General features: G+C 49.6%; 7 non-coding genes and 2 pseudogenes across 7 annotated transcripts; 2 read left to right on the forward strand and 7 right to left on the reverse strand.

Moving 5' to 3' along the window:
• Nucleotides 1-12,440: 12,440 nt before the first annotated feature.
• On the forward strand, nucleotides 12,441-40,678 carry LOC138273943 (neuronal acetylcholine receptor subunit alpha-7-like; annotated as a pseudogene).
• Nucleotides 23,774-23,900, reverse strand: LOC138273974 (small Cajal body-specific RNA 4). Its single transcript, XR_011200345.1, has one exon. It is a non-coding gene; the product is annotated as a small Cajal body-specific RNA 4 (non-coding RNA).
• A 50-nt stretch (nucleotides 40,679-40,728) lies between the features above and the next one.
• LOC138273944 (neuronal acetylcholine receptor subunit alpha-7-like) lies at nucleotides 40,729-70,170 on the forward strand (annotated as a pseudogene).
• Nucleotides 50,164-50,290, reverse strand: LOC138273966 (small Cajal body-specific RNA 4). The gene has a single exon (XR_011200337.1). It is a non-coding gene; the product is annotated as a small Cajal body-specific RNA 4 (non-coding RNA).
• Nucleotides 53,088-53,214, reverse strand: LOC138273975 (small Cajal body-specific RNA 4). The gene has a single exon (XR_011200346.1). It is a non-coding gene; the product is annotated as a small Cajal body-specific RNA 4 (non-coding RNA).
• Nucleotides 70,171-79,627: 9,457 nt separating the features above from the next.
• Nucleotides 79,628-79,754, reverse strand: LOC138273968 (small Cajal body-specific RNA 4). The gene has a single exon (XR_011200338.1). It is a non-coding gene; the product is annotated as a small Cajal body-specific RNA 4 (non-coding RNA).
• A 2,803-nt stretch (nucleotides 79,755-82,557) lies between these two features.
• LOC138273976 (small Cajal body-specific RNA 4) lies at nucleotides 82,558-82,684 on the reverse strand. The gene has a single exon (XR_011200347.1). It is a non-coding gene; the product is annotated as a small Cajal body-specific RNA 4 (non-coding RNA).
• A 26,411-nt stretch (nucleotides 82,685-109,095) lies between these two features.
• LOC138273969 (small Cajal body-specific RNA 4) lies at nucleotides 109,096-109,222 on the reverse strand. The gene has a single exon (XR_011200339.1). It is a non-coding gene; the product is annotated as a small Cajal body-specific RNA 4 (non-coding RNA).
• Nucleotides 109,223-112,025: 2,803 nt separating this feature from the next.
• Nucleotides 112,026-112,152, reverse strand: LOC138273977 (small Cajal body-specific RNA 4). Its single transcript, XR_011200349.1, has one exon. It is a non-coding gene; the product is annotated as a small Cajal body-specific RNA 4 (non-coding RNA).
• Between the last annotated feature and the right edge of the window lie 8,424 nt (nucleotides 112,153-120,576).

Here is a 120,576-nt window from a genome sequence, read left to right on the forward strand (position 1 = left end):
TTTTGGCCTGTGCCAGACATTTTTTAGAGAGAGTTAAAGTGATAGCAAAAGAGAAAAAAGTTTTCAGAACTTTTTGGAAAGACAGAAAAAAAACTTTTTAAACTTTTAAGAACTTTTTGAAAGTTTAGAAGTACTTTTCAGCACTTAGAAAAGAGTGAAAAGAGGAAATGCAAAACTTTTTGGCTATGTGTATATACACTGACCTTGTTTTGTATATTTTTCTCTTATGAAAAGTACAATGACAAGAGTGGTAAGTAGTCTCAAAGCACTTATCCCACCGCTGCACAACCAATGTAGGAGGCTGGACTGGCTTGTAGTGAGTACCAAGGGGTACTTGCACCTTGCACCAGGCCCAGTTATCCCTTATTAGTGTATAGGGTGTCTAGCAGCTTAGGCTGATAGATAATGGTAGCTTAGCAGAGCAGCTTAGGCTGAACTAGGAGACGTGTGAAGCTACTACAGTACCACCTAGTGTCATATGCACAATATCATAAGAAAACACAATACACAGTTATACTAAAAATAAAGGTACTTTATTTTTATGACAATATGCCAAAGTATCTTAGAGTGTACCCTCAGTGAGAGGATAGGAAATATACACAAGATATATATACACAATAGCAAAAATATGCAGTATAGTCTTAGAAAACAGTGCAAACAATGTATAGTTACAATAGGATGCAATGGGGAAACATAGGGATAGGGGCAACACAAACCATATACTCCAGAAGTGGAATGCGAACCACGAATGGACCCCAAACCTATGTGACCTTGTAGAGGGTCGCTGGGACTATTAGAAAATAGTGAGAGTTAGCAAAATAACCCACCCCAAGACCCTGAAAAGTGAGTGCAAAGTGCACCAAAGTTCCCCTAAGGACAAAATAGTCGTGTTAGAGGGAGAATGCAAGGAAAACACAAATCAGCAATGCAACAACGATGGATTCCTGTCTGAAGGTACCTGTGGAACAAGGGGACCAAGTCCAAAAGTCACAAGCAGCTCGGAGATGGGCAGATGCCCAAGAAATGCCAGCGGTTGGTGCAAAGAAGCTCTTACTAGGCTGAAGAACTGTGAATACTGCAGGAACGACAAGGGCTAGAGACTTCCCCTTTGGAGGATGGATCCCCCACGCCTTGGAGAGTCGTGCAGAAGTGTTTTCCCGCCGGATGGACGCCAACAAGCATTGCTACACGCAAATCGTGCGTTTGGCGTTTTTGGACGCTGCTGGGGCCCAGGAGGGACCAGGAGGTCGCAAATTGGACCTGCAGAGAGAGGGGACGTCGAGCAAGACAAGGAGCCCTCACTGAAGCAGGTAGCACCCGGAGAAGTGCCAGAAACAGGCACTACGAGGATGCGTGAAACGGTGCTCGCCGAAGTTGCACAAAGGAGTCCCACGTCGCCGGAGACCAACTTAGAAAGTCGTGCAATGCAAGTTAGAGTGCCGTGGACCCAGGCTTGGCTGTGCACGAAGGATTTCCGCCGGAAGTGCACAGGGGCCGGAGAAGCTTGCAAAGTCGCGGTTCCCAGCAATGCAGCCCAGCGAGGTGAGGCAAGGACTTACCTCCACCAAACTTGGGCTGAAGAGTCACTGGACTGTGGGGGTCACTTGGACGGTGTCGCTGGATTCGAGGGACCTCGCTCGTCGTGCTGAGAGGAGACCCAAGGGACCGGAGATGCAGCTTTTTGGTGCCTGCGGTTGCAGGGGGAAGATTCCGTCGACCCACGGGAGATTTCTTCGGAGCTTCTGGTGCAGAGAGGAGGCAGACTACCCCCACAGCATGCACAAGCAGGAAAACAGTCGAGAAGGCGGCAGGATCAGCGTTACAGAGTTGCAGTAGTCGTCTTTGCTACTATGTTGCAGGTTTGCAGGCTTCCAGCGCGGTCAGCGGTCGATTCCTTATCAGAAGGTGAAGAGGGAGATGCAGAGGAACTCGGCTGAGCTCATGCATTCGTTATCTAAAGTTTCCCCAGAGACAGAGACCCTAAATAGCCAGAAAAGAGGGTTTGGCTACCTAGGAGAGAGGAAAGGCTACTAACACCTGAAGGAGCCTATCACAAGGAGTCTCTGACGTCACCTGGTGGCACTGGCCACTCAGAGCAGTCCAGTGTGCCAGCAGCACCTCTGTTTCCAAGATGGCAGAGGTCTGGAGCACACTGGAGGAGCTCTGGACACCTCCCAGGGGAGGTGCAGGTCAGGGGAGTGGTCACTCCCCTTTCCTTTGTCCAGTTTCGCGCCAGAGCAGGGGCTAAGGGGTCCCTGAACCGGTGTAGACTGGCTTATGCAGAATTGGGCACATCTGTGCCCAACAAAGCATTTCCAGAGGCTGGGGGAGGCTACTCCTCCCCTGCCTTCACACCATTTTCCAAAGGGAGAGGGTGTCACACCCTCTCTCAGAGGAAGTTCTTTGTTCTGCCATCCTGGGCCAGGCCTGGCTGGACCCCAGGAGGGCAGCTGCCTGTCTGAGGGGTTGGCAGCAGCAGCAGCTGCAGAGAAACCCCAGGAAGGGCAGTCTGGCAGTACCAGGGTCTGTGCTACAGACCACTGGGATCATGGAATTGTACCAACAATGCCAGGATGGCATAGAGGGGGCAATTCCATGATCATAGACATGTTACATGGCCATATTCGGAGTTACCATGGTGAAGCTACATATAGGTAGTGACCTATATGTAGTGCACGCGTGTAATGGTGTCCCCGCACTCACAAAGTTCAGGGAATTGGCTCTGAACAATGTGGGGGCACCTTGGCTAGTGCCAGGGTGCCCTCACACTAAGTAACTTTGCACCTAACCTTTACCAGGTAAAGGTTAGACATATAGGTGACTTATAAGTTACTTAAGTGCAGTGTAAAATGGCTGTGAAATAACGTGGACGTTATTTCACTCAGGCTGCAGTGGCAGGCCTGTGTAAGAATTGTCAGAGCTCCCTATGGGTGGCAAAAGAAATGCTGCAGCCCATAGGGATCTCCTGGAACACCAATACCCTGGGTACCTCAGTACCATATACTAGGGAATTATAAGGGTGTTCCAGTAAGCCAATGTAAATTGGTAAAAATGGTCACTAGCCTGTTAGTGACAATTTGAAAGTAATGAGAGAGCATCACCACTGAGGTTCTGGTTAGCAGAGCCTCAGTGAGACAGTTAGGCACCACACAGGGAACATATACATGCACACCTATGAGCACTGGGGCCCTGTGTGACAGGGTCCCAGTGACACATACATATAGGCCACAAACCTATGAGCACTGGGGTCCTGACTAGCAGGATCCCAGTGACACATAACAACCATACTGAAAACATGGTGTTTTCACTATGAGCACTGAGGCCTGGCTATCAGGTTCCCAGTGAGACAGTGAAAACAGTGACAAAACACCCTGACATACACTCACAAACAGGCCAAAAGTGGGGGTAACAAGGCTAGAAAGAGGCTACCTTCTCACACCTTGTCCTGGGATTCCTCACTGGGGTCAGTAGCCACGGCAGGTTGGGGTAACCAGAGTCACCTATTAGACACACACGTTGTCTCTGTAGCTGTTCCATCACATAGGGGATGCTGCTATTTCGCATAACATACGCGTCATGCACTGACCCAGGGAACTTGGCAATTACATGGGAGATGTACTGGTCAGCCAAACAGACCACCTGCACGTTCATAGAATGGTAATTTTTCCTGTTTCTGTACACTTGCTCATCGTCTTTTGGGGGTACTAAGGCCACATGGGTCCCATCAATGGCACCAATGATGTTGGGGATATGTCCAGGGACATAGAAGTCACCCTTCACAGTGGCCAAATCACCCTCCTCAGGGAAAACAATGTAGCTCCGCATGTATTTCATCAGGGCAGACAACACTCTGGACAAAATCTTACAAAACATAGGCTGAGACATCCCTGATGACATGGCCACTGTTGTCTGAAAAGACACACTTGACAAAAAATGGAGGACTGACAGAACCTGCACCAGAGGGGGAATTCCTGTGGGTTGGCGGATGGGGGACATCAGTGCTGGCTCCAGCTGGGCACACAGTTCATGTATAGTGGCTCGGTCAAGTCGGTATCGAAGTATTATATGACGTTCCTCCATTGTCGACAGGTCCACCAGCGGTCGGTACACGGGAGGATTCCTCCTTCTCCTTGCAAGTCCCAGCGGACGGTGCCTAGGAAGGACAACATGGAGCACAGAGTCAAGCAACCCACAGGTACTTTCACCCAGCTTGCACAGTACACGAATCGCTATGCATTGAATGGCTTGTATGAGTGGCAATGCAAGGCCTAGGCCTGTGTGACGCAGTAGAAATTAAGCCATGTGGGCCCTTGAAATGGCGGCTGCCTGACCTGAGAAGTGTGACAGTGGGATGTGAGGTCAATGCGCTGGCGTGGCACACCGTGGCGGTAGGCGGTCGAAGACCGCGGCGCCAAGCCGCATTGGTTAACATTGAACCCTATGGGTTTCAGGAGCCAATGACGAGGTGCGCCGGGAGTCGCGGTACGCACCGCCGCGGGCGTGACCGCCATTTCCTATCTGATTAATCACTCGAGACCTGATCATCCACAGGAGAGGACCTATACTGCAAGTGCTGCTGTGAACTCGGTCTGGAAGAGACAATGGCTGCTGCGACTGGGGAAAGGGCCCCTGCCTTCACTACAGAAGAGTTGGAGAAACTTGTGGATGGGGTCCTGCCCCAGTATGCGCTACTCTACGGTCCTCCAGACCAACATGTAAGTACACTGTGTGCACATTGAATGGGCTATGCCTGTGTTGAGTGGGGTGGAGATTAGATGGTGGGGGGGGGGGAGACAATGACGAGTGCAAGGCACGACAGATGAGAGCATGTGCCACATGGCAAGGTTGGGGGGGGGGCAATCACATCTCTCATGCGGAAAATTGATGATATTTCCAATTCCACCTTGTACATGTCAAATAGGTCAGCACCCATCAGAAGATCGACATTTGGCATGCCATCACCAAGGAAGTCGGACCCTGGGGGTCCACAACAGACGGGGCACCCACTGCCGCAAGAGGTGGGAGGACATCCGCCGCGGGACCAGGAAGACCGCCGAGTCACTGCTGGGGATGGCCTCCCAACCTAGGAGGGGTGCCAGTCGTACCCTGACCCCCCTGATGTCCCGGATCCTGGCGGTGGCCTACCCCGATATGGATGGGCGCGTGAGGACATCACAGCAGACACAAGGGGGTGAGTACCAGCACATTCAGCTATCTTTACGCGCAATGAAGGCGTCTGGGTGGGGGAGGAGGGCTGTGGGTGACATTAGGCCAGGGCGCTTTCTGTAGTGTAGTCCTCTCCTTTAGCCATGTCCCTGTGCCCCCGCCCCCCAACTCTGTAGGGTGACAAGTACTGCTATCCATGGTCCTGCATCACCCATGTGCGCATTTGTTGTCCCTAGACCTGTTGGCCTAGTCACAAGTACTGAGTAGTGTACCCCGATTGCGCGGCTTAGTGCATGAGGCTCCTGTGTCTGTCCTCTCCGCCAACGGTGTTGACAATGCATGCACTCAGCCTGTCTTTATTTCTCCCCCCACCCTTTTTCTTTATCTTCTTGTGCATGTGTGCATTAGCATCATCAGGCGGAGGAGAATTGGCACCGGAGCACGAGGGAGCTGCAACTCACAAGTCCCCGGTGGGCCATGGCACAGACACCGAGGCCACCAGTGATACGGAGGGCGAGGGGAGCTTCACAACGGGGACCCGTGGTGACACCAGCGACACCGACACGTCCTCGGATGGGAGCTCCCTAGCGGTGGCGGCAACATCCGTGCCCCCAGCCTCTACAGGTACAGCCGCCACCCAGCGCACCAGCTCCGCCCTCCCAGCAGCCCCTCAGCCTTCGCTCCGTGCCCGCTCGCCCAAGAAGGCGGGCATCTCCTTCGCCCCAGGCACCTCAGGCTCTGCCCCTGTTACCCCTGCTGCCCTCAGTGAGGAGGTCATTGACCTCCTACAGACCATCATTGTTGGGCAGTCTACCCTTTTGAATGCCATCCAGGGGGTAGAGAGGGAGGTGCATCGTAGCAATGCATACCTGGAGGGCATTCATTCGGGTCAGGCTGCCCATCAACGATCGTTCAATGCTCTGGCCTCAGCACTGACGGCAGCCATTGTCCCTGTTTCCAGCCTCCCTCTTCTAACTGCCTCCACCCTGTCTCTGTCTCCTGTTCCTCAGCCTATCCCATCCACACCATCAGACCAGCCTGCACACACCTCAACACCCAAGGGCAGCTCATCCAGACATAAGCACCACAGATCACACAAACATTCACCCAAGCAACACCCAGATGCAGATATGCCAACAGCCACTACCACCTCTGTGTCCCCCACCTCCTCGTCTCCCTCCTCCCTCCCTGTGACGTCTCCACTCACACCTGCATGCACACCACCAACAGCCAGTACTTCCATCACCAGCACTCCCTCCAGTACAGTCCGCACACGTGCAGTCACCACCCCCACTGCCATTTACACGTCCCCTGTGTCCTCTCCCACTGTGTCTGTCACCCCCTCTTCCAAGACACACAAACGCAGGCAGCCACCCACCCAACAGCCAACCACCTCACGACAGCCTCCAGCCCATGCACCTTCACCCAAGGACAGCACACCTGACTCTCCTACAACCACCTCCTCTTCCTCCACTCCCATAACCACTACACCTACCCTTTACCTTGGTCCTAAAAAACTTTACCTCTCCACTCTTGACCTCTTTCCCTCACCTGACCCACCCCCTCCATCTGCTAAGAGTCCCAAGAGCGCCTCAGCCACCACCAGCCCGGCTTCAAGGGTCACCCGTAGTGCAGGGATTTTGGAGTCCCCCCTTTGCCAGCAGTGATATATCGGTCAGCAGCAAGGGGACAGCTAGCCCCCCCCCTCCCCCCCCAGAAAGAGGACCCGTAAAGTAAGGGGCCGCCGCAAGAAGACTGACACGGCTGCCCCCAAGGACCAAAGTTCTGCTACTTCACCTGCCACAACATCCAGGGGAGGCAAGGCCCAGAGAGCCACATCGAAGGAGGGCAAGGGCAGCAGGGCGGAGAAGTCAGCCAGCGGGAGCGCGGACCAGGAGGGCCCCACAAGCCCCATCCCGGGTGTGAGGGAGGACACCCAAGGGCCCAGGACACCGTCACCGAAGGGTCCAGCAACTGCACGGTCGGAGGGCGACTGAGCAGGTAGTCCTGGCCAGGTCTGACTCCCTTGACTTACAGAACAAGCACCGCTGAACAGGGCCCCGCCGTGCAGAAAGGCACCGCTGAACAGGGCCCCGCCGTCCAGAAAGGCACCGCTGAACAGGGCCCCGCCGTGAAGATAGGCACCGCTGAACAGGGCTCCGCCGTCCAGAAAGGCACTGCTGAACAGGGCCCCGCCATGAAGATAGGCACCGCTGAACAGGGCCCCGCCGTGCAGAAAGGCACCGCTGAACAGGGCCCCGCCGTGCAGAAAGGCACCGCTGAACAGGGCCCCGCCGTCCAGAAAGGCACCGCTGAACAGGGCCCCGCCGTGCAGAAAGGCACCGCTGAACAGGGCCCCGCCGTGCAGAAAGGCACCGCTGAACAGGGCCCCGCCGTGCAGAAAGGCACCGCTGAACAGGGCCCCGCCGTGAAGATAGGCACCGCTGAACAGGGCCCCGCCGTGAAGATAGGCACCGCTGAACAGGGCCCCGCCGTGCAGATAGGCACCGCTGAACAGGGCCCCGCCGAGCAGATAGGCACCGCTGAACAGGGCCCCGCCGTGAAGATAGGCACCGCTGAACAGGGCCCCGCCGTGCAGATAGGCACCGCTGAACAGGGCCCCGCCGTGCAGATAGGCACCGCTGAACAGGGCCCGCCGTGCAGAAAGGCACCGCTGAACAGGGCCCCGCCGTGAAGATAGGCACCGCTGAATAGGGCCCGCCGTCCAGAAAGGCACCGCTGAACAGGGCCCCGCCGTCCAGAAAGGCACCGCTGAACAGGGCCCCGCCGTCCAGAAAGGCACCGCTGAACAGGGCCCTGCCGTCCAGAAAGGCACCGCTGAACAGGGCCCCGCCGTGCAGAAAGGCACCGCTGAACAGGGCCCCGCCGTGCAGAAAGGCACTGCTGAACAGGGCCCCGCCGTCCAGAAAGGCACCGCTGAACAGGGCCCCGCCGTGAAGATAGGCACCGCTGAACAGGGCCCCGCCGTGAAGATAGGCACCGCTGAACAGGGCCCCGCCGTGAAGATAGGCACCGCTCCGCTGGGCCCTTCCTAGCAAGCACCGCTCCGCTGGGCCCTTCATCTCAAGCACCGCTCCGCTGGGCCCTTCATCTCAAGCACCGCTCCGCTGGGCCCTTCATCTCAAGCACCGCTCCGCTGGGCCCTTCATCTCAAGCACCGCTCCGCTGGGCCCTTCATCTCAAGCACCGCTCCGCTGGGCCCCGCCGTCTCAAGCACCGCTCCGCTGGGCCCTTCATCTCAAGCACCGCTCCGCTGGGCCCCGCCGTCTCAAGCACCGCTGGCCCAATGACAGTGCCGGTTCTGTGTCGAGCTACTGTTCACGCTGCAACCCGGTCGGAGTGTGAAAGTGGCGGTCTGTGTTGGCGGTTCCCGCCAGGGTCAGAATTCATTTTTTTTTACCGCCTGCCTGTTGGCGGGTTGGCCGCCGCTTTATCACCGACCGCCAGGGTTGGAATGACCCCCTTAATTTCTCCTTTTTGTTCTAGTTCAAGGCTTTTGCTTCCTTTGTTGTGACTCCTTGCTGTTTTCGCAGTGGTTGACCTGTAGTTTGCCTAGTTGCATGTTTTAGGTAAGAAAAAACAGTTTCCCTGAAATGAGTATTGTTGCCATGCATGAATTACATTTTTGTAAGTGGTGAACTAAATGCAGGATTTTGTGTGAAATTGTCCTTCGATTTGTGCACAATGATATTTGTGTTGTCTTATCTCTAATTTTATTTTCTTTTTAGTGGGATATCATTGGTGATTGCTGTGTCTGTGCAGACTAGTTGCTCGTGATTCCAGCTTTTTCAGGCAAGTGAGTGGTGTAGTTTTTTTAGTACATAACACTTTATTTATTACTTATTTTAGACAGTGCTGGTTGTTGTTGGTGCATTTCTCAAGTTACTTTTCCTCAAAAGGATCATGGCTAGCCGTAGGGTGACCGCTCAGGAGGTTGTTGGTATGCTCTTTGAGTTGTCTTCTGACCATGATTATGAGACTGACTCTGCATTTGAGGCAGAAGAGGAAGTGCAAGATTCCGGCAGTGAATTTTCTGTCCGAGAGGAGTCTTTGATGAGGAAACCACTCTCAGTGCAGCTGAAGGGCCTGTTTTAGAGGAGGACACAGATGTGCCAATAGTGCAGCAGCCTGGGTTGAAAGGTTTCCCCATTGGAAGACCTGAACTCTGGGTTACCCCAAACATGGAGCAGCCACAGTTGCCTGCCCTGACTGGTCTCCTGGGGTGTAAAGTCAATACGGAAAACTTTTTGCCTATCAAATTCTTTAAAAAAATTTATGGACGATGTATTTTTAGAAGAGATCGTTGAGAAGAGTTTTTTGTTTTCTGAGCAGTATTTGAGGGACAACAGTGCCAGACTTAGGCCATAATCTAGAGCTACTAGTGGATTCCCACAAATCTGGAAGAGATGAAAAAGTTCTTGGGTTTGACTTTTTTTTATGAGGTTGATAAGGAAGAAGTCACTGGCTTTTTATTGGTCTACTAGTCCCTTGATGGCAAGGGCTATATTTCCTGCAACCATGACTCGTAATTGGTATTTGTTTCTTCTTCAGATGCTGCATTTTGTTGGCAATGTAATGCTTTAGCCTTGCCACAAGATCATCCTGATTCTGACCATCTTTTTAAGATTAGGCCTGTCCTTGATCATTTTGTACATCAGTTTTCAGAGGTCTATGTTCCAGGGAAATAAATATCTGTAGGTGAGTCTTTGGTCCTTTTCAAGGTTTTTAGGGAGTACATTCCTAGAAAGAGGGCACTGTATGGAATTAAGATGTACGTTCTGTCTGAAAGTAGTACAGGATAAGTGTATAATTTCTGGGTCTACCCTAGTATGGATTCCAGTATTGACCCCCCCCTCCCCTCCCCCTTTCCTTTCCTCCCTCTCTCTATCCCTCCCCTCTTTCCCTCCTCCCCCCCTCTCCTGTCCCCCCCTTTCCCTCCTCCCATCGCCCCTCCCCCCTTTTCCTCCTCCTCCTCCTCCTCACCCCCCTCCCCTCCCCTCCCCCCCTTCCCTCCTCAATGCAAGCCTAATTGCCTTGAGCTCCAGAAGGTTGATGGGGAGCCCAGACTCTGCCGGAGACCAGACGCCTCTAATCTCCACCATCCCCATGTGGCCGCCCCATCTGTCTGACGGAACCTTGATTCAAAAGCCACCACTGCAGATCTTGTGCATTTCCCTCCGAGATCTGGACCATATCAGAGCGAGTCCCCTCATATTGCACCCATGGGAACTTCTGGTCCCACTTCAGAATCAGCATATAGATAGAGGCCGAAACATCCTGGACTCAATTTTCAGGAGGATGGGCCCAAAACCGCACTGTGTCCAGTACAGACCTGATGAAAGGGAGCGTCTGAGAGGGAGTCCAGTGTGACTCTAGCATGTTTATACTGAAACCCAGCGAATGCAGAAGGTTTGCCATAGTCTGGAGGTGGGAGACGACAGCCTGGGGCGAGTTCACTTTTAACAGCCAGCCATCAATGTAGGGGAACACTGAAACCCCTAGCCTGCACAGAGAAGCTGCGACCACTGCCATCACTTTCGTGAACACCAGAGGGACACTGGCAAGGCCGAAAGGGAGCATGGTAAACTGAAATTGCTTGTGACCTACCATGAACTGCAAGTAACATCTGTGTGCATGCAGGACTGAAATATGAAAATACGCGTCCTGCAACTCCAAACACTACCATCCAGTCTCCAGGGCAGAAAGGATCTGAGCCAGAGTGATCATTTTGAACTTCTCCTTCCAGAGGAAGAGATTGAGGGCCGGAGGTCCATAGGAAGAAGGCCCTTGTTCTTTTTTGGCACCAGAAAGCAGCAGGAATAAAACAATCATGACCTACTCCTGGCACAGGGACCCCTTCTATGGCTCCCTTGGCCAAGAGAGCCGTAACCTCCTTGTGGAGAAGTGCCAAATAATTCTGTCATGTAATCATAAGAAGGTGGCATGGCAGGAAGGTAGTCTCGAAGGGGAGGGAGTAGCTCCTTAGGACTATCTGCAAAACCCACCTGTCCATAGTGAAGAATTCCCAGTGGAGTAGGTGATGGCAGGTCCTGCCTCCAACTGGTCCAGGATGGAGCAACAGACTAGAAATGCTTAAAGGCTGCAGCAGGGGCGGTGGTGGACTGGGCAGACCGCTGGCTCCATGATCCACAAGCATATGGGATCCCACGGCCACTCAGAGGCTATGCGGCATGTGTGGCTCAGTGACTGTAGGGGAATGGACGCAGTTGAGTACCCCTTCTATAGCCAAGAAAGGGGCAAAAAGTGGACGGGGGTGGGGGGCGAAGAGCAGCCAGCGAGGCCAAGGGCCCATGCCGTAGCCTAGTACTCCTTAAAGCAATCAAGCGCTGAGTCTGCTTTGTCTCAGTAGAGACTGGTGCCATCCAAGGGCATGTCCATGAATGATTATTGGACATCCCCCGAAAAGCCAGGCATGGCGCCATAAGGCCTCCGTCAATGGAACCAATCTGCTCAGTGAGTCAGTTGTGTCCAGCCTACAACATATAGTGAACTTACCTGCATCCCTCCAGTCAGTAACGGCCTGAGAGAGAACAGCCCGGATCTCCTCCAGGACATGCAGCAGCACCTGCGCAACTCTATCCTAAAATGTATGGGAAAGCTGGCCCAAAAGGTATGCTGTGTTCAGAGACCGAAATGCCAGCCTGGAGGAAGAGAACATTTTCTTCCCAAGTTGATCCAGATTCCTTATCTGGGGGTGCAGAAGGAAATGCGCCCGATGAAGAAGCCTGGATGGAAAGACTCAGGCGTAGGATGTTGGGTTAGGAATTTAGAGTTGTTCGCCACAGGCCGATGACAACGGGCAATTGTCCTGTTCACAGGAGTCCCTGTGCTGGGTTTGGACCATCGTACCAATATGACACGAGTGAGCACTTTAATAAAAGGTAAAAGAGGTTCTGAGGTGGAAGCCCCAGGTCAGGAGGTTAGTCCAGACTGCCACAGAAGGCAGAGAACCTCAGCAGCCCTTACCACCACCATAGAGTACGACACTCCCCCCCTCCTTAGCCACAGTAGGGGAAGAAAGCATGCCAGCACCAGAAGAGGTAACCAGACCACTAGCTTCACTCAATTCCTGTGCCCAGTCCATTTCGGTGTCTTCCAGCTTGAATTCTCAAGGGTCCAGAAACTCTTCCACACTTTCTCTGTACCCATAAGTATCAGGATCCAACCTGTGGAATGCAGGAACCAGCATCGAGCGATGTCAGTCAACCTCTCGGTCAGAGCCTGGTATAAGTATGAGCTCAGAGTTGATTGTGGGCCGGACCAATGTGGGAAGCATCAATGTCTTTACCGGCGTCTGGGAAGGTCACGTTGGCACGACCGGCATCAGCACAGATCCAACAATGGGGCCCTCTGGAGCAAGAGCTGAAACCACCAGTTTAGAACCTGATGGGCCCCCCTCCAGCCCTACTGGCCTCAAAGGTGCCAATGAGGTGGTAGGTCTGCCCAGCTCCCAGAAACAGGCTCTGAAGATAGATGCTTAGACTGTTGGCACTCTTCCCACATTGCATTGTCGTGGCGAGGTTGCAGAACGTTTGGTCTTCTTCAACTTCTTGTGACCAGAATCTCCCAAGGAGTTCGAGTGGGACGAAGTAGAGTGGTGGTGGCTCTGCAAGCAGTCTTGTGACCTTCTTCTCAATCGAGGCCATAATGAGCTTGAGGGACTGCTCCCTCAAAGCTTTTGGGTACATGGCCTGGCACTTCAAGCACGACTTCAGGTAGTGTTTGGGCTCCAGGAACCACAAACACACATGGAGCGGATCCAGTCACCAAAATCATGCGGTAACAGGAGTCACACAACTTAAACAGTCTTCCACGACATCCTTGACGTACCAAAAAAGTTTCAAAGAATTTGACAAAACTGTTGAAGTCAGTCAAAAAAACAACAGAGGGTAGCTCTTCTCCAGATCTACATGTTGTAGGAGGCTGGCCTGCTTATAGTGGGTACCTTGTGGTACTTACACCCTGTGCCAGGTCCAGTTAATCCTTATTAGTCGAATAGAGGTGTTTCTAGCAGCTTAGGCTGATAGAAGGTAGCTATGGCAAAGCTTAGGCTGAACTAGGAGAAATGCAAAGCTCCTACTATACCACTTATATCATATAGCACAATATCATAAGAAAACACAATACACAGATATACTAAAAATAAAGGTACTTTATTTTTATGACAATATGCCACAAGTATCTCAGTGAGTACCCTCAGTAAGAAGGTAAGTAATATACACAAGTTATATGTACACAAACCCAAAACCAATAAGTAAGAGTAAGAAAAGTAATGCAAACAGTGTAGAATTACAATAGGACGCAATAGGTGAACATAGGTCTAGGGGCAACACAAACCATATACTCCAAAAGTGGAATGCGAATCACGACTGGACCCCAGACCTATGGGAGCTTGTAGAGGGTCGCTGGGACTGTAAGAAAAAAGTCAGGGTGTCCAAGATACCCCACACCAAGACCCTGAAAAGTAGGAGTAAAGTACACCTACTACCCCAAAAGGACACAATAGTCGTGATAGGGGGATTCTGCAAGAACCACAACCACCAGCAAAGCACTGAAGACCGATTCCTGGACCTGAGGACCCGCAAGGCAAGGGGACCAAGTCCATGAGTCGCGATAGTGTCCAGGGGGGCAGGAGCCCAGGAAACCCCGGATGAAGGTGCAAGGAAGTTGCCTCTGGATGGAAGAAGCTTAGGATTCTGCAACAACGAAGAGAGTTAGGAACTTCTCCTTTGGATGGAAGATGTCCCACGGCGTGCTGAAGGTTGCAGAAGTGTTCCCACGCAGAAATACCACAAGCAAGCCTTGCTAGCTGCAAGGGTTGCAGTAGAGGTTTTTGGGCGCTGCTGGGGACCAGGAAGGACCAGGATGTCGCCCCTTGGAGGAGGAGACAGAGGGGGCGCGCAGCAACTCAGAGAGCCCTCACAGAAGCAGGCAGCACCCGCAGAAGTACCCGAACAGGCACTTAGAAGATTTGTGAACCAGAGCTGGCTCAGAGTCACAAAGAAAGGTCCCACAACGTCGGAGGCCAACTCAGAGGGTTGAGCACTGCAGGACAGAGTGCTGGGGACCCAGGCTAGGCTGTACATGAAGGAAATCCCGTTTCCTTTGTCCAGTTTCACGCCAGAGCAGGGCTGGGGGATCCCTGAACCGGTGTAGACTGGCTTATGCAGAGATGGGCACCATCTGTGCCCATCAAAGCATTTCCAGAGGCTGGGGGAGGCTACTCCTCCCCAGCCCTTCACACCTATTTCCAAAGGGAGAGGGTGTAACATCCTCTCTCAGAGGAAATCCTTTGTTCTGCCTTCCTGGGCCAGGGCTGCCTAGAACCCAGGAGGGCAGAATCCTGTCTGAGGGGTTGGCAGCAGCTGCAGTGGAAACCCCGGATGGCAGTTTGGCAGTACCCAGGTTCTGTGCTAGAGACCCGGGGAATTATGAAATTGTCCCAATACCAGAATGGTATTGGGGTGACAATTCCATGATCTTAGACACATTACATGGCCATGTTCGGAGTTACCATTGTGACACTATACATAGGTAGTGACCTATGTATAGTGCACGTGTGTAATGGTGTCCCCGCACTCACAAAGTCTGAGGAAATTGCCCTGAATGATGTGGGGGCACTTTGGCTAGTGCCAGGGTGCCCACACACTAAGTAACTTGGCACCCAACCTTCACCAAGTGAAGGTTAGACATATAGGTGACTTATAAGTTACTTAAGTGTAGTGGTAAATGGCTGTGAAATAACGTGGACATTATTTCACTCAGGCTGCAGTGGCAGTCCTGTGTAAGAATTGTCTCAGCTCCCTATGGGTGGCAAAAGAAATGCTGCAGCCCATAGGGATCTCCTGGAACCCCAATACCCTGGGTTCCTAAGTACCACATACAAGGGAATTATATGGGTGTACCAGTGTGCCAATGAGAATTGGTAAATTTAGTCACTATCCTGCAGTGACAAATTTAGAAAGCAGAGAGAGCATAAACACTAAGGCTCTGGTTAGCAGAGCCTCAGTGATACAGTTAGGCACCACACAGGGAACACATACAGGGCACATACTATGAGCACTGGGGTCCTGCCTAGCAGGATCCCAGTGACACAGGGGCTAATACATACATACATACATACATACAGTGAAAAGGGGGGGGTAACATGCCAGGCAAGATGGTACTTTCCAACACAAGCCCCCCCCCCACCAAATGAAGGACAATAAGACTAGCCTTGCCCTGATGAGTCTTCATTGTCTAAGTGGAAATATCTGGAGAGTCCATCTGCATTGGAGTGGGTACTCCCAGGTCTATGTTCCACTGTGTAGTCCATTCCCTGTAGATATATGGACCACCTCAACAATTTAGGGTTTTCACCTTTCATTTGTTTTAGCCAAAGTAGAGGTTTGTGGTCTGTCTGAACAATAAAGTGAGTGCCAAACAGGTATGGCCTCAACTTTTTCAGTGCCCAGACCACAGCAAAGGCCTCCCTCTCTATGGCAGACCAACACTTTTCTCTAGGGGTCAACCTTCTGCTGATAAAAACAACTGGTTGATCCTGGCCCTCAGAATTCAGTTGTGATAGTACTGCCCCTACCCCCTAATTCAGATGCATCAGTTTGAACTATTAATTTCTTGGAGTGACATGGGCTTTTTAGGATAGGTGCAGAGCACATGGCCTGTTTGAGCGCCTCAAAAGCTTTCTGACAGCTAGCTGTCCATAACACCTTCTTAGGCATTTTCTTGCTAGTGGGATCATTAAGAGGGGCTGCAATGGAGCCATAGTTCTTGATGAATCTCCTGTAGTACCCTGTAATGCCTAAAAAGGCTCTCACCTGGGTCTGAGTTGTAGGGGGAAACCAATCCATGATTGTTTGGATTTTCCCCTGTAGTGGTGCAATCTGTTTTCCACCTACCAGGTGGCCCAGATAAACCACTTTCCCCTGCCCTATCTGGCACTCTGAGGCCTTGATAGTGAGGCCGGCCTTTTGCAGGGCCTCCAAAACTTTCCAAAGGTGGACCAGGTGCTCATCCCAGGTTGAGTAAAGATAGCAATATCAAGATATGCTGCACTGAAAGCTTCCAACCCTTGCAGGACTGTGTTCACCAACCTCTGAAAAGTTTCAGGTGCACTTTTCAAACCAAAGGGCACTACTGTGAATTGGTAGTGCCCTCCTATTGAAGAAAATGCAGTCTTTGGTTTAGCATCTTCTGCCAATCTAATCTGCCAATACTCTGCAGTTAGATCAAAAGTGCTAAGATACTTGGCAGAAGCCAGTGTATCAATGAGCTCCTCTGCCCTGGGTATAGGGTGAGCATCAGTTTTTGTTACCTGATTGGGCCCTCTGTAATCTACACAAAACCTCATCTCCCTCTTTCCATCTTTGGTGTGAGGTTTTGGTACAAGCACCACTGGGCTAGCCCATGGGCTTTCAGAAGGTTCAATCACCCCCAAATCCAACATTTTCTGCACCTCTTTTTTAATGCAGTCTCGGACATGGCCAGGCTACCTATACATTTTACTTTTGACAAGCAGGCTGTCTCCAGTGTCAATAGTGTGTTGACATCAGGATGTGGTACCTGGGACAAGTGAAAAGAGGTCTGAAAATTGGCTTAGGAGATTGATGCAGTTGTCATTCTGTTCTGCAGTCAGACAATCAGCTAAAACTACTCCCTCCACTAGGGCATCTGCTTCAGTGGTGGGGAAGAGATCAGGGAGAGGGTCACTCTTCTTCCTGTCCCTCATCTGTTGCCATGAGCAGGGGGAGGTCAGCCCTGTCATAGTAGGGTTTCAGGCGGTTGACATGAATAACCCTAATGGGACTCCTGGCAGTGCCCAGGTCTACCAACTAGGTAACCTCACCCTTCTTCTCAACAATTCGATGGGGTCCACTCCATTTGTCTTGGAGTGCCCTTGGGGCCACAGGCTCCAATACCCACACCTTCCATCCTGGTTGGTACTGGATCAGAACAGCCTTCTGGTCATGCCATTGCTTTTGCAGCTCCTGGCTGGCCTGAAGGTTTTTACTGGCCTTTTTCATATACTCAGCCATTCTGGATCTTAGGCCAAGTACATAATCCACTATGTCCTGTTTAGGAGCTTTTAAAGGTTGTTCCCAACCCTCCTTCACAAGAGTAAGTGGACCTGTTACAGGGTGCCCAAAGAGGAGTTCAAAGGGGATGAATCCCACTCCTTTTTGGGGTACCTCCCTGTGAGAAAAAAGGAGGCAAGGTAACAGGACATCCCATCTCCTCCTGAGTTTTTCAGGGAGTCCCATTATCATTCCTTTGAGAGTTTTATTAAACCTCTCAACCAGACCATTTGTTTGTGGGTGGTAAGGGGTGATGAACTTGTAGGTAACACCACACTCCTTTCATGTTGCTTTTAGGTATGCAGACACGAAGTTGGTACCTCTGTCTGATACCACCTCTTTAGGAAAGCCCACTCTGGAAAAGATTCCCAGGAGGGCTTTTGCCACTACAGGAGCTGTAGTGGTCCTTAAAGGTATGGCTTCAGGATATCTTGTGGCATGGTCCACTACCACCAAGATAAATCTTTTGCCTGAAGCAGGAGGGTCAAGGGGGCCAACTATGTCAACCCCTACCCTTTCAAAGGGCACACCAACCACTGGAAGTGGAATTAGAGGGGCCTTTCAAGTGCCACCAGTCTTGCCACTGGCTTGGCAGGTCACACAGGACTTACAAAAGTATTTGGTGTCCTCTGACATAAGAGGTCAGTGAAACAAGGGGACAAGTCTTTCCCAAGTTTTCGTCTGGCCCAAATGCCCAGCCAAAGGAATGTCATGTGCTAGAGTGAGACAAAACTCTCGGAGCAGCCAGGAGATTGGTCATTCCCCTGCAGTACAATGTTTTGGGTCCCTTGACTCTGTGTACAAGAGGTTATCTTCCCAGTATACTCTATGACTGTCACTGACATCCCCATTTTGCTGCTTGACAGCTTGCTGTCTGAGACCCTCTAATGTGGGACAGGTTTGCTGTGCCACACTCAGCTCTTCCCTGGCAGGCCCCCCTCCACCCAAAAGGTCACCAGTGTCTGCTGCCAGCTCCTCTGGTGTAGGTTCTGCACAGGGAGGAAATTCCTCTTCCACAGAAGGGGAATCATCTGTAGAGGGAGGGATAACGGGTAGGGATTTACCCTTTTTACCGCTAGCTTTAGGGAGCACTTGGTCCATTGATCCAGGATCCAAGTCACCCTGTCCTTTTTGCTTTTTGGCCTGAGCCCTGGTTAAAGCAAAAATATGCCCAGGAATGTCCAGCATTGCTGCATGGGCCTCCAACTCCACTTCTGCCCAAGCTGATGTCTCCAAATCATTCCCTAGTAGACAGTCTACAGGTAAATCTGTGGCTACCACAACTTTCCTTGGATCAGTAACCCGCCCCCCCAGTTGAGATTCACAACAGCCATGGGGTGGCTAAGAGTATTGTCATGAGCGTCTGTCACTTGGTACTGCTGACCAAGTAGGTGTTGTTCAGGGTGGACCAGTTTTTCTATCACTATAGTTACACTGGCTCCTGTGTCCCTGTAGGCCTGAACCTCAACATCATTTATTAGGGGAAGTTGCTTGTACTTATCCATATTAAGGGGACAAGCTACCAAGGTGGCAAAATCAATGCCACCATCACAGACTAAAGCAGCCTCTGTGGTCTCCCTAACAAGACCAACCCCAACTACATTGCCAATAGTGAGCCCAGCTACACCCATGGATTGGCTATTAGTAGTAGATTTCCCACCACCACTGCTATTACTAGGTGGACTAGAATTTGCAGCAGGGGTTGTGGTGGTGGAAGGTTTGGTGTTTTTCTTTGGACAACTGGAATCAGTTGCCCAATGGCCTTTGACTTTACACAAATAAAACCAAGGCTTTTTAGGTTGATTATTAGAAAAGGATTTGGACCCACCTCCCCCAGAGGATTTTTGTGGGCCTGATGAAGACTCAGAATGCTTACTTTTGTCCCCACCCTTCTCAGAAGACTTACCATCCTTCTTCTTTCCATCCTTGTCACGCCCTGTATGAACTTTTCTGTTCACCCTTGTTCAGACCCATTTGTCTGCCTTCTTTCCCAATTCATGGGGAGAGGTCAGATCAGAATCCACCAGGTGTTGGTGCAACAAGTCAGACACACAATTGTTAAGAATATGCTCTCTCAGAATAAGATTATACAGGCTTTCATAGTCAGAAACGTTACCGCCATGCAACCACCCTCCCAAGGCCTTCACTGAACAGTCCACAAAATCTGTCCAGTCTTGAGAAGACTCTTTTCTGGTGTCTCTGAACGTAATCCTGTATTGTTTAGTGGTTAAGCCAAATCCATCCAAGAGTGCATCTTTCAAAACTTTGTAGTTATTGGCTTCTAACAGTAAGGAGCCTAACCCTACCCTTTCCAGTGAAAAATGGTCACAAAATAGCAGCCCACTGCCTTTGAGGAGCCAACTGTACCATACAGGCCCTCTCAAGTGCAGCAAACCACTTATTAATGTCATCCCCTCCTTGTAACGGGGGACTATCTTGTGCAGATTCCTGGAATCTTGCTCTCTAACAAGATTGCTATCAGGAATACTGCTGCTGCCACCATGGGGAACTAACCCCAACCTCTGTCTTTCCTTCTCTATGTCTAGGGATTCCCAATCTAAGGCCAGCTGCCTCTGTTTAAGCTTCAGTCTGGTCTTTTCAACCCTCAACTTTTTGAGTTCCCTTCCTAAAAAGTTATCCTCAGGGTGGGTGTGTTGGTAATGCTTCGACACAGATGAAATATGGGAAGTTTCAGAGGGGGACCTGCCCTAACTCTCTGGACCCTGGTAACCTGGCCTCTAGGGATAAAGGATGCCCTACTGTTGTGGGAACCTCTATCACTGCCAGCATCACTAGGTGCCCTGCTAGGGGGCAGACCATTGTCAGAACCCTCCCCCAGTTTCTCCAGGGGACTCCTCTGAATCAGACTGGGAAGCTTCTCCCTTTTCCAACCTCTCATGTGATGGTCCAGACTGGTTCTGGTCATCTACAACAAGCATGTTAAAGAGAAACTCTTTTGTAGGGTTCTTTCCTATACTCAAACCTCTATCCAGGCAGAGACCCCTCAAACTTTTATAGTTCAAACTCTCATATGTTGCATTAACAGTTTTGGGAGTGGGCTCTACAACCGACATGCTAGTATAGGTTTAAGGATAGTGAGAAAGAAAAACGTTTTAGAATTTTTAAAAAGCACAGAAAAAACTTTTTCTAACTTTGGGAATTTTTTTTAGAAGTTTTCAAAAACTTTTCAGAACTTAGTTAAAAGTTTTAGGATAGAAAAGTAAACTTTTTTGGTTAAGTGTACATATACTGAACTATTTGGTATATGATTCTCTTATGAAAAGTACAACATGACAAAGTGGTAAAACAGTTGCAAGTACTTATCCCACCGCTGCACCACCAATGTAGGAGGCTGGCCTGGCTTATAGTGGGTAACTTGTGGTACTTACACCCTGTGCCAGGTCCAGTTATCCCTTATTAGTAGAATAGAGGTGTTTCTAGCAGCTGAGGCTGATAGAAGGTAGCTATGGCAAAGCTTAGGCTGAACTAGGAGACATGCGAAGCTCCTACTATATCACTTATATCATATAGCACAACATCATAAGAAAACACAATACTCAGAGTTACTAAAAATAAAGGTACTGTATTTTTATGACAATATTCCACAAGTATCTCAGTGGGTACCCTCAGTAAGAAGGTAAGTAATATACACAAGTTATATGTACACAAACCCAAAACAGGTAAGTAAGAAAAGTAATGCAAACAGTGTAGAATTACAATAGGATGCAATAGGTGAACATAGGTCTAGGGTCAACACAAACCATATACTCCAAAAGTGGAATGTGAATCACAAATGGACCCCAGACCTATGGGAGCTTGTAGAGGGTCGCCGGGACTGTAAGAAAACAGTCAGGGTGTCCAAGATACCCCACACCAAGACCCTGAAAAGTAGGAGTAAAGTACACCTACTACCCCAAAAGGACACAATAGTCGTGATTGGGGGATTCTGCAAGAACCACAACCACCAACAAAGCACTGAAGACGGATTCCTGGACCTGAGGACCTGCAATGCAAGGGGACCAAGTCCAAGAGTCGCGATAGTGTCCAGGGGGGGCAGGAGCCCAGGAAACCCCAGATGAAGGTGCAAGGAAGCTGCCTCTGGATGGAAGAAGCTTAGGATTCTGCAACAACGAAGAGAGCTAGGAACTTCTCCTTTGGATGGAAGATGTCCCACGGCGTGCTGAAGGTTGCAGAAGTGTTCCCACGCAGAAATACTGCAAACAAGCCTTGCAAGCTGCAAGGGTCGCAGTAGAGGTTTTTGGGTGCTGCTGGGGACCAGGAAGGACCAGGATGTCGCTCCTTGGAAGAGGAGACAGAGGGGGCGCTTAGCAACTCAGAGAGTCCTCACAGAAGCTGGCAGCACCCACAGAAGTACCCAAACAGGCACTTAGAAAATTTGTGAACCGGAGCTGTCTCAGAGTCACAAAGGAGGGTCCCACGACGTTGGAGGCCAACTCAGAGGGTTGAGCACTGCAGGACAGAGTGCTGGGGACCCAGGCTAGGCTGTGCATGAAGGAAATCCTGGAGGAGTGCACAGGAGCCGGAGCAGCTGCAAATCACGCAGTACACAGGTTTGCAGTCTAGCGTGGGGAGGCAAGGACTTACCTCCACCAAAATTGGACTGAAGGATCACTGGACTGTGGGAGTCACTTGGATAGAGTTCCTGTGTTCCAGGGACCACGCTCGCCAGGATGAGAGGGGGCCCAGAGGACCGGTGATGCAGTCTTTTGGTGCCTGTGTTAGCAGGGGGAAGATTCAGTTTACCCACAGGAGATTTCTTCTTGGCTTCCAGTGCAGGGTGAAGGCAGGTGACCCCCAGAGCATGCACCACTAGGACACAGTTGAGAAAGCCGGCAGGATGAGGCGCTACAATGTTGCTGGTAGTTGTCCTGCTACTTTGTTGCGGTTTTGCAGGCGTCCTGGATCAGTCCGCGAACGATCCTTGGCAGAAGTCAAAGAGGGAAGTGCAGAGGAACTCTGGTGAGCTCTTGCATTTGTTATCTGAAGAATTCCCCAGAGGAGAGACCCTAAATAGCCAGAAAAGGAGGTTTGGCTACCAAGAAAGGTAAGAGCCTATCCGAGTGGGTCTCTGACGTCACCTGCTGGCACTGGCCACTCAGAGCAGTCCAGTGTGCCCCCAACACCTCTGAATCCAAAATGGCAGAGGTCTGGGACACACTGGAGGAGCTCTGGGCACCTCCCCTGGGAGGCACTGGTCAGGGGAGTGGTCACTCCCCTTTCCTGTGTCCAGTTTCACGCCAGAGCAGGGCTGGGGGATCCCTGAACCGGTGTAGAATAACTTCTGGCTTGGTCTGGAAGTTCACAAGCCTGCAACATGGGAAGATGCACAGAGCGAAAGCACAGAACTGCACTGGACTAGATTACTCAGACTCTTAAACAGGCTTGGTGTTGAACATTAATCTTATCCTAGGGGCTCAATACACAATATGCAATGCAAGAGAGCGAGCTCCACAAAAGAAAACTATGATGCAGACCGGCTCACAGTTCAACATTCAAAGCCCGTATTCTGTAGGAATTATGCTCACCGTGACGTCCAGATGAGGCCCTGGAACCATTTCTCTCTGGGAGTTCGGTTTTTATGCCCATAAGAGGTGGAATCGACCAAGACATCACGTTCCTGTCAGCAAAAACAAAAATGTTACTGAAAGAAGCGATACCCATGATTTCAAGAAGCAAAAATATTATTTTCTGGTACACCCACAGCCTACTGGAAGCCTAGTCCTCCTTCTGAATTTTACACAGAAGTTTAGCCCTTCAAGGACAAAGAGATGTATGTGGAAGGGCAGAGGGAAAACAAAAAAGTCCAAAAAATAAACCACCACACAAAGCACCATCTTCACCCCTTGACCTTTCATCACCAAGTACTGCCTGTAACTATCTTTCTCTACAGTTAAATCTAGGCTTGCCAGGTTACCGATTGATCTTCCACTTCACAGATTTACTGAAAAGTATGCATTTTGGTGCAAGTTGGATCTGTACAGAAAGTTTGTCTGTGGTCGGTAACACCAAAACTGTGAGCATCAAGAGCTACTGAAATAGTGTGGGGTCCTGCTTTCTAATGTGGGCAGAATATTGCTTACTCTTGAAAGCATTCAACTTTGTGTCCATGTTGTATTAAGGTGTCTTTGAGAGGGCAATTTTTTTTTTTTTTTTTTTTTTACAGTTTTGGTAATATCGGTCCTATTAGCAAGCTGCAAAAAAGACTTTCACGTAACAGATGGACTTCTTTTACCTGATGTACCCCCAGAAAGGATACAATAAGACATATTGGCGTGGGTGCTATAACATCGCCCATACTAGACGTCACTCCAACGGTGCCCACAGGAAATGTAGAACACTGTCGGAAGCTAGAATACTATCCCTCGCCCCAGTGATCGCACTGAAAGAATTCTCCCACTGTTCAAAGCCAACACAGCCATGATGCATACTGCCACTAGAGCGCAACAACAATGAGCAAATGAGAACAGGGCAAATGTAGGAAGTAGTAACACGTCACTAGCTCTTCTTGAAACTGACAGTTCTTTACTTCCCTTTACTCTAGGGGGATAGTATCAGCAGAGCCTTACTTCATAGGCCCAACCTTCTTAATCCTCCATTAACAAAAACATTGGCTGTAGCTTTAGGGAGGATTTGGTACAGAATTTGACAAAATACAAATTTATAATTCCGAATGATTTTACTCAGGAGGATTCGGAAACCTGAAAGCCAACTGTCCTCATAAGGATAAAAATACACAAAATAAGATATGGAAATAGTTTATTAATTATCGAACGCTATCTCAGAAAACATACTGAATATCATATCAATTTACCTCACAGTTACCATTGATCACATCTGCCAATTAGTAGCTCAGATATCCCAATGTTAATATGCTTGATCATGTGTTCCCATTAGTAGTGACTATGACTCAGCGCAGCATCTAACCATTCAGCAAGTTACAAGTCGCAGGGTTCTTTACGTAATGCACCATGAACTGATCGTCCATGTGCCTGGAAGTGTGTCCCGCTCCCCACTCTGGTGCATCAAAGCTTGTCATATGGAACAAATCAAAGACGTGCTTCCGGGCACAAATTAAGTAAAAACCCTAAATATGTTAAACCTTGTAAATGCCTATGTAGCCATGGATTAATCCCCATTACGTGCATCAGTTATTAAACTGCACCCAAGAAGATCATAGAATTCGGTAACTGAGCACAGAGTATTACAAACTGAGAATTTTACTATTAGGTGAAAAACAGTAACTAGATTGTGCCACAGCAGCGCCAGAAGACGACAGGAAGAGAAATTAACCTTAACACTGGATAGAGCTGCTGAGATGAACGACCTAGAACAGATTGACAAACTATTTATTCAGTTGTCCCTTTTAGTTATTTTGGCCCGTGAGGGAAGACGGGGCGCGTTGAGGATCAAGAAAGTCGGCTTGATCAAATCAGAAATCCTCATGAGGCAGTACAATATTTAGGCTGCACTGAATTAATCCTTGCAAAAAGTTAAGGTGCAAGATAGAGGTGGTCATTACAACCATGGCGGACGGTGTTAAAGCGGCGGTAAGACCGCCAACAGGCCAGCGGTAAAAAGTTTGCAATTACGACTGTGGCAGAAACCACCAACAAAGACAGCCACTTTAACACTCTGTCCGCCACGGCGGTACAAACAAACATCTCGGTGGTCACCGCCAACAGACAGGCAGAGGACAATGTACCTGCCACACTATTATGACAGGCCAATCTGCCACCTTTTCCGGGGCGGATACACCGCGGATAAAAACACGGCGGAAACAGGAATCTCAAAGGGAAAACGCTCACCTCTAAACACTCCACGAGGAAGGAGGACACCATGGACCCGGACCTCCAAATTCTCCCTGCGATTGTCTTCCTGCTCCTGTACCAGGAGCAACAACGCCGGCGGCAAAGACCACGGTGAGTACTGCACCTACGACACAGGGGAGAGGGGAGGGAAAAAACAGGGACACACACACACGCAACACCACCACCCACGACAACACACACACTAATACATATTTATACATTATATTAACACCCCCCAACCCCCCCCCCCGGAAGAATGCAAAGACAAAAGGAAATGAGTGTAACCATTGTAATATATCAAAAATCAGTAAGCAAAAATCGACATTATTATTATACACTATTAACAAAATATACACCAAGATTATTAGTCCAGATATTGCACCATTTATAGTCCGTGGATCACTGGGCCCACAATGCATGGGCGGGGCCCACACATGATACCAGATCAAAACAGAGAGAACACTGCAGGGGCATCAGATAGAAATACAACAGGCACCTCTGGGGGAAGGGAAAGGGTGGCACCTCAGCCGGATGAGTGCATGACGCCAGAATCACGAGGGGCCTCCATGCCCATTGATGTATCCTGGGAAGTGCAAAGCCACAGTCTCTCAAGTCTCTACAGTGGGTGGTTTGCCCACTGATCAATCCTGTGGAGTGCAAAGCCACAGTCTCTCTAGTCTCTACAGTGGGTGGTTTGCCCACTGATCAATCCTGTGGAGTGCAAAGCCACAGTCTCACAAGTCTCTACAGTGGGTGGTTTGCCCACTGTTGCATCCTGGGGAGTGCAAAGCCACAGTCTCACAAGTCTCTACAGTGGGAGGTTTTCCCACTGATCAATCCTGGGGAGTGCAAAGCCACAGTCTCTCAAGTCTATACAGTGGGTGGTTTGCCCACTGATCAATCCTGGGGAGTGCAAAGCCACAGTCTCTCAAGTCTATAAGGTGGGTGGTTTGCGCACTGATCAATCCTGGGGAGTGCAAAGCCACAGTCTCTCAAGTCTCTCCAGTGGGTGGTTTGCCCACTGCTGCATCCTGGGGAGTGCAAAGCCACAGTCTCTCAAGTGGATAACATTCTCCACTGGTGTCTGGAGGGGGCTTTGTGCCCAGAGTGCTTCATCCTGTGAAGGACAGACAGAGTGGATGCATGTCTACACTGGTTCTGCAGGGGGACTGGTGCCCAGAGTGCTTCATTCTGTGAAGTAGAGACAGAGTGGATGCATGTCTACACTGGTTCTGGAGGGTGATTGGTGCCCAGGGTGCTTCATCCTGTGAAGGAAAGACAGAGTGGATGCATGTCTCCACTGGTTCTGGAGGGGGACTGCTGCCCAGAGTGCATCACTCACCCCGTGACGGTCCCTGTTGCGTCAGTGCCCCTGCCGCTCATGGCTAGCGGTGCTTGAGTTGGCGGTCCTTGCCCTGTGCAGCGGTGCTTGAGTTGGCGGTCCTTGCCCTGTTCAGCGGTGCTTGCCCTGTGCAGCGGTGCTTGAGGTGGCGGTCCTTGCCCTTTTCAGCGGTGCTTGAGTTGGCGTTCCTTGCCCTGTTCAACGGTGCTTGCCCTGTTCAGCGGTGCTTGAGTTGGTGGTCCTTGCCCTGTTCAACAGTGCTTGCCCTGTTCAGCGGTGCTTGAGTTGGCAGTCCTTGCCCTGTTCACCGGTGCTTGCCCTGTTCAGCGGTGCTTGAGTTGGCAGTCCTTGCCCTGTTCACCGGTGCTTGCCCTGTTCAGCGGTGCTTGAATTGGCGGTCCTTGCCCTGTTCAGCGGTGCTTGAGTTGGCGGTCCTTGCCCTGTTCAGCGGTGCTTGCCCTGTGCAGCGGTGCTTGAGTTGGCGGTCCTTCATTGCCCAGCTGGGCTGGGGCTGGCTCTCCTTCATTGGTCAGCTGGGCTGTGGCTGGCGGGGCTCTCCTGGGCAGGTGGGCTGTGGCTGGCGGGGCCCTCCTGGGCAGGTGGGCTGTGGCTGGTGGGGCCCTACTAGGCAGGTGGGCTGTGGCTGGCGGGGCCCTCCTGGGCAGCGACGATGGGGCTGGAGGTGGCCTCGACGATGGGGCTGGAGGTGGCCTCCTGGGCAGCGACGATGGGGCTGGCGGAGGCCTCCTGGGCAGCGACGATGGGGCTGGCGGGCTTCTCCGCCGTGCTGCTCGTCCCAGACTTGCCGGGTTTCTTCTGGCCCTTCCCCACCTTGGGAGGAGTCAGAGCTGAGTCCACACTGCCACCGGGACCCCTGGGAGCAGCTTGGGTGGCTGGAGTCTTCCCCCTCTCCCGCCGGGCACTGGCCAACGTCTGGTGCTTCACAGGGGGGGACTGGCTGTGCTGTGGCTCTGTGACACACTGGCTGTCCTGGTGACCGGTGCACTCCACATACCTGTGACAACAGGCACCACTGGTCCCGGAGATTTTGTGGCTGAGATGCTAGTTCGGGACCTAGGAGTTGGATGGGGGGGGGGGGGGGGAGGGGGGGATAGGTTAATCGTGGACAGGAAAAGTTGTTTGGACACACTGGGACGGGTAGCTGGAGGGGGTTTGGGAGTGGAGGAAGAGGTGGTGGTTGTAGGAGGTGTACGTTTTGTGGTTTTGGGTGCAGGTGCATGCGCTGAAGGCTGTGGTGAGGTGGATGTATGTTGGGTGGGTGTGTGCCTGCGTTTGTGTATCTTCGGACGGGGCGTCACAGACACACTGGGAGAGGACACAGGGGACGTGGGAATGGTAGTGGGGGTGGTGACTGCACGTGAGCGGGGTGTGCTGGTGCGGGACGTAGTGGCTGTAAAGGTAGTGCATGCAGGTGTGAGTGTAGACGAGACTGGGAGGGAGGAGGGAGACGACGACGAGGGGGACACAGTGGAGGCAGTGGATGTTGGTGTGTCTGTATGTGTGTGATGCTTGCATGAGTGCCTGTGGGATGTGTGGTGCTTATGTTTGCCTGAGCTTCCCTTGTGTGGTGAGGTGTGTGCAGGCTGGTCTGATGGTGTGCTTGGGATAGGCAGAGGTAGAGGGGATTGGGTCTGGGTGGAGGAAGTTGGAGGGGGGAGGCCAGACACAGGGACAATGGCTGCTATCAGTGCTGAAGCCAGAGTTTGAAAGGATCGGTGAAGGGCCGCCTGACCAGAATGAATGCCCTCGAGGAATGCATTAGTTTGTTGCAACTCCCGTTCTACACCCTGGATGGCATTCACAATAGTAGAGTGCCCAACAGTGAGTGACCTGAGGAGGTCAATGGCCTCCTCACTGAGGGCAGCAGGGGTGACTGGGGGAGGAGCTGAGGTGCCTGGGGCGAAAGTGATGCCCACCCTCCTGGGTGAGCTGGCACGAGGTGAAGGCTGAGGGGCTGCTGGGAGGGCGGTGCTGGTAGGGGGGGTGGTGGCTGTACCTGTAGAAGTGGGGGGCACAGATGTTGCCCCCACCACAAGGGAGCTCCTGTCCCCACTGTGGTGCTCCCCTTGCTCTCCGTCCCACTGGTGTATTCAGAGTCCGTAGTGTGGCCCTCCATGGCCATGTGGGATGCAGCTCCCTCGTGCTCCGGTGCCACTGCTCCTCCGCCTGATGATGCTAATGCACACAAGAACAGGGAGACCACAAAAAAGGGGGGTGGAAACAGAAGAAAGACATGTTGAGTGCATGGATTACTGCTACTGTTGGCGGACAAGACAGACACAATTGCGCTGTTGGGCTCTACAGTGCAATTCCTGGGAAATGGCCTACAAGGCTATGGAAGACATCTGTACACATAGATGACACAGGTGCATGAATAGCTGTACTTGGCACTCTACAGAGGTGGGGTGGGGGGCCACAGGGCCATGCCTTATGGAGGGGCCTAGCCTACGGTACTCGCCCTGGCCTAGGGAAACCCACAGCCCTCCTCCCCCACTCAGACACCTCCACTGCGCGCAGTCAGCTGAATGAGAGTGTACTCACCGCCTTGTGTCTGCTGTGGTGCCCTCAAGCGCCATCCAACTCCGGGTAGGCCACCACCAGGATCCTGAACATCAGGGGGGTCATGGTTCGACGGGCACCCCTCCCATGTTGGGAGGCCATCCCCAGCTGAGCCTCCGCCGTCTTCTTGCTCCAGCGGCGAATGTCCTCCCATCTCTTCCGGCAGTGGGTGCTCCGTATGTGGTGGAACCCCAGGGTCCGGACGTCCTTGGCGATGGCACGCCAAATATCCTTCTTCTGGTGGGCGCTGACCTACATGAAATGTACAGGGTACGAAGAGAAGTCATTACCAACTGCGCTGTCAAAGTGAGTGGGTCCCATCCCTACCCTTGCCATGTGGCACATGCACCCACCGTCTTTCATGCACGCATAACTCTGCCCCCTTCATTCTTACAACCAGCCCTCTCCACACAGGCATAGCCCATACAACATGCTCCCTGTGAACTTACCTGTTGGTCTGGAGGACCGTAGAGCAGCGTGTACTGGGGGAGGACCCCATCGACAAGCTTCTCCAACTCCTCCGATGTGAAGGCAGGGGCCCTTTCCCCAGATGCACGAGCCATTGTCTCTTCCAGACCGAGGTCACAGCAGCACTTGCAGTGTAGGTCCTCTCCTGTTGAAGATCAGGTATCGTGTGATTCAACAGCTAGAAAATGGCGGTCACGTCCGCGGCAGTCATGTCCACGGCGGTGCGTACCATCACCGCCGGCGTACATCGTCATTGGCTCCTGGGACCCATAGGGTCCAATGTTAACCAATGCAGCATTGCGCTGCGGTCTTCGACCGCCTACCGCGACGGTGTACAACGCCAGCGCAGTTACCTCACATCGTCCCACTTTACAGGTCAGACAGCCGCCATTTCAGGGGCCCACATGGCCTAATTACCAACTGCGTCACACATACCTAGGCTTAGTCTCAACACACATACAGGCCACATTTTGTGTGTGAATGGTGTTCTGTGTAGACTGTGGGTACATACCTCTGAGTTGTTTAACTCTGTGCTCGCTGTTGTCCTTCATAGGCACCGTCCGCTGGGACATGTGAGGAGATGGCGGAATCCTCCGGTGTACTGACCGCTGGTGGACCTGTCGACAATGGAGGGAAGGAATTTGATTATCACCTACAGGTTTGACCGTGCCACAATCCAGGAACTGTGCACCCAGTTGGAGCCAGACCTGATGTCAGCAATCCGCCATCCAACAGGAATCCCCCCTCAAGTGCAGGTGCTATCAGTGATCCATTTCCTTGCTAGTGGGTCTTTTCAAACAACTGTGGCCATGGCATCAGGGATGTCCCAGCCTATGTTTTCCAACGTATTGTCCAGAGTGTTGTCTGCCCTGCAGAAACACATGCGGAGCTACATCGTTTTCCCTCAGGTGGAGGATTTGCCTACAGTGAAAGGTGACTTCTATGCCCTTGGACATATCCCCAACATCATAGGTGCCATTGATGGGACCCATGTGGCTTTGGTTCCCCCCCACAGGAGTGAACAGGTGTACAGGAACCGGAAGAGTTATCATTCGATGAATGTACAGATGGTATGTTTGGCAGACCAGTACATCTCCCATGTGAATGCCATGTTCCCTGGCTCAGTGCATGACGCCTACATCCTGCGGAATAGCAGCATCCCTTATGTGATGGGTCAACTCCAGAGGCACCGTGTGTGGCTATTAGGTGAGCACCTGGAAGCAAGTCAGTGGGAATGGTTGGCTGGGTCTGGGGATATCCCTACAGGTTAGTGTGTGTCTAACAGTTGTCCCTCGCCATTTGCGGGTGACTCTGGTTACCCCAACCTGTCATGGCTACTGGCCCCAGTGAGGAATCCCAGGACAAGGGCAGAGGAACACTACAATGAGGCCCATGGGAAAACTCGGAGGATTATAGAGCAGATCTTCGGCCTCCTGAAGGCCAGGTTCAGGTGCCTCCATATGACAGGTGGATCCCTATTCTACTCACCAAAGAAGGTGTGCCAGATCTTCGTGGCCTGCTGTATGCTTCACAACTTAGCTTTGCGACGACCGGTGCCTTTTCTGCAGGAGGATGGTCCAGATGGAGATTTTGTGGCAGCTGTGGGGCCTGTGGACAGTGAAGACGAGGAAGGAGAAGAAGAGGACATCGACAACAGGAAAACGGTGATCCTGCAATACTTCCAGTGAGACACAGGTAAGAATACAAACCTGCCTACTACATGTACTTTAACACTACTACCTCTCTACTGTCTGTCCTTTTCACCCAGTGTATGGTCACTGAGTTGTCACTTTCCCTCATGATTTCACAGATGTGGGTCCCACTGTGTGACATCTGCTTTGTTTCCTCATGGACTAGAGCTGTGTGACATAGGTATGTTGACATTACAATTGAAAGAGCGTTTTGACACTGTAAGGTAATGCCTCCTTGGCATGGTTACCCCCTGACTTTTTGCCTTTCCTGATGCCAAGTCTTTAGTTGGTCTTTACTGTACTTCAGCAAACACAATTATCAGTCAGTATACAGGTAAGATGAAGTCTTTATTGAGAAACTCTGAACTACAGCCTAGCAACCCAACAAGAAAATGTTACCTAATCCCCTCAGATTTCAAAACACGCTCAACCTATACAGGTGTACCCCAAAAACACTGAACCCTAAGCCTCAAAACAATGTGCGGCCCCATCTTGTCTCCCTCATTTACTCAAGACCTTTTAGATTTGCATTCAACGTATATTTGTTAAGGTGGTGATGGCACAGTGGTTGAGAAGACAGCTTTAAGATTAAGAGTACGCTAGTAAATAGGATGAGAAATGCACTTGTATTTCCAATCAGCACCTTTTAAGTGCTCAATACCATTTCCTGGCACCCGTAACAGATGTAAAGGCATGTGCCACAACAAAATTCAGAGCCTAGCTCAAGACTTTCACCTTATTGTGGACAAATGCTACCAGTTTCAGAGTTAAAAACCGCAGCATGAATGCTGAATGTATGAAGATAAAATGGGTGGTGGGCAAATATAATTTCAGGAATGGTAAACATCTTTGACGAAGTTTTCCTCCTATACAGGATTCCACAAGGGAGGACAAAAACTCTGGAGGAACACAAAAGCACAGTTTAATTCCCCAACATCCACATTGTGGGACATACTGTCAGCCTCTGAGGAAGAATTGGTAGGGACTTTAAGTGTAAGCGAAAGTGAAAATTATTTGAAGTGTGAATGGTAGATTATATACAGAATTGCAACACCCTACCATTGACTTGTTCACAAAGCTTGAACGTTACAGCTTCCAAGAAGCAGGACCAATTACTGGAGCAACAGTGCTTTTTAGGACATCACTTAAGCAAAGTAGGTCGCATCCTTCAGAAGGGCCCAGGTGAGCATATAAGTCCCATGGAAAAAGGTATTTTAACAGGAATAAAAATATGAATAAGCCACACCGAAAGTTCTAAGAATCACCAAGTATACTGGTAAATCATCAGGTCTTTGGTCATTAAGAAACAAAAAAAAAACACATTGTACAGGCCTGAAGTCGTGGACCTGGAGGCAAATGAGAAACAAACATTTGACATGGGGAAAGAGACTGAGAAAGAAGAGAACTGTTAAGTGTGGGATATGTTAGAACGATTGGGTAAGTTCAATCTTTGTCACTGCAATCATGTTCTGGCCTAGTTGTCAATAAATAAAATACAAAAAAACAACTACTGGAGAAAGGGTCCCATAAAATATAAGTAATAAGGGCACAATTCTTCTTTGCATGGTTTAAACGTTCTTACAAATAAGAATTTTATTAACCAAGATACTGCAACGTGTGTGCTACTTCCATTTCACAGAGTCCAAAGTGTGGTACAGACGCGGACAATCAATATGGTATTTGCCAAAAACAATCACTGATGCGAAGACATGGCTGTAAAAGAAAACCGGAAGAACAGGTAGCCTTGACATATGCAGCAAGTAAATACATTAGTTTCCTGTAAATGGGGTACTGAAAATAAACAATGCAATCAACTGAAGGGGTAGGTGGTCACACCCAATAAACAGGGGGGAAGCAAACAAAGAAAAAAAAAAATGGAGAAAAGATATGCCTCATTCCAGTGCCCTAGAAAATATCAGAGGTATCCAAACTTCACTCGGAAAGTTAGTGCCAGACTGGGAAGTAAAAAGGAAAGAAAGGCATTCAGCAATAGGCGATAGTATTCAGTTGGCCAAGGTTTAGACAGGGGGTAATTATCTGCTAAGTGCCACAGTAACAAGGTAAAGGTGTAAGGCTCTAGAGGTCTCTCACTCAATTGGACGCTCAAAAAAATGTTGGGCCAACAAGCTAAACAAAGGTGCGTCAGACTTGATAGAGTTAGTATGCCAAAGGCAAATGCAGGTTCAAAATTCGCTCGTAAAAAAAAAAAAAACACAGCCGATCAAGACAAATTACAATGTCCTTTCATTTTGGACATATACACAATAAAAACAAACATTACAGCACCCATTAACTGGCTCTTCATAACAGACTTTCATTAATGAAGGACACTTGAAAGTCAATGGCACATTATATGTGCTCGTTTCAGCTCCATATCCAATTTCTGTAATTGCGATTCAACTGGGAACAGTAGTTCCAAGACTAAAAAGAAATACGATGATGCATAAAATGTGTTAGCTGAACACAGTTCCTGCTCTCATGACACTCTGCAAGTTGTTTCTCCACACGCTGTTCAAATTCCAATCTACGCCTTCAAAATTGGACAAAAAAAAAAAAAATAGGTGCCAACTCCATTGGGAGGATATCAAATAACCTCTAATGGAAACAAAAGAAATTACTGCACCTCACATTGTATGAAGGTTAAGAAATAGTTGTCCTTTAAGGTTTAAATCTAAGTGTTATTAAATAGTTCATGCTGCATTATTGCTACTGAGAGTTCGCTATGGACAGCCTGTTGCCAGTTGGGTCATGGTGCCATCCAGAAAGGCATCTGTTGCTGGGCACGCTGCTGCATGGTAGATGGAAATTGTCGACTAGAGTTCCAGCTCTGTCCAAATGTACTTGCTTTTTTGTGACTGCCCTGATCTTCTTCTTCATCTGATGAGTCTCCAGCATATGCCACCAATCCCACTACCTTTTCGGATGTCTTCATCTTCTTGCTTGGGAACTCTGGGAACACACAAAAAAAAACAAACAAAAAAAACACCCCCAACCCAAACAAGGACAAAATGGTCGATTTAGTTAAAAGAAAATTGTTAATAGTAAAATTGTTAGTTGGACACCGTTTCACGATCCCACAGGATCAATGGCAGCCCCCAGGTTGGAAGTCGCATGAAACAGCATCAGCATCCGCAAACAGATTCATCAGGCACATGTAAGAGAACAGAGAAAGAAGAGAAGAAAAAAACAAACAAAAAAACAACACAGAACAACAAAAGAGAACAATTAGGTGTGTGGAAAAATATCAGTCACCTTTTAGGCTTTTTTTTTTGTAGATGACAAACTAGGACGAAGAAGCTTGCAAGAGCAGAAGGTGAAAAGTGTAGTGTACAGTGTTGATATCACTGGCTTCAGGGAATGGAACATCACATCCCCAACTGTATTATATTTAGGCTTTATGAGTTTAGGCAAGTGTATTTGTCATTAACTCTTGTGAACAGAAGAAATGTTACCGTCCCTATAAACATCTGTTTGTTGCACGTAGTGCTGTAGAATCACGGGCTCTACATACACCCACCATCTAATTATAGCTCGGACTGTGGCTGCTTGTTTTTTGTTTGAAGTCTTTAGAGTCAAGAGGTACCATACGATCCCTTCTTTAATTGGTAGTAAACATGGGCACTGACGCCACTGTTGTACAAGCTACTTACCTTTGGTAACGATATATCTGGTAGAGACATATTCTAGTTGCAGATTCCTTACCTTCGAATTTCCCCAGGTGTCAGTCTGGATCTGGATATTTTTTCTTTCAGCAGTACCTCTGTGCGCCGTCAGGGGGTTGCTTCTTAGTGTAGCACATTTTGATGCGTAAGAGCACCCATCTTGAAATGGTCTCTTCTGCACAAACTTCCCCTTCTTTGCACCCACATATGGTTGATCATCCACCCGGAAGTCTTTGCCTGGATCCAAAAAGAGCGTTGGAGTTCTACCTTGATCGTACCAGTGAAGTCTATCCTCTTCATGAGAGGGATGTGGGGGTGCAAAAGAGGTAGGCAAAGTGATGGACTGCCCGACATAGAAGGGTGTCACTACTTTAGGAACAAAAGGAGCCCTTGTGTGAAGTACCACTTTGTCAGGGTGTACTGCCAGGAAAGGTGGTCAGATGAAAGAGCTTGGAGCTCACTTACTCAAAAGGCAGAGGTGAAGGCAGCTAAGAACACAGTTTTGATGGTTAAGAGCTGTAAAGGGCAATTGTGAAGAGGCTCGAAAAGGGCACACATAAGGAATGTTAAGACTAGGTTCAGATCCCATTGGGACTTGATGACTGAGATAGGAGCAAAAAGATGTATGAGGCCTTTAATAAACCTCCCAACAATGGGAGATTTGAATAAAGAATGTTGATCTGGTAACGGGGATGTGGAAGTATGCGTCTTGAAAGTCCAACGCCGCCATCCAGTTTCCTGGGTCCAGGGCAGATATGACCTGAGCCAATGCCAACATTTTGGACTTCTCCTTTTAGAGGAAGAGGCTGAGGGACTGAAGATCTAGTATAGAACAAAGGCCCTTGTCCTTTCCCGGCACAGAAAGTAGCGGGAATTACAACCACGACTTACTTCTGGAAGAGGGACCCTCTCTATAGCTCCTTAGGCAAAAAGGCTTGGACTTCCTAACGGAAAAGTGCCATATGATCCTCCGATATGCAATTGTATGAAGGTGGCATGGCTGGAGATGTCTCGAAGGGGAGAGAGTAGCCCCTCTGGACGATCTGGAGGGCCCACCTGTCCAAAATAATGGATTGCCATTGGGGCAGGAGATGGCGAATCCTGCCACCAACTGGTTCCTGGTGTGCCTGCAGACTAGGAAGGTTTGGAGGCTGAGGAGGGGGCGGAAGTGAACTAGGTGACCCGCTGGCTCTCTGATCCCCGGGAACATGGGATCCCGTGTCCACGCAGGGGCAGTACAGCATGTGTGGGTCAATGACTGGGGGGAAAGAAAGCGGTTGGGTGCCCCTTCAGTAGCCACAAAAGGAAGACTGTCCAGTCTTTGATTCCCTATCCAGGGGTGCGGTAGGAAATGCGCCCGATGAAGCCTGGATGTCAAGGCTCTCAGGCGTGGGATGTTGAGTGAGGAATTTGGGGTCTGATGGTGCAGGTCTATGGCGGCTGGCAATCATCCTATTCACAGGAGCCCCTGTGCTTGGTCTTGACCAGGTACCCAAGAGGACGTCTGTCAGTGTTCGTTAAATGGGAGAAGAGGTTCGGAAGAGGAAGAACTAGGTTGAAGCACCCTGGTTAGGAGATTAGTCCTGACCTCCACAGAAGGAAGCTCGAGGTCCAAGACCTCAGCCGCCATTCTTACCAACATTGAGTAAGAGCTCCCCTCCTCCGTAGCCACAGATGGGAGACAGCATGCCAGCATCAGGGGAGGTGTCCACTGGTGTTACTCAATTCCTCTACCTAGTCCATGGTAGGGTCACGCTGGTATTCCAAAGAGTGCAGCAGCCCCTCTACAATCCCAGTGGGTGTCGATTGACGCCGTTCTGGATCGAGGTCGTCAGGTATAAGTATAGGATCGACATCGATTCTGGGCACAATCAGTGTCGGGAGCGTCAACGTCAGACCCAACGCTGGGGAAGGTTGCGCTGGTACAACTGGCATCTGGACGGATCCAGAAACTGATCCGGAGGGATCTTCCGGAGTCGGGGCCAAAGCCGATGACTTGGAACCCAAGGGGGCCCCTACTGACTCACCTGGGCCTAAGGGGGCCGAGGGTGGGTCAGACTGCCCAAAAATGAGGCGCATGGCCTCAGAATTCTTTTAGTTGGGCAGGGGTGACACCAGCTCCCAGGAAGTTGGGGAAATGCGGAGCAGACCCAGATGCAGGCTCCGATGACGGAGGCCTAGAGTGCTGAGCTCATCCCTAGTCCCATCATCCGAACGAAAGGGTGAAGTCGAGGGTGAACGTTTATCTTCTTCGACTTTTTCCTTGTGACCCAAAAGCTCAGAAGACTTTGAGGGCGAAGAGTGGTGTTGAGTCCACAGGCAGTCTCGAGACCTTCCTCTTGATCGAGACCAGGAGCAACGTGGAGCCGAGTGTTGGGCCACCAGCAGCTTTAGGGACTGCTCCCTAAAAGGTTTCGGATTCATGGCCCAACACTCTGAGCACGACTTCGGGTCATGGTAGCGCTCCAAACAATAGATACATGAGGTGCATATCCGTCACCAACATAGTTCGGTGACAGGAGTCGCAGGGTTTGAGGCTTGTCTTAAGTGACATTCCTTGACGCACCCCCAATCTTGTCACAGAAAGTTCAACAAAACAGTCGCTGGTAGTAAAAAATGACTGAGGTAGCTCTTTGCCCGGATCTGCGCGAAGGCTGGTGCGGAAAGAAAATAACTGACGTCAGCGCACCAGGGTGGCGCCTATATACGTCTGGGACGTCATCAAGGCGACCACGACGACACCCGCGGCACACAGGAGTTACTGCTCAAAGAATTATCTCCGGATCCAGGCTTACGCCTTGGGAAATTCAATGGTAAGGAACCTGCAACTAGAAGTCTCTATCAGTTAGATTATTTTCGCACAAAGGGTGAGAGAAAGTAGTTGGTGTGACAGTATGGCGACTATGTGTGTGCTGTAAATGAGGACAGGTGAAAAATGGTGAAAGCCTACCTCCGCTGGCTTCGAAGAAGGTAAGTTTTGCCTTTTGATCTACACTACATGCAACAAAGAGATGCTTATAGGGTTAAAAGACCCATTCGTAGCATGTTTGGTTGTAGATACACATGCCCTCCATCATGTGTAAAGCAGTACTCTCCTAAGCGACGGTTAGCCAGTGAAGGGTGCAGATGTCCAATTCTAGCTAGTAGGGAGAGCCTTGGTTAGATCCGTTTGCCTCCGCAGAGAATGCGCAATGTCAGCTATTTTGCGCGTTGGGGTTTCCAAGGCGGCACTCGCTCGGAGACGCTTTTCGTCTCCGAGTGGAACTCCGGTCTCCTCTACACCTTCCTGCCTATCCCTCTCCTGCCCAGAGTTCTCAAGAAGATCAAGAGCGACCGGGCCCAAGTTATCTTGCTGGCTCAGGACTGGGCTCGAAGACTGTGGTATCCCGAGCTACTGAGCATGTCCATCGATCCTCCTCTCAGACTGCCTCTTCGGACGGATCTTCTGTCGCAGCAGCAGGGGACAGTCCTTCACCCGGACCTTTCCAACCTCTGCCTTCATGCGTGGAGATTGAGCGGCAACAGTTGACGGCATTTGCCCTTCCACCCGAAGTCTGCAATGTTATCTTGGCAGCCAGGCGTCCTTCGACTAAAACTGTATACGCCTGTTGTTGGAATAAATTTGTGGCATGGTGCACCAACAAATCTGTTGACCCCCTATCTGCCCTTCTTTCAGAGGTTCTTCTGTTCATTCTTTCCTTACCCCAGCACGGCTCTGCATTGGGCACCCTTAAAGGGTATCTGTCTGCCATTTCCGCCTTTCTTAGGCTTCCTGATCAGCCCTCACTCTTTAAATCTCCTCTTGTGAGTAGGTTCTTAAAGGGGCTCACCCACTTATTTCCTCCCACTCCCTTCATCATACCTCAGTGGGATCTTAATCTTGTGCTTACTTTCTTGATGCGTACTCCCTTTGAGCCTATGCATAATTGTCCCTTACAGCTCCTCACATTCAAAACTGTCTTTCTCATCGCCATCACCTCTGCTCGCAGGGTGAGTGAGCTTCAGGCCCTTTCTTCAAAGCCTCCATACTTATCGTTCACCCCGACAAGGTGGTGTTACGCACTAGGGCTTCATTCCTTCCTAAGGTGGTTACACCGTTTCATGTAGGCCAGTCCATCACAATGCCTACCTTCTACGCACCCCCACATCCTTCCCATGAGGAGGAGAGACGCCACCGTCTGGATCCAAAAAGAGCATTGGCGTTCTATCTCAATCGTACTAAAGACTTCTGGGTGGACGATCAACTCTTTGTTGGCTATGTGGGAGCGAAGAAACGGAAGGGGGTGCAGAAACGTACCATCTCTCAATGGGTGCTTCTTTGCATCAAATGTGCTACGCTTTGGCGAAAAAGCAACCTCCTGAAGGCTTGTGGGCTCATTCTACCAGGGCCACTGCTGCATCCACTGCGTTAGCATGTGGAGTTCCTGTCCTTAATATCTGTCAGACAGCTATGTGGGCGTCTCTGCACACGTTTGCTAAGCATTACTGTCTGGACAGCCAGGTCCGACGGGACGGCTACTTTGGTCGTTCGGTCCTGCAGGACTTTCTAGTATGATCTTAGTTCGCAGCCCACCACCGAGGATGGCATTGCTTGGGTATCTATTCTAAGATAAGGAATCTGCAACTAGAAGTCTCTATCAGATGTACAAGTTACTTACCTTCAGTAACGATATATCTGGTAGAGACATATTTTAGTTGCAGATTCCTTACCGCCCACCCATCCTCCCTGCTTGTGAACTGATTTCTAGGGACAGGGATTCCCCCTTTGAGGTCCTTACCTCTAGCGCACCAATATCAAAGTTCTTAGCGGCTCTGCGCTCTGGCGTGGAAAGTCATTAAAAGAAACTGACGTCACTGCATGAGTGCGGCGTCTATGTACTGCTCCCGACATCATCAGTGTGACCACGATGCCTACGACGCCTGCGAAGTCAACCGACGCCACCTACCGACGTGCAAGGGTATTGCTCGAAGAAAAAATCTCCGGATCCAGTCTGACGCTTAGGGGAAAATTCTAAGGTAAGGAATCTGCAACTAGAATATGTTTCTACCAGATATATCGTTACCGAAGGTAAGTAACTTGTACATATATTATAAATGTAATATTGTTGCAGCAGGAAAGCATTAACATAATGTTTAAGAACATCCATTTCTGCATGTCCTGTAGCTCTCCCTCAGGTCCGCTAGTCTTAAACCCTTGTTCTCAGTCTTTTGGTGTTGACAGGGTGAATAGGGTCTTGTGAAAAACTCTGCTTTATGCCCCTCTGTGTCTTTGCTTTCCCTAGGTGCAGATCTTTGTTCTGAAATGGTGTGCCTGGTTCCTGAGGATGAAGAAGCCTGGGGAGGAAGCTGAGCCAAGGCCCCAGTGTACCCCAAGCCTTCTGAGTTGCAGCTCTGACAGCGAACACACCACTCCTGACCGGCATGGCAGTGGTCCTAACAGTGCCAATGGAAACCTACTATACATTGGATTCCGAGGCCTAGAAGAGCTGCACCATACCACTGGCAAGACCTCAGACCTTTTGCACAAGCAACCTGACTTCCCTGCTTCTCTTTCCCTGCACTCCAATGGGGTGCCGCCCAGCGGGCACAGTTCTGAGCCGGGTGATCCCCAACTTGAGAAGATCCTAGAGGAGGTGCAGTACCTGGCAGATCGTTTCCGTAGCCAGGATGCAGACGAGGCGGCCTGCAATGAGTGAAAATTTGCCGCCACAGTCATTGACCGCATGTGTCTGGTGGCTTTTACCATCTTCAACATCATCTGCACTATTTCCATCCTGATGTCAGCATCAACTTCGTGGAAGCTGTATCCAAAGACTACATCTAGGGATAAGCCACCCTACCTCGGGTTCAAGGTCGGATTGAGGAGACTGGTTCATGTGGCTGGTCTTTGTGTCGCTTAATGCAAGGGCCAGCAAGGACAAAGGAGGAGGAAAGAAGCCTGGTGACCTGCACAACTTCCACCTGATGGCTGCCCAGTGTCAGTACTGCCACTCAGAATCCTGGACAGTGTTGTGGGTGGACATTTTAGAGTACTACATTGCACCGGGCCTTTCGTGCCCCTCCTTGTGGAAGTCCAAAAGCAGTTTATGCCAGTTGTTTCAAACCGCTATAATGAGAACTTGTGGTTTGCTTACAACGAGGCATTCTCATTTGTTGCTAGCGCTACCATTTGCAATTGTAGCATGTGACCCTTGCAACTGGCCATTATTTGTGTTATAGGTAGAGCAATAGCACAATCTATTAAACTATATGTAGGAAGTTGGCACTATAAATACTATCTCAAAGTGAAAGATAGTGTGCACAGAGTCCAAGGCTTCCCCTTAAGAGGTTAATAGTGGCAAAATTAGTTAATTCTAATGCTTTATTTTGTGGTAGTGTGGTCGAGCAGGAGGATTATCAGAGGGTAGTGTTAAGCATTTGTTGTACACACACAGGCAATAAATGACGAACACACATTCAAAGACTTAACTCCAGGCCAATGGTTCTTATATAGAAAAATATATTTTCTTAAGGTATTTTAGAACCACAAGATTCAAGATTTGAGGTAAGTACATAAAATGCAAGGTACTTCACACACGTAAGTATGGAACTTTGATTTCAAACATTAGTACACACAGTTTAGATTAAAGTGGCAATACGCTATTTTAAAAGTGGACACTGCAAAAATCAACAGTTCCTGGGGGAGGTAAGTTTGGTTAAGTTTCTCAGGTAAGTAAAGCACTTACACAGTCAGTCTCCTGGGCATAGGCAGCCCACCATTGGAGGTTCAAGGCAACCCCAAAGCCACAGCACCAGCAACACAGGGCCAGTCAGGTGCAGAGGTCAAAGGAGGGCTGAAAACACATAGGTGCCTATGAAGAACAGGGGTGCCCTGGATCCAGTCTGCTAGCAGGTAAGTACCTGCGTCCTCGGGGAGCAGACCAGGGGGGTTTTGTAGAGCACTGGAGGGGTGGGGGGTGGGGGACGGACACAAGCCCAAAAAACACACCCTCCGTGGCACAGGGGCGGCCGGGTGCAGTGGACAAAGTAGGCATCGGGTTTGCTATTGAAAGCAATGGAGGGACCCGGGGGTTACTTAGGCGATGCAGGCAAGGCACAGGGGTCTCCTCAGGCCAGCCACCGACTGGGCTAGGAAGAGGGCTGCCTGATGGTCGCTCCTGCACTGGAAGGTGGTACCTCTCTGTCCTGGGGGCTGTGGTTCAGTGCTTGGTCCAGGCGTCAGGTTCCTTGTAAACTGGCAGTCGCGGTCAGGGGGAGCTTCTGGATCCTCTCTGCAGGTGTCACTGTGGAGGTGCAGGGGGGTCGACTCAGGGTACCCACGTCATCGTAGTCGCCTGGGAGTCTTCTCTGCAGTGTTGGTTTACCTGAACTCGAGCAGGGGGCATTGGGTGCACAGTGTGAAGTTTCACGCTTCCGGCAGGAAGAGAGAGTTCTTTAAAAGTTGTTTCTTTGTTGCAAAGTTGTTTCAGTTTTTGACCAGTGCCGCTGTTCTCAGGAGTTTCTTGGTCCTTCGGGTTCAGGGCAGTCCTCAGTCCTCAGAGGTCGCTGGTCCTTGTTGGATGCATCGCAGTGCAGGTTCTTAGAGTCTGGAAACAGGCCGGTAGGGCTGGGGCCAAGTCAGTTGTCATCTCCGCAGGGCTTACAGGTCAGCAGTCCTACTTCTTGTTGTAGGTTGCAGGAATCTGATTTCCTGGGATCAGGGTCGTCCCTCAATACTAAATTTAGGGGTGTGTTTAGTTCTGGGGGCAGTAGCCAATGGCTACTGTCCTGGAGGGTGGCTATACCCTCTTTGTGCCTCCTCCCTGAGGGGAGGGGGGCACATCCCTATTCCTATTGGGGGAATCCTCCAAACTCAAGATGGAGGATTTCTAAAGGCAGGGGTCACCTGAGCTCAGGGAACCTTAGGGGCTGTCCTGACTGGGGGTTGACTCCTCCTTGTTTTCCTCATTATCTCCTCCAGCCTTGCCGCCAAAAGTGGGGACAGTGGCCAGAGGAGCGGGCATCTCCACTAGCTGGGATGCCCTGTGGCAGTGTAACAAAGGGGGTGAGCCTTTGAGGCTCATCGCCAGGTGTTACAGTTCCTGCAGGGGGAGGTGAGAAGCACCTCCACCCAGTACAGGCTTTGTTCCTGGCCACAGAGTGACAAAGGCACTCTCCCCATGTGGTCAGCAAGGGACTTACTTGGGTGCCAGGGTTGTGCCAATTGTGGAGACAAAGGTACTGGTTAGCAGGGTCCCAGCACAATTTCAAATCATAACTTGGCATCAGCAAAGGCAAAACGTCAGGGGGTAACCATGCCAAGGAGGCATTTCCTTACAGGGAATCCTCCAGAATCAAGATGGAGGATTTCTAAAGACAGGGGTCACCTCAGCTCAGGATATCTTAGGGGCTGTCCTGACTGGTGGGTGACTTCTCCTTGTTTTTTTCATTATGTCCCCTGGACTTGCTGCCAAAATTGGGGGCTGTGTCCATGGGGCGGGCATCTCCACTAGCTGGAGTGCCCTGGGGCATTGTAACACGAAACCTGAGCCTTTGAGGCTCACTGCTAGGTGTTACAGTTCCCGCAGGGTGGAGGTGCTAAGCACAAAGGCTCTCACCCCAGGGAATCAGAAACTTGTCTCTCAGCAGCAGGCTGGCACAGACCAGTCAGTCCTGCACTGAAAGATTGGGTAAAATACAAGGGGCATCTCTAAGATGCCCTCTGTGTGCATTTTTTAATAAATCCAACGCTGGTATCAGTGTGGGTTTATTATTCTGAGACGTTCGATACCAAACATCCCAGTATTCCGTGTAGCCATTATGGAGCTGTGGAGTTTGTTTTTGCCAAACTCCCAGACCATATACTTAATATGGCCACACTGTACTTACAATCTCTAAGAATAGACATAGACACTGTAGGGGCATAATGCTCATGCAGCTATGCCCTCACCTGTGGTATAGTGCACCCTGTCTTAGGGCTGTAAGGCCTGCTAGAGGGGTGACTTACCTATGCCACAGGCAGTATTTTGTGGACATGGCATCCTGAGGGGGATGCCATGTCGACTTTGCCTTTTTCTCACCACCAAAACACACCATCTACAATGGCAGGGTGCATTTGTTAGGTGAGGGGTCTCTTAGGGTGGCACAGCATATGCTGCAGCCTTTAGGGATCTTCCCTGGTCACAGGGCTCTTGGTACCACTGGTACCTTTTACAAGGGACTTATCTGTGTGCCAGGGGCGTGCCAATTGTGGAAACAATGGTACATTTTAGGTGAAAGAACACTGGTGCTGGGGCCTGGTTAGAAGGATCCCAGCACACTTCTTAGTCAAGTCAGCATCAGTATCAGGAAAAAAGTGGGGGGTAACTGCAACAGGGAGACATTTCCTTACACAAGCCTCCCCCCAGCCCACAGGCCAGGAGACTCAGCCAAAGCTGGGAGAGTCTTCCTAGTCTGTCAGGCGAGGAAGAGTAGGGAAAATAGGCTGGTTTGTTGCAGGGCCTACTCTGCCTTACATCCTCCTGTTCAGGTCATTCCCTCTGGGGAACTACCCACTTCCACAGTGATAGGACCTAGTCCGAATTGCCTCTTGTCTGACTTTTTAATGTCTTCACCTATTTTCTCTATTTTGGGTTTAGAGGTATCCACCTCTGCTAATCTCATTTTAGCCAGGGTCACACCCCTAGTTTACCCAAAGAGGTTACCCATAGCCGGAGTAACCCCACCATGACCAACATGGTCAGGGGGCCTAACTTGCTATTTGGCATGGGGTCAGACCACCATGCCAAGGATAGTGCAGCCATAAAGGCTAACACCCAGCAGGGGCCACTGACAGCTGTCAGTGCCCAGAACCACACCTTTAGCTCTTCACCTACAAGGGAAGAAGCTAAGTTACAGGCTTCTTTGGGTTCAGGGTGCCTGTCTGCTGTGTTGGAGTGGGGGGTTACTGCATCTTGTAGTAAACACCCTTCTTCCACTCTTTCTTCTGTTAACTGAGGAGCCACCCACTCCAGTTGAACAGTTGCCTGACTAGTCAGGACTTCTTGTGGGCCAGGTTGGACTTTACCAGTGCCACTTTTGGAGTTCTCCCTTACTGGAGCAGAATCTCCTTGGCTTACTGGAACCTTGGCTAAAGGTTACCCCCCTTTCCTACTCTGTTTTCTTTTCTTTTTATTCTGCGGCCTACTTGCAGTTACGGCAGAGGTAGCACCTCCAGAATCCTTGGGAGAGGGCTGGTACTGGACCAGTTCCCCTCTTAGGCTCTGAGTAACCTCTGGTTAGTCATTTCCAAGGAGGAAATCAAGGGGGAGGTCTGGTCTGACTACCACCCTTCTCTAGCTAAAAGTCCCAACCACTTCTATATGCACAAAAGCCACAGGCCTATCACTGACCCTGTCTGGGCTAACTCTTACTCTGGCAGTCTCACCTGGGATGTACTGGTTTGAGAAAACCAGCCTGTCATGCACAATAGTGTGACTGGCACAAGTGTCTCTCAGGGCAGTGGCTGGAATTCCATTCACCAGTAGGCGGTGGAAGTGTCTACTTCCCTCTGGAATCTCCAACTCACCTGTTGGGCCCTTTTTCAAGTTGAAGGCTATGAAGACCTCCTCATCTGGGGAGTCACCCCCAATGGCTACACTGGTTACCTCTGGGACTTTGCTATGGGGTTTGCTTTTGGGACAAGAAGTGTCCTTGGTGTGGTGCCCTGTCTGTCTACAGTTTTGGCACCATGCCTTAGTGGCATCCCAGTTCTTACCCTGGGACCCACCTTTGTTTTGGGTTGTGTCTTGGGGCCCACCCACCTGGTCTGGTTTCTAGGGGCCTACAGAGGACTCTCTTTCTTTGTCGTGTCACCCACTTTCTCCTGGGGAGGCTTTGTAACCCCTTTCATTTGGTCACCCCCAGTGGAAGTTTTGGTTACCCTAGTCTTGACCCAGTGGTCTGCCTTCTTTCCCAATTCTTGGGGAGAAATTGGACCTAAGTCTACCAGATATTGATGCAACTTTTCATTTAAGCAGTTACTTAAAATGTGTTCTTTCATAAACAAATTATAAAGCCCAACATAGTCATGCACTTCATTTCCAGTTACCCAACCATCCAGTGTTTTCACTGAGTAGTCTACAAAATTAACCCAGGTCTGGCTTGAGGATTTTTGAGCCCCCCTGAACCTAATCCTGTACTGCTCAGTGGAGAATCCAAAGCCCTCAATCAGGGTAGCCTTCATGAGGTCATAGGATTCTGCATCTTTACCAGAGAGTGTTAGGAGTCTCTCCCTACACTTTCCAGTGAACATTTCCCAAAGGAGAGCCCCCCCGTGAGATCTGTTTACTTTTCTGGTTGCACAAGCCCTCTCAAAAGCTGTGAACCACTTGGTGATGTCATCACCATCTTCATATTTTGTTACAATCCCTTTGGGGATTTTTAGCATTTCATTATTCTCTCTGACCCTATTTAAGTTGCCGCCACCATTAATGGGAACTAAACCCATCTCTTTTCTTTCCCTTTCTATGGCTAGGAGCTGCTTCTCCAAAGCCAATCTGTTGGCCATCCTGGCTAACAGGAGGTCATCTTCATTGAGGCTGCCCTCAATGTTTTCAGAGCTACTGGAATCCCCTATGGAAGAACCAGTCTTTCTGACTAGGATTTGAGGAGTCAGGGTTTGAGGGACCCTGTTCTCCCTATTTAGGACAGGAGGGGGGAAGTCATCCTCCTGTTCACTAATTTCCCCATCTGAAGTATTATCCTCAGAGGGGTTGTCCCTTTTGAACTCAGCCAAAAGCTCCTGGAGCTGTACTTTGGTAGAGTTGGACCCAGTTTTTATCTTTTTTAGCTTACAAAAAGACCTTAACTCTGACATCTTTAGATGCAGGTAACGGGTGAGGTTCAGTTCCACCACCATCTCATCTGTGCTAGACAGTATTTCTCTAAAAGTTGGGATTACTTTTTAAGAATCTAAAACTATTTCTAGAACTTAATCCAAGCTTTTACAAAACAATAAACTCTAAAAGAAATGCTAACAGGGACTTACACAAGGCCCTAGCAGGACTTTTAAAAATTTAGAAAAATAGTTCCAATTGCAAAAATCAGTTTCTAATGACTATTTTTGGAATTAAGTCATGTGATCAGGTATTGGCTGAGTAGTCCAGCAAATGCAAAGTCTTAGACCCCACCGCTGATCCACCAATGTAGGAAGTTGGCTCTGTATATACTATTTCAAAGTAAGAAATAGTGTGCACAGAGTCCAAGGGCTCCCCTTAGAGGTAAGATAGTGGCAAAAAGAGATAATTCCAATGCTCTATTTTGTGGCAGTAGGCTTATCAGAGGGTAGTGTTAAGCATTTGTTGTACACACACAGGCAATAAATGAGGAACACACACTGAAAGACTTACTCCAGGCCAATAGGTTTTTATTTAGAAAAATATATTTTCTTAGTTTATTTTAAGAACCACAGGTTCAAGATTTACAAGTAATACTTCAAATGAAAGGTATTCCATTTAGATACTCTAGGGACTTTGAATAATCACAATAGCATGTACCGTCTTTGTAGAAATGGCAATAAGCTATTTTAAAAGTGGACACAGTGCACAAATCAACAGTTCCTGGGGAGGTAAGTAGAAGTTAGTTTTGCAGGTAAGTAAAACACTTACAAGTCTCAAAGTTGGGTCCAAGGTAGCCCACTGTTGGGGGTTCAAGGCAACCCCAAAGTTACCACACCAGCAGCTCAGGGCCGGTCAGGTGCAGTGGTCAAAGAGGTGCCCAAAACACATAGGCTTCAATGGAGAACAGGGGTGCCCCGGTTCCAGTCTGCCAGCAGGTAAGTACCCGAGTCCTCGGGGGGCAGACCAGGGGGGTTTGTAGAGCACCGGGGGGACACAAGCAGGCACAGAAAGTACACCCTCAGGGGCACAGGGGCAGGCGGGTGCAGAGTGCAAACAGGTGTCAGGTTTTAGATAGGAAGTAATGGGGAGAACCGGGGGTCTCTCCAACGATGCAGGGAGGCACAGGGGGGGGCTCCTCGGGGTAGCCACCACCTGGGCTAGACAGAGGGTCGCCTGGGGGTCGCTCCTGCACTGGAGTTCGATTCCTTCAGGTCCTGGGGGCTGCGGGTGCAGTGTTGGTTCCAGGCGTTGGGTCCCTTGACACAGGCAGTCGCGGTCAGGGGGAGCCTCTGGATTTCCTCTGCAGGCGTCGCTGTGGGGGCTCAGGGGGGTCAACTCTGGCTACTCACGGGCTCACAGGCGCCGGGGTGTCCTCCCTGTAGTGTTAGTTTTTTCCGCAAGTCGAGCCGGGGGCGTCGGGTGCAGAGTGGAAAGTCTCACGCTTCCGGCGGGAAACGTGGGGTCTTTAAAGTTACTTCTTTGTTGCAGAAAGTTGCAGTTTCTTGAACAGGGCTGCTGTTCTCGGGAGCTTCTTGGTCCTTTAGATGCAGGGCAGTCCTCTGAGACTTCAGGGTCGCTGGTCCCTGTTGGATGCGTCGCTGGAGCAGGTTTTCGAAGTTGGAGACAGGCCGGTAGGGCTCGGGCCAAAGCAGTAGTCGTCTTCCTCCTTCTCTGCAGGATTTAGGTCAGCAGTCCTTCTTCTTTCTTCAGGTTGCAGGAATCTGATTTCCTGGGATCTGGAGAGCCCCTAAATACTGAATTTAGGGGTGTGTTTAGGTCTGGGAGGGCAGTAGCCAATGCCTACTGTCCTTGAGGGTGGCTACACCCTCTTTGTGCCTCCTACCTGTGGGGAGAGGGGCACATCCCTAATCCTATTGGGAGAATCCTCCTAACTCAAGATGGAGGATTTCTAAAGGCAGGGGTGAGCCTCAGCTCAGGACACCTTAAGGGCTGTCCTGACTGGTGGGAGCTGACTCCTTGTTTTTCTCATTATTTCCTCCAGCCTTGCCGCCAAAAGTGGGGGCAGTGGCCGGAGGGGCAGGCATCTCCACTAGCTGGGATGCCCTGGGGCGCTGTAACAAAAGAGGTGCGCCTTTGTGGCTCACCGCCAGGTGTTACAGCTCCTGCAGGGGGAGCTGAGAAGCACCTCCACTCAGTACAGGCTTTATTCCTGGCCACATAGTGACAAAGGCACTCTCCCCATGTGGCCAGCAACATGTCTGGTGTGTGGCAGGCTGGCAGGAACTGGTCAGCCTACACTAGAAGTCGGGCATGTATTCAGGGGGCATCTCTAAGATGTCCTCTGGGTGTATTTTACAATAGATTGTACACTGGCATCATTGTGTATTTATTGTGCTGAGAAGTTTAATACCAAACTTCACAGTTTTCAGTATAGCCATTATGGAACTGTGGAGTTCGTTTTTGACAAACTCCCAGACCATATACTCTTATGGCTACCCTGTACTGTAGGGGCATAGTGCTCATGCACATATGCCCTCACCTGTGGTATAGTGCACCCTGCCTTAGGGCTGTAAGTCCTACTAGAGGGGTGACTTACCTATGCCACAGGCAGTGTGAGGTTGGCATGGCACTCTGAGGGGAGTGCCATGTCGACTTAGTCATTTTCTCCCCACCAGCACATACAAGTTGTGAAGCAGTGTGCATGTGCTGAGTGAGGGGTCTCTAGGGTGGCATAAGGCATGCTGCAGCCCTTAGAGACCTTCCCTGGCAACAGGGCCCTTGGTACCAGGGGTACCAGTTACAAGGGACTTACCTGAGTGCCAGTATTGTGCCAATTGTGAAGACAAATGTACAGTTTTGGGAAAGAACACTAGTCCTGGGGCCTGGTTAGCAGGGTCCCAGCACAGTTTCAAATCATAACTTAGCATGAGCAAAGGCAAAAGATTAGGGGGTAACCATTCCAAGGAGGCATTTCCTTACAGACAGCCAAAAAACAGCCAAATGGCGCCAAATGACAGCCAAAACACTCCAAAAAACTGCCAAAAGATTTCTGACCTGGTCTGGAAGTTCACAAGCTAGGATACCCGATGAAGCGTCAAATGAGCCTTGCTCCTCTAATTGGAAATATTAGTATAATGTGGCCTGACTCTGTGGTATCCATACCTGGCATGTGACATTTACAGTTTTGGTAATATCGGTCCTATTAGCAAGCTGCCAAAAAAGACTTTCACTTAACAGATGGACTTCTTTCACCTGATGTACCCACAGAAAGGATACAATAAGACATATTGGCGTGGGTGCTATAACATCGCCCATACTAGACGTCACTCCAACGGTGCCCACAGGAAATGTAGAACACTGTCGGAAGCTAGATTACTATCCCTCGCCCCAGTGATCGCACTGAAAGAATTCTCCCACTGTTCAAAGCCAACACAGCCATGATGCATACTGCCACTAGAGCGCAACAACAATGAGCAAATGAGAACAGGGCAAATGTAGGAAGTAGTAACACGTCACTAGCTCTTCTTGAAACTGACAGTTCTCTACTTCCCTTTACTCTAGGGGGATAGTATCAGCAGAGCCTTACTTCATAGGCCTAACCTTCTTAATCCCCCATTAACAAAAACATTGGCTGTAGCTTCAGGGAGGATTTGGTACAGAATCTGACAAAATACAAATTCATAATTCCGAATGATTTTACTCAGGAGGATTCGGAAACCTGAAAGTCAACTGTCCTCATGAGGATAAAAATACACAAAATAACATATGGAAATAATTTATACATTTTCCGAACGCTATCGCAGAAAACTTACTGAATATCATATCACTTTACCTCACAGTTACCATTGATCACACCTGCCAATTAGTAGCTCAGATATCCCAATGTTAATATGCTTGATCATGTGTTCCCATTAGTAGTGACTATGACTGAGCGCAGCATCTAACCATTCAGCAAGTTACAAGTCGCAGGGTTCTTTACGTAATGCACTATGAACTGATCGTCCATGTGCCTGGAAGTGTGTCCCGCTCCCCACTCTGGTGCATCAAAGCTTGTCATATGGAACAAATCAAAGACGTGCTTCCGGGCACAAATTAAGTAAAAACCCTTAATATGTTAAACCTTGTAAATGCCTATGTAGCCATGGATTAATCCCCATTACTTGACTCAGTTATTAAACTGCACCCAAGAAGACCACAGAATTCGGTAACTGAGCACAGAGTATTACAAACTGAGAATTTTACTATTAGGTGAAAAACAGTAACTAGATTGTGCCACAGCAGCGCCAGAAGACGACAGGAAGAGAAATTAACCTTAACACTGGATAGAGCTGCTGAGATGAACGACCTAGAACAGATTGACAAACCATTTATTCAGTTGTCCCTTTTAGTTATTTTGGACCGTGAGGGCAGACGGGGCCGTTGAGGATCAAGAAAGTCGGCTTGATCAAATCAGAAATCCTCATGAGACAGTACAATATTTAGGCTGCCCTGAATTAATCCTTGCAAAAAGTTAAGGTGCAAGAAAGAGTCCTTTCCAACCAATTTCTGACAGGACGCTGTGTGTTATGAAATAGTTTGGCTCCAGAGAGGGTAAGGATCTTTAACTTAAAGGTAACAGAGCAGGGCTAATTTTGTCTTTGGATCATGCTACTGTTTTACACCTGAATGCTAACTCGCATATGCGCACATTGGTGAAGACTAGTCTCCCACCTATGCCCCCCGCGCCGAAAGAGCGCCAAATGGCCGCCAGAATAGCGCCGAGAGAGCGCCAAATGGCCGCCAGAAGAGCGCCGAGAGAGCGCCAAATGGCCGCCAGAAGAGCGCCGAGAGAGCGCCGAAAGACCACCGACAGAGAGCGCCAGGAGAGCGCCGATAGACCACCGACAGAGAGCGCCAGGAGAGCGCCGATAGAGGGCCAGGAGAGCGCCGAACGGCCGCCAAAAGAGCGCCACATGACCGCCAAAAGAGCGCCACATGACCGCCAAAAGAGCGCCGAAATACACATGACCGGCAAAATACCGCCCAAAAAAACGCCATAAAACCGCCAACAGACTTCTGGCTTGGTCTGGAAGTTCACAAGCTAGGATACCCCATAAAGTGTCAAATGAGCCTTGCTCCTCTAATTGGAAATATTAGTATACTGTGGCCTGGCTCTGTGGTATGCACACCTGGCATGTGACAGCCTCCTGTACCCATATATAAATTTACTTAGAACCATGCTGGCCTCTCAACCCTTTCAAAGGCTTTTTTGGCCTGCAACATGGGAAGATGCACAGGGTGAAAGCACAGAACTGCACTGGACTAGATTACTCAGACTCTTAAACAGGCTTGGTGTTGAACATTAATCTTATCCTAGGGGCTCAATACACAATATGCAATGCAAGAGAGCGAGCTCCACAAAAGAAAACTATGATGCAGACCGGCTCACAGTTCAACATTCAAAGCCCGTATTCTGTAGGAATTATGCTCACCGTGACGTCCAGATGAGGCCCTGGAACCATTTCTCTCTGGGAGTTCGGTTTTTATGCCCATAAGAGGTGGAATCGACCAAGACATCACGTTCCTGTCAGCAAAAACAAAAATGTTACTGAAAAAAGCGATACCCATGATTTCAAGAAGCAAAAATATTATTTTCTGGTACACCCACAGCCTACTGGAAGCCTAGTCCTCCTTCTGAATTTTACACAGAAGTTTAGCCCTTCAAGGACATAGAGATGTATGTGGAAGGGCAGAGGGAAAACAAAAAAGTCCAAAAAATAAACCACCACACAAAGCACCATCTTCACCCCTTGACCTTTCATCACCAAGTACTGCCTGTAACTATCTTTCTCTACAGTTAAATCTAGGCTTGCCAGGTTACCGATTGATCTTCCACTTCACAGATTTAATGAAAAGTATGCATTTTGGTGCAAGTTGGATCTGTACAGAAAGTTTGTCTGTGGTCGGTAACACCAAAACTGTGAGCATCAAGAGCTACTGAAATAGTGTGGGGTCCTGCTTTCTAATGTGGGCAGAATATTGCTTACACTTGAAAGCATTCAACTTTGTGTCCATGTTGTATTAAGGTGTCTTTGAGAGGGCAATTTTTTTTTTTTTTTTTATTACAGTTTTGGTAATATCGGTCCTATTAGCAAGCTGCAAAAAAGACTTTCACGTAACAGATGGACTTCTTTTACCTGATGTACCCCCAGAAAGGATACAATAAGACATATTGGCGTGGGTGCTATAACATCGCCCATACTAGACGTCACTCCAACGGTGCCCACAGGAAATGTAGAACACTGTCGGAAGCTAGAATACTATCCCTCGCCCCAGTGATCGCACTGAAAGAATTCTCCCACTGTTCAAAGCCAACACAGCCATGATGCATACTGCCACTAGAGCGCAACAACAATGAGCAAATGAGAACAGGGCAAATGTAGGAAGTAGTAACACGTCACTAGCTCTTCTTGAAACTGACAGTTCTTTACTTCCCTTTACTCTAGGGGGATAGTATCAGCAGAGCCTTACTTCATAGGCCCAACCTTCTTAATCCTCCATTAACAAAAACATTGGCTGTAGCTTTAGGGAGGATTTGGTACAGAATTTGACAAAATACAAATTTATAATTCCGAATGATTTTACTCAGGAGGATTCGGAAACCTGAAAGCCAACTGTCCTCATAAGGATAAAAATACACAAAATAAGATATGGAAATAGTTTATTAATTATCGAACGCTATCTCAGAAAACATACTGAATATCATATCAATTTACCTCACAGTTACCATTGATCACATCTGCCAATTAGTAGCTCAGATATCCCAATGTTAATATGCTTGATCATGTGTTCCCATTAGTAGTGACTATGACTCAGCGCAGCATCTAACCATTCAGCAAGTTACAAGTCGCAGGGTTCTTTACGTAATGCACCATGAACTGATCGTCCATGTGCCTGGAAGTGTGTCCCGCTCCCCACTCTGGTGCATCAAAGCTTGTCATATGGAACAAATCAAAGACGTGCTTCCGGGCACAAATTAAGTAAAAACCCTAAATATGTTAAACCTTGTAAATGCCTATGTAGCCATGGATTAATCCCCATTACGTGCATCAGTTATTAAACTGCACCCAAGAAGATCATAGAATTCGGTAACTGAGCACAGAGTATTACAAACTGAGAATTTTACTATTAGGTGAAAAACAGTAACTAGATTGTGCCACAGCAGCGCCAGAAGACGACAGGAAGAGAAATTAACCTTAACACTGGATAGAGCCGCTGAGATGAACGACCTAGAACAGATTGACAAACTATTTATTCAGTTGTCCCTTTTAGTTATTTTGGCCCGTGAGGGAAGACGGGGCGCGTTGAGGATCAAGAAAGTCGGCTTGATCAAATCAGAAATCCTCATGAGGCAGTACAATATTTAGGCTGCACTGAATTAATCCTTGCAAAAAGTTAAGGTGCAAGATAGAGGTGGTCATTACAACCCTGGCGGACGGTGTTAAAGCGGCGGTAAGACCGCCAACAGGCCAGCGGTAAAAAGTTTGCAATTACGACTGTGGCAGAAACCACCAACAAAGACAGCCACTTTAACACTCTGTCCGCCACGGCGGTACAAACAAACATCTCGGTGGTCACCGCCAACAGACAGGCAGAGGACAATGTACCTGCCACACTATTATGACAGGCCAATCTGCCACCTTGTCCGGGGAGGATACACCGGGGATAAAAACACGGCGGAAACAGGAATCTCAAAGGGAAAACGCTCACCTCTAAACACTCCACGAGGAAGGAGGACACCATGGACCCGGACCTCCAAATTCTCCCTGCGATTGTCTTCCTGCTCCTGTACCAGGAGCAACAACGCCGGCGGCAAAGACCACGGTGAGTACTGCACCTACGACACAGGGGAGAGGGGAGGGAAAAAACAGGGACACACACACACGCAACACCCCCACCCACGACAACACACACACTAATACATATTTATACATTATATTAACACCCCCCAACCCCCACCCCCCCCCCCCGGAAGAATGCAAAGACAAAAGGAAATGAGTGTAACCATTGTAATATATCAAAAATCAGTAAGCAAAAATCGACATTATTATTATACACTATTAACAAAATATACACCAAGATTATTAGTCCAGATATTGCACCATTTATAGTCCGTGGATCACTGGGCCCACAATGCATGGGCGGGGCCCACACACGATACCAGATCAAAACAGAGAGAACACTGCAGGGGCATCAGATAGAAATACAACAGGCACCTCTGGGGGAAGGGAAAGGGTGGCACCTCAGCCGGATGAGTGCATGACGCCAGATCCACGAGGGGCCTCCATGCCCATTGATGTATCCTGGGAAGTGCAAAGCCACAGTCTCTCAAGTCTCTACAGTGGGTGGTTTGCCCACTGATCAATCCTGTGGAGTGCAAAGCCACAGTCTCAAGTCTCTACAGTGGGTGGTTTGCCCACTGTTGCATCCTGGGGAGTGCAAAGCCACAGTCTCACAAGTCTCTACAGTGGGTGGTTTTCCCACTGATCAATCCTGGGGAGTTCAAAGCCACAGTCTCTCAAGTCTATACAGTGGGTGGTTTGCGCACTGATCAATCCTGGGGAGTGCAAAGCCACAGTCTCTCAAGTCTCTACAGTGGGTGGTTTGCCCACTGCTGCATCCTGGGGAGTGCAAAGCCAAAGTCTCACAAGTCTCTACAGTGGGTGGTTTTCCCACTGCTGCATCCTGGGGAGTGCAAAGCCACAGTCTCTCAAGTCTCTACAGTGGGTGGTTTGCCCACTGATCAATCCTGGGGAGTGCAAAGCCACAGTCTCTCAAGTGGATAACATTCTCCACTGGTGTCTGGAGGGGGCTTTGTGCCCAGAGTGTTTCATCCTGTGAAGAACAGACAGAGTGGATGCATGTCTACACTGGTTCTGGAGGGGGACTGGTGCCCAGAGTGCTTCATTCTGTGAAGGAGAGACAGAGTGGATGCATGTCTACACTGGTTCTGGAGGGTGATTGGTGCCCAGGGTGCTTCATCCTGTGAAGGAAAGACAGAGTGGATGCATGTCTCCACTGGTTCTGGAGGGGGACTGGTGCCCAGAGTGCATCACTCACCCTGTGACGGTCCCTGTTGCGTCAGTGCCCCTGCCGCTCATGGCTAGCGGTGCTTGAGTTGGCGGTCCTTGCCCTGTGCAGCGGTGCTTGAGTTGGCGGTCCTTGCCCTGTGCAGCGGTGCTTGAGTTGGCGGTCCTTGCCCTTTTCAGCAGTGCTTGAGTTGGCGTTCCTTGCCCTGTTCAGCGGTGCTTGCCCTGTGCAGCGGTGCTTGAGTTGGTGGTCCTTGCCCTGTTCAACGGTGCTTGCCCTGTTCAGCCGTTCTTGAATTGGCGGTCCTTGCCCTGTTCAGCGGTGCTTGAGTTGGCGGTCCTTGCACTGTTCAGCGGTGCTTGCCCTGTGCAGCGGTGCTTGAGTTGGCGGTCCTTCATTGCCCAGCTGGGCTGGGGCTGGCTCTCCTTCATTGGTCAGCTGGGCTGTGGCTGGCGGGGCTCTCCTGGGCAGGTGGGCTGTGGCTGGCGGGGCCCTCCTGGGCAGGTGGGCTGTGGCTGGCGGGGCCCTACTAGGCAGGTGGGCTGTGGCTGGCGGGGCCCTCCTGGGCAGCGACGATGGGGCTGGCGGTGGCCTCCTGGGCAGCGACGATGGGGCTGGCGGGCTTCTCCGCCGTGCTGCTCGTCCCAGACTTGCCGGGTTTCTTCTGGCCCTTCCCCACCTTGGGAGGAGTCACAGCTGAGTCCACACTCCCACCGGGACCCCTGGGAGCGGCTTGGGTGGCTGGAGTCTTCCCCCTCTCCCGCCGGGCACTGGCCAACGTCTGGTGCTTCACAGGGGGGGACTGGCTGTGCTGTGGCTCTGTGACACACTGGCTGTCCTGGTGACCGGTGCACTCCACATACCTGTGACAACAGGCACCACTGGTCCCGGAGATTTTGTGGCTGAGATGCTAGTTCGGGACCTAGGAGTTGGATGGGGGGGGGTGGGGAGATAGGTTAATCGTGGACAGGAAAAGTTGTTTGGACACACTGGGACGGGTAGCTGGAGGGGGTTTGGGAGTGGAGGAAGAGGTGGTGGTTGTAGGAGGTGTACGTTTTGTGGTTTTGGGTGCAGGTACATGCGCTGAAGGCTGTGGTGAGGTGGATGTATGTTGGGTGGGTGTGTGCCTGCGTTTGTGTATCTTCGGACGGGGCGTCACAGACACACTGGGAGAGGACACAGGGGACGTGGGAATGGTAGTGGGGGTGGTGACTGCACGTGAGCGGGGTGTGCTGGTGCGGGACGTAGTGGCTGTAAAGGTAGTGCATGCAGGTGTGGGTGTAGACCAGACTGGGAGGGAGGAGGGAGACGACGAGGAGGGGGACACAGTGGAGGCAGTGGATGTTGGTGTGTCTGTATGTGTGTGATGCTTGCATGAGTGCCTGTGGGATGTGTGGTGCTTATGTTTGCCTGAGCTTCCCTTGTGTGGTGAGGTGTGTGCAGGCTGGTCTGATGGTGTGCTTGGGATAGGCAGAGGTAGAGGGGATTGGGTCTGGGTGGAGGAAGTTGGAGGGGGGAGGCCAGACACAGGGACAATGGCTGCTATCAGTGCTGAGGCCAGAGTTTGAAAGGATCGGTGAAGGGCCGCCTGACCAGAATGAATGCCCTCGAGGAATGCATTAGTTTGTTGCAACTCCCGTTCTACACCCTGGATGGCATTCACAATAGTAGAGTGCCCAACAGTGAGTGACCTGAGGAGGTCAATGGCCTCCTCACTGAGGGCAGCAGGGGTGACTGGGGCAGGAGCTGAGGTGCCTGGGGCGAAAGTGATGCCCACCCTCCTGGGTGAGCTGGCACGGGGTGAAGGCTGAGGGGCTGCTGGGAGGGCGGTGCTGGTGGCTGTACCTGTAGAAGTGGGGGGCACAGATGTTGCCCCCACCACAAGGGAGCTCCTGTCCCCACTGTGGTGCTCCCCTTGCCCTCCGTCCCACTGGTGTATTCAGAGTCCGTAGTGTGGCCCTCCATGGCCATGTGGGATGCAGCTCCCTCGTGCTCCGGTGCCACTGCTCCTCCGCCTGATGATGCTAATGCACACAAGAACAGGGAGACCACAAAAAAGGGGGGTGGAAACAGAAGAAAGACATGTTGAGTGCATGGATTACTGCTACCGTTGGCGGACAAGACAGACACAATTGCGCTGTTGGGCTCTACAGTGCAATTCCTGGGAAATGGCCTACAAGGCTATGGAAGACATCTGTACACATAGATGACACAGGTGCATGAATAGCTGTACTTGGCACTCTACAGAGGTGGGGTGGGGGGCCACAGGGCCATGCCTTACGGAGGGGCCTAGCCTACGGTACTCGCCCTGGCCTAGGGAAACTCACAGCCCTCCTCCCCCACTCAGACACCTCCACTGCGCGCAGTCAGCTGAATGAGAGTGTACTCACCGGCTTGTGTCTGCTGTGGTGCCCTCAAGCGCCATCCAACTCCGGGTAGGCCACCACCAGGATCCTGAACATCAGGGGGGTCATGGTTCGACGGGCACCCCTCCCACGTTGGGAGGCCATCCCCAGCTGAGCCTCCGCCGTCTTCTTGCTCCAGCGGCGAATGTCCTCCCATCTCTTCCGGCAGTGGGTGCTCCGTATGTGGTGGAACCCCAGGGTCCGGACGTCCTTGGCGATGGCACGCCAAATATCCTTCTTCTGGTGGGCGCTGACCTACATGAAATGTACAGGGTACGAAGAGAAGTCATTACCAACTGCGCCGTCAAAGTGAGTGGGTCCCATCCCTACCCTTGCCATGTGGCACATGCACCCACCGTCTTTCATGCACGCATAACTCTGCCCCCTTCATTCTTACAACCAGCCCTCTCCACACAGGCATAGCCCATACAACATGCTCCCTGTGAACTTACCTGTTGGTCTGGAGGACCGTAGAGCAGCGTGTACTGGGGGAGGACCCCATCGACAAGCTTCTCCAACTCCTCCGATGTGAAGGCAGGGGCCCTTTCCCCAGATGCACGAGCCATTGTCTCTTCCAGACCGAGGTCACAGCAGCACTTGCAGTGTAGGTCCTCTCCTGTTGAAGATCAGGTATCGTGTGATTCAACAGCTAGAAAATGGCGGTCACGTCCGCGGCAGTCATGTCCACGGCGGTGCGTACCATCACCGCCGGCGTACATCGTCATTGGCTCCTGGGACCCATAGGGTCCAATGTTAACCAATGCAGCATTGCGCTGCGGTCTTCGACCGCCTACCGCGACGGTGTACAACGCCAGCGCAGTTACCTCACATCCCATTGTCCCACTTTACAGGTCAGACAGCCGCCATTTCAGGGGCCCACATGGCCTAATTACCAACTGCGTCACACATACCTAGGCTTAGTCTCAACACACATACAGGCCACATTTTGTGTGTGAATGGTGTTCTGTGTAGACTGTGGGTACATACCTCTGAGTTGTTTAACTCTGTGCTCGCTGTTGTCCTTCATAGGCACCGTCCGCTGGGACATGTGAGGAGATGGCGGAATCCTCCGGTGTACCGACCGCTGGTGGACCTGTCGACAATGGAGGGAAGGAATTTGATTATCACCTACAGGTTTGACCGTGCCACAATCCAGGAACTGTGTACCCAGTTGGAGCCAGACCTGATGTCAGCAATCCGCCATCCAACAGGAATCCCCCCTCAAGTGCAGGTGCTATCAGTGATCCATTTCCTTGCTAGTGGGTCTTTTCAAAACAACTGTGGCCATGGCATCAGGGATGTCCCAGCCTATGTTTTCCAACGTATTGTCCAGAGTGTTGTCTGCCCTGCTGAAACACATGCGGAGCTACATCGTTTTCCCTCAGGTGGAGGATTTGCCTACAGTGAAAGGTGACTTCTATGCCCTCGGACATATCCCCAACATCATAGGTGCCATTGATGGGACCCATGTGGCTTTGGTACCCCCCCACAGGAGTGAACAGGTGTACAGGAACCGGAAGAGTTATCATTCGATGAATGTACAGATGGTATGTTTGGCAGACCAGTACATCTCCCATGTGAATGCCATGTTCCCTGGCTCAGTGCATGACGCCTACATCCTGCGGAATAGCAGCATCCCTTATGTGATGGGTCAACTCCAGAGGCACCGTGTGTGGCTATTAGGTGAGCACCTGGAAGCAAGTCAGTGGGAATGGTTGGCTGGGTCTGGGGATATCCCTACAGGTTAGTGTGTGTCTAACAGTTGTCCCTCGCCATTTGCAGGTGACTCTGGTTACCCCAACCTGTCATGGCTACTGGCCCCAGTGAGGAATCCCAGGACAAGGGCAGAGGAACACTACAATGAGGCCCATGGGCAAACTCGGAGGATTATAGAGCAGATCTTCGGCCTCCTGAAGGCCAGGTTCAGGTGCCTCCATATGACAGGTGGATCCCTATTCTACTCACCAAAGAAGGTGTGCCAGATCTTCGTGGCCTGCTGTATGCTTCACAACTTAGCTTTGCGACGACCGGTGCCTTTTCTGCAGGAGGATGGTCCAGATGGAGATTTTGTGGCAGCTGTGGGGCCTGTGGACAGTGAAGACGAGGAAGCAGAAGAAGAGGACATCGACAACAGGAAAACGGTGATCCTGCAATACTTCCAGTGAGACACAGGTAAGAATACAAACCTGCCTACTACATGTACTTTAACACTACTACCTCTCTACTGTCTGTCCTTTTCACCCAGTGTATGGTCACTGAGTTGTCACTTTCCCTCATGATTTCACAGATGTGGGTCCCACTGTGTGACATCTGCTTTGTTTCCTCATGGACTAGAGCTGTGTGACATAGGTATGTTGACATTACAATTGAAAGAGCGTTTTGACACTGTAAGGTAATGCCTCCTTGGCATGGTTACCCCCTGACTTTTTGCCTTTCCTGATGCCAAGTCTTTAGTTGGTCTTTACTGTACTTCAGCAAACACAATTATCAGTCAGTATACAGGTAAGATGAAGTCTTTATTGAGAAACTCTGAACTACAGCCTAGCAACCCAACAAGAAAATGTTACCTAATCCCCTCAGATTTCAAAACACGCTCAACCTATACAGGTGTACCCCAAAAACACTGAACCCTAAGCCTCAAAACAATGTGCGGCCCCATCTTGTCTCCCTCATTTACTCAAGACCTTTTAGATTTGCATTCAACGTATATTTGTTAAGGTGGTGATGGCACAGTGGTTGAGAAGACAGCTTTAAGATTAAGAGTACGCTAGTAAATAGGATGAGAAATGCACTTGTATTTCCAATCAGCACCTTTTAAGTGCTCAATACCATTTCCTGGCACCCGTAACAGATGTAAAGGCATGTGCCACAACAAAATTCAGAGCCTAGCTCAAGACTTTCACCTTATTGTGGACAAATGCTACCAGTTTCAGAGTTAAAAACCGCAGCATGAATGCTGAATGTATGAGGATAAAATGGGTGGTGGGCAAATATAATTTCAGGAATGGTAAACATCTTTGACGACGTTTTCCTCCTATACAGGATTCCACAAGGGAGGACAAAAACTCTGGAGGAACACAAAAGCACAGTTTAATTCCCCAACATCCACATTGTGGGACATACTGTCAGCCTCTGAGGAAGAATTGGTAGGGACTTTAAGTGTAAGCGAAAGTGAAAATTATTTGAAGTGTGAATGGTAGATTATATACAGAATTGCAACACCCTACCATTGACTTGTTCACAAAGCTTGAACGTTACAGCTTCCAAGAAGCAGGGACAATTACTGGAGCAACAGTGCTTTTTAGGACATCACTTAAGCAAAGTAGGTCGCATCTTTCAGAAGGGCCAAGGTGAGCATATAAGTCCCATGGAAAAAGGTATTTTAACAGGAATAAAAATATGAATAAGCCACACCGAAAGTTCTAAGAATCACCAAGTATACTGGTAAATCATCAGGTCTTTGGTCATTAAGAAACAAAAAAAAAACACATTGTACAGGCCTGAAGTCGTGGACCTGGAGGCAAATGAGAAACAAACATTTGACATGGGGAAAGAGACTGAGAAAGAAGAGAACTGTTAAGTGTGGGATATGTTAGAACGATTGGGTAAGTTCAATCTTTGTCACTGCAATCATGTTCTGGCCTAGTTGTCAATAAATAAAATACAAAAAAACAACTACTGGAGAAAGGGTCCCATAAAATATAAGTAATAAGGGCACAATTCTTCTTTGCATGGTTTAAACGTTCTTACAAATAAGAATTTTATTAAGCAAGATACTGCAACGTGTGTGCTACTTCCATTTCACAGAGTCCAAAGTGTGGTACAGACGCGGACAATCAATATGGTATTTGCCAAAAACAATCACTGATGCGAAGACATGGCTGTAAAAGAAAACCGGAAGAACAGGTAGCCTTGACATATGCAGCAAGTAAATACATTAGTTTCCTGTAAATGGGGTACTGAAAATAAACAATGCAATCAACTGAAGGGGTAGGTGGTCACACCCAATAAACAGGGGGGAAGCAAACAAAGAAAAAAAAAAAATGGAGAAAAGATATGCCTCATTCCAGTGCCCTAGAAAATATCAGAGGTATCCAAACTTCACTCGGAAAGTTAGTGCCAGACTGGGAAGTAAAAAGGAAAGAAAGGCATTCAGCAATAGGCGATAGTATTCAGTTGGCCAAGGTTTAGACAGGGGGTAATTATCTGCTAAGTGCCACAGTAACAAGGTAAAGGTGGAAGGCTCTAGAGGTCTCTCACTCAATTGGACGCTCAAAAAAATGTTGGGCCAACAAGCTAAACAAAGGTGCGTCAGACTTGATAGAGTTAGTATGCCAAAGGCAAATGCAGGTTCAAAATTCGCTCGTAAAAATAAAATAAAAAAAACACAGCCGATCAAGACAAATTACAATGTCCTTTCATTTTGGACATATACACAATAAAAACAGACATTACAGCACCCATTAACTGGCTCTTCATAACAGACTTTCATTAATGAAGGACACTTGAAAGTCAATGGCACATTATATGTGCTCGTTTCAGCTCCATATCCAATTTCTGTAATTGCGATTCAACTGGGAACAGTAGTTCCAAGACTAAAAAGAAATACGATGATGCATAAAATGTGTTAGCTGAACACAGTTCCTGCTCTCATGACACTCTGCAAGTTGTTTCTCCACACGCTGTTCAAATTCCAATCTACGCCTTCAAAATTGGACAAAAAAAAAAAAAATAGGTGCCAACTCCATTGGGAGGATATCAAATAACCTCTAATGGAAACAAAAGAAATTACTGCACCTCACATTGTATGAAGGTTAAGAAATAGTTGTCCTTTAAGGTTTAAATCTAAGTGTTATTAAATAGTTCATGCTGCATTATTGCTACTGAGAGTTCGCTATGGACAGCCTGTTGCCAGTTGGGTCATGGTGCCATCCAGAAAGGCATCTGTTGCTGGGCACGCTGCTGCATGGTAGATGGAAATTGTCGACTAGAGTTCCAGCTCTGTCCAAATGTACTTGCTTTTTTGTGACTGCCCTGATCATCTTCTTCATCTGATGAGTCTCCAGCATATGCCACCAATCCCACTACCTTTTCGGATGTCTTCATCTTCTTGCTTGGGAACTCTGGGAACACACAAAAAAAAACAACAAAAAAAACACCCCCAACCCAAACAAGGACAAAATGGTCGATTTAGTTAAAAGAAAATTGTTAATAGTAAAATTGTTAGTTGGACACCGTTTCACGATCCCACAGGATCAATGGCAGCCCCCAGGTTGGAAGTCGCATGAAACAGCATCAGCATCCGCAAACAGATTCATCAGGCACATGTAAGAGAACAGAGAAAGAAGAGAAGAAAAAAACAAACAAAAAAACAACACAGAACAACAAAAGAGAACAATTAGGTGTGTGGAAAAATATCAGTCACCTTTTAGGCTTTTTTTTTTGTAGATGACAAACTAGGACGAAGAAGCTTGCAAGAGCAGAAGGTGAAAAGTGTAGTGTACAGTGTTGATATCACTGGCTTCAGGGAATGGAACATCACATCCCCAACTGTATTATATTTAGGCTTTATGAGTTTAGGCAAGTGTATTTGTCATTAACTCTTGTGAACAGAAGAAATGTTACCGTCCCTATAAACATCTGTTTGTTGCACGTAGTGCTGTAGAATCACGGGCTCTACATACACTCACCATCTAATTATAGCTCGGACTGTGGCTGCTTGTTTTTTGTTTGAAGTCTTTAGAGTCAAGAGGTACCATACGATCCCTTCTTTAATTGGTAGTAAACATGGGCACTGACGCCACTGTTGTACAAGCTACTTACCTTTGGTAACGATATATCTGGTAGAGACATATTCTAGTTGCAGATTCCTTACCTTCGAATTTCCCCAGGTGTCAGTCTGGATCTGGATATTTTTTCTTTCAGCAGTACCTCTGTGCGCCGTCAGGGGGTTGCTTCTTAGTGTAGCACATTTTGATGCGTAAGAGCACCCATCTTGAAATGGTCTCTTCTGCACAAACTTCCCCTTCTTTGCACCCACATATGGTTGATCATCCACCCGGAAGTCTTTGCCTGGATCCAAAAAGAGCGTTGGAGTTCTACCTTGATCGTACCAGTGAAGTCTATCCTCTTCATGAGAGGGATGTGGGGGTGCAAAAGAGGTAGGCAAAGTGATGGACTGCCCGACATAGAAGGGTGTCACTACTTTAGGAACAAAAGGAGCCCTTGTGTGAAGTACCACTTTGTCAGGGTGTACTGCCAGGAAAGGTGGTCAGATGAAAGAGCTTGGAGCTCACTTACTCGAAAGGCAGAGGTGAAGGCAGCTAAGAACACAGTTTTGATGGTTAAGAGCTGTAAAGGGCAATTGTGAAGAGGCTCGAAAAGGGCACACAACGAATTTTAAGACTAGGTTCAGATCCCATTGGGACTTGATGACTGAGATAGGAGCAAAAAGATGTATGAGGCCTTTAATAAACCTCCCAACAATGGGAGATTTGAATAAAGAATGTTGATCTGGTAACGGGGATGTGGAAGTATGCGTCTTGAAAGTCCAACGCCGCCATCCAGTTTCCTGGGTCCAGGGCAGATATGACCTGAGCCAATGCCAACATTTTGGACTTCTCCTTTTAGAGGAAGAGGCTGAGGGACTGAAGATCTAGTATAGAACAAAGGCCCTTGTCCTTTCCCGGCACAGAAAGTAGCGGGAATTACAACCACGACTTACTTCTGGAAGAGGGACCCTCTCTATAGCTCCTTAGGCAAAAAGGCTTGGACTTCCTAACGGAAAAGTGCCATATGATCCTCCGATATGCAATTGTATGAAGGTGGCATGGCTGGAGATGTCTCGAAGGGGAGAGAGTAGCCCCTCTGGACGATCTGGAGGGCCCACCTGTCCAAAATAATGGATTGCCATTGGGGCAGGAGATGGCGAATCCTGCCACCAACTGGTTCCTGGTGTGCCTGCAGACTAGGAAGGTTTGGGGGCTGAGGAGGGGGCGGAAGTGAACTAGGTGACCCGCTGGCTCTCTGATCCCCGGGAACATGGGATCCCGTGTCCACGCAGGGGCAGTACAGCATGTGTGGGTCAATGACTGGGGGAAAAGAAAGCGGTTGGGTGCCCCTTCAGTAGCCACAAAAGGAAGACTGATAGGGTCTAGGAGCGGGTGTGAGGCCAAGGGACCGGGCCGTGGCCTGGGAATCCTAGAAGTGCTCAAGCGCTGAGTCCACCTTGTCTCCAAAGAGACATGTGCCATCAAAGGTGTCTCAATGCCACTGCCAATGCAACCGATCTGCCTGGAGAGTCATTCATATCCAGTCCACAACGAATCAAACTTTGCTGCGTCCTTCCCATCTGTCGCGGCTTGGGAAAGGACAGTCCAGGCCTCCTCCGGGACTCTAGACAGCACTTGCGTGACCGTATCCCAGAGAGTATGAGAATAGCGTCCCAAAAGGCAGGCGGGGTTCACAGACCGCAGCACTATACTAGTGAAAGAAAACATCTTCCCTAAGTTGTCCAGTCTTTGATTCCCTATCCAGGGGTGCGGTAGGAAATGCGCCCGATGAAGCCTGGATGTCAAGGCTCTCAGGCGTGGGATGTTGAGTGAGGAATTTGGGGTCTGATGGTGCAGGTCTATGGCGGCTGGCAATCATCCTATTCACAGGAGCCCCTGTGCTTGGTCTTGACCAGGTACCCAAGAGGACGTCTGTCAGTGTTCGTTAAATGGGAGAAGAGGTTCGGAAGAGGAAGAACTAGGTTGAAGCACCCTGGTTAGGAGATTAGTCCTGACCTCCACAGAAGGAAGCTCGAGGTCCAAGACCTCAGCCGCCATTCTTACCAACATTGAGTAAGAGCTCCCCTCCTCCGTAGCCACAGATGGGAGACAGCATGCCAGCATCAGGGGAGGTGTCCACTGGTGTTACTCAATTCCTCTACCTAGTCCATGTTAGGGTCACGCTGGTATTCCAAAGAGTGCAGCAGCCCCTCTACAATCCCAGTGGGTGTCGATTGACGCCGTTCTGGATCGAGGTCGTCAGGTATAAGTATAGGATCGACATCGATTCTGGGCACAATCAGTGTCGGGAGCGTCAACGTCAGACCCAACGCTGGGGAAGGTTGCGCTGGTACAACTGGCATCTGGACGGATCCAGAAACTGATCCGGAGGGATCTTCCGGAGTCGGGGCCAAAGCCGATGACTTGGAACCCAAGGGGGCCCCTACTGACTCACCTGGGCCTAAGGGGGCCGAGGGTGGGTCAGACTGCCCAAAAATGAGGCGCATGGCCTCAGAATTCTTTTAGTTGGGCAGGGGTGACACCAGCTCCCAGGAAGTTGGGGAAATGCGGAGCAGACCCAGATGCAGGCTCCGATGACGGAGGCCTAGAGTGCTGAGCTCATCCCTAGTCCCATCATCCGAACGAAAGGGTGAAGTCGAGGGTGAACGTTTATCTTCTTCGACTTTTTCCTTGTGACCCAAAAGCTCAGAAGACTTTGAGGGCGAAGAGTGGTGTTGAGTCCACAGGCAGTCTCGAGACCTTCCTCTTGATCGAGACCAGGAGCAACGTGGAGCCGAGTGTTGGGCCACCAGCAGCTTTAGGGACTGCTCCCTAAAAGCTTTCGGATTCATGGCCCAACACTCTGAGCACGACTTCGGGTCATGGTAGCGCTCCAAACAATAGATACATGAGGTGCATATCCGTCACCAACATAGTTCGGTGACAGGAGTCGCAGGGTTTGAGGCTTGTCTTAAGTGACATTCCTTGACGCACCCCCAATCTTGTCACAGAAAGTTCAACAAAACAGTCGCTGGTAGTAAAAAATGACTGAGGTAGCTCTTTGCCCGGATATGCGCGAAGGCTGGTGCGGAAAGAAAATAACTGACGTCAGCGCACCAGGGTGGCGCCTATATACGTCTGGGACGTCATCAAGGCGACCACGACGACACCCGCGGCACACAGGAGTTACTGCTCAAAGAATTATCTCCGGATCCAGGCTTACGCCTTGGGAAATTCAATGGTAAGGAACCTGCAACTAGAAGTCTCTATCAGTTAGATTATTTTCGCACAAAGGGTGAGAGAAAGTAGTTGGTGTGACAGTATGGCGACTATGTGTGTGCTGTAAATGAGGACAGGTGAAAAATGGTGAAAGCCTACCTCCGCTGGCTTCGAAGAAGGTAAGTTTTGCCTTTTGATCTACACTACATGCAACAAAGAGATGCTTATAGGGTTAAAAGACCCATTCGTAGCATGTTTGGTTGTAGATACACATGCCCTCCATCATGTGTAAAGCAGTACTCTCCTAAGCGACGGTTAGCCAGTGAAGGGTGCAGATGTCCAATTCTAGCTAGTAGGGAGAGCCTTGGTTAGATCCGTTTGCCTCCGCAGAGAATGCGCAATGTCAGCTATTTTGCGCGTTGGGGTTTCCAAGGCGGCACTCGCTCGGAGACGCTTTTCGTCTCCGAGTGGAACTCCGGTCTCCTCTACACCTTCCTGCCTATCCCTCTCCTGCCCAGAGTTCTCAAGAAGATCAAGAGCGACCGGGCCCAAGTTATCTTGCTGGCTCAGGACTGGGCTCGAAGACTGTGGTATCCCGAGCTACTGAGCATGTCCATCGATCCTCCTCTCAGACTGCCTCTTCGGACGGATCTTCTGTCGCAGCAGCAGGGGACAGTCCTTCACCCGGACCTTTCCAACCTCTGCCTTCATGCGTGGAGATTGAGCGGCAACAGTTGACGGCATTTGCCCTTCCACCCGAAGTCTGCAATGTTATCTTGGCAGCCAGGCGTCCTTCGACTAAAACTGTATACGCCTGTTGTTGGAATAAATTTGTGGCATGGTGCACCAACAAATCTGTTGACCCCCTATCTGCCCTTCTTTCAGAGGTTCTTCTGTTCATTCTTTCCTTACCCCAGCACGGCTCTGCATTGGGCACCCTTAAAGGGTATCTGTCTGCCATTTCCGCCTTTCTTAGGCTTCCTGATCAGCCCTCACTCTTTAAATCTCCTCTTGTGAGTAGGTTCTTAAAGGGGCTCACCCACTTATTTCCTCCCACTCCCTTCATCATACCTCAGTGGGATCTTAATCTTGTGCTTACTTTCTTGATGCGTACTCCCTTTGAGCCTATGCATAATTGTCCCTTACAGCTCCTCACATTCAAAACTGTCTTTCTCATCGCCATCACCTCTGCTCGCAGGGTGAGTGAGCTTCAGGCCCTTTCTTCAAAGCCTCCATACTTATCGTTCACCCCGACAAGGTGGTGTTACGCACTAGGGCTTCATTCCTTCCTAAGGTGGTTACACCGTTTCATGTAGGCCAGTCCATCACAATGCCTACCTTCTACGCACCCCCACATCCTTCCCATGAGGAGGAGAGACGCCACCGTCTGGATCCAAAAAGAGCATTGGCGTTCTATCTCAATCGTACTAAAGACTTCTGGGTGGACGATCAACTCTTTGTTGGCTATGTGGGAGCGAAGAAACGGAAGGGGGTGCAGAAACGTACCATCTCTCAATGGGTGCTTCTTTGCATCAAATGTGCTACACTTTGGCGAAAAAGCAACCTCCTGAAGGCTTGTGGGCTCATTCTACCAGGGCCACTGCTGCATCCACTGCGTTAGCATGCGGAGTTCCTGTCCTTAATATCTGTCAGGCAGCTATGTGGGCGTCTCTGCACACGTTTGCTAAGCATTACTGTCTGGACAGCCAGGTCCGACGGGACGGCTACTTTGGTCGTTCGGTCCTGCAGGACTTTCTAGTATGATCTTAGTTCGCAGCCCACCACCGAGGATGGCATTGCTTGGGTATCTATTCTAAGATAAGGAATCTGCAACTAGAAGTCTCTATCAGATGTACAAGTTACTTACCTTCAGTAACGATATATCTGGTAGAGACATATTTTAGTTGCAGATTCCTTACCGCCCACCCATCCTCCCTGCTTGTGAACTGATTTCTAGGGACAGGGATTCCCCCTTTGAGGTCCTTACCTCTAGCGCACCAATATCAAAGTTCTTAGCGGCTCTGCGCTCTGGCGTGGAAAGTCATTAAAAGAAACTGACGTCACTGCATGAGTGCGGCGTCTATGTACTGCTCCCGACATCATCAGTGTGACCACGATGCCTACGACGCCTGCGAAGTCAACCGACGCCACCTACCGACGTGCAAGGGTATTGCTCGAAGAAAAAATCTCCGGATCCAGTCTGACGCTTAGGGGAAAATTCTAAGGTAAGGAATCTGCAACTAGAATATGTTTCTACCAGATATATCGTTACCGAAGGTAAGTAACTTGTACATATATTATAAATGTAATATTGTTGCAGCAGGAAAGCATTAACATAATGTTTAAGAACATCCATTTCTGCATGTCCTGTAGCTCTCCCTCAGGTCCGCTAGTCTTAAACCCTTGTTCTCAGTCTTTTGGTGTTGACAGGGTGAATAGGGTCTTGTGAAAAACTCTGCTTTATGCCCCTCTGTGTCTTTGCTTTCCCTAGGTGCAGATCTTTGTTCTGAAATGGTGTGCCTGGTTCCTGAGGATGAAGAAGCCTGGGGAGGAAGCTGAGCCAAGGCCCCAGTGAACCCCAAGCCTTCTGAGTTGCAGCTCTGACAGCGAACACACCACTCCTGACCGGCATGGCAGTGGTCCTAACAGTGCCAATGGAAACCTACTATACATTGGATTCCGAGGCCTAGAAGAGCTGCACCATACCACTGGCAAGACCTCAGACCTTTTGCACAAGCAACCTGACTTCCCTGCTTCTCTTTCCCTGCACTCCAATGGGGTGCCGCCCAGCGGGCACAGTTCAGAGCCGGGTGATCCCCAACTTGAGAAGATCCTAGAGGAGGTGCAGTACCTGGCAGATCGTTTCCGTAGCCAGGATGCAGACGAGGCGGCCTGCAATGAGTGAAAATTTGCCGCCACAGTCATTGACCGCATGTGTCTGGTGGCTTTTACCATCTTCAACATCATTTGCACTATTTCCATCCTGATGTCAGCATCAACTTCGTGGAAGCTGTATCCAAAGACTACATCTAGGGATAAGCCACCCTACCTCGGGTTCAAGGTCGGATTGAGGAGACTGGTTCATGTGGCTGGTCTTTGTGTCGCTTAATGCAAGGGCCAGCAAGGACAAAGGAGGAGGAAAGAAGCCTGGTGACCTGCACAACTTCCACCTGATGGCTGCCCAGTGTCAGTACTGCCACTCAGAATCCTGGACAGTGTTGTGGGTGGACATTTTAGAGTACTACATTGCACCGGGCCTTTCGTGCCCCTCCTTGTGGAAGTCCAAAAGCAGTTTATGCCAGTTGTTTCAAACCGCTATAATGAGAACTTGTGGTTTGCTTACAACGAGGCATTCTCATTTGTTGCTAGCGCTACCATTTGCAATTGTAGCATGTGACCCTTGCAACTGGCCATTATTTGTGTTATAGGTAGAGCAATAGCACAATCTATTAAACTATATGTAGGAAGTTGGCACTATAAATACTATCTCAAAGTGAAAGATAGTGTGCACAGAGTCCAAGGCTTCCCCTTAAGAGGTTAATAGTGGCAAAATTAGTTAATTCTAATGCTTTATTTTGTGGTAGTGTGGTCGAGCAGGAGGATTATCAGAGGGTAGTGTTAAGCATTTGTTGTACACACACAGGCAATAAATGACGAACACACATTCAAAGACTTAACTCCAGGCCAATGGTTCTTATATAGAAAAATATATTTTCTTAAGGTATTTTAGAACCACAAGATTCAAGATTTGAGGTAAGTACATAAAATGCAAGGTACTTCACACACGTAAGTATGGAACTTTGATTTCAAACATTAGTACACACAGTTTAGATTAAAGTGGCAATACGCTATTTTAAAAGTGGACACTGCAAAAATGAACAGTTCCTGGGGGAGGTAAGTTTGGTTAAGTTTCTCAGGTAAGTAAAGCACTTACACAGTCAGTCTCCTGGGCATAGGCAGCCCACCATTGGAGGTTCAAGGCAACCCCAAAGCCACAGCACCAGCAACACAGGGCCAGTCAGGTGCAGAGGTCAAAGGAGGGCTGAAAACACATAGGTGCCTATGAAGAACAGGGGTGCCCTGGATCCAGTCTGCTAGCAGGTAAGTACCTGCGTCCTCGGGGAGCAGACCAGGGGGGTTTTGTAGAGCACTGGAGGGGTGGGGGGTGGGGGACGGACACAAGCCCAAAAAACACACCCTCCGTGGCACAGGGGCGGCCGGGTGCAGTGGACAAAGTAGGCATCGGGTTTGCTATTGAAAGCAATGGAGGGACCCGGGGGTTACTTAGGCGATGCAGGCAAGGCACAGGGGTCTCCTCAGGCCAGCCACCGACTGGGCTAGGAAGAGGGCTGCCTGATGGTCGCTCCTGCACTGGAAGGTGGTACCTCTCTGTCCTGGGGGCTGTGGTTCAGTGCTTGGTCCAGGCGTCAGGTTCCTTGTAAACTGGCAGTCGCGGTCAGGGGGAGCTTCTGGATCCTCTCTGCAGGTGTCACTGTGGAGGTGCAGGGGGGTCGACTCAGGGTACCCACGTCATCGTAGTCGCCTGGGAGTCTTCTCTGCAGTGTTGGTTTACCTGAACTCGAGCAGGGGGCATTGGGTGCACAGTGTGAAGTTTCACGCTTCCGGCAGGAAGAGAGAGTTCTTTAAAAGTTGTTTCTTTGTTGCAAAGTTGTTTCAGTTTTTGACCAGTGCCGCTGTTCTCAGGAGTTTCTTGGTCCTTCGGGTTCAGGGCAGTCCTCAGTCCTCAGAGGTCGCTGGTCCTTGTTGGATGCATCGCAGTGCAGGTTCTTAGAGTCTGGAAACAGGCCGGTAGGGCTGGGGCCAAGTCAGTTGTCATCTCCGCAGGGCTTACAGGTCAGCAGTCCTACTTCTTGTTGTAGGTTGCAGGAATCTGATTTCCTGGGATCAGGGTCGTCCCTCAATACTAAATTTAGGGGTGTGTTTAGTTCTGGGGGCAGTAGCCAATGGCTACTGTCCTGGAGGGTGGCTATACCCTCTTTGTGCCTCCTCCCTGAGGGGAGGGGGGCACATCCCTATTCCTATTGGGGGAATCCTCCAAACTCAAGATGGAGGATTTCTAAAGGCAGGGGTCACCTGAGCTCAGGGAACCTTAGGGGCTGTCCTGACTGGGGGTTGACTCCTCCTTGTTTTCCTCATTATCTCCTCCAGCCTTGCCGCCAAAAGTGGGGACAGTGGCCAGAGGAGCGGGCATCTCCACTAGCTGGGATGCCCTGTGGCAGTGTAACAAAGGGGGTGAGCCTTTGAGGCTCATCGCCAGGTGTTACAGTTCCTGCAGGGGGAGGTGAGAAGCACCTCCACCCAGTACAGGCTTTGTTCCTGGCCACAGAGTGACAAAGGCACTCTCCCCATGTGGTCAGCAAGGGACTTACTTGGGTGCCAGGGTTGTGCCAATTGTGGAGACAAAGGTACTGGTTAGCAGGGTCCCAGCACAATTTCAAATCATAACTTGGCATCAGCAAAGGCAAAACGTCAGGGGGTAACCATGCCAAGGAGGCATTTCCTTACAGGGAATCCTCCAGAATCAAGATGGAGGATTTCTAAAGACAGGGGTCACCTCAGCTCAGGATATCTTAGGGGCTGTCCTGACTGGTGGGTGACTTCTCCTTGTTTTTTTCATTATCTCCCCTGGACTTGCTGCCAAAATTGGGGGCTGTGTCCATGGGGCGGGCATCTCCACTAGCTGGAGTGCCCTGGGGCATTGTAACACGAAACCTGAGCCTTTGAGGCTCACTGCTAGGTGTTACAGTTCCCGCAGGGTGGAGGTGCTAAGCACAAAGGCTCTCACCCCAGGGAGTCAGAAACTTGTCTCTCAGCAGCAGGCTGGCATAGACCAGTCAGTCCTGCACTGAAAGATTGGGTAAAATACAAGGGGCATCTCTAAGATGCCCTCTGTGTGCATTTTTTATTAAATCCAACATTGGTATCAGTGTGGGTTTATTATTCTGAGACGTTCGATACCAAACATCCCAGTATTCCGTGTAGCCATTATGGAGCTGTGGAGTTTGTTTTTGCCAAACTCCCAGACCATATACTTAATATGGCCACACTGTACTTACAATCTCTAAGAATAGACATAGACACTGTAGGGGCATAATGCTCATGCAGCTATGCCCTCACCTGTGGTATAGTGCACCCTGTCTTAGGGCTGTAAGGCCTGCTAGAGGGGTGACTTACCTATGCCACAGGCAGTATTTTGTGGACATGGCATCCTGAGGGGGATGCCATGTCGACTTTGCCTTTTTCTCACCACCAAAACACACCATCTACAATGGCAGGGTGCATTTGTTAGGTGAGGGGTCTCTTAGGGTGGCACAGCATATGCTGCAGCCTTTAGGGATCTTCCCTGGTCACAGGGCTCTTGGTACCACTGGTACCTTTTACAAGGGACTTATCTGTGTGCCAGGGGCGTGCCAATTGTGGAAACAATGGTACATTTTAGGTGAAAGAACACTGGTGCTGGGGCCTGGTTAGAAGGATCCCAGCACACTTCTTAGTCAAGTCAGCATCAGTATCAGGAAAAAAGTGGGGGGTAACTGCAACAGGGAGACATTTCCTTACACAAGCCTCCCCCCAGCCCACAGGCCAGGAGACTCGGCCAAAGCTGGGAGAGTCTTCCTAGTCTGTCAGGCGAGGAAGAGTAGGGAAAATAGGCTGGTTTCTTGCAGGGCCTACTCTGCCTTACATCCTCCTGTTCAGGTCATTCCCTCTGGGGAACTACCCACTTCCACAGTGATAGGACCTAGTCCGAATTGCCTCTTGTCTGACTTTTTAATGTCTTCACCTATTTTCTCTATTTTGGGTTTAGAGGTATCCACCTCTGCTAATCTCATTTTAGCCAGGGTCACACCCCTAGTTTACCCAAAGAGGTTACCCATAGCCGGAGTAACCCCACCATGACCAACATGGTCAGGGGGCCTAACTTGCTATTTGGCATGGGGTCAGACCACCATGCCAAGGATAGTGCAGCCATAAAGGCTAACACCCAGCAGGGGCCACTGACAGCTGTCAGTGCCCAGAACCACACCTTTAGCTCTTCACCTACAAGGGAAGAAGCTAAGTTACAGGCTTCTTTGGGTTCAGGGTGCCTGTCTGCTGTGTTGGAGTGGGGGGTTACTGCATCTTGTAGTAAACACCCTTCTTCCACTCTTTCTTCTGTTAACTGAGGAGCCACCCACTCCAGTTGAACAGTTGCCTGACTAGTCAGGACTTCTTGTGGGCCAGGTTGGACTTTACCAGTGCCACTTTTGGAGTTCTCCCTTACTGGAACCTTGGCTAAAGGTTACCCCCCTTTCCTACTCTGTTTTCTTTTCTTTTTATTCTGCGGCCTACTTGCAGTTACGGCAGAGGTAGCACCTCCAGAATCCTTGGGAGAGGGCTGGTACTGGACCAGTTCCCCTCTTAGGCTCTGAGTAACCTCTGGTTAGTCATTTCCAAGGAGGAAATCAAGGGGGAGGTCTGGTCTGACTACCACCCTTCTCTAGCTAAAAGTCCCAACCACTTCTATATGCACAAAAGCCACAGGCCTATCACTGACCCTGTCTGGGCTAACTCTTACTCTGGCAGCCTCACCTGGGATGTACTGGTTTGAGAAAACCAGCCTGTCATGCACAATAGTGTGACTGGCACAAGTGTCTCTCAGGGCAGTGGCTGGAATTCCATTCACCAGTAGGCGGTGGAAGTGTCTACTTCCCTCTGGAATCTCCAACTCACCTGTTGGGCCCTTTTTCAAGTTGAAGGCTATGAAGACCTCCTCATCTGGGGAGTCACCCCCAATGGCTACACTGGTTACCTCTGGGACTTTGCTATGGGGTTTGCTTTTGGGACAAGAAGTGTCCTTGGTGTGGTGCCCTGTCTACAGTTTTGGCACCATGCCTTAGTGGCATCCCAGTTCTTACCCTGGGACCCACCTTTGTTTTGGGTTGTGTCTTGGGGCCCACCCACCTGGTCTGGTTTCTAGGGGCCTACAGAGGACTCTCTTTCTTTGTCGTGTCACCCACTTTCTCCTGGGGAGGCTTTGTAACCCCTTTCATTTGGTCACCCCCAGTGGAAGTTTTAGTTACCCTAGTCTTGACCCAGTGGTCTGCCTTCTTTCCCAATTCTTGGGGAGAAATTGGACCTAAGTCTACCAGATATTGATGCAACTTTTCATTTAAGCAGTTACTTAAAATGTGTTCTTTCATAAACAAATTATAAAGCCCAACATAGTCATGCACTTCATTTCCAGTTACCCAACCATCCAGTGTTTTCACTGAGTAGTCTACAAAATTAACCCAGGTCTGGCTTGAGGATTTTTGAGCCCCCCTGAACCTAATCCTGTACTGCTCAGTGGAGAATCCAAAGCCCTCAATCAGGGTAGCCTTCATGAGGTCATAGGATTCTGCATCTTTACCAGAGAGTGTTAGGAGTCTCTCCCTACACTTTCCAGTGAACATTTCCCAAAGGAGAGCCCCCCCGTGAGATCTGTTTACTTTTCTGGTTGCACAAGCCCTCTCAAAAGCTGTGAACCACTTGGTGATGTCATCACCATCTTCATATTTTGTTACAATCCCTTTGGGGATTTTTAGCATTTCATTATTCTCTCTGACCCTATTTAAGTTGCCGCCACCATTAATGGGAACTAAACCCATCTCTTTTCTTTCCCTTTCTATGGCTAGGAGCTGCTTCTCCAAAGCCAATCTGTTGGCCATCCTGGCTAACAGGAGGTCATCTTCATTGAGGCTGCCCTCAATGTTTTCAGAGCTACTGGAATCCCCTATGGAAGAACCAGTCTTTCTGACTAGGATTTGAGGAGTCAGGGTTTGAGGGACCCTGTTCTCCCTATTTAGGACAGGAGGGGGGAAGTCATCCTCCTGTTCACTAATTTCCCCATCTGAAGTATTATCCTCAGAGGGGTTGTCCCTTTTGAACTCAGCCAAAAGCTCCTGGAGCTGTACTTTGGTAGAGTTGGACCCAGTTTTTATCTTTTTTAGCTTACAAAAAGACCTTAACTCTGACATCTTTAGATGCAGGTAACGGGTGAGGTTCAGTTCCACCACCATCTCATCTGTGCTAGACAGTATTTCTCTAAAAGTTGGGATTACTTTTTAAGAATCTAAAACTATTTCTAGAACTTAATCCAAGCTTTTACAAAACAATAAACTCTAAAAGAAATGCTAACAGGGACTTACACAAGGCCCTAGCAGGACTTTTAAAAATTTAGAAAAATAGTTCCAATTGCAAAAATCAGTTTCTAATGACTATTTTTGGAATTAAGTCATGTGATCAGGTATTGGCTGAGTAGTCCAGCAAATGCAAAGTCTTAGACCCCACCGCTGATCCACCAATGTAGGAAGTTGGCTCTGTATATACTATTTCAAAGTAAGAAATAGTGTGCACAGAGTCCAAGGGCTCCCCTTAGAGGTAAGATAGTGGCAAAAAGAGATAATTCCAATGCTCTATTTTGTGGCAGTAGGCTTATCAGAGGGTAGTGTTAAGCATTTGTTGTACACACACAGGCAATAAATGAGGAACACACACTGAAAGACTTACTCCAGGCCAATAGGTTTTTATTTAGAAAAATATATTTTCTTAGTTTATTTTAAGAACCACAGGTTCAAGATTTACAAGTAATACTTCAAATGAAAGGTATTCCATTTAGATACTCTAGGGACTTTGAATAATCACAATAGCATGTACCGTCTTTGTAGAAATGGCAATAAGCTATTTTAAAAGTGGACACAGTGCACAAATCAACAGTTCCTGGGGAGGTAAGTAGAAGTTAGTTTTGCAGGTAAGTAAAACACTTACAAGTCTCAAAGTTGGGTCCAAGGTAGCCCACTGTTGGGGGTTCAAGGCAACCCCAAAGTTACCACACCAGCAGCTCAGGGCCGGTCAGGTGCAGTGGTCAAAGAGGTGCCCAAAACACATAGGCTTCAATGGAGAACAGGGGTGCCCCGGTTCCAGTCTGCCAGCAGGTAAGTACCCGAGTCCTCGGGGGGCAGACCAGGGGGGTTTGTAGAGCACCGGGGGGACACAAGCAGGCACAGAAAGTACACCCTCAGGGGCACAGGGGCAGGCGGGTGCAGAGTGCAAACAGGTGTCAGGTTTTAGATAGGAAGTAATGGGGAGAACCGGGGGTCTCTCCAACGATGCAGGGAGGCACAGGGGGGGGCTCCTCGGGGTAGCCACCACCTGGGCTAGACAGAGGGTCGCCTGGGGGTCGCTCCTGCACTGGAGTTCGATTCCTTCAGGTCCTGGGGGCTGCGGGTGCAGTGTTGGTTCCAGGCGTTGGGTCCCTTGACACAGGCAGTCGCGGTCAGGGGGAGCCTCTGGATTTCCTCTGCAGGCGTCGCTGTGGGGGCTCAGGGGGGTCAACTCTGGCTACTCACGGGCTCACAGGCGCCGGGGTGTCCTCCCTGTAGTGTTAGTTTTTTCCGCAAGTCGAGCCGGGGGCGTCGGGTGCAGAGTGGAAAGTCTCACGCTTCCGGCGGGAAACGTGGGGTCTTTAAAGTTACTTCTTTGTTGCAGAAAGTTGCAGTTTCTTGAACAGGGCTGCTGTTCTCGGGAGCTTCTTGGTCCTTTAGATGCAGGGCAGTCCTCTGAGACTTCAGGGTCGCTGGTCCCTGTTGGATGCGTCGCTGGAGCAGGTTTTCGAAGTTGGAGACAGGCCGGTAGGGCTCGGGCCAAAGCAGTAGTCGTCTTCCTCCTTCTCTGCAGGATTTAGGTCAGCAGTCCTTCTTCTTTCTTCAGGTTGCAGGAATCTGATTTCCTGGGATCTGGAGAGCCCCTAAATACTGAATTTAGGGGTGTGTTTAGGTCTGGGAGGGCAGTAGCCAATGCCTACTGTCCTTGAGGGTGGCTACACCCTCTTTGTGCCTCCTACCTGTGGGGAGAGGGGCACATCCCTAATCCTATTGGGAGAATCCTCCTAACTCAAGATGGAGGATTTCTAAAGGCAGGGGTGAGCCTCAGCTCAGGACACCTTAAGGGCTGTCCTGACTGGTGGGAGCTGACTCCTTGTTTTTCTCATTATTTCCTCCAGCCTTGCCGCCAAAAGTGGGGGCAGTGGCCGGAGGGGCAGGCATCTCCACTAGCTGGGATGCCCTGGGGCGCTGTAACAAAAGAGGTGCGCCTTTGTGGCTCACCGCCAGGTGTTACAGCTCCTGCAGGGGGAGCTGAGAAGCACCTCCACTCAGTACAGGCTTTATTCCTGGCCACATAGTGACAAAGGCACTCTCCCCATGTGGCCAGCAACATGTCTGGTGTGTGGCAGGCTGGCAGGAACTGGTCAGCCTACACTAGAAGTCGGGCATGTATTCAGGGGGCATCTCTAAGATGTCCTCTGGGTGTATTTTACAATAGATTGTACACTGGCATCATTGTGTATTTATTGTGCTGAGAAGTTTAATACCAAACTTCACAGTTTTCAGTATAGCCATTATGGAACTGTGGAGTTCGTTTTTGACAAACTCCCAGACCATATACTCTTATGGCTACCCTGTACTGTAGGGGCATAGTGCTCATGCACATATGCCCTCACCTGTGGTATAGTGCACCCTGCCTTAGGGCTGTAAGTCCTACTAGAGGGGTGACTTACCTATGCCACAGGCAGTGTGAGGTTGGCATGGCACTCTGAGGGGAGTGCCATGTCGACTTAGTCATTTTCTCCCCACCAGCACATACAAGTTGTGAAGCAGTGTGCATGTGCTGAGTGAGGGGTCTCTAGGGTGGCATAAGGCATGCTGCAGCCCTTAGAGACCTTCCCTGGCAACAGGGCCCTTGGTACCAGGGGTACCAGTTACAAGGGACTTACCTGAGTGCCAGTATTGTGCCAATTGTGAAGACAAATGTACAGTTTTGGGAAAGAACACTAGTCCTGGGGCCTGGTTAGCAGGGTCCCAGCACAGTTTCAAATCATAACTTAGCATGAGCAAAGGCAAAAGATTAGGGGGTAACCATTCCAAGGAGGCATTTCCTTACAGACAGCCAAAAAACAGCCAAATGGCGCCAAATGACAGCCAAAACACTCCAAAAAACTGCCAAAAGATTTCTGACCTGGTCTGGAAGTTCACAAGCTAGGATACCCGATGAAGCGTCAAATGAGCCTTGCTCCTCTAATTGGAAATATTAGTATAATGTGGCCTGACTCTGTGGTATCCATACCTGGCATGTGACATTTACAGTTTTGGTAATATCGGTCCTATTAGCAAGCTGCCAAAAAAGACTTTCACTTAACAGATGGACTTCTTTCACCTGATGTACCCACAGAAAGGATACAATAAGACATATTGGCGTGGGTGCTATAACATCGCCCATACTAGACGTCACTCCAACGGTGCCCACAGGAAATGTAGAACACTGTCGGAAGCTAGATTACTATCCCTCGCCCCAGTGATCGCACTGAAAGAATTCTCCCACTGTTCAAAGCCAACACAGCCATGATGCATACTGCCACTAGAGCGCAACAACAATGAGCAAATGAGAACAGGGCAAATGTAGGAAGTAGTAACACGTCACTAGCTCTTCTTGAAACTGACAGTTCTCTACTTCCCTTTACTCTAGGGGGATAGTATCAGCAGAGCCTTACTTCATAGGCCTAACCTTCTTAATCCCCCATTAACAAAAACATTGGCTGTAGCTTCAGGGAGGATTTGGTACAGAATCTGACAAAATACAAATTCATAATTCCGAATGATTTTACTCAGGAGGATTCGGAAACCTGAAAGTCAACTGTCCTCATGAGGATAAAAATACACAAAATAACATATGGAAATAATTTATACATTTTCCGAACGCTATCGCAGAAAACTTACTGAATATCATATCACTTTACCTCACAGTTACCATTGATCACACCTGCCAATTAGTAGCTCAGATATCCCAATGTTAATATGCTTGATCATGTGTTCCCATTAGTAGTGACTATGACTGAGCGCAGCATCTAACCATTCAGCAAGTTACAAGTCGCAGGGTTCTTTACGTAATGCACTATGAACTGATCGTCCATGTGCCTGGAAGTGTGTCCCGCTCCCCACTCTGGTGCATCAAAGCTTGTCATATGGAACAAATCAAAGACGTGCTTCCGGGCACAAATTAAGTAAAAACCCTTAATATGTTAAACCTTGTAAATGCCTATGTAGCCATGGATTAATCCCCATTACTTGACTCAGTTATTAAACTGCACCCAAGAAGACCACAGAATTCGGTAACTGAGCACAGAGTATTACAAACTGAGAATTTTACTATTAGGTGAAAAACAGTAACTAGATTGTGCCACAGCAGCGCCAGAAGACGACAGGAAGAGAAATTAACCTTAACACTGGATAGAGCTGCTGAGATGAACGACCTAGAACAGATTGACAAACCATTTATTCAGTTGTCCCTTTTAGTTATTTTGGACCGTGAGGGCAGACGGGGCCGTTGAGGATCAAGAAAGTCGGCTTGATCAAATCAGAAATCCTCATGAGACAGTACAATATTTAGGCTGCCCTGAATTAATCCTTGCAAAAAGTTAAGGTGCAAGAAAGAGTCCTTTCCAACCAATTTCTGACAGGACGCTGTGTGTTATGAAATAGTTTGGCTCCAGAGAGGGTAAGGATCTTTAACTTAAAGGTAACAGAGCAGGGCTAATTTTGTCTTTGGATCATGCTACTGTTTTACACCTGAATGCTAACTCGCATATGCGCACATTGGTGAAGACTAGTCTCCCACCTATGCCCCCCGCGCCGAAAGAGCGCCAAATGGCCGCCAGAATAGCGCCGAGAGAGCGCCAAATGGCCGCCAGAATAGCGCCGAGAGAGCGCCAGAAGAGCGCCAGAAGAGCGCCGAAAGACCACCGACAGAGAGCGCCAGGAGAGCGCCGATAGACCACCGACAGAGAGCGCCAGGAGAGCGCCGATAGAGGGCCAGGAGAGCGCCGAACGGCCGCCAAAAGAGCGCCACATGACCGCCAAAAGAGCGCCACATGACCGCCAAAAGAGCGCCACATGACCGCCAAAAGAGCGCCGAAATACACATGACCGGCAAAATACCGCCCAAAAAAACGCCATAAAACCGCCAACAGACTTCTGGCTTGGTCTGGAAGTTCACAAGCTAGGATACCCCATAAAGTGTCAAATGAGCCTTGCTCCTCTAATTGGAAATATTAGTATACTGTGGCCTGGCTCTGTGGTATGCACACCTGGCATGTGACAGCCTCCTGTACCCATATATAAATTTACTTAGAACCATGCTGGCCTCTCAACCCTTTCAAAGGCTTTCTTGGCCTGCAACATGGGAAGATGCACAGGGTGAAAGCACAGAACTGCACTGGACTAGATTACTCAGACTCTTAAACAGGCTTGGTGTTGAACATTAATCTTATCCTAGGGGCTCAATACACAATATGCAATGCAAGAGAGCGAGCTCCACAAAAGAAAACTATGATGCAGACCGGCTCACAGTTCAACATTCAAAGCCCGTATTCTGTAGGAATTATGCTCACCGTGACGTCCAGATGAGGCCCTGGAACCATTTCTCTCTGGGAGTTCGGTTTTTATGCCCATAAGAGGTGGAATCGACCAAGACATCACGTTCCTGTCAGCAAAAACAAAAATGTTACTGAAAAAAGCGATACCCATGATTTCAAGAAGCAAAAATATTATTTTCTGGTACACCCACAGCCTACTGGAAGCCTAGTCCTCCTTCTGAATTTTACACAGAAGTTTAGCCCTTCAAGGACATAGAAATGTATGTGGAAGGGCAGAGGGAAAACAAAAAAGTCCAAAAAATAAACCACCACACAAAGCACCATCTTCACCCCTTGACCTTTCATCACCAAGTACTGCCTGTAACTATCTTTCTCTACAGTTAAATCTAGGCTTGCCAGGTTACCGATTGATCTTCCACTTCACAGATTTAATGAAAAGTATGCATTTTGGTGCAAGTTGGATCTGTACAGAAAGTTTGTCTGTGGTCGGTAACACCAAAACTGTGAGCATCAAGAGCTACTGAAATAGTGTGGGGTCCTGCTTTCTAATGTGGGCAGAATATTGCTTACACTTGAAAGCATTCAACTTTGTGTCCATGTTGTATTAAGGTGTCTTTGAGAGGGCAATTTTTTTTTTTTTTTACAGTTTTGGTAATATCGGTCCTATTAGCAAGCTGCAAAAAAGACTTTCACGTAACAGATGGACTTCTTTTACCTGATGTACCCCCAGAAAGGATACAATAAGACATATTGGCGTGGGTGCTATAACATCGCCCATACTAGACGTCACTCCAACGGTGCCCACAGGAAATGTAGAACACTGTCGGAAGCTAGAATACTATCCCTCGCCCCAGTGATCGCACTGAAAGAATTCTCCCACTGTTCAAAGCCAACACAGCCATGATGCATACTGCCACTAGAGCGCAACAACAATGAGCAAATGAGAACAGGGCAAATGTAGGAAGTAGTAACACGTCACTAGCTCTTCTTGAAACTGACAGTTCTTTACTTCCCTTTACTCTAGGGGGATAGTATCAGCAGAGCCTTACTTCATAGGCCCAACCTTCTTAATCCTCCATTAACAAAAACATTGGCTGTAGCTTTAGGGAGGATTTGGTACAGAATTTGACAAAATACAAATTTATAATTCCGAATGATTTTACTCAGGAGGATTCGGAAACCTGAAAGCCAACTGTCCTCATAAGGATAAAAATACACAAAATAAGATATGGAAATAGTTTATTAATTATCGAACGCTATCTCAGAAAACATACTGAATATCATATCAATTTACCTCACAGTTACCATTGATCACATCTGCCAATTAGTAGCTCAGATATCCCAATGTTAATATGCTTGATCATGTGTTCCCATTAGTAGTGACTATGACTCAGCGCAGCATCTAACCATTCAGCAAGTTACAAGTCGCAGGGTTCTTTACGTAATGCACCATGAACTGATCGTCCATGTGCCTGGAAGTGTGTCCCGCTCCCCACTCTGGTGCATCAAAGCTTGTCATATGGAACAAATCAAAGACGTGCTTCCGGGCACAAATTAAGTAAAAACCCTAAATATGTTAAACCTTGTAAATGCCTATGTAGCCATGGATTAATCCCCATTACGTGCATCAGTTATTAAACTGCACCCAAGAAGATCATAGAATTCGGTAACTGAGCACAGAGTATTACAAACTGAGAATTTTACTATTAGGTGAAAAACAGTAACTAGATTGTGCCACAGCAGCGCCAGAAGACGACAGGAAGAGAAATTAACCTTAACACTGGATAGAGCCGCTGAGATGAACGACCTAGAACAGATTGACAAACTATTTATTCAGTTGTCCCTTTTAGTTATTTTGGCCCGTGAGGGAAGACGGGGCGCGTTGAGGATCAAGAAAGTCGGCTTGATCAAATCAGAAATCCTCATGAGGCAGTACAATATTTAGGCTGCACTGAATTAATCCTTGCAAAAAGTTAAGGTGCAAGATAGAGGTGGTCATTACAACCCTGGCGGACGGTGTTAAAGCGGCGGTAAGACCGCCAACAGGCCAGCGGTAAAAAGTTTGCAATTACGACTGTGGCAGAAACCACCAACAAAGACAGCCACTTTAACACTCTGTCCGCCACGGCGGTACAAACAAACATCTCGGTGGTCACCGCCAACAGACAGGCAGAGGACAATGTACCTGCCACACTATTATGACAGGCCAATCTGCCACCTTGTCCGGGGAGGATACACCGGGGATAAAAACACGGCGGAAACAGGAATCTCAAAGGGAAAACGCTCACCTCTAAACACTCCACGAGGAAGGAGGACACCATGGACCCGGACCTCCAAATTCTCCCTGCGATTGTCTTCCTGCTCCTGTACCAGGAGCAACAACGCCGGCGGCAAAGACCACGGTGAGTACTGCACCTACGACACAGGGGAGAGGGGAGGGAAAAAACAGGGACACACACACACGCAACACCCCCACCCACGACAACACACACACTAATACATATTTATACATTATATTAACACCCCCCAACCCCCACCCCCCCCCCGGAAGAATGCAAAGACAAAAGGAAATGAGTGTAACCATTGTAATATATCAAAAATCAGTAAGCAAAAATCGACATTATTATTATACACTATTAACAAAATATACACCAAGATTATTAGTCCAGATATTGCACCATTTATAGTCCGTGGATCACTGGGCCCACAATGCATGGGCGGGGCCCACACACGATACCAGATCAAAACAGAGAGAACACTGCAGGGGCATCAGATAGAAATACAACAGGCACCTCTGGGGGAAGGGAAAGGGTGGCACCTCAGCCGGATGAGTGCATGACGCCAGATCCACGAGGGGCCTCCATGCCCATTGATGTATCCTGGGAAGTGCAAAGCCACAGTCTCTCAAGTCTCTACAGTGGGTGGTTTGCCCACTGATCAATCCTGTGGAGTGCAAAGCCACAGTCTCAAGTCTCTACAGTGGGTGGTTTGCCCACTGTTGCATCCTGGGGAGTGCAAAGCCACAGTCTCACAAGTCTCTACAGTGGGTGGTTTTCCCACTGATCAATCCTGGGGAGTTCAAAGCCACAGTCTCTCAAGTCTATACAGTGGGTGGTTTGCGCACTGATCAATCCTGGGGAGTGCAAAGCCACAGTCTCTCAAGTCTCTACAGTGGGTGGTTTGCCCACTGCTGCATCCTGGGGAGTGCAAAGCCAAAGTCTCACAAGTCTCTACAGTGGGTGGTTTTCCCACTGCTGCATCCTGGGGAGTGCAAAGCCACAGTCTCTCAAGTCTCTACAGTGGGTGGTTTGCCCACTGATCAATCCTGGGGAGTGCAAAGCCACAGTCTCTCAAGTGGATAACATTCTCCACTGGTGTCTGGAGGGGGCTTTGTGCCCAGAGTGTTTCATCCTGTGAAGAACAGACAGAGTGGATGCATGTCTACACTGGTTCTGGAGGGGGACTGGTGCCCAGAGTGCTTCATTCTGTGAAGGAGAGACAGAGTGGATGCATGTCTACACTGGTTCTGGAGGGTGATTGGTGCCCAGGGTGCTTCATCCTGTGAAGGAAAGACAGAGTGGATGCATGTCTCCACTGGTTCTGGAGGGGGACTGGTGCCCAGAGTGCATCACTCACCCTGTGACGGTCCCTGTTGCGTCAGTGCCCCTGCCGCTCATGGCTAGCGGTGCTTGAGTTGGCGGTCCTTGCCCTGTGCAGCGGTGCTTGAGTTGGCGGTCCTTGCCCTGTGCAGCGGTGCTTGAGTTGGCGGTCCTTGCCCTTTTCAGCAGTGCTTGAGTTGGCGTTCCTTGCCCTGTTCAGCGGTGCTTGCCCTGTGCAGCGGTGCTTGAGTTGGTGGTCCTTGCCCTGTTCAACGGTGCTTGCCCTGTTCAGCCGTTCTTGAATTGGCGGTCCTTGCCCTGTTCAGCGGTGCTTGAGTTGGCGGTCCTTGCACTGTTCAGCGGTGCTTGCCCTGTGCAGCGGTGCTTGAGTTGGCGGTCCTTCATTGCCCAGCTGGGCTGGGGCTGGCTCTCCTTCATTGGTCAGCTGGGCTGTGGCTGGCGGGGCTCTCCTGGGCAGGTGGGCTGTGGCTGGCGGGGCCCTCCTGGGCAGGTGGGCTGTGGCTGGCGGGGCCCTACTAGGCAGGTGGGCTGTGGCTGGCGGGGCCCTCCTGGGCAGCGACGATGGGGCTGGCGGTGGCCTCCTGGGCAGCGACGATGGGGCTGGCGGGCTTCTCCGCCGTGCTGCTCGTCCCAGACTTGCCGGGTTTCTTCTGGCCCTTCCCCACCTTGGGAGGAGTCACAGCTGAGTCCACACTCCCACCGGGACCCCTGGGAGCGGCTTGGGTGGCTGGAGTCTTCCCCCTCTCCCGCCGGGCACTGGCCAACGTCTGGTGCTTCACAGGGGGGGACTGGCTGTGCTGTGGCTCTGTGACACACTGGCTGTCCTGGTGACCGGTGCACTCCACATACCTGTGACAACAGGCACCACTGGTCCCGGAGATTTTGTGGCTGAGATGCTAGTTCGGGACCTAGGAGTTGGATGGGGGGGGGTGGGGAGATAGGTTAATCGTGGACAGGAAAAGTTGTTTGGACACACTGGGACGGGTAGCTGGAGGGGGTTTGGGAGTGGAGGAAGAGGTGGTGGTTGTAGGAGGTGTACGTTTTGTGGTTTTGGGTGCAGGTACATGCGCTGAAGGCTGTGGTGAGGTGGATGTATGTTGGGTGGGTGTGTGCCTGCGTTTGTGTATCTTCGGACGGGGCGTCACAGACACACTGGGAGAGGACACAGGGGACGTGGGAATGGTAGTGGGGGTGGTGACTGCACGTGAGCGGGGTGTGCTGGTGCGGGACGTAGTGGCTGTAAAGGTAGTGCATGCAGGTGTGGGTGTAGACGAGACTGGGAGGGAGGAGGGAGACGACGAGGAGGGGGACACAGTGGAGGCAGTGGATGTTGGTGTGTCTGTATGTGTGTGATGCTTGCATGAGTGCCTGTGGGATGTGTGGTGCTTATGTTTGCCTGAGCTTCCCTTGTGTGGTGAGGTGTGTGCAGGCTGGTCTGATGGTGTGCTTGGGATAGGCAGAGGTAGAGGGGATTGGGTCTGGGTGGAGGAAGTTGGAGGGGGGAGGCCAGACACAGGGACAATGGCTGCTATCAGTGCTGAGGCCAGAGTTTGAAAGGATCGGTGAAGGGCCGCCTGACCAGAATGAATGCCCTCGAGGAATGCATTAGTTTGTTGCAACTCCCGTTCTACACCCTGGATGGCATTCACAATAGTAGAGTGCCCAACAGTGAGTGACCTGAGGAGGTCAATGGCCTCCTCACTGAGGGCAGCAGGGGTGACTGGGGCAGGAGCTGAGGTGCCTGGGGCGAAAGTGATGCCCACCCTCCTGGGTGAGCTGGCACGGGGTGAAGGCTGAGGGGCTGCTGGGAGGGCGGTGCTGGTGGCTGTACCTGTAGAAGTGGGGGGCACAGATGTTGCCCCCACCACAAGGGAGCTCCTGTCCCCACTGTGGTGCTCCCCTTGCCCTCCGTCCCACTGGTGTATTCAGAGTCCGTAGTGTGGCCCTCCATGGCCATGTGGGATGCAGCTCCCTCGTGCTCCGGTGCCACTGCTCCTCCGCCTGATGATGCTAATGCACACAAGAACAGGGAGACCACAAAAAAGGGGGGTGGAAACAGAAGAAAGACATGTTGAGTGCATGGATTACTGCTACCGTTGGCGGACAAGACAGACACAATTGCGCTGTTGGGCTCTACAGTGCAATTCCTGGGAAATGGCCTACAAGGCTATGGAAGACATCTGTACACATAGATGACACAGGTGCATGAATAGCTGTACTTGGCACTCTACAGAGGTGGGGTGGGGGGCCACAGGGCCATGCCTTACGGAGGGGCCTAGCCTACGGTACTCGCCCTGGCCTAGGGAAACTCACAGCCCTCCTCCCCCACTCAGACACCTCCACTGCGCGCAGTCAGCTGAATGAGAGTGTACTCACCGGCTTGTGTCTGCTGTGGTGCCCTCAAGCGCCATCCAACTCCGGGTAGGCCACCACCAGGATCCTGAACATCAGGGGGGTCATGGTTCGACGGGCACCCCTCCCACGTTGGGAGGCCATCCCCAGCTGAGCCTCCGCCGTCTTCTTGCTCCAGCGGCGAATGTCCTCCCATCTCTTCCGGCAGTGGGTGCTCCGTATGTGGTGGAACCCCAGGGTCCGGACGTCCTTGGCGATGGCACGCCAAATATCCTTCTTCTGGTGGGCGCTGACCTACATGAAATGTACAGGGTACGAAGAGAAGTCATTACCAACTGCGCCGTCAAAGTGAGTGGGTCCCATCCCTACCCTTGCCATGTGGCACATGCACCCACCGTCTTTCATGCACGCATAACTCTGCCCCCTTCATTCTTACAACCAGCCCTCTCCACACAGGCATAGCCCATACAACATGCTCCCTGTGAACTTACCTGTTGGTCTGGAGGACCGTAGAGCAGCGTGTACTGGGGGAGGACCCCATCGACAAGCTTCTCCAACTCCTCCGATGTGAAGGCAGGGGCCCTTTCCCCAGATGCACGAGCCATTGTCTCTTCCAGACCGAGGTCACAGCAGCACTTGCAGTGTAGGTCCTCTCCTGTTGAAGATCAGGTATCGTGTGATTCAACAGCTAGAAAATGGCGGTCACGTCCGCGGCAGTCATGTCCACGGCGGTGCGTACCATCACCGCCGGCGTACATCGTCATTGGCTCCTGGGACCCATAGGGTCCAATGTTAACCAATGCAGCATTGCGCTGCGGTCTTCGACCGCCTACCGCGACGGTGTACAACGCCAGCGCAGTTACCTCACATCCCATTGTCCCACTTTACAGGTCAGACAGCCGCCATTTCAGGGGCCCACATGGCCTAATTACCAACTGCGTCACACATACCTAGGCTTAGTCTCAACACACATACAGGCCACATTTTGTGTGTGAATGGTGTTCTGTGTAGACTGTGGGTACATACCTCTGAGTTGTTTAACTCTGTGCTCGCTGTTGTCCTTCATAGGCACCGTCCGCTGGGACATGTGAGGAGATGGCGGAATCCTCCGGTGTACCGACCGCTGGTGGACCTGTCGACAATGGAGGGAAGGAATTTGATTATCACCTACAGGTTTGACCGTGCCACAATCCAGGAACTGTGTACCCAGTTGGAGCCAGACCTGATGTCAGCAATCCGCCATCCAACAGGAATCCCCCCTCAAGTGCAGGTGCTATCAGTGATCCATTTCCTTGCTAGTGGGTCTTTTCAAAACAACTGTGGCCATGGCATCAGGGATGTCCCAGCCTATGTTTTCCAACGTATTGTCCAGAGTGTTGTCTGCCCTGCTGAAACACATGCGGAGCTACATCGTTTTCCCTCAGGTGGAGGATTTGCCTACAGTGAAAGGTGACTTCTATGCCCTCGGACATATCCCCAACATCATAGGTGCCATTGATGGGACCCATGTGGCTTTGGTACCCCCCCACAGGAGTGAACAGGTGTACAGGAACCGGAAGAGTTATCATTCGATGAATGTACAGATGGTATGTTTGGCAGACCAGTACATCTCCCATGTGAATGCCATGTTCCCTGGCTCAGTGCATGACGCCTACATCCTGCGGAATAGCAGCATCCCTTATGTGATGGGTCAACTCCAGAGGCACCGTGTGTGGCTATTAGGTGAGCACCTGGAAGCAAGTCAGTGGGAATGGTTGGCTGGGTCTGGGGATATCCCTACAGGTTAGTGTGTGTCTAACAGTTGTCCCTCGCCATTTGCAGGTGACTCTGGTTACCCCAACCTGTCATGGCTACTGGCCCCAGTGAGGAATCCCAGGACAAGGGCAGAGGAACACTACAATGAGGCCCATGGGCAAACTCGGAGGATTATAGAGCAGATCTTCGGCCTCCTGAAGGCCAGGTTCAGGTGCCTCCATATGACAGGTGGATCCCTATTCTACTCACCAAAGAAGGTGTGCCAGATCTTCGTGGCCTGCTGTATGCTTCACAACTTAGCTTTGCGACGACCGGTGCCTTTTCTGCAGGAGGATGGTCCAGATGGAGATTTTGTGGCAGCTGTGGGGCCTGTGGACAGTGAAGACGAGGAAGCAGAAGAAGAGGACATCGACAACAGGAAAACGGTGATCCTGCAATACTTCCAGTGAGACACAGGTAAGAATACAAACCTGCCTACTACATGTACTTTAACACTACTACCTCTCTACTGTCTGTCCTTTTCACCCAGTGTATGGTCACTGAGTTGTCACTTTCCCTCATGATTTCACAGATGTGGGTCCCACTGTGTGACATCTGCTTTGTTTCCTCATGGACTAGAGCTGTGTGACATAGGTATGTTGACATTACAATTGAAAGAGCGTTTTGACACTGTAAGGTAATGCCTCCTTGGCATGGTTACCCCCTGACTTTTTGCCTTTCCTGATGCCAAGTCTTTAGTTGGTCTTTACTGTACTTCAGCAAACACAATTATCAGTCAGTATACAGGTAAGATGAAGTCTTTATTGAGAAACTCTGAACTACAGCCTAGCAACCCAACAAGAAAATGTTACCTAATCCCCTCAGATTTCAAAACACGCTCAACCTATACAGGTGTACCCCAAAAACACTGAACCCTAAGCCTCAAAACAATGTGCGGCCCCATCTTGTCTCCCTCATTTACTCAAGACCTTTTAGATTTGCATTCAACGTATATTTGTTAAGGTGGTGATGGCACAGTGGTTGAGAAGACAGCTTTAAGATTAAGAGTACGCTAGTAAATAGGATGAGAAATGCACTTGTATTTCCAATCAGCACCTTTTAAGTGCTCAATACCATTTCCTGGCACCCGTAACAGATGTAAAGGCATGTGCCACAACAAAATTCAGAGCCTAGCTCAAGACTTTCACCTTATTGTGGACAAATGCTACCAGTTTCAGAGTTAAAAACCGCAGCATGAATGCTGAATGTATGAGGATAAAATGGGTGGTGGGCAAATATAATTTCAGGAATGGTAAACATCTTTGACGACGTTTTCCTCCTATACAGGATTCCACAAGGGAGGACAAAAACTCTGGAGGAACACAAAAGCACAGTTTAATTCCCCAACATCCACATTGTGGGACATACTGTCAGCCTCTGAGGAAGAATTGGTAGGGACTTTAAGTGTAAGCGAAAGTGAAAATTATTTGAAGTGTGAATGGTAGATTATATACAGAATTGCAACACCCTACCATTGACTTGTTCACAAAGCTTGAACGTTACAGCTTCCAAGAAGCAGGGACAATTACTGGAGCAACAGTGCTTTTTAGGACATCACTTAAGCAAAGTAGGTCGCATCTTTCAGAAGGGCCAAGGTGAGCATATAAGTCCCATGGAAAAAGGTATTTTAACAGGAATAAAAATATGAATAAGCCACACCGAAAGTTCTAAGAATCACCAAGTATACTGGTAAATCATCAGGTCTTTGGTCATTAAGAAACAAAAAAAAAACACATTGTACAGGCCTGAAGTCGTGGACCTGGAGGCAAATGAGAAACAAACATTTGACATGGGGAAAGAGACTGAGAAAGAAGAGAACTGTTAAGTGTGGGATATGTTAGAACGATTGGGTAAGTTCAATCTTTGTCACTGCAATCATGTTCTGGCCTAGTTGTCAATAAATAAAATACAAAAAAACAACTACTGGAGAAAGGGTCCCATAAAATATAAGTAATAAGGGCACAATTCTTCTTTGCATGGTTTAAACGTTCTTACAAATAAGAATTTTATTAAGCAAGATACTGCAACGTGTGTGCTACTTCCATTTCACAGAGTCCAAAGTGTGGTACAGACGCGGACAATCAATATGGTATTTGCCAAAAACAATCACTGATGCGAAGACATGGCTGTAAAAGAAAACCGGAAGAACAGGTAGCCTTGACATATGCAGCAAGTAAATACATTAGTTTCCTGTAAATGGGGTACTGAAAATAAACAATGCAATCAACTGAAGGGGTAGGTGGTCACACCCAATAAACAGGGGGGAAGCAAACAAAGAAAAAAAAAAAATGGAGAAAAGATATGCCTCATTCCAGTGCCCTAGAAAATATCAGAGGTATCCAAACTTCACTCGGAAAGTTAGTGCCAGACTGGGAAGTAAAAAGGAAAGAAAGGCATTCAGCAATAGGCGATAGTATTCAGTTGGCCAAGGTTTAGACAGGGGGTAATTATCTGCTAAGTGCCACAGTAACAAGGTAAAGGTGGAAGGCTCTAGAGGTCTCTCACTCAATTGGACGCTCAAAAAAATGTTGGGCCAACAAGCTAAACAAAGGTGCGTCAGACTTGATAGAGTTAGTATGCCAAAGGCAAATGCAGGTTCAAAATTCGCTCGTAAAAATAAAATAAAAAAAACACAGCCGATCAAGACAAATTACAATGTCCTTTCATTTTGGACATATACACAATAAAAACAGACATTACAGCACCCATTAACTGGCTCTTCATAACAGACTTTCATTAATGAAGGACACTTGAAAGTCAATGGCACATTATATGTGCTCGTTTCAGCTCCATATCCAATTTCTGTAATTGCGATTCAACTGGGAACAGTAGTTCCAAGACTAAAAAGAAATACGATGATGCATAAAATGTGTTAGCTGAACACAGTTCCTGCTCTCATGACACTCTGCAAGTTGTTTCTCCACACGCTGTTCAAATTCCAATCTACGCCTTAAAAATTGGACAAAAAAAAAAAAAATAGGTGCCAACTCCATTGGGAGGATATCAAATAACCTCTAATGGAAACAAAAGAAATTACTGCACCTCACATTGTATGAAGGTTAAGAAATAGTTGTCCTTTAAGGTTTAAATCTAAGTGTTATTAAATAGTTCATGCTGCATTATTGCTACTGAGAGTTCGCTATGGACAGCCTGTTGCCAGTTGGGTCATGGTGCCATCCAGAAAGGCATCTGTTGCTGGGCACGCTGCTGCATGGTAGATGGAAATTGTCGACTAGAGTTCCAGCTCTGTCCAAATGTACTTGCTTTTTTGTGACTGCCCTGATCATCTTCTTCATCTGATGAGTCTCCAGCATATGCCACCAATCCCACTACCTTTTCGGATGTCTTCATCTTCTTGCTTGGGAACTCTGGGAACACACAAAAAAAAACAACAAAAAAAACACCCCCAACCCAAACAAGGACAAAATGGTCGATTTAGTTAAAAGAAAATTGTTAATAGTAAAATTGTTAGTTGGACACCGTTTCACGATCCCACAGGATCAATGGCAGCCCCCAGGTTGGAAGTCGCATGAAACAGCATCAGCATCCGCAAACAGATTCATCAGGCACATGTAAGAGAACAGAGAAAGAAGAGAAGAAAAAAACAAACAAAAAAACAACACAGAACAACAAAAGAGAACAATTAGGTGTGTGGAAAAATATCAGTCACCTTTTAGGCTTTTTTTTTTGTAGATGACAAACTAGGACGAAGAAGCTTGCAAGAGCAGAAGGTGAAAAGTGTAGTGTACAGTGTTGATATCACTGGCTTCAGGGAATGGAACATCACATCCCCAACTGTATTATATTTAGGCTTTATGAGTTTAGGCAAGTGTATTTGTCATTAACTCTTGTGAACAGAAGAAATGTTACCGTCCCTATAAACATCTGTTTGTTGCACGTAGTGCTGTAGAATCACGGGCTCTACATACACCCACCATCTAATTATAGCTCGGACTGTGGCTGCTTGTTTTTTGTTTGAAGTCTTTAGAGTCAAGAGGTACCATACGATCCCTTCTTTAATTGGTAGTAAACATGGGCACTGACGCCACTGTTGTACAAGCTACTTACCTTTGGTAACGATATATCTGGTAGAGACATATTCTAGTTGCAGATTCCTTACCTTCGAATTTCCCCAGGTGTCAGTCTGGATCTGGATATTTTTTCTTTCAGCAGTACCTCTGTGCGCCGTCAGGGGGTTGCTTCTTAGTGTAGCACATTTTGATGCGTAAGAGCACCCATCTTGAAATGGTCTCTTCTGCACAAACTTCCCCTTCTTTGCACCCACATATGGTTGATCATCCACCCGGAAGTCTTTGCCTGGATCCAAAAAGAGCGTTGGAGTTCTACCTTGATCGTACCAGTGAAGTCTATCCTCTTCATGAGAGGGATGTGGGGGTGCAAAAGAGGTAGGCAAAGTGATGGACTGCCCGACATAGAAGGGTGTCACTACTTTAGGAACAAAAGGAGCCCTTGTGTGAAGTACCACTTTGTCAGGGTGTACTGCCAGGAAAGGTGGTCAGATGAAAGAGCTTGGAGCTCACTTACTCGAAAGGCAGAGGTGAAGGCAGCTAAGAACACAGTTTTGATGGTTAAGAGCTGTAAAGGGCAATTGTGAAGAGGCTCGAAAAGGGCACACAACGAATTTTAAGACTAGGTTCAGATCCCATTGGGACTTGATGACTGAGATAGGAGCAAAAAGATGTATGAGGCCTTTAATAAACCTCCCAACAATGGGAGATTTGAATAAAGAATGTTGATCTGGTAACGGGGATGTGGAAGTATGCGTCTTGAAAGTCCAACGCCGCCATCCAGTTTCCTGGGTCCAGGGCAGATATGACCTGAGCCAATGCCAACATTTTGGACTTCTCCTTTTAGAGGAAGAGGCTGAGGGACTGAAGATCTAGTATAGAACAAAGGCCCTTGTCCTTTCCCGGCACAGAAAGTAGCGGGAATTACAACCACGACTTACTTCTGGAAGAGGGACCCTCTCTATAGCTCCTTAGGCAAAAAGGCTTGGACTTCCTAACGGAAAAGTGCCATATGATCCTCCGATATGCAATTGTATGAAGGTGGCATGGCTGGAGATGTCTCGAAGGGGAGAGAGTAGCCCCTCTGGACGATCTGGAGGGCCCACCTGTCCAAAATAATGGATTGCCATTGGGGCAGGAGATGGCGAATCCTGCCACCAACTGGTTCCTGGTGTGCCTGCAGACTAGGAAGGTTTGGGGGCTGAGGAGGGGGCGGAAGTGAACTAGGTGACCCGCTGGCTCTCTGATCCCCGGGAACATGGGATCCCGTGTCCACGCAGGGGCAGTACAGCATGTGTGGGTCAATGACTGGGGGGAAAGAAAGCGGTTGGGTGCCCCTTCAGTAGCCACAAAAGGAAGACTGATAGGGTCTAGGAGCGGGTGTGAGGCCAAGGGACCGGGCCGTGGCCTGGGAATCCTAGAAGTGCTCAAGCGCTGAGTCCACCTTGTCTCCAAAGAGACATGTGCCATCAAAGGTGTCTCAATGCCACTGCCAATGCAACCGATCTGCCTGGAGAGTCATTCATATCCAGTCCACAACGAATCAAACTTTGCTGCGTCCTTCCCATCTGTCGCGGCTTGGGAAAGGACAGTCCAGGCCTCCTCCGGGACTCTAGACAGCACTTGCGTGACCGTATCCCAGAGAGTATGAGAATAGCGTCCCAAAAGGCAGGCGGGGTTCACAGACCGCAGCACTATACTAGTGAAAGAAAACATCTTCCCTAAGTTGTCCAGTCTTTGATTCCCTATCCAGGGGTGCGGTAGGAAATGCGCCCGATGAAGCCTGGATGTCAAGGCTCTCAGGCGTGGGATGTTGAGTGAGGAATTTGGGGTCTGATGGTGCAGGTCTATGGCGGCTGGCAATCATCCTATTCACAGGAGCCCCTGTGCTTGGTCTTGACCAGGTACCCAAGAGGACGTCTGTCAGTGTTCGTTAAATGGGAGAAGAGGTTCGGAAGAGGAAGAACTAGGTTGAAGCACCCTGGTTAGGAGATTAGTCCTGACCTCCACAGAAGGAAGCTCGAGGTCCAAGACCTCAGCCGCCATTCTTACCAACATTGAGTAAGAGCTCCCCTCCTCCGTAGCCACAGATGGGAGACAGCATGCCAGCATCAGGGGAGGTGTCCACTGGTGTTACTCAATTCCTCTACCTAGTCCATGTTAGGGTCACGCTGGTATTCCAAAGAGTGCAGCAGCCCCTCTACAATCCCAGTGGGTGTCGATTGACGCCGTTCTGGATCGAGGTCGTCAGGTATAAGTATAGGATCGACATCGATTCTGGGCACAATCAGTGTCGGGAGCGTCAACGTCAGACCCAACGCTGGGGAAGGTTGCGCTGGTACAACTGGCATCTGGACGGATCCAGAAACTGATCCGGAGGGATCTTCCGGAGTCGGGGCCAAAGCCGATGACTTGGAACCCAAGGGGGCCCCTACTGACTCACCTGGGCCTAAGGGGGCCGAGGGTGGGTCAGACTGCCCAAAAATGAGGCGCATGGCCTCAGAATTCTTTTAGTTGGGCAGGGGTGACACCAGCTCCCAGGAAGTTGGGGAAATGCGGAGCAGACCCAGATGCAGGCTCCGATGACGGAGGCCTAGAGTGCTGAGCTCATCCCTAGTCCCATCATCCGAACGAAAGGGTGAAGTCGAGGGTGAACGTTTATCTTCTTCGACTTTTTCCTTGTGACCCAAAAGCTCAGAAGACTTTGAGGGCGAAGAGTGGTGTTGAGTCCACAGGCAGTCTCGAGACCTTCCTCTTGATCGAGACCAGGAGCAACGTGGAGCCGAGTGTTGGGCCACCAGCAGCTTTAGGGACTGCTCCCTAAAAGCTTTCGGATTCATGGCCCAACACTCTGAGCACGACTTCGGGTCATGGTAGCGCTCCAAACAATAGATACATGAGGTGCATATCCGTCACCAACATAGTTCGGTGACAGGAGTCGCAGGGTTTGAGGCTTGTCTTAAGTGACATTCCTTGACGCACCCCCAATCTTGTCACAGAAAGTTCAACAAAACAGTCGCTGGTAGTAAAAAATGACTGAGGTAGCTCTTTGCCCGGATATGCGCGAAGGCTGGTGCGGAAAGAAAATAACTGACGTCAGCGCACCAGGGTGGCGCCTATATACGTCTGGGACGTCATCAAGGCGACCACGACGACACCCGCGGCACACAGGAGTTACTGCTCAAAGAATTATCTCCGGATCCAGGCTTACGCCTTGGGAAATTCAATGGTAAGGAACCTGCAACTAGAAGTCTCTATCAGTTAGATTATTTTCGCACAAAGGGTGAGAGAAAGTAGTTGGTGTGACAGTATGGCGACTATGTGTGTGCTGTAAATGAGGACAGGTGAAAAATGGTGAAAGCCTACCTCCGCTGGCTTCGAAGAAGGTAAGTTTTGCCTTTTGATCTACACTACATGCAACAAAGAGATGCTTATAGGGTTAAAAGACCCATTCGTAGCATGTTTGGTTGTAGATACACATGCCCTCCATCATGTGTAAAGCAGTACTCTCCTAAGCGACGGTTAGCCAGTGAAGGGTGCAGATGTCCAATTCTAGCTAGTAGGGAGAGCCTTGGTTAGATCCGTTTGCCTCCGCAGAGAATGCGCAATGTCAGCTATTTTGCGCGTTGGGGTTTCCAAGGCGGCACTCGCTCGGAGACGCTTTTCGTCTCCGAGTGGAACTCCGGTCTCCTCTACACCTTCCTGCCTATCCCTCTCCTGCCCAGAGTTCTCAAGAAGATCAAGAGCGACCGGGCCCAAGTTATCTTGCTGGCTCAGGACTGGGCTCGAAGACTGTGGTATCCCGAGCTACTGAGCATGTCCATCGATCCTCCTCTCAGACTGCCTCTTCGGACGGATCTTCTGTCGCAGCAGCAGGGGACAGTCCTTCACCCGGACCTTTCCAACCTCTGCCTTCATGCGTGGAGATTGAGCGGCAACAGTTGACGGCATTTGCCCTTCCACCCGAAGTCTGCAATGTTATCTTGGCAGCCAGGCGTCCTTCGACTAAAACTGTATACGCCTGTTGTTGGAATAAATTTGTGGCATGGTGCACCAACAAATCTGTTGACCCCCTATCTGCCCTTCTTTCAGAGGTTCTTCTGTTCATTCTTTCCTTACCCCAGCACGGCTCTGCATTGGGCACCCTTAAAGGGTATCTGTCTGCCATTTCCGCCTTTCTTAGGCTTCCTGATCAGCCCTCACTCTTTAAATCTCCTCTTGTGAGTAGGTTCTTAAAGGGGCTCACCCACTTATTTCCTCCCACTCCCTTCATCATACCTCAGTGGGATCTTAATCTTGTGCTTACTTTCTTGATGCGTACTCCCTTTGAGCCTATGCATAATTGTCCCTTACAGCTCCTCACATTCAAAACTGTCTTTCTCATCGCCATCACCTCTGCTCGCAGGGTGAGTGAGCTTCAGGCCCTTTCTTCAAAGCCTCCATACTTATCGTTCACCCCGACAAGGTGGTGTTACGCACTAGGGCTTCATTCCTTCCTAAGGTGGTTACACCGTTTCATGTAGGCCAGTCCATCACAATGCCTACCTTCTACGCACCCCCACATCCTTTCCATGAGGAGGAGAGACGCCACCGTCTGGATCCAAAAAGAGCATTGGCGTTCTATCTCAATCGTACTAAAGACTTCTGGGTGGACGATCAACTCTTTGTTGGCTATGTGGGAGCGAAGAAACGGAAGGGGGTGCAGAAACGTACCATCTCTCAATGGGTGCTTCTTTGCATCAAATGTGCTACGCTTTGGCGAAAAAGCAACCTCCTGAAGGCTTGTGGGCTCATTCTACCAGGGCCACTGCTGCATCCACTGCGTTAGCATGCGGAGTTCCTGTCCTTAATATCTGTCAGGCAGCTATGTGGGCGTCTCTGCACACGTTTGCTAAGCATTACTGTCTGGACAGCCAGGTCCGACGGGACGGCTACTTTGGTCGTTCGGTCCTGCAGGACTTTCTAGTATGATCTTAGTTCGCAGCCCACCACCGAGGATGGCATTGCTTGGGTATCTATTCTAAGATAAGGAATCTGCAACTAGAAGTCTCTATCAGATGTACAAGTTACTTACCTTCAGTAACGATATATCTGGTAGAGACATATTTTAGTTGCAGATTCCTTACCGCCCACCCATCCTCCCTGCTTGTGAACTGATTTCTAGGGACAGGGATTCCCCCTTTGAGGTCCTTACCTCTAGCGCACCAATATCAAAGTTCTTAGCGGCTCTGCGCTCTGGCGTTGAAAGTCATTAAAAGAAACTGACGTCACTGCATGAGTGCGGCGTCTATGTACTGCTCCCGACATCATCAGTGTGACCACGATGCCTACGACGCCTGCGAAGTCAACCGACGCCACCTACCGACGTGCAAGGGTATTGCTCGAAGAAAAAATCTCCGGATCCAGTCTGACGCTTAGGGGAAAATTCTAAGGTAAGGAATCTGCAACTAGAATATGTTTCTACCAGATATATCGTTACCGAAGGTAAGTAACTTGTACATATATTATAAATGTAATATTGTTGCAGCAGGAAAGCATTAACATAATGTTTAAGAACATCCATTTCTGCATGTCCTGTAGCTCTCCCTCAGGTCCGCTAGTCTTAAACCCTTGTTCTCAGTCTTTTGGTGTTGACAGGGTGAATAGGGTCTTGTGAAAAACTCTGCTTTATGCCCCTCTGTGTCTTTGCTTTCCCTAGGTGCAGATCTTTGTTCTGAAATGGTGTGCCTGGTTCCTGAGGATGAAGAAGCCTGGGGAGGAAGCTGAGCCAAGGCCCCAGTGAACCCCAAGCCTTCTGAGTTGCAGCTCTGACAGCGAACACACCACTCCTGACCGGCATGGCAGTGGTCCTAACAGTGCCAATGGAAACCTACTATACATTGGATTCCGAGGCCTAGAAGAGCTGCACCATACCACTGGCAAGACCTCAGACCTTTTGCACAAGCAACCTGACTTCCCTGCTTCTCTTTCCCTGCACTCCAATGGGGTGCCGCCCAGCGGGCACAGTTCAGAGCCGGGTGATCCCCAACTTGAGAAGATCCTAGAGGAGGTGCAGTACCTGGCAGATCGTTTCCGTAGCCAGGATGCAGACGAGGCGGCCTGCAATGAGTGAAAATTTGCCGCCACAGTCATTGACCGCATGTGTCTGGTGGCTTTTACCATCTTCAACATCATTTGCACTATTTCCATCCTGATGTCAGCATCAACTTCGTGGAAGCTGTATCCAAAGACTACATCTAGGGATAAGCCACCCTACCTCGGGTTCAAGGTCGGATTGAGGAGACTGGTTCATGTGGCTGGTCTTTGTGTCGCTTAATGCAAGGGCCAGCAAGGACAAAGGAGGAGGAAAGAAGCCTGGTGACCTGCACAACTTCCACCTGATGGCTGCCCAGTGTCAGTACTGCCACTCAGAATCCTGGACAGTGTTGTGGGTGGACATTTTAGAGTACTACATTGCACCGGGCCTTTCATGCCCCTCCTTGTGGAAGTCCAAAAGCAGTTTATGCCAGTTGTTTCAAACCGCTATAATGAGAACTTGTGGTTTGCTTACAACGAGGCATTCTCATTTGTTGCTAGCGCTACCATTTGCAATTGTAGCATGTGACCCTTGCAACTGGCCATTATTTGTGTTATAGGTAGAGCAATAGCACAATCTATTAAACTATATGTAGGAAGTTGGCACTATAAATACTATCTCAAAGTGAAAGATAGTGTGCACAGAGTCCAAGGCTTCCCCTTAAGAGGTTAATAGTGGCAAAATTAGTTAATTCTAATGCTTTATTTTGTGGTAGTGTGGTCGAGCAGGAGGATTATCAGAGGGTAGTGTTAAGCATTTGTTGTACACACACAGGCAATAAATGACGAACACACATTCAAAGACTTAACTCCAGGCCAATGGTTCTTATATAGAAAAATATATTTTCTTAAGGTATTTTAGAACCACAAGATTCAAGATTTGAGGTAAGTACATAAAATGCAAGGTACTTCACACACGTAAGTATGGAACTTTGATTTCAAACATTAGTACACACAGTTTAGATTAAAGTGGCAATACGCTATTTTAAAAGTGGACACTGCAAAAATGAACAGTTCCTGGGGGAGGTAAGTTTGGTTAAGTTTCTCAGGTAAGTAAAGCACTTACACAGTCAGTCTCCTGGGCATAGGCAGCCCACCATTGGAGGTTCAAGGCAACCCCAAAGCCACAGCACCAGCAACACAGGGCCAGTCAGGTGCAGAGGTCAAAGGAGGGCTGAAAACACATAGGTGCCTATGAAGAACAGGGGTGCCCTGGATCCAGTCTGCTAGCAGGTAAGTACCTGCGTCCTCGGGGAGCAGACCAGGGGGGTTTTGTAGAGCACTGGAGGGGTGGGGGGTGGGGGACGGACACAAGCCCAAAAAACACACCCTCCGTGGCACAGGGGCGGCCGGGTGCAGTGGACAAAGTAGGCATCGGGTTTGCTATTGAAAGCAATGGAGGGACCCGGGGGTTACTTAGGCGATGCAGGCAAGGCACAGGGGTCTCCTCAGGCCAGCCACCGACTGGGCTAGGAAGAGGGCTGCCTGATGGTCGCTCCTGCACTGGAAGGTGGTACCTCTCTGTCCTGGGGGCTGTGGTTCAGTGCTTGGTCCAGGCGTCAGGTTCCTTGTAAACTGGCAGTCGCGGTCAGGGGGAGCTTCTGGATCCTCTCTGCAGGTGTCACTGTGGAGGTGCAGGGGGGTCGACTCAGGGTACCCACGTCATCGTAGTCGCCTGGGAGTCTTCTCTGCAGTGTTGGTTTACCTGAACTCGAGCAGGGGGCATTGGGTGCACAGTGTGAAGTTTCACGCTTCCGGCAGGAAGAGAGAGTTCTTTAAAAGTTGTTTCTTTGTTGCAAAGTTGTTTCAGTTTTTGACCAGTGCCGCTGTTCTCAGGAGTTTCTTGGTCCTTCGGGTTCAGGGCAGTCCTCAGTCCTCAGAGGTCGCTGGTCCTTGTTGGATGCATCGCAGTGCAGGTTCTTAGAGTCTGGAAACAGGCCGGTAGGGCTGGGGCCAAGTCAGTTGTCATCTCCGCAGGGCTTACAGGTCAGCAGTCCTACTTCTTGTTGTAGGTTGCAGGAATCTGATTTCCTGGGATCAGGGTCGTCCCTCAATACTAAATTTAGGGGTGTGTTTAGTTCTGGGGGCAGTAGCCAATGGCTACTGTCCTGGAGGGTGGCTATACCCTCTTTGTGCCTCCTCCCTGAGGGGAGGGGGGCACATCCCTATTCCTATTGGGGGAATCCTCCAAACTCAAGATGGAGGATTTCTAAAGGCAGGGGTCACCTGAGCTCAGGGAACCTTAGGGGCTGTCCTGACTGGGGGTTGACTCCTCCTTGTTTTCCTCATTATCTCCTCCAGCCTTGCCGCCAAAAGTGGGGACAGTGGCCAGAGGAGCGGGCATCTCCACTAGCTGGGATGCCCTGTGGCAGTGTAACAAAGGGGGTGAGCCTTTGAGGCTCATCGCCAGGTGTTACAGTTCCTGCAGGGGGAGGTGAGAAGCACCTCCACCCAGTACAGGCTTTGTTCCTGGCCACAGAGTGACAAAGGCACTCTCCCCATGTGGTCAGCAAGGGACTTACTTGGGTGCCAGGGTTGTGCCAATTGTGGAGACAAAGGTACTGGTTAGCAGGGTCCCAGCACAATTTCAAATCATAACTTGGCATCAGCAAAGGCAAAACGTCAGGGGGTAACCATGCCAAGGAGGCATTTCCTTACAGGGAATCCTCCAGAATCAAGATGGAGGATTTCTAAAGACAGGGGTCACCTCAGCTCAGGATATCTTAGGGGCTGTCCTGACTGGTGGGTGACTTCTCCTTGTTTTTTTCATTATCTCCCCTGGACTTGCTGCCAAAATTGGGGGCTGTGTCCATGGGGCGGGCATCTCCACTAGCTGGAGTGCCCTGGGGCATTGTAACACGAAACCTGAGCCTTTGAGGCTCACTGCTAGGTGTTACAGTTCCCGCAGGGTGGAGGTGCTAAGCACAAAGGCTCTCACCCCAGGGAGTCAGAAACTTGTCTCTCAGCAGCAGGCTGGCATAGACCAGTCAGTCCTGCACTGAAAGATTGGGTAAAATACAAGGGGCATCTCTAAGATGCCCTCTGTGTGCATTTTTTATTAAATCCAACATTGGTATCAGTGTGGGTTTATTATTCTGAGACGTTCGATACCAAACATCCCAGTATTCCGTGTAGCCATTATGGAGCTGTGGAGTTTGTTTTTGCCAAACTCCCAGACCATATACTTAATATGGCCACACTGTACTTACAATCTCTAAGAATAGACATAGACACTGTAGGGGCATAATGCTCATGCAGCTATGCCCTCACCTGTGGTATAGTGCACCCTGTCTTAGGGCTGTAAGGCCTGCTAGAGGGGTGACTTACCTATGCCACAGGCAGTATTTTGTGGACATGGCATCCTGAGGGGGATGCCATGTCGACTTTGCCTTTTTCTCACCACCAAAACACACCATCTACAATGGCAGGGTGCATTTGTTAGGTGAGGGGTCTCTTAGGGTGGCACAGCATATGCTGCAGCCTTTAGGGATCTTCCCTGGTCACAGGGCTCTTGGTACCACTGGTACCTTTTACAAGGGACTTATCTGTGTGCCAGGGGCGTGCCAATTGTGGAAACAATGGTACATTTTAGGTGAAAGAACACTGGTGCTGGGGCCTGGTTAGAAGGATCCCAGCACACTTCTTAGTCAAGTCAGCATCAGTATCAGGAAAAAAGTGGGGGGTAACTGCAACAGGGAGACATTTCCTTACACAAGCCTCCCCCCAGCCCACAGGCCAGGAGACTCGGCCAAAGCTGGGAGAGTCTTCCTAGTCTGTCAGGCGAGGAAGAGTAGGGAAAATAGGCTGGTTTGTTGCAGGGCCTACTCTGCCTTACATCCTCCTGTTCAGGTCATTCCCTCTGGGGAACTACCCACTTCCACAGTGATAGGACCTAGTCCGAATTGCCTCTTGTCTGACTTTTTAATGTCTTCACCTATTTTCTCTATTTTGGGTTTAGAGGTATCCACCTCTGCTAATCTCATTTTAGCCAGGGTCACACCCCTAGTTTACCCAAAGAGGTTACCCATAGCCGGAGTAACCCCACCATGACCAACATGGTCAGGGGGCCTAACTTGCTATTTGGCATGGGGTCAGACCACCATGCCAAGGATAGTGCAGCCATAAAGGCTAACACCCAGCAGGGGCCACTGACAGCTGTCAGTGCCCAGAACCACACCTTTAGCTCTTCACCTACAAGGGAAGAAGCTAAGTTACAGGCTTCTTTGGGTTCAGGGTGCCTGTCTGCTGTGTTGGAGTGGGGGGTTACTGCATCTTGTAGTAAACACCCTTCTTCCACTCTTTCTTCTGTTAACTGAGGAGCCACCCACTCCAGTTGAACAGTTGCCTGACTAGTCAGGACTTCTTGTGGGCCAGGTTGGACTTTACCAGTGCCACTTTTGGAGTTCTCCCTTACTGGAACCTTGGCTAAAGGTTACCCCCCTTTCCTACTCTGTTTTCTTTTCTTTTTATTCTGCGGCCTACTTGCAGTTACGGCAGAGGTAGCACCTCCAGAATCCTTGGGAGAGGGCTGGTACTGGACCAGTTCCCCTCTTAGGCTCTGAGTAACCTCTGGTTAGTCATTTCCAAGGAGGAAATCAAGGGGGAGGTCTGGTCTGACTACCACCCTTCTCTAGCTAAAAGTCCCAACCACTTCTATATGCACAAAAGCCACAGGCCTATCACTGACCCTGTCTGGGCTAACTCTTACTCTGGCAGCCTCACCTGGGATGTACTGGTTTGAGAAAACCAGCCTGTCATGCACAATAGTGTGACTGGCACAAGTGTCTCTCAGGGCAGTGGCTGGAATTCCATTCACCAGTAGGCGGTGGAAGTGTCTACTTCCCTCTGGAATCTCCAACTCACCTGTTGGGCCCTTTTTCAAGTTGAAGGCTATGAAGACCTCCTCATCTGGGGAGTCACCCCCAATGGCTACACTGGTTACCTCTGGGACTTTGCTATGGGGTTTGCTTTTGGGACAAGAAGTGTCCTTGGTGTGGTGCCCTGTCTACAGTTTTGGCACCATGCCTTAGTGGCATCCCAGTTCTTACCCTGGGACCCACCTTTGTTTTGGGTTGTGTCTTGGGGCCCACCCACCTGGTCTGGTTTCTAGGGGCCTACAGAGGACTCTCTTTCTTTGTCGTGTCACCCACTTTCTCCTGGGGAGGCTTTGTAACCCCTTTCATTTGGTCACCCCCAGTGGAAGTTTTAGTTACCCTAGTCTTGACCCAGTGGTCTGCCTTCTTTCCCAATTCTTGGGGAGAAATTGGACCTAAGTCTACCAGATATTGATGCAACTTTTCATTTAAGCAGTTACTTAAAATGTGTTCTTTCATAAACAAATTATAAAGCCCAACATAGTCATGCACTTCATTTCCAGTTACCCAACCATCCAGTGTTTTCACTGAGTAGTCTACAAAATTAACCCAGGTCTGGCTTGAGGATTTTTGAGCCCCCCTGAACCTAATCCTGTACTGCTCAGTGGAGAATCCAAAGCCCTCAATCAGGGTAGCCTTCATGAGGTCATAGGATTCTGCATCTTTACCAGAGAGTGTTAGGAGTCTCTCCCTACACTTTCCAGTGAACATTTCCCAAAGGAGAGCCCCCCCGTGAGATCTGTTTACTTTTCTGGTTGCACAAGCCCTCTCAAAAGCTGTGAACCACTTGGTGATGTCATCACCATCTTCATATTTTGTTACAATCCCTTTGGGGATTTTTAGCATTTCATTATTCTCTCTGACCCTATTTAAGTTGCCGCCACCATTAATGGGAACTAAACCCATCTCTTTTCTTTCCCTTTCTATGGCTAGGAGCTGCTTCTCCAAAGCCAATCTGTTGGCCATCCTGGCTAACAGGAGGTCATCTTCATTGAGGCTGCCCTCAATGTTTTCAGAGCTACTGGAATCCCCTATGGAAGAACCAGTCTTTCTGACTAGGATTTGAGGAGTCAGGGTTTGAGGGACCCTGTTCTCCCTATTTAGGACAGGAGGGGGGAAGTCATCCTCCTGTTCACTAATTTCCCCATCTGAAGTATTATCCTCAGAGGGGTTGTCCCTTTTGAACTCAGCCAAAAGCTCCTGGAGCTGTACTTTGGTAGAGTTGGACCCAGTTTTTATCTTTTTTAGCTTACAAAAAGACCTTAACTCTGACATCTTTAGATGCAGGTAACGGGTGAGGTTCAGTTCCACCACCATCTCATCTGTGCTAGACAGTATTTCTCTAAAAGTTGGGATTACTTTTTAAGAATCTAAAACTATTTCTAGAACTTAATCCAAGCTTTTACAAAACAATAAACTCTAAAAGAAATGCTAACAGGGACTTACACAAGGCCCTAGCAGGACTTTTAAAAATTTAGAAAAATAGTTCCAATTGCAAAAATCAGTTTCTAATGACTATTTTTGGAATTAAGTCATGTGATCAGGTATTGGCTGAGTAGTCCAGCAAATGCAAAGTCTTAGACCCCACCGCTGATCCACCAATGTAGGAAGTTGGCTCTGTATATACTATTTCAAAGTAAGAAATAGTGTGCACAGAGTCCAAGGGCTCCCCTTAGAGGTAAGATAGTGGCAAAAAGAGATAATTCCAATGCTCTATTTTGTGGCAGTAGGCTTATCAGAGGGTAGTGTTAAGCATTTGTTGTACACACACAGGCAATAAATGAGGAACACACACTGAAAGACTTACTCCAGGCCAATAGGTTTTTATTTAGAAAAATATATTTTCTTAGTTTATTTTAAGAACCACAGGTTCAAGATTTACAAGTAATACTTCAAATGAAAGGTATTCCATTTAGATACTCTAGGGACTTTGAATAATCACAATAGCATGTACCGTCTTTGTAGAAATGGCAATAAGCTATTTTAAAAGTGGACACAGTGCACAAATCAACAGTTCCTGGGGAGGTAAGTAGAAGTTAGTTTTGCAGGTAAGTAAAACACTTACAAGTCTCAAAGTTGGGTCCAAGGTAGCCCACTGTTGGGGGTTCAAGGCAACCCCAAAGTTACCACACCAGCAGCTCAGGGCCGGTCAGGTGCAGTGGTCAAAGAGGTGCCCAAAACACATAGGCTTCAATGGAGAACAGGGGTGCCCCGGTTCCAGTCTGCCAGCAGGTAAGTACCCGAGTCCTCGGGGGGCAGACCAGGGGGGTTTGTAGAGCACCGGGGGGACACAAGCAGGCACAGAAAGTACACCCTCAGGGGCACAGGGGCAGGCGGGTGCAGAGTGCAAACAGGTGTCAGGTTTTAGATAGGAAGTAATGGGGAGAACCGGGGGTCTCTCCAACGATGCAGGGAGGCACAGGGGGGGGCTCCTCGGGGTAGCCACCACCTGGGCTAGACAGAGGGTCGCCTGGGGGTCGCTCCTGCACTGGAGTTCGATTCCTTCAGGTCCTGGGGGCTGCGGGTGCAGTGTTGGTTCCAGGCGTTGGGTCCCTTGACACAGGCAGTCGCGGTCAGGGGGAGCCTCTGGATTTCCTCTGCAGGCGTCGCTGTGGGGGCTCAGGGGGGTCAACTCTGGCTACTCACGGGCTCACAGGCGCCGGGGTGTCCTCCCTGTAGTGTTAGTTTTTTCCGCAAGTCGAGCCGGGGGCGTCGGGTGCAGAGTGGAAAGTCTCACGCTTCCGGCGGGAAACGTGGGGTCTTTAAAGTTACTTCTTTGTTGCAGAAAGTTGCAGTTTCTTGAACAGGGCTGCTGTTCTCGGGAGCTTCTTGGTCCTTTAGATGCAGGGCAGTCCTCTGAGACTTCAGGGTCGCTGGTCCCTGTTGGATGCGTCGCTGGAGCAGGTTTTCGAAGTTGGAGACAGGCCGGTAGGGCTCGGGCCAAAGCAGTAGTCGTCTTCCTCCTTCTCTGCAGGATTTAGGTCAGCAGTCCTTCTTCTTTCTTCAGGTTGCAGGAATCTGATTTCCTGGGATCTGGAGAGCCCCTAAATACTGAATTTAGGGGTGTGTTTAGGTCTGGGAGGGCAGTAGCCAATGCCTACTGTCCTTGAGGGTGGCTACACCCTCTTTGTGCCTCCTACCTGTGGGGAGAGGGGCACATCCCTAATCCTATTGGGAGAATCCTCCTAACTCAAGATGGAGGATTTCTAAAGGCAGGGGTGAGCCTCAGCTCAGGACACCTTAAGGGCTGTCCTGACTGGTGGGAGCTGACTCCTTGTTTTTCTCATTATTTCCTCCAGCCTTGCCGCCAAAAGTGGGGGCAGTGGCCGGAGGGGCAGGCATCTCCACTAGCTGGGATGCCCTGGGGCGCTGTAACAAAAGAGGTGCGCCTTTGTGGCTCACCGCCAGGTGTTACAGCTCCTGCAGGGGGAGCTGAGAAGCACCTCCACTCAGTACAGGCTTTATTCCTGGCCACATAGTGACAAAGGCACTCTCCCCATGTGGCCAGCAACATGTCTGGTGTGTGGCAGGCTGGCAGGAACTGGTCAGCCTACACTAGAAGTCGGGCATGTATTCAGGGGGCATCTCTAAGATGTCCTCTGGGTGTATTTTACAATAGATTGTACACTGGCATCATTGTGTATTTATTGTGCTGAGAAGTTTAATACCAAACTTCACAGTTTTCAGTATAGCCATTATGGAACTGTGGAGTTCGTTTTTGACAAACTCCCAGACCATATACTCTTATGGCTACCCTGTACTGTAGGGGCATAGTGCTCATGCACATATGCCCTCACCTGTGGTATAGTGCACCCTGCCTTAGGGCTGTAAGTCCTACTAGAGGGGTGACTTACCTATGCCACAGGCAGTGTGAGGTTGGCATGGCACTCTGAGGGGAGTGCCATGTCGACTTAGTCATTTTCTCCCCACCAGCACATACAAGTTGTGAAGCAGTGTGCATGTGCTGAGTGAGGGGTCTCTAGGGTGGCATAAGGCATGCTGCAGCCCTTAGAGACCTTCCCTGGCAACAGGGCCCTTGGTACCAGGGGTACCAGTTACAAGGGACTTACCTGAGTGCCAGTATTGTGCCAATTGTGAAGACAAATGTACAGTTTTGGGAAAGAACACTAGTCCTGGGGCCTGGTTAGCAGGGTCCCAGCACAGTTTCAAATCATAACTTAGCATGAGCAAAGGCAAAAGATTAGGGGGTAACCATTCCAAGGAGGCATTTCCTTACAGACAGCCAAAAAACAGCCAAATGGCGCCAAATGACAGCCAAAACACTCCAAAAAACTGCCAAAAGATTTCTGACCTGGTCTGGAAGTTCACAAGCTAGGATACCCGATGAAGCGTCAAATGAGCCTTGCTCCTCTAATTGGAAATATTAGTATAATGTGGCCTGACTCTGTGGTATCCATACCTGGCATGTGACATTTACAGTTTTGGTAATATCGGTCCTATTAGCAAGCTGCCAAAAAAGACTTTCACTTAACAGATGGACTTCTTTCACCTGATGTACCCACAGAAAGGATACAATAAGACATATTGGCGTGGGTGCTATAACATCGCCCATACTAGACGTCACTCCAACGGTGCCCACAGGAAATGTAGAACACTGTCGGAAGCTAGATTACTATCCCTCGCCCCAGTGATCGCACTGAAAGAATTCTCCCACTGTTCAAAGCCAACACAGCCATGATGCATACTGCCACTAGAGCGCAACAACAATGAGCAAATGAGAACAGGGCAAATGTAGGAAGTAGTAACACGTCACTAGCTCTTCTTGAAACTGACAGTTCTCTACTTCCCTTTACTCTAGGGGGATAGTATCAGCAGAGCCTTACTTCATAGGCCTAACCTTCTTAATCCCCCATTAACAAAAACATTGGCTGTAGCTTCAGGGAGGATTTGGTACAGAATCTGACAAAATACAAATTCATAATTCCGAATGATTTTACTCAGGAGGATTCGGAAACCTGAAAGTCAACTGTCCTCATGAGGATAAAAATACACAAAATAACATATGGAAATAATTTATACATTTTCCGAACGCTATCGCAGAAAACTTACTGAATATCATATCACTTTACCTCACAGTTACCATTGATCACACCTGCCAATTAGTAGCTCAGATATCCCAATGTTAATATGCTTGATCATGTGTTCCCATTAGTAGTGACTATGACTGAGCGCAGCATCTAACCATTCAGCAAGTTACAAGTCGCAGGGTTCTTTACGTAATGCACTATGAACTGATCGTCCATGTGCCTGGAAGTGTGTCCCGCTCCCCACTCTGGTGCATCAAAGCTTGTCATATGGAACAAATCAAAGACGTGCTTCCGGGCACAAATTAAGTAAAAACCCTTAATATGTTAAACCTTGTAAATGCCTATGTAGCCATGGATTAATCCCCATTACTTGACTCAGTTATTAAACTGCACCCAAGAAGACCACAGAATTCGGTAACTGAGCACAGAGTATTACAAACTGAGAATTTTACTATTAGGTGAAAAACAGTAACTAGATTGTGCCACAGCAGCGCCAGAAGACGACAGGAAGAGAAATTAACCTTAACACTGGATAGAGCTGCTGAGATGAACGACCTAGAACAGATTGACAAACCATTTATTCAGTTGTCCCTTTTAGTTATTTTGGACCGTGAGGGCAGACGGGGCCGTTGAGGATCAAGAAAGTCGGCTTGATCAAATCAGAAATCCTCATGAGACAGTACAATATTTAGGCTGCCCTGAATTAATCCTTGCAAAAAGTTAAGGTGCAAGAAAGAGTCCTTTCCAACCAATTTCTGACAGGACGCTGTGTGTTATGAAATAGTTTGGCTCCAGAGAGGGTAAGGATCTTTAACTTAAAGGTAACAGAGCAGGGCTAATTTTGTCTTTGGATCATGCTACTGTTTTACACCTGAATGCTAACTCGCATATGCGCACATTGGTGAAGACTAGTCTCCCACCTATGCCCCCCGCGCCGAAAGAGCGCCAAATGGCCGCCAGAATAGCGCCGAGAGAGCGCCAAATGGCCGCCAGAATAGCGCCGAGAGAGCGCCAGAAGAGCGCCAGAAGAGCGCCGAAAGACCACCGACAGAGAGCGCCAGGAGAGCGCCGATAGACCACCGACAGAGAGCGCCAGGAGAGCGCCGATAGAGGGCCAGGAGAGCGCCGAACGGCCGCCAAAAGAGCGCCACATGACCGCCAAAAGAGCGCCACATGACCGCCAAAAGAGCGCCACATGACCGCCAAAAGAGCGCCGAAATACACATGACCGGCAAAATACCGCCCAAAAAAACGCCATAAAACCGCCAACAGACTTCTGGCTTGGTCTGGAAGTTCACAAGCTAGGATACCCCATAAAGTGTCAAATGAGCCTTGCTCCTCTAATTGGAAATATTAGTATACTGTGGCCTGGCTCTGTGGTATGCACACCTGGCATGTGACAGCCTCCTGTACCCATATATAAATTTACTTAGAACCATGCTGGCCTCTCAACCCTTTCAAAGGCTTTCTTGGCCTGCAACATGGGAAGATGCACAGGGTGAAAGCACAGAACTGCACTGGACTAGATTACTCAGACTCTTAAACAGGCTTGGTGTTGAACATTAATCTTATCCTAGGGGCTCAATACACAATATGCAATGCAAGAGAGCGAGCTCCACAAAAGAAAACTATGATGCAGACCGGCTCACAGTTCAACATTCAAAGCCCGTATTCTGTAGGAATTATGCTCACCGTGACGTCCAGATGAGGCCCTGGAACCATTTCTCTCTGGGAGTTCGGTTTTTATGCCCATAAGAGGTGGAATCGACCAAGACATCACGTTCCTGTCAGCAAAAACAAAAATGTTACTGAAAAAAGCGATACCCATGATTTCAAGAAGCAAAAATATTATTTTCTGGTACACCCACAGCCTACTGGAAGCCTAGTCCTCCTTCTGAATTTTACACAGAAGTTTAGCCCTTCAAGGACATAGAGATGTATGTGGAAGGGCAGAGGGAAAACAAAAAAGTCCAAAAAATAAACCACCACACAAAGCACCATCTTCACCCCTTGACCTTTCATCACCAAGTACTGCCTGTAACTATCTTTCTCTACAGTTAAATCTAGGCTTGCCAGGTTACCGATTGATCTTCCACTTCACAGATTTAATGAAAAGTATGCATTTTGGTGCAAGTTGGATCTGTACAGAAAGTTTGTCTGTGGTCGGTAACACCAAAACTGTGAGCATCAAGAGCTACTGAAATAGTGTGGGGTCCTGCTTTCTAATGTGGGCAGAATATTGCTTACACTTGAAAGCATTCAACTTTGTGTCCATGTTGTATTAAGGTGTCTTTGAGAGGGCAATTTTTTTTTTTTTTTACAGTTTTGGTAATATCGGTCCTATTAGCAAGCTGCAAAAAAGACTTTCACGTAACAGATGGACTTCTTTTACCTGATGTACCCCCAGAAAGGATACAATAAGACATATTGGCGTGGGTGCTATAACATCGCCCATACTAGACGTCACTCCAACGGTGCCCACAGGAAATGTAGAACACTGTCGGAAGCTAGAATACTATCCCTCGCCCCAGTGATCGCACTGAAAGAATTCTCCCACTGTTCAAAGCCAACACAGCCATGATGCATACTGCCACTAGAGCGCAACAACAATGAGCAAATGAGAACAGGGCAAATGTAGGAAGTAGTAACACGTCACTAGCTCTTCTTGAAACTGACAGTTCTTTACTTCCCTTTACTCTAGGGGGATAGTATCAGCAGAGCCTTACTTCATAGGCCCAACCTTCTTAATCCTCCATTAACAAAAACATTGGCTGTAGCTTTAGGGAGGATTTGGTACAGAATTTGACAAAATACAAATTTATAATTCCGAATGATTTTACTCAGGAGGATTCGGAAACCTGAAAGCCAACTGTCCTCATAAGGATAAAAATACACAAAATAAGATATGGAAATAGTTTATTAATTATCGAACGCTATCTCAGAAAACATACTGAATATCATATCAATTTACCTCACAGTTACCATTGATCACATCTGCCAATTAGTAGCTCAGATATCCCAATGTTAATATGCTTGATCATGTGTTCCCATTAGTAGTGACTATGACTCAGCGCAGCATCTAACCATTCAGCAAGTTACAAGTCGCAGGGTTCTTTACGTAATGCACCATGAACTGATCGTCCATGTGCCTGGAAGTGTGTCCCGCTCCCCACTCTGGTGCATCAAAGCTTGTCATATGGAACAAATCAAAGACGTGCTTCCGGGCACAAATTAAGTAAAAACCCTAAATATGTTAAACCTTGTAAATGCCTATGTAGCCATGGATTAATCCCCATTACGTGCATCAGTTATTAAACTGCACCCAAGAAGATCATAGAATTCGGTAACTGAGCACAGAGTATTACAAACTGAGAATTTTACTATTAGGTGAAAAACAGTAACTAGATTGTGCCACAGCAGCGCCAGAAGACGACAGGAAGAGAAATTAACCTTAACACTGGATAGAGCCGCTGAGATGAACGACCTAGAACAGATTGACAAACTATTTATTCAGTTGTCCCTTTTAGTTATTTTGGCCCGTGAGGGAAGACGGGGCGCGTTGAGGATCAAGAAAGTCGGCTTGATCAAATCAGAAATCCTCATGAGGCAGTACAATATTTAGGCTGCACTGAATTAATCCTTGCAAAAAGTTAAGGTGCAAGATAGAGGTGGTCATTACAACCCTGGCGGACGGTGTTAAAGCGGCGGTAAGACCGCCAACAGGCCAGCGGTAAAAAGTTTGCAATTACGACTGTGGCAGAAACCACCAACAAAGACAGCCACTTTAACACTCTGTCCGCCACGGCGGTACAAACAAACATCTCGGTGGTCACCGCCAACAGACAGGCAGAGGACAATGTACCTGCCACACTATTATGACAGGCCAATCTGCCACCTTGTCCGGGGAGGATACACCGGGGATAAAAACACGGCGGAAACAGGAATCTCAAAGGGAAAACGCTCACCTCTAAACACTCCACGAGGAAGGAGGACACCATGGACCCGGACCTCCAAATTCTCCCTGCGATTGTCTTCCTGCTCCTGTACCAGGAGCAACAACGCCGGCGGCAAAGACCACGGTGAGTACTGCACCTACGACACAGGGGAGAGGGGAGGGAAAAAACAGGGACACACACACACGCAACACCCCCACCCACGACAACACACACACTAATACATATTTATACATTATATTAACACCCCCCAACCCCCACCCCCCCCCCGGAAGAATGCAAAGACAAAAGGAAATGAGTGTAACCATTGTAATATATCAAAAATCAGTAAGCAAAAATCGACATTATTATTATACACTATTAACAAAATATACACCAAGATTATTAGTCCAGATATTGCACCATTTATAGTCCGTGGATCACTGGGCCCACAATGCATGGGCGGGGCCCACACACGATACCAGATCAAAACAGAGAGAACACTGCAGGGGCATCAGATAGAAATACAACAGGCACCTCTGGGGGAAGGGAAAGGGTGGCACCTCAGCCGGATGAGTGCATGACGCCAGATCCACGAGGGGCCTCCATGCCCATTGATGTATCCTGGGAAGTGCAAAGCCACAGTCTCTCAAGTCTCTACAGTGGGTGGTTTGCCCACTGATCAATCCTGTGGAGTGCAAAGCCACAGTCTCAAGTCTCTACAGTGGGTGGTTTGCCCACTGTTGCATCCTGGGGAGTGCAAAGCCACAGTCTCACAAGTCTCTACAGTGGGTGGTTTTCCCACTGATCAATCCTGGGGAGTTCAAAGCCACAGTCTCTCAAGTCTATACAGTGGGTGGTTTGCGCACTGATCAATCCTGGGGAGTGCAAAGCCACAGTCTCTCAAGTCTCTACAGTGGGTGGTTTGCCCACTGCTGCATCCTGGGGAGTGCAAAGCCAAAGTCTCACAAGTCTCTACAGTGGGTGGTTTTCCCACTGCTGCATCCTGGGGAGTGCAAAGCCACAGTCTCTCAAGTCTCTACAGTGGGTGGTTTGCCCACTGATCAATCCTGGGGAGTGCAAAGCCACAGTCTCTCAAGTGGATAACATTCTCCACTGGTGTCTGGAGGGGGCTTTGTGCCCAGAGTGTTTCATCCTGTGAAGAACAGACAGAGTGGATGCATGTCTACACTGGTTCTGGAGGGGGACTGGTGCCCAGAGTGCTTCATTCTGTGAAGGAGAGACAGAGTGGATGCATGTCTACACTGGTTCTGGAGGGTGATTGGTGCCCAGGGTGCTTCATCCTGTGAAGGAAAGACAGAGTGGATGCATGTCTCCACTGGTTCTGGAGGGGGACTGGTGCCCAGAGTGCATCACTCACCCTGTGACGGTCCCTGTTGCGTCAGTGCCCCTGCCGCTCATGGCTAGCGGTGCTTGAGTTGGCGGTCCTTGCCCTGTGCAGCGGTGCTTGAGTTGGCGGTCCTTGCCCTGTGCAGCGGTGCTTGAGTTGGCGGTCCTTGCCCTTTTCAGCAGTGCTTGAGTTGGCGTTCCTTGCCCTGTTCAGCGGTGCTTGCCCTGTGCAGCGGTGCTTGAGTTGGTGGTCCTTGCCCTGTTCAACGGTGCTTGCCCTGTTCAGCCGTTCTTGAATTGGCGGTCCTTGCCCTGTTCAGCGGTGCTTGAGTTGGCGGTCCTTGCACTGTTCAGCGGTGCTTGCCCTGTGCAGCGGTGCTTGAGTTGGCGGTCCTTCATTGCCCAGCTGGGCTGGGGCTGGCTCTCCTTCATTGGTCAGCTGGGCTGTGGCTGGCGGGGCTCTCCTGGGCAGGTGGGCTGTGGCTGGCGGGGCCCTCCTGGGCAGGTGGGCTGTGGCTGGCGGGGCCCTACTAGGCAGGTGGGCTGTGGCTGGCGGGGCCCTCCTGGGCAGCGACGATGGGGCTGGCGGTGGCCTCCTGGGCAGCGACGATGGGGCTGGCGGGCTTCTCCGCCGTGCTGCTCGTCCCAGACTTGCCGGGTTTCTTCTGGCCCTTCCCCACCTTGGGAGGAGTCACAGCTGAGTCCACACTCCCACCGGGACCCCTGGGAGCGGCTTGGGTGGCTGGAGTCTTCCCCCTCTCCCGCCGGGCACTGGCCAACGTCTGGTGCTTCACAGGGGGGGACTGGCTGTGCTGTGGCTCTGTGACACACTGGCTGTCCTGGTGACCGGTGCACTCCACATACCTGTGACAACAGGCACCACTGGTCCCGGAGATTTTGTGGCTGAGATGCTAGTTCGGGACCTAGGAGTTGGATGGGGGGGGGTGGGGAGATAGGTTAATCGTGGACAGGAAAAGTTGTTTGGACACACTGGGACGGGTAGCTGGAGGGGGTTTGGGAGTGGAGGAAGAGGTGGTGGTTGTAGGAGGTGTACGTTTTGTGGTTTTGGGTGCAGGTACATGCGCTGAAGGCTGTGGTGAGGTGGATGTATGTTGGGTGGGTGTGTGCCTGCGTTTGTGTATCTTCGGACGGGGCGTCACAGACACACTGGGAGAGGACACAGGGGACGTGGGAATGGTAGTGGGGGTGGTGACTGCACGTGAGCGGGGTGTGCTGGTGCGGGACGTAGTGGCTGTAAAGGTAGTGCATGCAGGTGTGGGTGTAGACGAGACTGGGAGGGAGGAGGGAGACGACGAGGAGGGGGACACAGTGGAGGCAGTGGATGTTGGTGTGTCTGTATGTGTGTGATGCTTGCATGAGTGCCTGTGGGATGTGTGGTGCTTATGTTTGCCTGAGCTTCCCTTGTGTGGTGAGGTGTGTGCAGGCTGGTCTGATGGTGTGCTTGGGATAGGCAGAGGTAGAGGGGATTGGGTCTGGGTGGAGGAAGTTGGAGGGGGGAGGCCAGACACAGGGACAATGGCTGCTATCAGTGCTGAGGCCAGAGTTTGAAAGGATCGGTGAAGGGCCGCCTGACCAGAATGAATGCCCTCGAGGAATGCATTAGTTTGTTGCAACTCCCGTTCTACACCCTGGATGGCATTCACAATAGTAGAGTGCCCAACAGTGAGTGACCTGAGGAGGTCAATGGCCTCCTCACTGAGGGCAGCAGGGGTGACTGGGGCAGGAGCTGAGGTGCCTGGGGCGAAAGTGATGCCCACCCTCCTGGGTGAGCTGGCACGGGGTGAAGGCTGAGGGGCTGCTGGGAGGGCGGTGCTGGTGGCTGTACCTGTAGAAGTGGGGGGCACAGATGTTGCCCCCACCACAAGGGAGCTCCTGTCCCCACTGTGGTGCTCCCCTTGCCCTCCGTCCCACTGGTGTATTCAGAGTCCGTAGTGTGGCCCTCCATGGCCATGTGGGATGCAGCTCCCTCGTGCTCCGGTGCCACTGCTCCTCCGCCTGATGATGCTAATGCACACAAGAACAGGGAGACCACAAAAAAGGGGGGTGGAAACAGAAGAAAGACATGTTGAGTGCATGGATTACTGCTACCGTTGGCGGACAAGACAGACACAATTGCGCTGTTGGGCTCTACAGTGCAATTCCTGGGAAATGGCCTACAAGGCTATGGAAGACATCTGTACACATAGATGACACAGGTGCATGAATAGCTGTACTTGGCACTCTACAGAGGTGGGGTGGGGGGCCACAGGGCCATGCCTTACGGAGGGGCCTAGCCTACGGTACTCGCCCTGGCCTAGGGAAACTCACAGCCCTCCTCCCCCACTCAGACACCTCCACTGCGCGCAGTCAGCTGAATGAGAGTGTACTCACCGGCTTGTGTCTGCTGTGGTGCCCTCAAGCGCCATCCAACTCCGGGTAGGCCACCACCAGGATCCTGAACATCAGGGGGGTCATGGTTCGACGGGCACCCCTCCCACGTTGGGAGGCCATCCCCAGCTGAGCCTCCGCCGTCTTCTTGCTCCAGCGGCGAATGTCCTCCCATCTCTTCCGGCAGTGGGTGCTCCGTATGTGGTGGAACCCCAGGGTCCGGACGTCCTTGGCGATGGCACGCCAAATATCCTTCTTCTGGTGGGCGCTGACCTACATGAAATGTACAGGGTACGAAGAGAAGTCATTACCAACTGCGCCGTCAAAGTGAGTGGGTCCCATCCCTACCCTTGCCATGTGGCACATGCACCCACCGTCTTTCATGCACGCATAACTCTGCCCCCTTCATTCTTACAACCAGCCCTCTCCACACAGGCATAGCCCATACAACATGCTCCCTGTGAACTTACCTGTTGGTCTGGAGGACCGTAGAGCAGCGTGTACTGGGGGAGGACCCCATCGACAAGCTTCTCCAACTCCTCCGATGTGAAGGCAGGGGCCCTTTCCCCAGATGCACGAGCCATTGTCTCTTCCAGACCGAGGTCACAGCAGCACTTGCAGTGTAGGTCCTCTCCTGTTGAAGATCAGGTATCGTGTGATTCAACAGCTAGAAAATGGCGGTCACGTCCGCGGCAGTCATGTCCACGGCGGTGCGTACCATCACCGCCGGCGTACATCGTCATTGGCTCCTGGGACCCATAGGGTCCAATGTTAACCAATGCAGCATTGCGCTGCGGTCTTCGACCGCCTACCGCGACGGTGTACAACGCCAGCGCAGTTACCTCACATCCCATTGTCCCACTTTACAGGTCAGACAGCCGCCATTTCAGGGGCCCACATGGCCTAATTACCAACTGCGTCACACATACCTAGGCTTAGTCTCAACACACATACAGGCCACATTTTGTGTGTGAATGGTGTTCTGTGTAGACTGTGGGTACATACCTCTGAGTTGTTTAACTCTGTGCTCGCTGTTGTCCTTCATAGGCACCGTCCGCTGGGACATGTGAGGAGATGGCGGAATCCTCCGGTGTACCGACCGCTGGTGGACCTGTCGACAATGGAGGGAAGGAATTTGATTATCACCTACAGGTTTGACCGTGCCACAATCCAGGAACTGTGTACCCAGTTGGAGCCAGACCTGATGTCAGCAATCCGCCATCCAACAGGAATCCCCCCTCAAGTGCAGGTGCTATCAGTGATCCATTTCCTTGCTAGTGGGTCTTTTCAAAACAACTGTGGCCATGGCATCAGGGATGTCCCAGCCTATGTTTTCCAACGTATTGTCCAGAGTGTTGTCTGCCCTGCTGAAACACATGCGGAGCTACATCGTTTTCCCTCAGGTGGAGGATTTGCCTACAGTGAAAGGTGACTTCTATGCCCTCGGACATATCCCCAACATCATAGGTGCCATTGATGGGACCCATGTGGCTTTGGTACCCCCCCACAGGAGTGAACAGGTGTACAGGAACCGGAAGAGTTATCATTCGATGAATGTACAGATGGTATGTTTGGCAGACCAGTACATCTCCCATGTGAATGCCATGTTCCCTGGCTCAGTGCATGACGCCTACATCCTGCGGAATAGCAGCATCCCTTATGTGATGGGTCAACTCCAGAGGCACCGTGTGTGGCTATTAGGTGAGCACCTGGAAGCAAGTCAGTGGGAATGGTTGGCTGGGTCTGGGGATATCCCTACAGGTTAGTGTGTGTCTAACAGTTGTCCCTCGCCATTTGCAGGTGACTCTGGTTACCCCAACCTGTCATGGCTACTGGCCCCAGTGAGGAATCCCAGGACAAGGGCAGAGGAACACTACAATGAGGCCCATGGGCAAACTCGGAGGATTATAGAGCAGATCTTCGGCCTCCTGAAGGCCAGGTTCAGGTGCCTCCATATGACAGGTGGATCCCTATTCTACTCACCAAAGAAGGTGTGCCAGATCTTCGTGGCCTGCTGTATGCTTCACAACTTAGCTTTGCGACGACCGGTGCCTTTTCTGCAGGAGGATGGTCCAGATGGAGATTTTGTGGCAGCTGTGGGGCCTGTGGACAGTGAAGACGAGGAAGCAGAAGAAGAGGACATCGACAACAGGAAAACGGTGATCCTGCAATACTTCCAGTGAGACACAGGTAAGAATACAAACCTGCCTACTACATGTACTTTAACACTACTACCTCTCTACTGTCTGTCCTTTTCACCCAGTGTATGGTCACTGAGTTGTCACTTTCCCTCATGATTTCACAGATGTGGGTCCCACTGTGTGACATCTGCTTTGTTTCCTCATGGACTAGAGCTGTGTGACATAGGTATGTTGACATTACAATTGAAAGAGCGTTTTGACACTGTAAGGTAATGCCTCCTTGGCATGGTTACCCCCTGACTTTTTGCCTTTCCTGATGCCAAGTCTTTAGTTGGTCTTTACTGTACTTCAGCAAACACAATTATCAGTCAGTATACAGGTAAGATGAAGTCTTTATTGAGAAACTCTGAACTACAGCCTAGCAACCCAACAAGAAAATGTTACCTAATCCCCTCAGATTTCAAAACACGCTCAACCTATACAGGTGTACCCCAAAAACACTGAACCCTAAGCCTCAAAACAATGTGCGGCCCCATCTTGTCTCCCTCATTTACTCAAGACCTTTTAGATTTGCATTCAACGTATATTTGTTAAGGTGGTGATGGCACAGTGGTTGAGAAGACAGCTTTAAGATTAAGAGTACGCTAGTAAATAGGATGAGAAATGCACTTGTATTTCCAATCAGCACCTTTTAAGTGCTCAATACCATTTCCTGGCACCCGTAACAGATGTAAAGGCATGTGCCACAACAAAATTCAGAGCCTAGCTCAAGACTTTCACCTTATTGTGGACAAATGCTACCAGTTTCAGAGTTAAAAACCGCAGCATGAATGCTGAATGTATGAGGATAAAATGGGTGGTGGGCAAATATAATTTCAGGAATGGTAAACATCTTTGACGACGTTTTCCTCCTATACAGGATTCCACAAGGGAGGACAAAAACTCTGGAGGAACACAAAAGCACAGTTTAATTCCCCAACATCCACATTGTGGGACATACTGTCAGCCTCTGAGGAAGAATTGGTAGGGACTTTAAGTGTAAGCGAAAGTGAAAATTATTTGAAGTGTGAATGGTAGATTATATACAGAATTGCAACACCCTACCATTGACTTGTTCACAAAGCTTGAACGTTACAGCTTCCAAGAAGCAGGGACAATTACTGGAGCAACAGTGCTTTTTAGGACATCACTTAAGCAAAGTAGGTCGCATCTTTCAGAAGGGCCAAGGTGAGCATATAAGTCCCATGGAAAAAGGTATTTTAACAGGAATAAAAATATGAATAAGCCACACCGAAAGTTCTAAGAATCACCAAGTATACTGGTAAATCATCAGGTCTTTGGTCATTAAGAAACAAAAAAAAAACACATTG

The sequence above is a fragment of the Pleurodeles waltl genome, unplaced genomic scaffold (assembly GCF_031143425.1).
Source record: "Pleurodeles waltl isolate 20211129_DDA unplaced genomic scaffold, aPleWal1.hap1.20221129 scaffold_127, whole genome shotgun sequence".
NCBI lineage: Eukaryota > Metazoa > Chordata > Amphibia > Caudata > Salamandridae > Pleurodeles > Pleurodeles waltl.